We start from the raw sequence: 144,179 nt of genomic DNA on the forward strand, positions 1-144,179 counted from the left end.
AGGCATGAAATTGGTCTGTTTAAACTGTGAGTCATGCATCTTTGGCCTTAGGCTGTTCTGATGGACTTGACTGGCCTTTCTCATCCCTCCTCCCACTCCTTCTTTAGTCTTCCAGGTAGTAAAAGATATGGACTTAATTTTGTAGTATGTAGTATTTTATATCCATGCATTCACCGACCTCAAAACCTTTTTACTTTTTCCAGTAGAATCCACTAAGGCTCAGTAAAAAAATTTTCCCAACATTCCAATAGTGGAGAAGTTTACAATTCAGTCATATCATTTTGGGGTGGGAGGAGAGAAAAGAAGTCAACTGTGGTGATCTCTTCTTTATTCCCTTTCTAACAAACAAGGTGTAAAAAAAGGGGATAGGGATATATTATGTCTGGCACAGATGATTAGATTGGTGTAAGGACAGTCATTTACTTCCTAGCTTTCACAAGCAGGACTCTCACACCTTTTTTCTACTATATTCAATAACTTTTTATTGTGATTTCTGAGGTACAATGCTAATTAAGGGCTGGCAAAGTAAGTGAAAAGACAAAAAAAAGGGGTGGGGGGAGGCTCTCAAGCATTTTACAGTCGGGAAGAGAATATGGAAACAACCATATACCCACAAGAAATACACAGACTAACTTGGGAGACCATTGTACAGGGAAAGTACTAACTAGCATTGAGGTCAACTAGAAAATGCTATTTTTTTTTCCAAGAGATCTTTATTTTCAAAACACATATGCATAGTTTTCAACATTCACCCTTGCAAAACCTTGTGTTCCAATTTTTTTCTCATCCTTTCTCACTCCTTCCCCTAAGCAGCAAGTAATCCAATATATATTACATATACAATCCTTCTAAACATATTTCCACATTTAATAAGAAAAATCAGATCAAAAAGGGAAAAAAAAAACATTAAGAAAACGAAATATAGGCAAACAAGAAAAAAAGTGAAAATTCAGTCCTCTCTCTGGCAGATGGCTCTATTCATAAGACCATTGGAACTGGCCTGAATCACCTCGTTGTTGAAAAGAGCTACTAGGAAATGCTTCTTGCAGAAGGTGAAGAGTTTAGCTGGGATTTGAGGAAAGCTAGATAAGCCAGGAGGTGGAGAAGGAGAGTGAGCATGCTAATCGTGGAGGACATGGCTAGTATATTAGTAGAGGTTAGCGCCTCTAACTTCAGTAAATTCTTAAGAGGAATGATAGGATTTAGTCCAAGGAAGGTCCTCCGATCATCTCAGTTTACAGATGGAAAAACGGACTAAGTTCTGAACGCCTAGTGTGCAATGGAAAGAGCAGTAGTCTTGAGGATCTGGTGGGGTGGATTCCTATCCTTGACTCCGTCATTAACTAAAGAGCAGTGTCATCTTGGGCTAATCGATTATCTTCGGAGCTTTTTTCTTTCTGGTTTAAATGCAACAATCTCTTTGAGTAGGAGTTGCCCCACTGAGGACAATAAAGTTAGCTTTTCTTTATCTTATGCTTCAAAGGTTAGACGTTTTCTTAAAGACTATTCCTTAAACCCTAATCCCTCTGGCTCTCATTAATTGTCCAACAAAAGGTCCCAGACCAAGTTATTATCGTCTATCACACATTTTGGGGGAGGAGGGAGCTCTTTATTTGTAGGAAAGATATAGAATAAAAACAAACTACTAGCTTTCCAGTCTCAGCTAAAATATTCTCTACAAGACTCTCAATCCCTCTAAATCCTACTGCCTTTGCTCGATTGTTTCATTTATGCTGCACATATCTTGTTTGTACACAATTGTTCATTCGTTGGCTCCCCCACTATAGTTACGGCAGTCTGTTTGCTCTTCCTGCCACACAGTAGGTACTTAATAAATGCGTGCTAATTGGCTGTTCGTACTCGATTATTAACTTTTTAGCTCCCCTACTACCCAGTGAGTTCCTCCGGGGCTAAGGTCTATCTTTTCTCTTCCTTTGTATCGCCAGTGTTTGATGGAACACCCGGCACACAGTCGGTGCTTAATACATGCTCGCTGACGGACTACTGAAACGTATAGAATGGAATAAAGAGCTAGGATGGAAAAACAACCACAAAAGTCTCCTCTAATAACTCAGGAGTTGCAGAGCAAAGGACCCGAGACAGTCATAGGAAGGTACTTAAACTCTCCACTCTTCCCTAATTTCCCTCTCTCTCCCCCGCTCTCCTCCCGGCGGGTTGTTCCGCTCTGTGGTTCTGATTGGCCGGCGATGATTTCATTGTCAAGGAACATCCGGGTCTCCTTTCCCCTCCCCCCCGTAGGTTATCCTGTCCTCCGCGCTTCCGACCCGTCCCGCGACCGCCCCACCCCGTAGGACGAAGCAAAACAACCGCCTTTCCCTTGATCTCTTCTCTGTCCTGTTCGCCTCCTCCCGACTCGCCTCCCACGCCCCAGAGGGGCGTCTTTGTCCTCCAATAAGGAACGAGGAAGACTTTCTCCACCAATCAGAATTCAACGCTTGCAATTCGGGGCGGTGTTGGGCCTCTTGAAGCCCAAACCTGGGTGGTCTGTTGGTTCCTTCTTGGAGCTTCCTTGTACGCAGGGTTTAGAGGTCGGGAACAGCAGGGAAACCTCTTCATAGGGACGCACCGGAGGTAGATAGGGACTCTGCTTTTGATTGATAGGGGAGTCCTGCCAATCGCGTTTCCGAGATCTCCCCGCCTTTTGCGCTCCCATTTAAAAAAAGCCGGTGTGACGGACTTGGAAATTGGCATAGTGATGGACAACTAGAGAAAGCCAATGACGTGAAGGTTCGAGCCACTATTTGGACCAATAGAAAAAGGGAATAGTTAGGGTCAGACTCAGCAAGGAGGCCAAGCATATGGGCGGTGTTTGATTGACAGTTCCCTTGACTTATGATCAAGTAGGCCACCGACGCCAATGAAGAGAAGGTATTGCTGAGTCTGGTTAAGCATGAAGCAAATCGCTTTAAGAGGTTGGGTCTTATTTAGTGGGAGGTGTTTGATGGACATAGATATTGTCCAATTGAGAAAGGCCGTTGATGCCCAATGGGAGATTTGGAACAGAGGCGAGGCTGTGGAGGCGGGGGAAACGAAATGCGGAGTCACAAGAGGGAGCCCAACTGGACAAAAGATCAATGACCGACAGGCCACTCAGCGAACGGGCTTCCGTGACAGGGCGCGTGGCTTTCTAATGGGCGGGGGTTAGGGGCGGGGCCCACGGAGGGGCGGAGAGGAACGCGGACTTGGGGAGGAGGGGGGCCCTCATCGCAGAAGGAGCCGAGTTGCTGCTGCTACTGCTGCTGCTCAATGGCGGAGAAGCCGCCTGGGTTCTGACCGACTCGTCCCCCGTTGGCAGTTGCGGGGGAGTTTCCTGCCGGCGCGGCTGGAGTCTCTGTTTCCCAGGGGTCGGTGGTTGGAAGATGCCCCAGAGAGACGAGGCCGCGACGGAGGAGGCGGCGGCGGCGGCGGCGGCGGCAGCAGCGACGGCGCTGAGGTGGAGGGAAGGAGGCAGCGGCGGCGGCGGCGTGAAGGGCCCGACGGTGTAAACAGCCCTTGAGGCGGCGGCGGCCGAGGCCGAGGCCGGGGAGAGGAGGAAGCAGCGGCGGCGAGGGTCCGCGCCTCCGTTGGGATCCCGGGGTTAAGTGCGGTGGGGGTGGGGGGGGAACTCTGCGCGGGGTCGGAGCGAGACCCGAGGGACCTCTCCGTCCTCCCGCCTAGGTAAGCGTCGCCCGTTGCCTTGGGTGAGGGGGGGTAGAAAGGCTCCGGGGGGAGTGACGGTCGAGGTGCCCCTCCTCGGTGGCCCTTTTCGGGTGCTTAATCAACCCTTCCCTTCCCCCATCTCTCCGGGAGTCCCGGACGCCAGGCCCGACTCTGGGGTAGGCCTCTGCCCTGGCCTTTCCTCGGCCTTGGCCTGGGGTTGGAAGCGATGGATGCGTTTCAGAGGTCAGCTCCTAGCGGCGGAGCAACAAACGTGGTTAAATAATCCGCTTCTTGCTTCTTGTTGCTCCTCGGTCTGGAAGCGGCTTCCTCTTTCTTCCCTGGGGGGAGTGGGGTGGGGGTGGATGGGGTCCGCACCCCTGCCTTTACCCTGGGCCTTAAACCGTCCCTTCCCTTGCTGCCTCCTTTACACGCACCTCTCCCTCGACTCCTTGACCCTTTCCCATTGGTGATTTCCTTCCCACTTTTCGACAGACCTTTCTTTCTCATGTGGTCATTGCTCCCAACCATTACTTTAAGCCATATCCTTTATTTTCTTTAAATGGCTGCCTTTATGTTTTCTCTTTCATTCTTCTCTTCTTCCGTTTTGTCATTCAGTTCTAACTATTTGTCTCTTGTGTCGCCTTTCTTTAAAAAAAAAAAAAAAAAGAAAGAAAGAAAATGAAAGCTTTAAGTGGAATCTCGTGTCTAAAAGACTGATTTTAGACTCAATGTGGCTCTGGCTTCATCACCCAACAAATTGTCAACGGCCCACTGAATGTAGGTTGACCTACCTTATTTGTAGTTTTTCTGTTACTGTCTCTCATTCTTCCAATATTCACTAAGAGTTAAAGGAGATGCTATGAACACTTGGCTATGTAAAAGGGTTGGATGAGGACTAACTTCTTAAGTCATGAAGTCACTCCTTTACATGTAGTTTTTAAAAAGTCCGGTCTTTGCTCTTGTGTGACAATACGTACTCTTGAAGCATCAGCGACTTCTCATATTGATTTAGAGCCTAGAGTGTCCTAAAATTAGCAGCCTCAGGAAAACTTTTTTATTTGGAGAAAAATGCACAATTTAGAAATTGTTTTAGAATGGTAATTATAAACTTCTATATAATAAGCACCACGTGCTTGAATATCAAAGTAAAGTTGGCAGGCCATCTTCCTAAATGGGTTCTTTAGGAATTGAATCTTAGTGATAATATTTATTTTGAATTTTGTTGTTAAATCAAAATACTTTTTGTGTAGATTTGTATAAGGATGAATAAATGTCACCTTATGTCCTAGGGAATAAAGAACCGTCACCCAAACTGAATTTTAATACACATTGCTATTTCATTTATTTTTTATGTTATGCAATAGCCAAGTTTCTATAGTTGGCCCACTTTTAAATAGAACATTTCTAAATAAACAATGAGGCAAGTTATTCTAGTTTTTTATATTTGCCTCACAGTATTACAGGCTTCATTTTTTTTTTTTTTAAATTGTAACAAGGACTGTAAAGTGTTCACAGTACAATTCTTCTAAATAGTATTTTGCAAACCTAGTGATCAGTGTTAGGAGTTTGTCTTTTAAAATATGTGTATTTTTTAATTGATTAAATGTAGGAAACTCCTAACAGTTCTGATTGGAATCTAACCTGTAATTTATAGTTTTGGAGAGTTGCTCAAAGTGGCAGTTAGTGTCACAGGCTAGATTTGAACTCTGACTTTTATCTTTGTATCATTTTCTCTTAAGTATGGATTTAATTGTGGATATGTGTATTTGTATTTAGAGAGATTTATCTATCTGTAGTTATATTTATATTTTTTATTTCACATTGACACTAAATTTTCAGCAATTGATGGCTTTTTCCTTTAGGAATGTTTCAGGTTTTATTTTTTTTAACCCCTTGATCTAAGGACCTCCTTATTTTACAAATGAGAAAATGTGGCTTAAAGATATTAAGTGATTTATTTGAGGTCACCTTTCTATTCAGTATAATAAAGATGGAAATTTGAATCTAGTTCCTCTAGCTGAAAATATATTGCTCTTTTCTCTTCATTCTCTAATTTTTTTCCCTTTCTCAAATGTCTCTTGTTTTTTTTTTTTTTTCCCCTTTTTTGTGGAGGTTTATTTTGTTATATCTTTATTCATATCACTGTTTCTGCAATAGCCATTTAGTATTGCATTACCAGTATGGTGCAATTTCAGTTTTTTTCTTGCATGTTTGTTAAGATTTCCTCAATTCTTTGTGTGTCCTCTTAATTGTTTTTGTGGTGAATTCACTTAGCATTAGGTTAAAAATGATCAACAGATCACTCAACTTTTTCCTGTGTTGGATAATTACACAGTATTCATAATAATGAATGTTATACCATTTCAGGTTGTTGTAGAATAAAATACATATACTCAGTAATTATCATAATTTCCAACCCCTTGAGACTGATTTGAGGGGATAGTGTGGTGGTTTATTTAAAATGGTCAAGGTTTCCTAGAAGAGCAGGTTTATAACTTGACCAGGTCAGAACCAACTATTCTTGTTGAAAAATTCAAATATTTACTATAATGGAAAATTAGAAGTTGCTTAACATCTTGAAAATAGGGTCTGTTGATCTTACCTGGAATATATAATACCTGGAAACCTGAGATTTACCATATTCCTCAGTGCTGCTAGGGGCTTAATTAGAACTTGGTAGATAATATTAGATGAGCATAGTTTGTCAGATAGTAGCATCTCTAAAAATGTTTTAAGTTAGCGTCTTGTAAAATGGCATTGTTAAATATAAACATGTCTTTGGTAAATTACTTTTGTAACTGATAACTATGTTTAGCCTTTTCTCATATGAAGGCATTTATTTATACTGAGTTTACTTAATGCATGGTTACAGATAAGGGATTACTACAATTTTAGTTGTCAGTAAGATAGAAGCCACGTTTATCCTTTGAGATGCTTAGTGTTCAAAAGCTAATTTTGTTAGTCACCTATCATAAATGTTAACCAAAGAATAAATTTATTAGCTTAATATATGGTGATTTAAAACTTGAAATAAAGAATTAAAAATGTGTATTTTGTCCATGAAAATAATTCGAATAATTGTCAATACCTAAATATCACTTACAGGCACATACACTTTTTGATATTGAACCCCCAATTTTAGTATAATAATGTTAAGAGGAATTTGAGACACTTATTACAAATTTGTATAGCTTTTTTTCCCCCCAGTATTTAAAAATAATAGAATCGCAAACTTGTTGACAGAGGATTCCGTGAGAAGTGGTATTGTTAAACTTTTTTTCATTTATTTGCATACTTGAAATATTTTCTTTATTGAAAATTTGTTTTAAATTCTGAAATCATGCTGGCCACTGTTAAGATCACTTAAAGTTTTATAGGAAAATCTACCTTTTTAATATCAAATGAGTTGGCAATTGAAATAACTGAGCACATTTTATGTAGAGAGTAATGACTAGATTGACTAGATGGGACAAGCTAATAATAGCCCTTAGAGCAGGGCTTTTTAAACTTTTTTCCACTCATCTCTTTTTGCCTGAGAAATTTTTACAACACTCAGGTTATATAAGTATATAAAATAGGTATACAAATCAAACATTTGCTGATAATAAGGCATAATTTTATGACCCCCACATTTAGTTATATAACCCCATATGGGGTCTTGGCCTATAGTTTAAGCAGCTTTACCTTAGAGCCACATGGATAGCTCTTGAAGCTATTATTCCATTATTATTACTACCCTCGAAGTGTGAAGGCAGGGTAGGGTTTGCTTTGCTTTCACATGATCCTCCTGAAAGTTTAAGAAATGCCAGTCAATGCTTCTTTCTGTCAGCTGCTTCCTGGTCTCTGTCCCTCCTGAGACAGGATTTCTTTATCCTTCTCTTTCTTCATCTTGAAAATTCATGCTGGTTTGGATAATTTTGAAGGTCACTTCAGTTCTAATATTTTTTGACCTAAATTAATCCAAAAAAGATTGGGGGGAGGGGTGGCTGGAGAAAGAGCAGTGCAATAATTCACTCTTAAATTATAATGAATATTTCATTTATTTCTCCTCAAGTTGACACTTATATCATAGAATTTTTTTGTTTAAAAATAAACATGGTTAGAGATTGTTAAGATTAAACACTCTTCTGACGGACATATTGGATTATCTATGGCATCTGATGTATAGTTTGAGGCCCTTTTCCCAAAGTTTATAATTTCATTTTAAACTATCAATACTATTATTTTTATTAGAATAGGAAAAGTATTTCAGCATGTTGCTCTCCTTTCCTCTTGAAACTTCATTTGTAAGTACATGAGAATTATTTTGACTCGTTTTAGTGCTGTGATTAAAAAAGCTTTTTGATAATTTTAAGATTTTAACCCATAAACTTTATTATAATCAATAATTCCGTTTAGCATCTTTGATATGTTCAAGCTATATTGATTTTTTTTTTTTTTTTTTTTTTTTTTTTTTTTTTGGTGAGGCAATGGGGTTAAGTGACTTGCCCAGGGTCACAAAGCTAGGAAGTGTTAAGTATCTGAGATAATATTTGAACTCAGGTCCTCCTGACTTCAGGGCTGGTGCTCTATCCACTGTACCACCTAGCTGCCCCTATGACAGGTTTTTATGTTAGTATTAATGTGATAACATTTGGAGAAGTTTCTAGCTTTTTAGAAAATAGTCAATGGTTTATTCATTTTCAATGCTTTTATTTTCAAGCTTTTAAAACCGTCTATTAAAATGTGTGTTTTAGTGCATTTTAACTTTTCTGTTCATCTTCTTTCTGTTTTTCATAAAATTTCCATGGAACAATCTTCATTAACACAGAAAGCTCCTGTGGACTTTAGTGTATCATTTAGGTCGTCCATTTGTAATTCTTCTCTTTTGCTATATGTGATGCTGCTACTTTTTTATTCCTACTTGATCTTGGTGGTATTTTTAATGCTGTTTCTTGTGTATAAGTTATCATTAGTCATATCCTATAGACTACTTAAATTTACCAAATCAAGTGGAAAGAGCAGTGATTCTGGAATCAAAGGATTTGATTTCAGGTGTTAGCTCTAATTATTACACCTATGTGACACTGGTCAAGTCATTTTACCTCTGTGGGCCTCAGTTTTCTCATCTATAAAAAAAGGAATTTGGACTGAATGACTTTTTAGGTTTCTTCCATCTCTTAAATTTATGACCCTGTCTATAACTGTGTCAACTGAGTGCTCATTGGAGTCATCTGCAGTTTTGATCTTTTGAGATCAGGGTACTTGAAGATTCACAGCCTACCAGGAGAATATTAGTGTTAAAAGAAAAAAACTACCAACAAGTAGTTTGAGATTAATGAAAGCAGTATTAGGCTGTTATTATGTTTCTGAAACCAGTACCCTCTAAGTTAGTGGGCACTTAGTCTCTGTTATTCCCGGCTGTGTAAAAGAAGTGGTGGCAATACAAAGAAAGGTAGAAACAACATGGATGGAACAACATGCAAGCAACTATACATACACACATAGGATTTTAAATTGAAAATAATCCTTCTGGGCCTATATTATTATTCCATCTTGAGTACACGAGGTATTATTAATATTGATGGATAGATCGTGCTAAGAGAAAGCACAGAAATATTCTCAAGAAGAATTTTGTTTGACTTTTTATTATATTCATTACTAAGTTGTAGTGGTCATATCTAAAGTGTTAGAACTCTGCTTATCATTGAACACTTCTATAGCTTTTGCAACAAAAGCATTGTTAATTTTTGAAAGAATAACTTCATAAATAGAATATAAATGTGAGCACTTTTGTTAGATTTTGCAAGCCATGTTGAATTAATGTCTAAAGTATTAGCTTACATTAATACCTAATAGGATTTATTATCAGATACTGAAAATTGGTTCATTTATTTTTTATAGAAAGTTAAAATGTTACCTCAAAGTTAAATAGTTTAAATTGATTATGGAACCAAGGAGCTGTGACTTTTAAAGTGATCTAGCAAAACATTCATTTTGATGTATATGTGTTAATAAGTTAGAATTTTTCATTTGTAATTGGGAGATTTTATTTATACTGGGAAGGGCTGGGGAGGTTCTTTTTTTTAATTTGGTATTTAACTTAACTTTTTAAAACATGAAGGCTAGTTCTTTGAGGAAACAGATTGATTAAAAATGATTGGTGAATGAAGACTTTTGTGAAAATTCTGAAATAGAACTTTAGAGGCCTCTGAATGGATTTTAAGTATTGATGACTCTGGGTTATATGTGTGATTTCAAATTAAATCCAAAAGGAAGTATTTGGAAGTCCAAATAATATAATAATAACTATATTGGCTTCTACCCTCTTTCTTTTTCCTCATTACAGATAATCTTTTTGACCTAGTTGTTGATTTGATTAAGATAGGATTAAAATTTGACTAAGATTTAAAAGAAGAGGAGAAAAATTGCCTAAATTGGAATTGGCAACTGAAGTGGTAAGCATTGAGAAAGGAAAGGCTGTGCAGATGCAAAATCCCTGGGGGTTAGGGAGGGTAGTGAATATATTGGAAAGAGGTGATTTGTTCTAGAGGTTTATTTAGTATCTACCACTAGATGGTACTTTTATCCTAGCTTGGTTGATCTATGTGTGACTTAGTTTACCAGGTTCTGTGGGGGTATTTGTAGGATTGTGTTTGATGATGATATTCCTTATGTTTTCTTATGTGAGTATGACTGAAAATATTGTGTAAACATTACATGTAATATTTTTTTGATTTCTGGTGATATTTGCTACTCTTTAATTGCTTCAGATTCTTTTATCATTTGACATATTTCCTTACAGCACTTGATAGAATGATTCTATCTCTGCTTTGCTACATTAAGATTACTTTGTGTCACTTGTTTTTAATGTCTCCTATTGACTTTTTTAATTTCTTCCTAGTTATCTCAGCTTTATCATACAATAGTTACTTGGGTATCTGGCTCTCTTAACTGTCTTCTTGGCAAAACAGTTGGCCACAAGTATTGCAAGTATTAAGTTGTTCATGAGATCTTCAGTTTTTAAGGTTTAAAGTCAGCTAGGTGATTTCAGGAAGACCTAAATTTAAATTTGGCCTTAGACATGATCTTAGATTAGTCATTTCAATGTTATCTGTCTATCTCAGTTTTCTCATTTGTAAAATGAGAGTAATAGTGTCTAGCTCCATAGTATTTTGTGAAGATAAAATGAGATATTTTTAAAGCATCTTGCAAATCATAAAGTATTGTATAAATTCCAGCTGGCTAATGTTAACATATTTTAAATTTGGAGTACCTTTCCAAAGTTGTATTTGGAATAGCTAGGGGTCATTTCCCATTTTGTTTTCTCTTGGGAATCACCGATCCACAAGATGAGAGTCATATATTTATATGGTAAACTTGATCAAATTAGTGATTTGGGCATGCTTCTTACATATCAAGGCAGGCTAGCTTGGACTATTAAAATAATTTTATAAGAATAATAATGTACAATAACTATATTAGTGAAATGGGAAACATGACTTATTTCCTTTAAAATGAGCAATTTAAAAAAAAATTTCTTCATGGAAAAGGAAGAATCCTTAAGCTTATTTTACTGATTTTCATTGTTCATTTTGACATCATTTATCTAATATTTGTCTACATATATCAGAACCTAAAATTTTAAATACCTCTCCCCATTTTTATTTGATTTTTATAAATCTTACCATTTTAAACTATATTCTTTTTGGATCTTGATTTTTGTTTTTTATAAAACTATGGAGACACACTAATGTACAAATTCTATTTCTTAAATATATGGTATGATAGTAGGATCGTACTTTTATGATATTTGGATGTTAAGTTTTTTTATTTTTTGCTGCCTTATGAAATTTTGTGCTTTGGTCTAAAATACTGATGTAACTGAACGCAATGTTTTTTGACTGAAGAATATTTGGTTCACATGGAATTCTGTATTATGAAAATGTTGGAGTTGGATTAGGAAAATAATTAGGAAAAAAGAATTACTGAGGTAGTCTTACAACTAATTTAGGTAAATATTATTTCTTTAATTTATGAATTGAATCCTCTTTCAGGTAACAGGCCTGAGTCAGTAGAAATTATATTATGTGTCACTATCTTTGGCCTACTGCTTTGCTTTCTTGTTTTTGTCATTTTTAGTTAAGCTAAGTGGGATTATGAAGGTTGATGGCAGCTTTGTTTTCAAGACTGTTAAAGAGGAAGGAATGAAAAATATAGGAATCTGTAATTACTAATGGAGAAGATTGGAAATAATAGGTAGTTTGGAGTCTTGAAAGGAAAAGAAAGAATATAAAAATTGCAAAGACAATTTGAAATGAATTTTATAAACAGCTAGATAGAATGGATGGGGAGACTTGGTTTAAAAGTTTAGGGGCTGTTCAGTGCTTTCCTACTGTATTGGGAACTTTTTACAACTTGTTATACTATAGAAACATTTTTGGTACTCAAAAGAGGGGAAAAAAGTAGTGACTTTGTAAAGAGAGAATTTGTTTCTAAGCCTTGACAGGAGAATTAAGAAATGTGAAGTGCTTCTTGGTTGTTATATCTACCTTTATAGTTGTGTCAGAACAAATTTTGGAGGTAGATGAAAATATTTTATTTAGTATTTTTTTGCATTGCATGTTCGGTGTGCTTGTTTTGTTAGTGGCGATTTGAACTTTACAATAAAAATAAGCATACACATCAGTATTAGTTGCATTCATCAAAGAACTTATAGTCTCTTTAAGAGCATATGTTCAACTATATAAAATTTTGAAGTATATTTTACTTGCAGGCATTTGAAATTATGTCCAACAAAGTTAAATAGAAAGACCTTGCACTTACGGTAAGTTATATTTTTACAAAAAACTTTTTGTTTTATAATTCAGTTCTACAAATGCTTTTTGGATACCTACTATGTGCAGTCAAAACAAAAATGAAAAACCTTTACTAGAGAAAATGTATGTGTGTGTGTATATATGTTTTATACATATAAATTTGTGTGTCAGACCTATTCCTGGTACAGAGCATACTCTCAAATCTGAAATTTTGTCCCTTTTAACCTCTGCCTAATTGTCAAGGCACAACTCAAATGGGTCCCAGTATGAGATTCTTTTTGATCATTCAGTTCCGGGTCCAACACACACATAGAACCAGACTGTCAGAGAGAGAAGAGAGTTTGAAAATTTAATGAGATTGTGTCAGGTGAATTTTTCAAGATGAGAAAGAGAGAAATTGGGCATTTTTGCAGGCAGTGGGGGAAGAGCCAGTATAAGATGAGAGAGGCTATGTTTGAGTCACTAAGTTCCTCCAGGTTGGAGTTTATTGAAGCAAAGAATACAAGAGAAGGTAGCTTTGGCAAGATTATTCACCTTTTCATCATAGAATGGGGGATGATGAGAGTTTTGAGTAGTAGAAAGGGGAAGAATTGATAATCTATCCTAGCAAAGTGGTGAAGTAGAGTGCTGGGCCTGAAGTCAGGAAGACTTGGGTTCATATGTGCCTCAAATGCGTATTAGCCTTGTGTGCCTTTGGGAAAGTTCTCTATTTACCTTAGTTTGCTCATCTGCAAAATAGAGATAATAATAGCTTCTATCTCCCAGGGTTTTATTGGGGGATATAGTAGGCACTACATAAATAAGTGCTAGCTATTGTTATTATAAAAATAGATGAAGTTCTTTTTGCAGAAAGAAGAGACTGCATATGAAGTTTGAGACGAAATACTAAAGTTTGGAGATGCTTTTATGGAAAGTGAATAGGATCATTCAGGAAAGACTAAAATGACTAGTCTTGGTGAAATCTTACTTGAGATTAGAACATAAATTTTCAGAGAAACTGGTCAGAAAAACTGTACACACACACACACATCAGAATTCTTCCTGTTTTAATTTTACTCTGACAAATGAAGGGAAGGGCAAAATTAACTTCACAGTTGTGCAATTAAAGAAGTTTCCTAGAAATTTTGTTTGGGGTACTTTGGTTATTTATTAGAACTTTAGAACTTTAGTGACTTGATTTTAACTATATTTCTTTGTAGAAAGCTAAAGAAATCAAGTTGTTGGTCTTATTTTTAGAAAATTACTTCCTTGAGTTGCAGAGAATAAAAACAGATTACTTGTGCTGAATTTTCTGTTCTTTGCCGTTTTACCATTTGGTTCCCTTACTGGGTTTAGAAATTAAATAGTTTCAACTTCAAGTCTTCCATATTGCCTCATGAGAATGTTCCAAACACAACCAGCATCCTCACTATCTTTTGCTTTTATCAGTCACTTAAAGTAATTGTTTTAGTTATACTTAGTTATATACTATATCCATTTAATGATTTTCTTTTTATATGCATATCAGAAGTTCCTATATACATATATGTATGTATATACACATGTACACACATCTCTAAGCAAGTGTTATCACTGAAAATAATTGCCTTGCTCAGAACAAGTTTTGGAGCCCTTTTAGCATTGAATGGTTGTTTTTTTTTTTTTTTTTTTTTAAGCAAGTACAAGAAGAAAAGCTTTGTTATTTATTCATATGGCATTCTCCCTTTGGTTCCTTTTTTCTCCTCCTCTCCCATTTATTCCTGTTTCCTGTACCTTTCCTCTCTAAGGTATTCCCAGAGCAGTATTTTATTGGTATTTGGTTCCAAGAGATCCTGAGGGTATGGTATGAGGATACCATGTGACCAGACCAAGAGTCCAAGAAAGCTTTATACTGGGAGCTTATCAGGAAGTGGAGGCTTATAAAATCATTTGTTTGCTATTGTCTTCTATAAATGCCATAAGTAGGTGTGACTGGTTAGGCACCACAGATGCCAGGGGTGAGTTGATAGAGACCTACTCAGACTTGATTGTCTCTTAATATTACAGTATTTATTGTCTGTAGTGTAATTCATCTATTAGATCTCAAATTTCTCCTTGGAGAAATTATCATTTCAGAAAGTATTTTAAGTTTATTGATCTATAGTTTCAGACTTCTTTGTTGATGATGAGATTTTTTTGTTCTCCAAACCTGCAGGTCTCTTCCTTCCCCCTTTGCTTTTGACAGAGCGCACTTACCAGTACTTGTGTCCCTAAGGTTTTCCATTTTCTTTCTCAAGTTTTCATAGTCATTGTGATCAAATGACTCACTGGAAGTAGAATAGTTACCCAGTCTAACCAGTCTTGATAGAAATTGTTAAAATAGATTCATAACCTGGAAGATGGTGGGCCTCTATTATCATTTTTAACATTTCCTTCAGCAAAGAGTCATCCATCAGCTTCTGCCATTAATCTCTCTTCTTCTGAGATTTATTAAATGCCCTCTTAGATGACATTGTACATGGTTTTACATTATCACCACCACCACTATGATCCCTTGGAGGATAAACATTTGCTTCCTTCTCAAAGAATTTAGGCCATTTTAATTTTAGGAAGACTACCACTTTTTTTTTTTTTTTTTAAACCTTCACGTGTTTTATGATCTGATCTTCCACTCGGTCAAAGCATTAAATTGTCTGCTATATGCCAGGCTCTGTTCAGTCTCTGGGAAAACAAGTATAAAGAATGAAACATTTCATTTGCATGTACACATATAAATATAATGTGAATAAATAAAAATAAATATGTACAGTTTGGAGGAGAGCACTAGAAATTAAAGGGAATCTTGGAGAGAATAATACTGAAACTGTCTTCAAGGAAGAAAAGGCCTCAGGCAAAGGTAGGGACTGTGTATGCATTCCAGTTATGAGAACAGAAATATGGAAATGAGAGTTGGGAGTGTTTTTGTATGTAGATCTTTTTAAAGCTAAATAGAAGAGTTTGTATTTGGTCTTCGAGGTAGTAAGGAGTCAAAGTTGATTGAGTAGGGGAGTGACCTGGTTTAAGGAAGTTTACTTTGGTAGCAATGTGTATGTAAAAATTGGAAGAAACTTGGAGGAAAGCCAATTAGGAGATTGTTAAAATAATGATGATAAGGGCCTATGATAATTAATTTAAGATAATTGAATAGAAAAAAGGGGTTGGATAACAGAAATATGAAGGAATTCCGAAACATCAAGATTTGGCCACTGGTTGGATATATGGGCTGAAAGAGAGTGAGGATTTGAGAAAGTTTCTCAGAAGATTGGAAGATGATAATTTTGACACAGAGAGTTGCAAAGATTTGGAAAGAGGAAGATTTGGGTAGCCATATTGTAAAAGGTTGATGAGTGATTGAGAAGAGAAATGGAGGCAGGGGATAGTGGTAGCTTTTTCAAAGAGTTTGGCTGAGAGAGGATTCAGAGAGATAAGTACTGAAGTTTTTAAAGATGGAGAAGACACGGGTTCCTTTGAAGGCAAATAGGAAAGGATTGTAGATTCAAGGAGGAGAAAAGGGATGATTGAGAATACTATCTGCTGGGAGATTTGGCTTGTAAATGGGCTAACCTTACAAGGGCACTTTCTTTGTCAGAGCCTGGGGAAGGGAGGGAAGGAATGGAGGGTGATGGCAGATGATTTGAGATGAAGAAAATAGATGTTTCAATGCTGTTTTGAGATGAAGAGAATAGAAAAAGAGGTCACATAGTTTTATTTTCTAATTAAAGGTCTTCCACTGAAAGAGAGGGATTAGAGGAAAGTGTGGAAAGCTTGAAGAAGGAAGAAAATATTTGAAATACCTTCTACGGAGAGTGAAATAAGGAGTTAGGAAGAAAAATAAATGACTGTCTTGCTTGCATCGAAAAGCCAGTCAGAAGACCCATATGAATTTATAACATAGAAAAGTTGTGAGACTTTCTCCAGCTGTGTTTTATAACTTCAGTGGAAGAAACTGATGTTGAGAAGGATGCAGGGTTGAAGTTTGGCAAGAAATGATCAAGGATAAGTTAAGGAGACAAGGGATCAGAAGACATAGAACAGTGTAGAATTAATTGACTGGCAACTATTGGGTTGATGCTGTAGTGAGAGGAAAGTGAACTACTAGCAGAGGGAATAGATTGGGAAAAAATTGAAAAATGGAGGAATTAAAATTTTGGATGAAAGGGAAGAACAGGTTTATCAGTAGTAAAGAGTAGGGAGACAGAGATTCTACTGGAAAGCTATTAGAAATAATCCATACCTTTAGCAAAGTTGCAGGATACAAAATAAACCCACATAATCATCAGCATTCTTATATATCACTAACAGAATCCAACAGAGTTACAAAGAGAAATTCCATTTAAAGTAACTCCCAATAGTATAAAATATTTAGGAATCTTATCTGCCAAGGGAAAATCAGGAACTATATGAGCAAAACTATAAAACACTTTCCACAAAAATAAAGTCAGATCTAACCAATTGGAAAAATATTAAATACTCTTGGATAGGGCGAGCAAATATAAAGATGACAATACTATCTAAATTAGTTTATTTAGTGCTATACCAGTCAGACTCCCAAGAAACTATTTTAATACCTAGAAAAAATAACAACAGAGTTCATATGGAAAAATAAAAAGGTCAGGAATTTCAAGGGAACTAATGAAAAAAAAAATCAAATGAAGGTGGCCTAGCTGTACCAGATCTAAAATTATATTATAAAGTAGCAGTTACCAAAACCATTTGGTATTGGCTAAGAAATAGGCTAGTTGATCAGTGGAATAGGTTAGGTTCAAAGGACAAAACAGTCAACAACTGTTGACTAAAATCTAGCCTTTGACAAACCCAGAGACCAAGCTTTTGGGATAAGAACTTAGTGTTTGACAAAAACTGGTGGGAAAATTGGAAACTAGTATGGCAGAAACGAGGCATTGACCCACACTTAATATCATACACCAAGATAAGGTCAAAATGGATTCATGACCTATGCATAAAGAATGAGATTATAAGTTAGAAGAACATAGGATAGTTTTCCTGTCAGACCTGTGGAAGAAGGAATTTAGGACCAGAGAAGAATTAGAGATCATTATTGATCACAAAATATAAAATTTTGATTGTATCAATTTGAAAAGGTTTTGTACAAACAAAATTAGTGCAGACAAGATTAGAAGGGAAGCAATAAATTGGGAAAACATTTTTACAGTCAAAGGTTCTGATAAAGGCCTCATTTCCAAAATATATAGAGAATCGACTCTATAAGAAGTCAAGCCATTCTCCAATTGATAAATGGTCAAAGAATATGAATAGACAGTTCTCAGATGAAGAAATTGAAACTATTTCTAGCTATATGAAAAGGTGCTCCAACTCATTATTAATAAGAGAAATGCAAATTAAGATAACTCTGAGATACCACTACACACCTGTTAGATTGGCTAGAATAACAGGGAAAGATAATGCAGAATGTTGGAGGGGATGTGGGAAAACTGTGACACTGATACATTGTGGGTGGAATTGTGAATATATCCAGCCATTCTGGAGAGTGATTTGGAACTATGCTCAAAAAGTTACCAAACTGTGCATACCCTTTGACCCAGCAGTGTTTCTACTGGGCTTATATCCCAAAGATATACTAAAGAAGGGAAAGGGGCCTGTATATACAAGAATGTCTGTGGCAGCCTTGTTTGTAGTGGCTAGAAGCTGGAAACTGAGTGGATGCCCATCAATTGGAGAATGGCTGAATTAATTGTGGTATATGAATATTATTGTTCTGTAAGAAATGACCAACAGGATTGATTTCAGAAAGGCCTGCAGAGACTTACATGAACTGATGCTGAGTGAAATGAGCAGGACCAGGAGATCATTATGTACTTCAACAACAGTACCATATGATGATCAATTCTGATGGACTTGCCCCTCTTCAACAATGTGATGATCCAAATCAGTTCCAATAGAGCAGTAATGAAATGAATCAGCTACACCCAGCAAAAGAACTCTGGGAAATGAGTATGAACCACTACATAGAATTCCCAATCCCTCTAATTTTTCCACCTGCATTTTTGATTTCCTTCACAGGTTGTACACTATTTCAAAGTCCGGTTATTTTTGTACAGCAAAATAACTGTATATTTATATTTTATTTAACATATACTTTAACATATTTAACATGTATTGGTCAACCTGCCATCTGGGGGAGCAGGTGGGGAGAAGGAGGGTAAAAATTGGAACAAAAGGTTTTGCAATTGTGAATGCTAAAAAATTACCCATGCATATATCTTGTAAATAAAAAAGTATAATTAAAAAAAAGAGTAAGGAGAGATGGAATGAAAGGAAATTGTAATCAGATTGGACCAGTAGGGAGAGATGGAATGAAAAAATAAAAAAGTATAATAAAAAAAAAGAGTAGGGAGAGATGGAATGAAAGGAAATTGTAATCAGATTGGACCAGTAGGGAGAGATGGAATGAAAAAAGGTTATAGTCAAGAAAATATTTTCTAACTAGAGAAGTGGAATTCTTAGGCATTGAGACTTAATAAAGACTATTTTTGTGTGTGGGACTAAGGAGGACTAAAGGATAAGTATGTATGGGATTTAATAGAATGTGCTTCATAAAGAAGTGAGAATGATGAAGAGTAGGTAGTTGGGAAGAGAAATTGTTGTATATCATAATGACTATAATTTTAATTAGTTGGCAAGTTATAATTGAATGGACTTCAAAAAAGGAAAGATTTCTAAATAATAAAGATGAAGATTTAGAAATGACACTGCTATTCGTGCTTCCTCTCCAACTCTCGTCCCCTCTACTCCTCCCCTCCCCATAATATTTTCTTTTTTTTTTTTTTAATAGCTTTTTATTTACAAATTATATGCATGGGTAATTTTACAGCATTGACAATTGCCAAACCTTTTGTTCTAATTTTTCTCTTCCTTCCCCCTATCCTCTCTCCCCAATGGCAAGTTGACCAATACATGTTAAGTATGTTAAAGTATAAATTAAATACAATATAAGCATACATGTCCTAACAGTTATAATATTTTCTTTATGTCATACTCATATTCTTTTATTTCACCTCTCAGGCTTAGAGTTCCTTCTCTCCCCCTTCCCTCTCCCCTTCCACTCTCCCCCCCTATTATTTTTCGTCGCTTTCTTCTTTTTCCTTCTTCCTTTTTTTCTTCTCCCTCTCACATGGACCACCTTGTGTATGTTGGTCAAAGAATACTTCTCTGGATCTCCTAGAGTCTTGCCTGGAGGCTCATTGCGGTCTTTTAGAAAGAAATCTGCCTATATAGTTGTCCCTTGGCCATCAAAGAAAGAATCTTGCATATCAGGTACATAAATTTAGTGTAAATTTGTTGCTGGTGTTATTCTTTGATATTAATGGGAAAGTTGATGTATAGAGCTGATTCGAGTGGATATTTAGGAATTCTTAGGTGATGAGGTCCAAATCATATATGAACATATAAGGGAGATTTGGGAATCATCAGCTAAAATGTAGTAACAGCTATGGGATTGGAGGTGTTTCCAAAGAAGAAAATTTACAGATTTGACTTTGTCTCTTGGAAGAGAAGAGTCTCTTAAGTGAAAGTTTGATATAATAGAACAAGAGTCCTGGAGACCAACATACAGTAAAAAGGGGAGGAGTATATTTAGTGATGGCAGAATGGTGCAGTGTACTGACTTGATTAATTGTTCTACTCTGATTATTATCTGATGATGTCTGTTTTGTCCTTGAAATATATATGTGCTCACTCATAATCGGGAAGATCTAAGTTTTTAGTTTTCTGAGTAGTGAAGATATGTTTGCACTTATTGTTGTAACCAGCTTTGTGTATTTGAGATTGGTTAGCTTACAGATTCAGTATGACAAGTATTTAGCCTTTATGGGAATTGAAGCTAGAACTGTACTGTATTGTGTTATAATTTTGTTCTTAACAATTAAATAAATGCATAGTATGTAGATAAAGATTACTGATGTCTAGTCAGGCAGACCCACAAAATTTTCCATGCAAAGATAATATAGGAGATGTAATTATTTTATGAAACCTTTGCTGTCTAATTATTCTATTAAATTTTTTTGGTCATGCCTGGCAGCATTTTTGGGAATTCTTGGGGTGTTCAAGCTTCTGGAAATCTGAAGACTTGAGTGCTAACACTTTTTTTTAAAATTTTGGTAAAATAGCTTTTGGGACTTGAATGAAGCAGTTTTTCTTATTTTTATTTTTTGTCATATTTAAATGGCAGTCTCTCTCAAAATGTTCAAGTCTTAAAATTTAGTAAAGCACAACTGTGGTTATGGTTAAAAATGAATGTACTCTAGAAACAAACATTTCTTAAGTATTATGTGTAGAGCAGTGGCACAGTGGATCAAGTGCCAAGCCTAGAATCAGGAGTTCAAACATGACTTCAGATACTTACTAGCTATATGACCCTGGGCAAGTCATTTATCCCTGTTTGCCTCACTTCCCTCTTCTGGAAATGATCTTAAGAAGAAAATGTAAAACATTCCAGTGTCTACCGAGAAAACTCCAAACTGAGGTCACGAAGAGTTATACGTGACTAATTGATTAAGCAGCAACGAGGATCACTGAGCACATCTGTAGGCCTTGGTTTCTTGGTAGTTGTGAATGGAATGTAAAACATGATGTGGGGCTGACTACATATAATGGTGTGGGTGAGTTTTTACTTGTAAGGATTTGCTTAGTCCCAAGGCATAGGGCTAGATAACACTCCCTCTGCATGGCAGGGATATCTTATCATGTGGCTGTTCCTAGAGTGAGAAATGGAGGTGGGAAGCTGTAAAAGAATGGTAGAGATGGTGCAATGGATAGAGCACTGACTATGGAATCAGGAAGACCTGAGTTCAAATCCTACTTCAGACACTTAAATCTTACTAGCTCTGTGACCCTGAGCAAGTCACTTCATCCCAATTGCCTCTTAAAAACAAAAAACCCAAGATGGCAAAGATCCTGGACTGATTGTGAAGCATGATCTGAAGACAATTAATAAGAGGACTGGGTAAATCAGTGATTAGGAAATCATTATATAAGGTCTAACTCATTTCATCAGATAAATATTGGAGGAGGAAGTGAGAAACCTGGCAAGGCTAACTTGAGTTTGGAGTATTTAATTTGTTTAGAATCCTGAAAAGATGGGTTAAGGATATGGGATAGATTGGGATAGGAGTGGAAATATAGATTGGGGCCATGTTGTAGAAGATCCTGAATGTTAAGATATTTTTTTCCTTAGTAGATAAAGAAATACAGGTTTAACTGTATTTTTAACTGTATATAGATAATAAATATATATACAGCAAATTTGTAGTTAACCTGGATTTTTAAGATGATGGAATAACCATTAGATTTTTTTCTAATTCTGTAAGGTTTATGTATTTTGTTTGTTTTTGTTGAAAATCTAAATGTTAGTGGTGAGTGATAATGTTGAGCTTGAAAGTTTTTTGCTTTTGTGTTTTCAAAAATTCAGATAATTATTCTTATGTTCAATAGTTTGGAACATTTGGATATAGGAAGAAAGGAGCAAGCATATCTTAAGTGCCTTATATATGTCAGCCACTACTCTCATTTAATCCCTTCAACTGCCTTATGAGGTATGTGTTATTATGAATCCCTATTTTACACTGAGGCAGACAGTGTTTAAGTGGCTTACCCAAGGTCACACAGTTGGTAATCTATTTGGGATTAGATTGAAACTCAGGTCTTTCTAATTCCCTCCTCAGTGCTTTATCTACTGTGCCACTTAGCTCTGAAGACATAGAATTTCCTGTATGTATATTTTATGATGGGTTTATTAATTAAAATGTTCACACTTGAAAAGGAGGTGAGTAGGACTTGTTAGGTTTGGGCTTATATATAATATTAACATTAATTAGCTATATTTAACATGAGTGTTTAGTCTTTTAACTTCTTTTTAAATATATATACATACATACATACACACATACATATGATAGAATCTGGCTAATTTCTAACTTATTCCACTTATTTACTGTCCCAAACAAATGATTTTTAATCTTTTTTATGTATGAAAATTTTCTTATTAGTATCCTTCTTAAGATAATAAAATAATGTTAAACAGATTTTTGATGTATCAGAAGATATTTTAATCAATGTTCTCCTTGGAGGAAATGAAGAAGGGAAAGGGATTAGACATTTATATCATACCTACTATGTGACGGGTGTTCTGCCAAGTGCTTTAAAAATATTAACTGGTACTATAATCTCTGAGTAAAAGGATTAGATAAATTAATAATTTTATTTGCATAATTCAAGTTGCCTTCCAAAAAGGTTGTACTGATTTAGTTGTACTGATTGAGTTAGTTGTCTTCCCACAACCTATATGGGAACATATGACGACAACCCATCCTAACATTGTGTTAACATCTTTTGCCATCGTTGCTAATTTGTAGGGTTTGAGGTGAAATTTCTATTATTATTAGTGATTTGGAACATTCTTTTATATTATTATTAATAATGTGCAGTTCATTTGAGAATTGTCCTTTGGCCACTTATCTATTGAAGGATATCTTTGGTCAGATGCATAGATTCTTGGTCTGTAATATGTCTGTTAATTGTTTATATAGCTTGGATACCTTATCAATTTGCTAAAAAAAAATTTTTTTTTCATCCCACCACTTCCCTTCTTATCCTTGTCCAGAAGCCTTTCAGATTGATGTAATTAAAATGTTCTATTTTATCTTTTATAATTGATTCTAATCTTTGTTTAGTTAAGAATACATCTACTCATAGTTGTTAAGAGATAATTTTAGTTTTTCTAAAGTAGTTCTTCATAGTACTTTCTCATTTCTCTTAGTGCTTCTGATTCTCAAAGGAGAAACAAAAACAATGGAACTTGGAAAGAACTTCCTATTTGTAAAAACTGCTGGGAGAACTGGAAAATAGTTCAGGAGAAAATAGGCTTAGACTAGCACCTTTCACAATATTCCACAATGTGCAATTTTTTTTCAATAGTATTTTATTTTTCCAGATACATGTAAAGATAGTTTTCAGGATTCATTTTGTGTTCATTTGTGTTCTAAATTTTTCTCCCTCCCTCCTCCTTCAAGACAACAGACAATTTGATGTAGGTTATATTATGTATAGTCCTTTTAAATATATTTCCATATTAATTAGTATGCATTTTATTTTTTAGAAGTTACTTTGTTTTCAATTCTTTTTCTTCAACTCCTCCTCCACCTATTGGAAAGGCAAGAAATATGACATTCATTATATATATGTGAATGTGCAAAATACATTTCTGTATTAGCTATGTTGTAGGGAGTAAGAAAGGCACGCACAAAAAAATGTGTTAATAATCTTCATTCAAGAAATCATCAGTTTTCTGGAGGGTGGATCCTTTGTTATTCCTGTGCCTCATGGTATTGAGAAAGCTAAATCTTTCATAGTAGTTTAGTGTTACAATATTACTATTCCTGATAACAAAGTTTACCTTATTCTATTCACTTTATTTTGTATCAATAAGTCATTTTAGGTTTTTCTGAAATCATCCCCTTCATTTTGACTTGCAGCACAATATTATTCCATTCCTAGTGCATTACTTTCTCTATTTTTCTGCATACTCTTCAGCATTTGTTATTTCCCTTTCTATCATATTAGCCAGTTTAATAAATGGTGAGGTAGTATTATATTTGGAGTTGTGTATTATAGTTCTCTATTAATGATTGAGAGCCTTTTATAAAAAATATGGCTTGATTTTTCTCCTCTAAAAACTTCCTGTTCATATTCTTTGACCATTTAGTAATTGGGGAATGGCTCTTATTTTCATAAATTTGGCTGAGTTCCTGATATAGTGGAGAAAGGACATCCTTATCAGAGAAATTGGTCTTCCCCTCTGCCCCAGTTTCCTGTTTTCCTTGGCTAGACAATACACTCTAAATGGATGTGTCTTTATTATTAATATTTATGAAGCATAAGACCACATGATAAAAGAATGCTGGATTTGAAATCAGGATTGTTTCTCTGTCCATTTTATGGACATTTGTCCATAATAGTTAATATTTGTATTAGCTATGCGATAGACTCATTGTAAGAAATACACTTTAGATTTTTTTACCTGCTGGTCAGTTCTTAAGTCATGTTTATATAGAAGGGCAGCATAATTTAGTGGATAGAGGGCTCAATTTGGATTCAAGTTCTGCCTGTGATAATATTTATTATGTGACCATGGCCAGTCACCTGATCATTTTGACTCAGTTACCCTATTTATAAAATGGGGATAATACTTCATTAGTGTGTTATGAGACCTAATGAAATAATCTATATAAAATACATTGTAAAATCAGTACTTGAAAGTAATAATTTTGTATTTTTTTACAAAAATTTTCCGAGAATATGGTCTATGATAGAATTCAGTTGCTAACTAAAGTTGATTTAAAATCAAATCAGTTAGAACATTTATTCTTCGTAGTTACTAGATGACTATCATTTTAATTTTTAGATATCTATCATACATTTTTGTTATGGGCCAGAACTTGAAACAAGGTGCTAGCTAAGTCAGTGGAATTGATAGAGACAATGGTTATTTGTCATGGTACTTAATTAACAGTTCTATAGTTCAGTATATGTACTTAGTGCTTACTATAGTTCAACAAGATTCACATCTTTAAGATAGAGCATAAGATAGGAGCCTCAACCAGGATTCAGTCAGGGAGATTCAGAAGCCAGAGCTCAAGCTCTCGATACTAAGACTTTAGAAGGCCTCTAAGAAAGCTAACTGGGCCCCACAAAAGGAGACAAGACTTGGAAAGAGACAATAAAGAATTTGGACTTTAATATCTGGCTGCATTTGGGGTGATTACTGAACTGAAACGAATGCTGCCTCCAGAAATCCCAAGGAAACCCCAACAAGAGAATATTATATTTTAAAGAGAACATCACACATTTTGAGGTAGTTTGAATTGTAGTGGGTTTTTTTGAACATCCATCATCTCCATAGACAATTAGGTGAGTCTTTTTCAGAGTGTGAGGACATTTTACTTGCTTTGTAAGTAAAAGAATATATTTGTAGTCCTAAACTACAAAACACTTGCATTTGTCCAGTAAGCATCTAGGTTGTATGTTCTGGATATTTTTCATTTTAATGTAGTAACTTTGTGATATTTATTCTTTAAAAGCTGTTTTATAAATGTTTAATATAGCTTAATGAAATTTGTTTCAGACAAGTCAATATTGGAAAAGAAAATTTGGTTATACTAACTTAAATTTTTTTTTTTTAATACTAGAAAAGTGCTTCTCCTCTGCTTTGCTGATTTTTCTTCTTTCCTCTGATTATTGGTTTGCACTGGCAACAGTTTTATTAGGATTAGAAGGTATTTGTGATTACTATAGCATTTGAGATAGTCTGTCTCTTCCTGTTCCTTTCCTGATCCTATTATTTGTTATATCTGGAATTATCTGTTGTGGAACTATAAGCTCAGGGATAAAATCCCTACCCCCAGCTCTGATAGTTATGTGTCTATTACTATTTTCTTAGGTAGAGTACTATATAGGCAGTACAGAAATCGCCTACAGAGAGTGATCATATATAATTGAAAAAGCTTTAACTCGTCATTTGCATTGAGTAAATTTATGACTTTGTACATTCCTTAAGTTACAGAATCTCTTAAAAAAACTATTGCTCAGATTTGATAGGCTTATTTTCATATGCCAGATAGAATATTAAATTCCCTGGTGCTTTAATTGAAGTCCTGTAATTAAATTCTCAACTACTTATTGCATTGTCTGTTCTGTGCATTTTTAATTCATATAATTTCTTTGACATTCTCTTGCTAGTTGAAATATTCATTCTCAAGTGCTCCTGCCTCCTTTTCATGCACTACAAACTTATTTGTTTAAGCGAATGTTAAAATGTTAAGTAAATTTAACATTAGACAAAAGGTAAAACATAATTAGAAAGATAAACCTGCTACAAAAAGCCATGTGATATAATCTGAAAACAGTAAGTTTATATAGATATAACTGACATAACAGTCTACTATTTCTAAGACTGGATATATTGTTTATCCATTAATGAGAAAAAGAAAATATATGGATTCAGACTGTGATTCTTTTATTTTGGCTGAAAAGATACTTTCAGGGGTTACTAAATTTCTGGCAGTTAATATCTGGTCTAGTCTGATTAGTCCACATAACAAGAGATCAAGGCTCAGAAAGGTTCAGAAAGTGAGTTGGCCAGAATCCTGCAAAATTAATTCATAAATTTATTGAATGCTGAAGCCATCCTAGCCAGTCCCTCCAGTCGACCTGATCTATATCTTGACACAGAACCCACATGGCTCCAGAGAGAAATGAGACTGGTGACTTTGCACAATCCTGCTTCACTTAAATCCAATTCATTTGCAAGTTATTTTCATCTTCACTGTCATTTTCCTGATGTCAGTGTTCTCTTTGAGAACAACAACAAACAATAACTTAATAAGTGTTTGTTGCAATTTTCATTGAATTGATGCATCATTTTTTTGGACAGAATGGTAAATCTCCATTACAGGAGGAATTAAAAGTTCACTACAATTATAAGTGCTTTGTATTTACTACAAATTAAATTTAAATTATTATAAAAATAACTTTCATAAGCCAGATTAATAACTCTATCCTTCTCTAATCCTCCCAAAAGGAAAAACCTTTTGGTTTTTAAAAGAATGAAGGTAAATTCTGATTTTCTTGTTGTAGTTTACTTCTGATGCAATGTATAAGGGAAAAAAAAAGTTTTATTTAATCTTTTTACACCATCAGAATTTTCCAATAAGCAAGTTCTTATGACCCCCTTCCCTAATAAAGAGGAAGTACTTGAGCAAAGCCAACAGATATAGTGCACCCTCTTTACTGCTTTTATTTATTTTAAAGTGTTTCATTTCTATTCTGAATTCCTCAAATAATTTTTGCAGAAATTAAATTGGTTTTTCTGTTTACAGCTAAGTTTAAATGAAATGATCTGTCATTTATGTGCAAGTGTTAGACCTGGCGTCTGTTAAAACAGAAGTGACATTGTTTTTGGCAAAACAGTTTCTTTTCTGCATATGTATTTACATGGTATTTTCACGCTCCATAAATTGAGCAGAATCAGTTACATACTACAAATTCTACTAGATTTACTAGAATATATCACCTATTAGATACATTTATTGTTAGAATAAAATTATAATTACACAATATTGGTCAGGTGGGAAAAATGTATATCTTATTCTTCAGTTTGAGTCTATCACCTCTCAGAAGGGGGGATAGCTTGCCGTAATCATTTAAGTTTTTGGTCTCAGTGAAGAAATCAATAAACAGTTATTAAATGTCTGCTGGAACAAAGATTCTGGGCACTCTAGTAAGCACTGGGTATACAAAGATATTAATCTTTACTTTCAAGGGGTTTCCAGTTTAATGAGAGATAGCATGCAAAAAGCTATATATAAAAAAGAGAAGTATTAAATTGGAGGTAATCAATAAGGGGAATGTATAAGCATTAAGGTGGATCTGGAAGACTTTCATGTAGATAACATTTTAGCTTGGCCTTGAAGGAAAGCAGGGAGAGCAGGATGTGGAGATGAGAGAATTTTAGGAATGAGGCACAACTAGTGAAGATTCCTAGAGTAGAGATATAGACTGTATTGTGTGAACAACAGTGCTGAAACTAATAACTCTGAACCACAGAATATATGGAAAGAAGTAATAAAACTGAAATTGTGAAGCAATAAGGTTTTGGAGATCTTTTAAATGCCAAAAAGAGAGGTTTGGTTTTGGTTTCTTAAATTTGATTCTGGAGAATATTGTAGTTTATTGAATGCTAAGTGGTAAGAGTGGTGAGACTTAGACTTTAGGAATATCATTTTGACAGTTGATTACAGGAATTGGATTACAGAAGAGAGCTGAATCTGAGACACCAACCATTAGACTGTTGCAGAAGTCCAAACATAAGGTGGTGATAGACTCTGGATTAGGGTGATGCCAGGGGCATTTACAGAGCTGTTAGGAGGGTAGAAGTAGTAGACCTTGGTAACAGGCTTGCTATCAGGAATGAAAATAAGGAGTGATAGATTAAAAACTTAAATTACAGGCCTGAGTATTTGGGAAAACTATGACACTCTCAAAGAGTGATAGGGAAGTAGTAGGAAGATGTGAGAAATAACTCCAGTGGACTCAGGAGTGGTGAAGTTAAAAGTCCATTTTATTATACAACTGCAGGAGTGGGTGTCCTATAGAATAGGTACAATTGGAGAGAAAAAGCAGTTTTTACTCTGTAGGCAAGTCCCTCCTCTGTTTTCCCCATTGGCTAAGTACTACAGAGGTTACAACCTATCTGGAGTGCCTAATCCCTCCATATGAGTGTGAATCTCTACTCCTGATTACATCATTATATCTTCTCTTGATGCTCACCTTATTTGGACTTAGGTCAGGCCTTCCCCTGATTCCCTATTGGTTGGGTACTACAAAGGTACAGCATATCTGGAGAGTCTTAATTTGTCCTTGTGAGTCTTCACTTCTGATTACTTTATTACATCTTTCCCTAATTTGAGTGTAAGTCCTTTATTACTACATCTTCCCTTTTCACTTGAAAATCTCTACCTTTCTATGTCTCCAATCCTGATTAGATTTTCCTAGGTTTGTGTTAACCTAACCTCCATTTCTTAGGTTTCAGTTTCATTTTTCTGATTTAAGTTTCCTAACTGTGGAAACTAAACCCTCATCCAATTCTCATCGAAGTTAGGGAGGCAAAAGGAGTATTTGTGGGGGGTAGATGCGTTCAGTTTTGATAGGCTGAGATTAAAGTGTCTGTCCAAAAGGCAGTTGGAATAAGAGACTGGAGGTCAGAAGATAGATTTCTGTTAGATCGAAAATCCAAGAATTATCTACATAGACATGATAAGTTCAGACCATGATAACTGATGAGATTACTCAGTGAAATAGTACTGCATAAGTTAGAAGAAGGTGACCCCAGACAAAACTTTGGGCAACCAGTTAGTGGTATGATGTGGATAAAGATTGAGCAAAGGAAACTGAGAAGGAGCATTTAGATTAGTAGGAAGGGCTGTATGAAAATCTAGAGTCGGAAAGATGTAGGAGTTTAGGGTGATGGACCTGTATTGAAAGCAGTTGGTCCTTTGGAATTGTTAATTAAGAGGTAATTGCTAACATTGGAAAGGACAGTTCTTTTGAAAGACTAGGTCTCAAACTGGGATGTAGTAGGAAGGAAGATGAGTAATTGATTATAAATAGCCTCTTCTAGGAATTTAGCCCTTTTGGGGGAGATGGGGTATTAGATTATAACTGAAGAAAATGGATTATTGAAATGAGGATCGGGTGTGGGGGATGGATTGGCTTTTTGGGAAGCAGCCTGTAGAAAGGGGGAATTTGAAGATTTGGGAAAAGGGACAATTGTGCTCCTGTAGTTGGGGTGGAATGAGATTACTTGTGCATATGTAGACAGGACTTGCTTTGATGGGGAGAATAGCTACCTTTTTTTTTTTTTTTTTTCTTTTTTTTTGGGGGGGGTGGTTTCTTAGCAACTTTATTTATTTTTATAATTGTAACTTTTTATTGACAGAACCCATGCCTGGGTAATTTTTTTACAACATTATCCCTTGTACTCACTTCTGTTCCGACTTTTCCCCTCCCTCCCTCCACCCCCTCCCCCAGATGGCAAGCAGTTCTATACATGTTAAATATGTCACAGTATATCCTAGATACAATATATGTGTGCAGAACCTAACAGTTCTCGTTGCACAGGAAGAATTGGATTCAGAAGGTAAAAATAACCTGGGAAGAAAAACAAAAATGCAAACAGTTTACATTAATTTCCCAGTGTTCTTTCTTTGGGTGTAGCTGCTTCTATCCATCATTGATCAGTTGAAACTGAGTTAGATCTTCTCTTTGTCGAAGAAATCCACTTACTTCAGAATACATCCTCATATATTATCGTTGTTAAAGTATATAATGATCTCCTGGTTCTGCTCATTTTACCCAGCATCAGTCTCTCCAAGCCTCTCTGTATTCATCCTGCTGGTCATTTCTTACAGAACAATAATATTCTATAACATTCATATACCACAATTTACTCAATATTCTTAATTGATGGGCATCCACTCATTTTCCAGTTTCTAGCCACTACAAACAGGGCTGCCACAAACATTTTGGCACATACAGGACCCTTTCCTTTCTTTAGTATCTCTTTGGGGTATAAGCCCAGTAGTATAGCTACCTTTTCTTGAAAGAAAGAGGTTAGGAAATTAGTAGTAGAAGGCATTAGAATAATATGAGATAAAGAGTGGAGGAGAAGAAATTCAATAAAATATGAGACAGTGTTCTGAGATGAGGAAGGTAAAGGGAACTCTTGAAAAGAGTCAATTATTTCATTGAAATGTGAATCAAGAGGAATGTTAAGTAGTACAGTGAGCCTTGCACCTTTATACTTCAGAAAGGTCTAGAAAACAGTTTCCTTAAATCATTTTTTCAGCCCAATAAGCCTGCAGACATTGGAGAGGTAGTTTGGTCAAAAGTATCCTGTGCCCAGGAAGAGGTTAAGGGTACTAAGGCAAGAGTACATCCCAGATCCATATTGCAGACCTATACTAGGGTATCTTAGTGGGGAAAAGGAAAGGAAAATAGGTTAGAGGAAATTACCTCACTTGAACCGGATAATTATTCAAATAGGGAATATATTGGAAAACAGGAATCTTACTCTCGTTTGAATAGTCAAAGGAAGGGAAAACATACATAGATACAGAAAATACATTTGACTCAAAGAAAAATAGGAAGAAAAGAGGGGATTTGAAAGAGTAGTTTAAGGGAAGGATTAGTTACAAACAAAATAACTCTTAAGGTTATGCAAAAATATACCTGCTTTTTCTGATCACAAAGAATGGGAACTGAGGAAGTGCTGAAATTATTGGCTGAACAAGATGTGGTGTATAAATGTGATATATTGTGTGCAAAGAAATAATGAAATTTGAAAAAACCTTGGAAGATTTATAAGGATTGCTGCAGAATAAATTAAATAGAACCAGGAGAACAATTTATACAATGGCAACAATATGATAAAGACATTTTGAAATTTTGAAAGAATTAGGGATGGATTCTGATCCATATAATCATGACCAATTATGATTCCAGAGTGCAGACTTCACAGAATGAGACACATTTTAGGGGGGAAATATACTATATGGAAGTTTATTTTGTTTGGCTATAAATAGTTGTAACCAGGGTTTTCAGTTTCTTTTATTCTCATTTGGGGGGAGAAAAAAGGCACATTTTTGTTGATTGGGGAGTAAATGAGGCAGGGTTCTTAGCTAAGGGGGTGGGTGAAGGGAGGTCATTGAAGGTTCAGTAAAAGGGTTTGGAAAAACTTTTGTAGAGTGATAGTGTATCATTTAGGGAGTTGTAAAAGCATTGTCTTGCCACAGTGAAAGCCCAGTTGAGATGTAATATAAATGAGTAGTGCATACAAACAGTATAGTTTATGTTAATAGTTCTCTGGCTTTGTTCAGTAGCACATGTGTAGAAGTAAAGTCAGTCAATGGCAGGAGTAATAAAGGCTGAGCTTTGACGAGATAGGAATGGTGCTAGCATAAGGTTCTAAGGAACTCAAAACCATAATATGACAAACCAAACTGATTTGCCAAGGGTAAGGAAGATAAGGAAGTAAAGAGAGATTAACTGGAGCTGATACCCTGAGAAAGATCTAAAAAGTTAGGGAATTAGAAGTCATAGTGAATATGAAGAATGGGAATTGATGTTGTATGGCAGAAGGAGAGGTTTAGATTCAAAGATTTGGAAAATCAAATTGTGATCAAATACAGAATTTTAGAGTTCAGTGTTTTTATGGTTGTTGGATTGATTCAGTCCTGTCTGATTTTTTGTAACTTCATTTGGATTTTCTCTGCCAAGATATGAAGGTTTGCTTTTTCATTCTTCAGCTCATTTTATAGATGAACAAACTAAGGCAAAGAGGATTAAGTGACTTTCCAGGACCACACAGGTGGTGCTTTGTGCCTAAACCTAGATTTGAACTTATGAAAATGAGTCTTCTTGACTCCAGACCAAGCAGTCAGTCCTAGTTGCCCTGATCTCAGTGGAAATTCAGTGTGAAAGGGCACTTAAATGACTATGAAGCCAAGGCAGTACTACTAGAGACTGCCAAGAAGCTGTATCAAGTTTAAACTTTGCCCTATTCTTGTCAAGTCAAAGCTTTTCTCCTTTTAAGTTGAACCAAGCTGGGGGGAACAGAGGGCTGATGAAAGGAACAACCTGATAGATACTGGTACAATCACCTGTCCTTTTATCACTTTATTGCATAATAATACTCCATTACATATGCACACCAATATTTGTTTACCCCTTCCTCAGTTAATGGGTAGCACTTTAGATATAAATTCTTTGCTGTAACAAAAGGATTTGCCATATTTTTATATATCCTTTTGTTTATTTTGGAGTGTAGTCCTAGTAATGCTGTCTTACCATCAAAAGATATGAACAGTTTACTTACTGTTGAGGTTCCAAGTTTCACTGAATGTCTGGGGTACATCATTCACTGCATTAGTGCATAATTCATTGGTTATCCATTTTAGAGAAAGCCTTTCTGACAATTGTCCTTTCCTTTTTGTCATTATTGCCAATTTGATGGGTATGAGGTAGAACCTCAAAGTTTTTTGTTTTTTTTTTTTATCATGTAGCTGGATAGCTTATATTTCTTCCTGCTTGTTTCGTTTGGTCAGTTTGTTTTGAGAAGTAGCTCTTTTCTTATTATTATACTTTGAATCAATTCCTTATATATCTTTCTCACCCTACATATAGTTTATCACTTTTCAAATCTTATAGTTTGTATCTCCTCAACATCTCTTGCATGTGATCTGATTTTTCAGTTCACACAGTTTAAACCTTATGATCATGGATTGTATATTTTAGAGCTGACATTAGAAGCCCTTCCCTGTGGAACGCCTATTTTTTTTTTTTTTTTAAACAGATGATTAGGATTAATCTGTAGAGGCCAGGTGATTTGCCTATTGTCACAGCTGCTAAATGGTAGAGCCAAGACTGGAATTGAGGCCTCAAACTATAAATTCTATAGGCTTTATTATATAACTTCTAGATCTCCTAGATTACAACCCCACACCTTCTTGTTTTTTCTTTAGCCTTCACTTTGTTGCCAAAGTGATTTTCCTTTAGCATAGATTTGAACAGAGATTAGAGTAGGCAAGACCTGAGTTGAAATATAGCTTTTGACTCAATAGGTATGTGATCCTAGGCAAGGTCACTTAGCTTATTTACTGCCTTATTTTCCTCTACTGAAAAGTAGGAATCTGTATAACACCTACTGGATTCCAGGGTTTTTGTGAGGTTCAGATAAAATAATATTTGTAAATCACTTAACATAATGCTTGATACTCAATAGGCAGTTAGTGAATACTTATTCCCTCACTTTCACTTCTTGTCACTCCTTATCAATCAACCCCAGAGACTCCCTTTTGTCTCTAGGATAGTAAATATAAACTGTTGGTCTTAGGGGTGGCAAATGGGAACTCCTTTATTTGACTTCTAGAACCTGGTCCCAGCCTATTTTTCCGATTTTGTTAGCTATTCCATCTCATTCCATGTTCTGTAATTCAGTTAAAATTGAACTTCCTCTTTGTTCATGACACATGACATGCCATCTCTCAGCTTCTGCATCTCCTTTGTACTTAACTTTCCTCCAAATCTGGAATGCACTTAGTCCTTCCCTATTGCATAGAATTTCCCCTCCTTTAAATCCAAGTTCAAATATCACCTTTTAGTTGAAGCTTTTTATTTGTTTCATTTGTTAGTCTGGAGTTCAAATACAGCTTGTGATATGTGTGTACTAGCTATGTGGCCCTCAAAATGTTACTTAACCTTTTAATATTTCTAGGCAACTCTCAAGACTAAATTGCTGAGGTGTTGACCTAAATTGGTAGAGGAAGTTTCTCATCCAGAATGTTCTTGAGATTAGAGACTGTCTTTACATTTGTACTTGTATCCAAGTTGCTTAGTACCGTGCTTGGCACATGGTGAGAACTTAATGCTTTTTTTAAATTAACTTTCTTCTTTCTTAATATTTATTCTATTTGTGAGACACATATCTATCTTTCTGTCAATTTCTATATACTTGTATCTCCAGTGCGTAGTTCCTAGTGCCTACTAATTGATGGATTAGTAAGGCCATTGTTACAGAACACACACATAGAAAGGTAAATGGATCTTCTGTGTATCTATTCTATATTGCTTTAGATTTACAACTCTTAAGAGACTTTAGGGAATCTAAACATTTAGGCCATCTTACATTTTATAAATGAAGAGATTGAGACAGAGAAGGTAAGTGACTTGACCCAAGATCTTTAAACATGGGCCCTCTGACATTACTTTTTCCAGTAGTTGCTAGGAGATTTATTTAAAATAGAATCCACATGTTGATGTATGTTCATAATGTTTATTTGATTTTGGTCAAAGGTTTTCTGAATTTAATTTTCTTGAGACTACTGTTGAATATTTTGAATCTTTAACAATTAGTTTCAATTGTTTGAAATAATTTGTATACATTTAGGCTTAACAAATTGAATTTCCATAAATAACTTTTGGATTATGTAGTAGTTTTTTGCCTATGTACTATTAATACTTTGCCAGCATCTTTTTTATTTCCTTCTATATTTAGCAAATTATTTCAGAATTAGTAGTGTTAAAATGGTTTTTATACCAGCGATGACTACAGAGCAGATTGAAAACAAAATAAAAAACCCCACAATTTTTGGTTCTTATCTGATTCTGAATGACTTGAATTTCTTTTTTTTTCTTATAGTTGGTTGACTTATTATAAATAGTTCCATGTGTCGTCCAAATTTGCTTGACATGGAGATGAATTTGTTAAGATTAACCTTAAGACTCATAACTAAAGATGTTTTATCTACATACTATTATTTAGGAAACAACCCTCTTCTGTCAGTAATTAGTTTTTTGACTTTGAGGAATCTACTTAATTTCCCTGAGCCAGTATTATCCAAATTGTTAAAAAGTAGTATTTATGTATAGCTAAATTGTGAGGATTAAATGAGAGAGTACAGTTTATTCATGTGTATAATGTCTTTAAAAATGCCCAGATGTACTGGTATTCAGGGATGATTAGTAGTATCTCTGCTATTAGGGCTACTGAATTTTCAGAACTACTTTCCATTTTTGGCCATTCACTCTTGTGGCTCTAAGAAACTGTAACCACACCCAGGTGTAAACCCTTTTGACTGAATGGCTAAACCAGGTTGAAGGCAACTCTTGATCCTCGCAATCTGTAACCCTTTTACCTTACTGTATTTTAATTGTGGTTTGGAACTGAGATGGATTCTTTTTTATTATTATTATTATGAAAGATAGAATGATGTGTGCCTATGGAGCTTATCTCACAGAAAGAGTTGGGTTCAAGTTTCCCCTGCCTTTTCGACCCAGCTCTCCACTGGTTGTTCTCTTTAATTCTATTCCTCACAATCCCTCTTATCCCTTTTCCACACTCCCCAACCTTCACAATGTCCCCTTCTAGAATTACCCACCTCTTTCATTGTACTCTAAGGAATATTTGCACCATAGACATCAAACTTATTTTTTTGTCTTTAACTTTTTCCTTTTTCCCTCTTTTCATCTTCTGACTCTCACTAAAACCTGGCTCCTTTTTGATAACACAGATTTCTAGGTCTACCTTTCCAGCACTGGCTACACTTTCACTTTGAAATTCATTGATTGAAGTGGGGCAGCTGGAATTTCCCTTGCTCCCTATTGTCACTTCCAGGTTCTCCCTCTACCATCTTCACTCTGGTAACTTTCTTTGAGCATCTTATCCTTTCAGCTTCTCAATGTAACTCCCACCATCTGCTGTCTTCACTCCTACAAATACATGAAGCTGGGAAAAATTATGAAACTGGCCGACAAAGTCCATTACAAATTTATGTTATATAACTTCAACTGGGTCCACAGCATTGTAATGCAATTCTTTAATGCTGAGAATTAAATTCATTCTCCCTCTTGTCACAGCAGCTCTTTCAAACCTTTTTATCCCTCCTCAAGCCTTCCATGGTTCCCCTTTCTCATATTCTACTGAAAAAATTGAGGTCTTTCACTGTGAACTTTCTCTTTTCCCTTCTTTAATCTAACTTCGATCAAATGCCTTATATCATTATCTTCTCTTTTCCCTGGCTCCTTTCCAGCCAATCCCTCTTCATGCACAGGTAATCCCATTTCATCCCTTCTTCAGTGGATTGCTCCTCTATTCACTACTTCCTTTTTTTCAGTCTTTACTGTTCTACTGGCAGCTTGTCCACTGCCTACAAAGATAGTGTGTTTTCCCCATCCTCCAAAAGCTCTAACGTGAACTTGCCATCCCTGCCAGCTATTATCGAGTATCTCTTTGTTGTTGCTAACTCTCCTTAAGAAGTCTGCCCACATTTGATACTTGCAGTTTATTTCCTTTTACTACCTTTTTAAAGTTTCTATCATCTTTCCAATGTTTCTTAATTGACAAATTTAGCAGCTTTTTTCAGTCCTCATTCTTCATTTTTCTGAAGCCTTTGACACTATTAATCACTTTTCTGCTTGCTACCCATTTCTCTTTAGGTTTTTGTGATACTACTGCCATCCTTCAGTTTTCTTTGCTGGATTCCTCTAAGTCTATTGGTGTGCCACAGGGCTCTTGGGTATTCGTCTCTTTTCCTTTTATATTACTACATTTTGTGATTTCATCATGTCCTGTCGATTTAATTATCATCTTCTCTAATCTTATTCTGCACCAACTTCCCAGCCCACTTTCAGTTTCACATCTACAGTGGCTATTGGACATCTTAATTTGGGTGTTCTGTAGACATCTTAAACCAATTTGTCCAAAACTGAACTCGTTTCCTCCCTCAGCCCTTACCTTTAACTTTCCTGTTCAAGGTAATATCCTTTCTGTCACTCAGACTTCTCAACTTCTCAATCTTTCTTACGCCCTTTATCTAATTTGTTGCTAATTTGTTGATTTTACTTTCTTAATATTTAATATTGCTGTATATGCCGTTTTCTTTCCTGATGCTACTACTATCTTGATGTAGGTTCTCATCATCTCATGCTTGGACCCTGGACTTTTTTCTGCTTGCCACAAGTCTCTAAATATTCCAATATGTCCTTCCTTCTGCTGTCAAAGATCTTTTCATAGCCTTCTCTTTTATACCTTTTACCTACATCTTCATTCAGTGGCACTGAGAGACCTTGCTATTCCTAGAACAAGAAAGTTTGTCTTCTGAGCCTGAGTATTTTTTACTAGCTGTTTCCTGTACCTGGAATGCTCTTCCTCCAACTCCATCTCTTAAACCTCCCTGGGATCCTTCAAACCCCAGCCAAAATCCTATCTTCTGTAGAAAGTTCTTCTCTTGATTCTTAATTTAGTGATTTCTAAGTTTGCTTATTGGAAGAATTTTTAGGGTCTTTGGCTAGTCACTGCATGAATGAGCCAATGAATGTTACAGGCAGATAGACACTCAATTATACACTCTACTCATGTGACTTACAAAGTGTGGATGACACCAGGAAAGCTTACAAAATTATTTTGCCTTATAGAGCTGGTAGGTTTGGTAAATAGAAAAAAAGTATGTTTTTAGCAAAAGGAAAAGGATGCTTAAAATTATTATAAAGACTTTTTGCATGGTCCATTTAATTTACATCAGACTAAAGGAAACTTTATCAGTCAGTTAATTCACATTTGTTACGCTCTTGCTGGATAAGTGTTTTGTTAGCTGGAAGAAAGAGGTGAATGAGTTCCAGGAACTATAGTGAGTCTAACAGTTTTCTTTTGTAACTTTAGTGTAGTGATTGGGGAAGGGAGATACTGGAGGACATTCATTTATATTCATTTGTAACTATAGCACAAAATATTCTTTTTGGTTGTTGTTCTCTTAAAAATCCACTTTCCACCCTCTCTTATTACTTGTACATGGTTGTTTGCATATTGTCTCCCTTTGTTTACCACAACATCTGGCACATGGTAAGCACTTAATATTAACCTCTTAGTGCCTGTAAACAACTTTTAAAGGCAACTTGTTTAAAGTATGGATCTGATTTGATAATAGAAAAGATTCCTACCAAGAGCTCCTTATACCTGTAAAATCAGCTATCTTAATGAGAAAAAAGAATATTTTTTTCAATATATTTAAATTTAATAATATTTTTTGAAATGCCAGTTTTATGGTGCTATAACTGTAAAGAGAATCAATTTAGAGCATCTCTTTTTTCATTATTTACCTTTTTATAAAAGATAAATTATGAATCATATTTCTAGTAAACTGTAAACAAAAAACTGTAAATGTAAACATACAAGTTTGGAGGCTTTATGAGTAATTTGTTTGCATCTTTAAAAATAGGATCTTAAAAACACCTTTTTATCCAGAGTACTTTGCTGTTCAGGGTTTTAAAATTATTAATTTTTAAATACTATAATAACTTTTGAGTTTAATTATCATGTGCCTTCCCTATCCAACATAACCCTTTCTTATAACAAAGAAAAAGAATTAAGCAAAACTGCCACAGGATCTAGGTCTGATAGCTTAACATTTTGCAACTGTAATCTTATGATCTCTCTCTCTGAGAGAAATATATGTGTACTTACTACTATGTAGTCAAAGAGACAATTGATTTGCTCTTTCTTCTCTTTTCCATATTATTTTATCATCTTTATAATTTGAGCAATGTTATTCATGTTATATACTTTTAAAAAATTTATAACCAAAACTTTTTTTCATTAGATACAATGTGTAAAGAAAACCTTTCATTTTCTCTTAGGCAGATATGGTTCAGTCTTAACACATATATATTGTAAAAAGAGCATTATTAGACTTAGGATTTTATTTTATTATTGTTATTAATTTTTGCCCTTGCTGACTTCTGTTACTCTTACTAAGTAAATATTGTTTCAGTATTAATTTTTTATTAATATCATTTCCCAATTGGATGTAAAAGCAATTTTAAAATATTTTGCTTTTTTTAAAAAAAAATTGAATTCCATATTCTTTCCTCCTTTCCCCTTCTCTCTCCTCTCATTTCAAAGGCAAGAAGTTAAGAGATTACACATGTGCAGTCATGCAAGACATATTTTCATATTGGTTATATTGTGAAAGAAAATAGAAAAAAACCCAAAGAAAAATAAATTTTAAAAGGTTTGCTTTGATTTGCATTCAGACTCCATCAGTTCTTTCTCTGGAAATGGATAACATTTTTTTTTTTTTTTTTTCAGAAAGCCCTTCAGAGTTAATTTAAATCATTATATTGCAAAGAATAGCCATGGCATTCACAATTGATGATTGTTGATACTGTGAATAATATTCTCCTGGGTGTAATATGCTCATTTTTACTTTGCATCAGTTCATGTAAATCTTTCAAGTTTTTTTCTGTTTTTCATTTCTTCTAGCACAATAGTATTCTATTACAATCATATATTACACCTTGGTCAGTCACTCCGTAGTTGATGGGCATCTTCTCAATTTCCAGTCTTTGCCACCCCAGAAATAGCTCATATAAATATTTTTTTGTAAATATAGATCCTTTTTATTAAAAAATTTCTTTGAAATAGAAACCTAGTAGTGTTATTATTGGGTCAAAAGCTTTGCAGTTTTATAATTTCATTTTGTATTATTTTTTTTATGTTTCCCATTTAGGGTAAGGGATCCAGGACCAGGGATATAAAGATGAAACAGCCCCAGTCTTCCAGAAAGTTTTAACTGGGAGAAAGTGCATAGGATAGATAAAACAAGTAGACTGATAAATCCAAGTACATGCATGCAAAGTAATTGAGAGACAGAGACAGAGTGCTGTAATGAAAGGAATGGGGGAGGGAATCAAGAGAAGGGCCTTGTGCCAGAAGTTGCATCTGAGCTATGTTTGAAAGAAGATCAGGCTTCTAAGAGTAGAAATGAAGAAGGAATCTATTTTCATGTATGTGAGGATAGTTTATTCAAAGTCACTGAGTGGAGAGATGGAATATCATATATGGAGAATAGCTAGCAGGGTAGTTTGCAATGGACAGTCTGTGAAAGGGTGTAACAGGGGATAAAATAGAACAGACAAGTGGTAGCAGATTGTGGAAGCTTTCAGATGCTATACTGATAATATATTTATTGACATATTATATTAATACACATTAATATATTATTTATCCTCAGGGTAGTAGGAAACCACTAAAGATTTTTGAGTGATGGAGAGGTGATATGGTCAGAGCCATGTTTTAGAAATATAAATTTGTCAGCCATATGAAGGATGATGAGTAAAGGGAAAGTGGAATCAGAAAGATCAGTTGCAGTTGTAAGGTAACCATGTAAGTGAAAAGGTGATAATATGGAGGATATTAGATTATGTGGAGGATAGCAAGATTTGACATTTGATTTGAATATAGGGTTGAAGGAAGAGGTTTGGAATAGTAAGGGGGTGTTTCTAAAGTTGTAAACCTGAATTACTCTTAGGATCATAGAAACAGTGAAATGGGAAAAGGAATGTATTTCAGGGAAGATAGGAATTTTTATTTTGGACCTGTTGAGTTTGTTATGCCTATAGAATATTCAGATGGAAATATGTAGTTGTCAGTTTGGTAATTTGGGGCTAACATCCAGGAGATAGATAAGAATTGAATGTAATTTTTGGCAAATACTTGCATGCAGATGACGATTGAACCCAGGGAATTTGATGAGATCAGTAACAAGAATTTAGAGAAGCAGTTTATAGCTCAGGAGATTGAGGAGTGTTAGAGAGATAGAACCACCTAAAGAAAAGTGTCATTTAACACAAAGAGGGAGAAAATGTCTAGGTTAAAGAGTTCATCATCATTGTTAGAACATGTAGAGTGGCCAAGTAGGAGGCCTTGGATTTAGCATTTAAAGAAATTAGGGGTAACGTTTAGAGAGAGCTGTTTTAGTTGAGTGTGGAGTAAGAAACTATATTTAAAAAGAGTTAAATTGTGAGTGATTAGCAAAATGATAAAAACTGAATTTAGATGGCTCTTGTCTATAAAAAGGATAAAAGACAGTAGTCAGAGGGGTCGGGTGGCAAGGTCGGTTGAAGGTTTTTTTCAAGTTGAGAGGAACACTTCTTTAGATAGAGGACAGAAAGCTAAGAGTAAGGAGAAATTCAAGGTGAGAAAAGGGAGTAAACAAGTATGGGGTGATGGAAGAGCTATGGAATAGAGAGCATAAACAGTGGATTGTCTTTGATGAAAAGGCTTGTTAATATCTTCAATATAGTTGTTTTTTGTTCTTCATTCTCTAAAAGCACCATGACATATGGGGGGCATGAATCCCCTACATGCAAGTGAATTGGTTTTAAATGAAGGAATGCTGTGCAAAAAGTACCAGTCCCACTTTATCTTCTATTGCTCTCTGGGTCCAGTGGATGGCTGGAGACAGCCACCTTTCTTTGGGAGACCTTGGCCTATTTTAAAAAAAAAAAAAAAAAAAAAAAAAAAACTAAGGTCTCAGTCTCATTTTGACTGAGGCAATGGCCATTCAGTGATTAAGACTAGGTAAGAGGCCAAGTATAGTCTCAGTACTTGGTTTAAAACAAAACAAAACAAAACACACAAACAATCTGGAAGGGGAAAAACACAATCAATGGCTGTTTACATCCACTCTTCAATAAAGATTTGAACAAAGTCAAAGAATGGGGGATGGTAAAATGTGGAGATTTTGTTTACTCTAGTTAGATATTAAAGCATTTTTAAAGTTGTAAGGGATTTCAGTAGACTTGAGGGACCATTAGATTTAGCATTTCAGGAGTCACTGACAATTGAGAGGCTAAGTACTCTTTTCTCCCTTAGTATTAGTTTGGAAAGCAAATTCATTTTTCTTACTTGGTTTGATCTTTTTACTTTTGTTTGAGATTTCAGAATAAGTTGTTTTGATTTGTGTAGGTTTTGTTCTATTATGTAAACTGTGTTATATTCTTAAAATAAATTTTGTGTTTTATTTTGGGAAGATGATTGTGGATTTATAATCTGTTTTTCTTTAATTTTTCATAGAACTTTTAATGATTTTTGCTCTTTAACTTCATGCTTTCTAGACATTGCCATTTTGATCCAAAATAATGTATTTTGCATTCTCCTAGTTGAATAGATTCAAATTTACATTTCTGTCATATAATAGAGTTGGTAGGAACTTTAATGATCATCTAGTACAGTCTCCCATCTAATGCAGGAATCCCTTTAACAGCATCTCTGACACAAATGGCCAAGCCTTCTGCTTAAACACTTCCTGTAATAGGTAGCTTAGTTATTGAATGAGCTTGATCTGTTTGTTTTTACACAGCTGTAGTCTCTGAAGCTTTATAGGATTTCTATACCCCTTTGCCATGACAGCCATTCAAATATTTGAAAACAAATATCACATTTTTTCTTTCATTGGCTAAGCATCTTCCCAGTGCTTTCAGCTCTGCCTATTAATGTTATAGTTTTCAGGCATCACTCTGATTCCCTTATTGATTGTATAATATCTTATTGTCCTTAAAATATGACATCCTGAACCTAACTCATTACTCCAAACATGATCTGACCAGTGCCTGAATTTCAGTACTAGTTTTAGTAGCTGATTGTTACTGTTGGCTCATTCTTTTTCAGGTCATTAACAAATAATTTCTATTTGCTATTTTGTTATGTTTTTCTTTTCTTTTTTTGGTCAGGGACACCTGCTACTACCACAAATTGTATAGTTGAATTTCCCACATGTAGGAAAATCTCATTAGTCAACCTTATTGTTTTCTATAATCATATTTTGCTTTTGACATTTATAATCAAATTTAGATTTCTGTTCTGGGAAGATATTTTCCTTTCTAGATTTTTAATGAGATAGTATAAACTCACCATTTTGCACCTTTTTTCAGTGTGATAATATTGCAGCTAATTAAATCTGGCTACTAGATTAAAAATTTATATTATGGAATGTGTATAAAATGTGATTTCTTTAGGTCTTTGGATATCGTGTGTTAAATAACTTTTACCAAGAAAAAATTCATTCCTAAAATGGTTTTTCAGTAATTAATTCTAGTGAACAAAAATAGCAGATCATAGCATGATATATTTTGTTCATTTTGCCACTGTAACATTTAGTTATAATTTCAATCCAGGATTTTAAAATGTATCATTGTAAGTAATGTGATAAGAGCATCAGCATATTTCCTTCTATGCTGCATTTTTCTGGAAAGGGAGTTTGGGGCCATTATTACTATTACACACTAACCAAGATTATCTTTATAACTTCAGTAGTATAATGGTGTTTCTTAGTGATCATTAAGGCTCAGTATTGTTTCACTTAAATATCATAGAGCTTTGATTATAGTACAGTCATACTTTTTTTTTTTTTTTTTTAATAGCAGGAACACATGTACTTTGTAATTGGAAACTTTGGCATAGTAGTCTCCTTCAACACTGACTTAACAAGAATAGCCATTCCATATGAGTTTATTTTTTTTCCATAGAAAACCAAATTAACCTTTTAATTTTTTTAAATTAAAAAAAAATTTTTTAATCTTGTGGATATTGCCACATTAATGATATTGAGGCATATGATATTTCTATTTGCAGCTGTGGAGACCAAAGATGAAAGAGTATCAACCAAGATATTGATAGACCCAAATTTCTTAAATGGATTTTTCTAAAAAAAGTTGCTATCATTTTAAAGGAATAATTTTATGCTTATTTTGAACATTCTTTATTTGAAAAGCTGTATTATACTTTTTTGGTTTGATATTAAATTATTATTAATACACACATATATTCTTCAAATTTTTAAAAGGCTTTTGGTTAGAGGTAAGTATGGAATCAGGTTGGTAAAATTTTTAAAATTTAGAGGGGATGTTTCTATTGAATGGAAGGATGGTATGAGAACATATTTATCAAGTAGGATAAGTTTTCAGACTTTTGAAAACAAATAATATTAAAATTTAGGAATGAGCTGCAAAAATTATACTAATTTAGGTTAACTTTTCTTTGTATTAATGAAAGAATATTGATGTAGATCTTTGTGTGAGATATAATGATTTCAGAATTAGGTTACCTGTACCTAAAACTAGTTTGAAATGTGTTCTCCTGTTTCTCCCTAAAAACATTCTAATTTCTTCTAAGCAAGTTATCTTACAACTTCTTCTACCTTTCTCCTTTACTATTCCAGGTACCTACTTGTTACATATGTATGTATCCACAAATTAGGATGACTAGGTTGTTGTATGTAGCCGTAAATTAGACAGAGTGGATATTGAAATAGATTTATCTCTGAGCATGTTGCTGTATTTTGTATAGTTTCTAATGGATTAATATTATTTGAAGTAAACTTCATTGTCTTTTAAAAGCTAGTAGAATTTTTTTAACCTTCAGTTTAGGCTTCACAGTTTCTTACATTGAGAATAAGTCTTTAAAATAACATAGAAAATTGTATTAATTTTAATATTTATTCCACTTGTAATATTGTTTAGGTTTAAAGTAACAAAGTGCTGCTTTTTCTTTCACATACTAATACTTAATCTTTGTTCTTGGTAATTTAAGAGTTCTAGATTCTATAGTTGGTTATACAGTTGGTTAAAAAAAAAAAACTAAACTTATAAAACTTTCCCTATCCATGTAAAATGCCAGAAATCTAATCTAGGCATTTATTTGTTGAAATATTATATGATGACACTTGTAAATTGTAATATATGAAGTTCCATAGTTAAATACAAGTGTAAAATTATGTTTTGAGTTTTAAAAATTAAATCAGTCTTAATGAATTTCATTGACTATTGCTAAATAATTTTTTTTAAAGAAATCTTAATATTTAAAATTATGATGACAAAAACTTTTTGGAAAATATTTGGAAAATACTTTAAGCTTGGTAAAAGGTAAAAGAACATGATCTAATAAGATTAAAACTTAATGTCAGATAAGCTGTTTAGAGATTTTAGATGCTAAGTATTTGGAGTAATTCAAGTGGTAAAGATAACATTTCCTGTTCTAACATATCAATTAGTGAACAGACATTTTAAGTGCTTATGTGCCAGGTGCTAGGAATGCAAAGGAAAAAAAAAAGAAACGGTCCTTATCGTCAAGAAGTTTACATTATCTAAGGGAAAACAAGATGCATTAAAAAAGTAAATTCAAAGCAAGTAGAAGATAACAAAGATTTTATAGAGAACTTGATAAGGCCCTCTAAATATAATCAACATACACTTTGGTCCTGTGTAACTTTTGTACACAGATAAGGTCAAAATTGGCAAGATAGTTAAACAACAAAATTTGGAAAATGTAGATTAGTAATAAGGAATGAGGTCAAAATTTTGTAGACTATACAACCAATAAGAATTGGGAGATTGGTGCTGGATTCGGCAAACTTTGAATTGATATCGCACACAACAAGATGCCATTCTTGAATAATTTGTTTATATATTTAGGTCTCTGACTTGTACAAACATCAAGATTAATACCCAGTTCAGGGATAATAAAATAAAAAGATATGTCTTACAATTAAATAGTTTCCGTCTCTTGACCGAAAAAAAAAAAAAAAGAAATGAAAAATACAATGTTTGCAATGATTTTACATAGACATTTTATCATTATAAATCAATTGTTATAAGGAGGAGATTCCATAGAGCCTAAAAAAAAAATCATCTTTGTAAACACATGATTTACTTGATAAATTAGAGCGGCATGATAGCCAAAGATATCGCAAGTTTAGAATACAGTTCATTTTTTGGGAAATTAATATGAAGGAAGATGACAGATTATGAATAATATATTTTCATAAAACAAAAGAAATGGTAAATAAAATTAAAGATAGCTAAGTAATGTCATGATGAGAGCATTTAAAGATCAATTAGGAAAAAGTATACACACTTTTAATAAAATAATGGTTTTTTTAACCATAAAGCAAAAAAAACATGATTGGACTATAAATGTGCTTACAGAGGAGATAGGCATGGCACTAAAGAAAGGAAAGGTGAAAACATTAGTTGGATTAAACAAAATAGAAATAAAGGAGGTGTTGTTAAAGCCAAACAGGGATCTGAAGGAGGGGAAAATACTAAAGGAACAGAAAGTCATGGAGTGTATTAATAGCCAAAAAAAAAAAAAAAAAAAAGGCAATTAAGGGAATATCAACCACTGACTTATTTGTAAATTTTCTATGTTTATAAATTTTTTATGAACATACATGCATCAGAAGCATCCTTAATATTTTTAGAGAACTTTTTGTAAGCTGTATACCATTGTAGCTCATACATCTACATATTTGATTGAAAGATGTGGAAATCCCCAAATATACATATACATGCACACACTATATTGTTGACAAAATATAAAAAGACATCTCATTTAGTGGAGGAAAACAATGCCACCTTAAAGACTTTGTTGGCGTTTTCCATGCATACATCAGGATAATGCAAGACTCTCTGAAAGATGACTAGAGGGACAACAACCAAGCAACCATAACCCAACAACCTTATTTCAATACCTTCTCAATCAATTAGCAAGTATTAAATGTCTGTTGTTTGCCAGATACTATGCTAAAGTGAGAGGAATATAAGGATTAAAAATAAAACTAAAATAAAATGCTATAAGTTTCTGTTCTGATGGGGAAGGCAAATACATATAAAACATTGTAGATATAAAGTTTATTAATACAAATATTTGTATAAATAATTAAATCTAAGATAGTTTAGGAGGGAGAGCACAAGGAGGAAATTATGAAAAGCTTCATGCTGATGATGATGCCTGAGCTACATCTTGAAGTATGTAGTACTGTGTGAAGTAGAGAGAAGGTCTAGAGTATAGCCAGCAAACACATTGGAGGTGAGAGATAGTGCCATATGAATGAGTGTCATTGTCAGAGTTCAGAAGGAGAGTAATAGTCAGTGAAGTTGAAGTTGGAGAAATGGTTCTGCCAGGTTGTGTAGGGTTTTAAAAGCTAAATACAGGAATTTATATTTTATCTTAGAGGCAATAGGAAACTACTAGAATTGGTTGAGTAGAGGAGTCATGTGGTCAGATATGCACTTAAGGAAGATCATATATTAGCAACATGTAGAATGGACTATAGCTTTGAGGTAGGAAGACCACATGAAAGATGATAAGAGCCTGAACTTAAATGACATTTGTAAGTGGAGAAGAGGCAGAGGTGAGAGATTTTATGAAGCAAGATAAGAAACATTTGGCATCTGGTTGATTTTCTGGGATGAGGGAGAAAAGATTTAGAGATAATGGTAAGCTTATGAATCTGTAACACTGGAAGGATAGTGGTACCCTGCATTGACATAGGGAAGTTTGAAAGAGCATTTAGGGAAAAAGTGTAGGGAGTTCTGTTTTGGGCATAATGAATTTGAGATGCTCTTACTACATTCAGTGTGAAATGTATAAAAAACCTTGAAGTAAGGGGAGGTTTTAAATAACTTTTTTTGAAAGTGAGCTAGGGAATTAGAGAACAATAAAATTGTCCCCCTACTGCTTTGGGATGGTGAGGATCCTATTGAAGCTGTATAATATGGATGTAATGTGCCCAGTAAATAGAATTGTGAGCAGTTTCTCACATCTCATATTGATCAGCAGCTAGTAGGGAGAAATGGAAATAGATGTGGAAGTAATCCACATTGGTGTGTATCTAGAGCAGGGCTTCCTAAATTTTTTACAAGATCCTAGGTATATAAGTATGTAAAATGGGTATACAAACCAAACATTTACTGATGATAAATCATAATTTCATGACCTCTGCATTCAGTAATGAGACCCCGTATGGAGTCACAACCCATAATTTAAGAAAGTGGGATTTAGAGAACAATGTTGATAGAACAAAAAGGTAAAAGGGATATGGGGAGCTGAGTATTTTGAAAAGAACAATTCTTTTACTTTATACATATTTCTTCCATTAATTTAGCAGCTTAATATTCCAATTTTTTTGGCTACTATATTTTAAAATAAATCTTCCAGACCTTTTTTCCTATGTTACTCTTTTATATTTTTTTGTAGGTTTTTTCCCCCTTCCAATTCAATGTAGTATGGAAAGTATTAAGAAGAAATGTTTTCTTTTCAGATTTAGGCCATTGTAATCTGTTGGTCTTTTTGGATCTAGTGCTATTATATAAAATATTAGCAATCCTTTCCAGCTTTGTATGAAATTTATTATGTTATCATTATTACTCTATTAGTGACCTCTCCTCCCTAGTTGACATCAATTCATTAGTCACTAGTTATTTAGCCAAATTCTGAATCTACCTAATAAGTTCTGTTTATGCCAAATCCCTTTATTTTCCCTATGACTAAATAGATTTTGGAGGTGACTTGGTGAAATCTAAGCATTGTGATGATAGTGATGATGATCTAAGGCCATTCCCATGATCTGCTATTACTTTACGGTGTCACTGAGTCTGTGATCTTATTGATGTACATCAGTGGTATCAGGCTGAAATAGAAATGGGGGCCATTAACCAGAAAATGAATTTTATGGACCATTTTTGACTTAATTTTGAAATTATTTTAATCCATTTTACTTATTTTGTTAAATATTTCCCATTTATATTTTAATCTGGTTTGGTCTACATTCAGGTGTGTTGCGGATTGCATGTTGTAGGTGGTCCAGAGACTATTTGAATCATGCCGATACATGTTTAATAGTCCTAGCTGGCATGATTGTTCTCAGTGTTATTGTCAGTAGTGGATTTATTTTTTAATACTTGCAAAAAACTGAATCAATAGAAGAGAAAAATAGAATAAGTAGAAATTTTGTTTTTTGGTGTTATGCTGCTTTGAAAATTTTAAGTTATTTGTAAATAGGATTAATGTTTTCATTAGACGTTTTATGTTGCATGTGTTTGGCTCTTATTTCATTCATTTGCATTTCAGTTTTAGCTTTTGGGTATATGTTAAAATTTTCCATAATTAAATTTCACTAGCATAAAGTTAATTTAAAAAGCTTATCTTAGTTATATTACACTGGACATGTTGCTTAACTGTATGTTTCAGAGCAGTTGCAAGTATGCATTGGTAGAGTATTTCTTCACTGGGAGTTCATTATACAGGTGAAATAATAGATCTGGATCAGAATTTAGCCAATTTTTCTTTTCAGAAACAGATTTTTGACTTAGTCTTCAATGTATTCGTGCCTTTTACCATTTTTTCCCCTGCTAATTTTGATGGTTATGAATAAGTAGCACCTTAAAATTGTTCTAATTTTAATTTCTCTTGTTATCAATAGGTTGGAATATTTAAAAGAGTGATTGCTTAAAATTAGTGAGAAAGCACCATTTTGACTGTCTCATCATGAGCAAGTTACTTCACTTATTGAAGCTCTCTAGGCACCATCCTAAGATTATAAATTTCAGACATAGTACCAACTTACATTAGTACTGGGAATTTTTTCATCTAGGAAACCACAGGACTCAGGCCATATCCCTTTCCTTATAATTTATGCATTTATGTAAATAATCTGTATTTATTACATACATGTATTACATGTATGTAAATTATCTGTATTTATTCTTTGACTATTTTCCAGTAGTGATTTAATTCCATTAATTATATAAAGTGATTAGTGTTTTTTTTAGTGTTGCAACTTTAAGATTTCTAAGATTTTAAGCCTGTTAAAACCATTGCTAGGTAGATATGACAAAGCTGAGTGAGAAGATTATATAACCATTCTTGGGGACATGTATCCATGTTTGAGAGGGAAATTTTGGATAATTTAACTTTCAGGACAAAATTCAATATCTGAATACAGTGTTCATTAGGGTTTTGATTGAATTTTTTCTCTTCCCTTCAATTAAATTTTTTGATTTGGCGTGTAATTTTGAATGAATGCTAATCAATGTATTATACACAAACACAAAACACAAACTATATATTCTCACCTTTGGAGTAGCATTATGCTTCCTTTAGGCTCTTCCTTATACACTGCCTTTATCTTTGAAATTTACCCTGTCAAAAACAAAATCTGCATACAAGACAAGCACATGTCCCTAGTTATTTTATATTGTTTTTTTGTTGTGTTTTGTTGTGTTTTTTTTAAGCTGCTAATCAGTTTTGGAAACTGATTTATTTTCAGTTTATTTTTTATTTTATGACTGAGTAGATTTGACCTTTACTCAAATTTTTCTGTTACTTTTCTTTCCTCAATCCCAAGTTAGTGGTTTTAAAGTATTACTGCGGGAGCCGACATTTCAAAGGTTTCTAACATAGATAAATGGATGGATGGATGGATGGATGGATTGGTTCAATTTAGTAAATGTGTTTACTTTAAAAAATTGTCTTATGTATTATTGTGTAATAAATGGAGATTGTATTAATATCTTTAAAAAGAAGCAGAATGTTATATAAACAAGTTTTTTGAATCACACTGTGTGTATCTGTGTGTCTGTCTATCTCTCTCTATTTTTTTCTTTTTAAATTGAAACCACCTATCCTTTCTTTTCCCTCCAGATTCAGTACTAAACATGGGTGCATTTTTGGATAAACCCAAAACTGAGAAACACAATGCTCACGGTGCTGGGAATGGTTTGCGTTATGGCCTAAGCAGCATGCAAGGATGGAGAGTAGAAATGGAAGATGCTCACACAGCGGTTGTAGGTATTCCTCATGGCTTGGACAACTGGTCATTTTTTGCTGTTTATGATGGTCATGCTGGATCTCGAGTGGCAAATTATTGCTCAACACACTTATTAGAACATATTACTAATAATGAAGATTTTAGGGCAGCAGAAAAACCTGGATCTGCTCTTGAACCTTCAGTGGAAAATGTTAAGAGCGGAATCAGAACTGGCTTCTTGAAAATTGATGAATACATGCGTAACTTTTCAGATCTCAGAAATGGAATGGACAGGAGTGGCTCAACTGCAGTAGGAGTTATGATTTCACCTGAACATGTCTACTTTATCAACTGTGGAGATTCACGTGCTGTCCTTTTTAGGAGTGGACAAGTCTGCTTTTCAACCCAGGATCACAAACCTTGCAATCCAAGGGAGAAGGAGCGAATCCAAAATGCAGGAGGCAGTGTAATGATACAGCGTGTTAATGGTTCATTAGCAGTTTCTCGAGCTCTGGGGGACTATGATTACAAGTGTGTGGATGGCAAGGGCCCTACAGAACAACTTGTTTCTCCAGAGCCTGAGGTTTATGAAATTTTAAGAGCAGAAGAGGATGAATTTATCATCTTGGCTTGTGATGGGATCTGGGATGTTATGAGCAATGAGGAGCTCTGTGAATTTGTTAAATCTAGGCTTGAGGTATCTGATGACCTGGAAAAAGTATGCAATTGGGTTGTGGACACTTGTTTACATAAGGTATGTAAATATTGCTACTAATGAATTGTTATTTTGGGTTTGAAACGGCATATGAAAGAGCAACGAGGGTTGTCTAACCAGTAAAATTTAGAGCAAAGATCTGAGATTAAAGATTGCATTGGTAAAGATGTTTTTCCCAAAGTCTCCTGTTAACCACAATTGATATTGTACTGTTTTTCTATAAATTTCTGCATGGCAGTGGATGGTGGGGATTTCATAAAGCTCCCTCAATTTAATGTAATTGTTGGTGGGAATAATTTTAACTTGAATTTAAAGTTTTTACAAGTTGGTTTGTTTTAGGGTGTGTTTCTGACATTGCCACACCTCTGATTAGTTGATCAGATAATCAACTAGCATTTATTAAACATCTACTATATGTTCCAGGCGCTGGGTTAAATTGGAGATAAGAGGCAAAAAAATAAAATAAAAATTCCTCTCAAGGAGCAGTTCAATGAGGGAGAATATGTGAACAGATATGTACAAAAAGTAATATGCAAGTTAATTCAGAGATAACATCTGAAGAAAGGCAGTTAAAGAGAATTGGGGTCAGGGGGAGGAGAAGGATGGGTCTTTAGCTGAAATTTGAAAGAAACCAGGAAAGCCAGGATGGAGAGAAAAGAAGGCAAGGTCTCTAGCCAAGGAGAAGAAGCTATTGAAAACACTAAACATTGGGAGATGGGTTGTCTTGTGGAAGAAATAACAAGGAAACCAGTATTCCTGAATTGCATAGTACATGGAGAGGAGTAAGGTATAAAAAGGTAGGGAGGGACCAAATTGGAAAGGGCTTGAAAAACCAAATAAGGGATTTTATATTAATCCTGGAGGGTGATTAGATTATCATTGGAATTTTTTGAAAGGGGGACTTTTTTCCTTTTAATTATTGTTCATTCTAAAAGGGATTTTTTTTGAGTTTTTAAAAGCTTATTCATGTATTTGTCAACCAAACCTCAATTTTAATTTCTTCACTCTTAACAGATCAATTATATTGGTGACATTTTTTTATTTGGTTGCAGGTCATAACTTATCCAGGTCTTTTCAAATAAACTCAATTTATTGAAGGACAGATTATTTCTGTCATATTCTAAAGAACATGTTTTTCTATTTTAATGTTCTAATCCAAGAGTCTTTAAAATGTTATTATGGCAAGCTTTTCATATTTTTTCCATGATAATTGCGTTTATTATTTTTAACTCGGGTCTTTTTCTGGAAGTGGTATCATTTTATTTTGGCTTTTTAATTAATCCAGTGATGAGATTCTCAGTTCTTTTTTCTAGTACATTTTTCCCCCCTAACTAGTTGCTTCTAGTAGAGTGAGAATTATTTGACTTTTCTTTTTTGTAGTAAGACGAATAAGATTAGTGTTCAATTTTTTTACTTGACAATCTTTTTTTTTTTTCCCCCCCAGTGTAAGGTTTTAGTTTCTTGTTTTGGAGCTACTGCAATCTGTTATTGAGTAGAGAATCATAAAAATGAGAATGGAGTTCCATGACTTTGGAATATACTTTTGTTTTTATATACACAAACAACACACACACATATAAATATATTTGTATATTGTTTCTGTGTGTGTGTGTGTGTGTGTGTGTGTGTGTGTATAAAATATAGTGGAGCCTGTGTTAATTAATATACATACATACATACATATACAATATACATACATATACGTGTGTATATTGTGTATGTATGTCTATATATAGTACAAACTTTTTCTGTAGATTATTTCTTTATAGATTATAGAATTTTTGAGCCAGCCAGAGAGTTTCCTGTAGGGCTTCTGTGTTCTTAGGGTACCTGAGTGTTTTGTTTTTATATTTGTCAAGATTTGATAAATGTTTTGTCTTCCTTGATATCTTCTTTCTATTTACAGAACTCTTGGCCTGAAGTTCTGACTCCACTTTTGCCTACTTTCTATTTTTAAAAATTTCAATCTTCATTTGTAATTGAGCTTTATTTCTGCATGTTGTATTTTAAATTGTTATGATATCAACCTTTACCATATTTTTGTGTTTCAGTATTTGATTCTTTTGGTAACTTTTCTATTTTCTAATTTATTCTGTGATGGTTTGATGTTTTGTTTGGTTCAGCACTAGATTTCTGCATTGTCTCTTTGATCTGAGCTGAACATCTGTAAAGTATTTTTTGTTTGATTGTTGTCGGTTAGAATTTAAACTTTAGATCTATTATAACCTGAAATAATTTTAGAAAACAATTCAGTGAAAACCATAACTTGAAGTATAATAATTCCCTTACAAAACTTTTGTTTTAAACTACCTTTGGAGAAGGAAATTGTGTGATCTTGGATTTCTAAAACTTATATAGCCACTATAGACTAAAAAGCCTGTATCCAGAAATACCTTCCTAAGAGAGGAGACAACATACTCATTTTCCCTGAAGGTAAAAATATCCATGCACTGGATTATCTGCTTTGTGTCAGGAGCCTCTGTTAATTTTTATTTATATCTTTATGCCTCACAATATTTATATGTAAATTATGTGGCTTTATATTAATCACTTCTCCTACCCCCATTCACTATATGAGAAATCTGCCATTGTGGCCAAAGAAAATTTTAGTGAATGTGTCTTAAAAAAAAAAAAAAAAAAAAAAAAGAATTCGTCTTTTACACAGGTGTATTTAAAAGAGTCACTGCATTGAACACTGAAGGAAATGGTTTTTTTTTTTTTTTTGTTTTTTTTTTTAATGTCCTTATTTGCAGTTTAGGATTAGGTTAAATTATGTGGGAGATTACTGGGGGGGGGGGGAACAAAGGAGGGAGGAATGAAATTTTGAGCCTAGATGATTGGTATAATGGAATATCATTTCACCCACTCATGCCCTAGGAAGAAAAAAACATTTTGGGAATTTTTTTTCTTCCCATGTTTGTCTCCCTCTTTCCCCAAATATTAGTTTGGGGAATTTTGTCATGGGATTGGCAATATAGACATTTCATTCCTAGAGAAGTCAGCAGAAAAATAATTGGTTACTTTGAGAAATAGTGAATCTTTTTAGTTTGATATAACACCTTGTTATGTAGTTTTGGTTTTTGGAATGAAAATAAGCTACTTTATAATATTTTGACAATATTGTAGAGGAATATAGATGGTACTACAATCCACAATTCTTATACTCCATGCTTTACACTAAATAAGCATTTAATAGGATAGAGACTGGACTTGTGATTTCATTGACACAGGGAAAACCAGATTATGATCTTCTAATCTTTGAAATATATAGTCTTAGGAACAGTTTGAATGACTTGCCTCTGGCCATCCATACACACCCGCGCTCGCTCATAGACACACACACATATATATACACACACAGCATTTAACAGAACTCTGAGATAAAGAATTTTTAAATTAACTATTTTGTAAAGTCAGATTTTTATATATTGTGTTCCTACATTTTCACATCTAGGTCAGGCCCTTTATCACTCTTGCCTGGACTAATTGTGATAGCATTATTACCTCAGGCTTCTTGTTCTAATAAATACTGATTGATTGCTCTCCAGTTTAGGAACTACGTGCAAGATTTTGTGTGTACATATAAATGAATAATAAATACTAGATAATCAGAGAAAGAATAGTAGCAGATCACTAGGGATCTGGAAAAGGTTATATAGAATATAGTGTTTGAACTGAGTTTTGAAGGAAGCGCCTCTGGAAATAGAGTTCATCCATAGCATAGACACAGAAGTGGGAGATGGCTGTGATAGCATGTTCTCCAATTACCTCTTTGACTATAAATTTTGAAAGTGCAGTCTATTTGCATCAATAAAGATAGTTCTTAAATTGGAAATTTCTATAAAGATGAAAATCACATGTTTCAAATGTAATTAAAAATTGCTAGTACTTATAGAACCTGTCAAAAATAATGCTACTTAAGATAGGATATTGCTGTGATTTGTAAACCTGGATTTGTAAGATATTTGTCTTATGGAATAATGTCTTCATTAAGCCAACCACTTTGGGAGTTATTCATGCTAACATGATACAAATAATTGCTGAAGCCCATTGGTATTTCTAAAATATTATATTATTCAGTTGTTTCAATATATTTTTGTTACCAACATTTCTACTCACGCATATAACTGGTTTGTTTCATTTAGTTTTTCATTTTCCTACACACTATTTGCTGTAGACACTAATGAACATTGAAATTGCCAAAAAGAGAAGGACCAGAAACAAGACATCAATAATTGATATACTTGATCTTCATCTCTGAATCATTTTGGAAATTCACTTTAGAAGCAGTACTCTCTGTAATTTTATTTGTCTCTTTATTGGTTTTTCTAGAGGCAAAGACCATTGAATTTGGAAGTGCAGAGGAATTTTTAGTTATTAGTCAGGTAACCAGTCAACAAGCATTTATATTTTTATAGTGTGAAAGAGTCTTGGAATGCAAATAAGTAAAATTTCCTCTTGTAAAGGAAGATAGCACATGAATGGAAGCTGAAAATAAGTGAGGGAAAGGAAGATATCTTGTGGGGAACATTTTTGAGAAGACTGGATTGTAGCCTTGTGAGAATTGAAGAGAAAATGGCTTGTGCACCCTCCTTAAAATGGTAGTTCAGTCAAAAGGAGGGCTGCAGATGGCTGAGAGGACTTCTAAGATGAGAAAGAACTGAGATGATCCTCCAGGATTTCTGAGGAATGGTTCAGGCATAATCAGTGATGTGAACCTAATGAATTCAAAGCATTTGCGTCATTGAAGTATTTTGTGTTAGGTTGTAAAAGCATTGCTGTCTTGATTTTACAGATGAGGAAGCTAAGAAACAAAACTGTGAATTGACTTGCCAAAATTCATACAGCTAATGAGTTGCAGATTTGTACTTGGCTCTTATATGTTCAAAAGATGACTACTTTTCTTGCTTCACAATAATTTTGTCCCCAGAATTGTAATGATTACATGTATAACGGTATAATGAGAGGTTTACTCACCACTTATATATTTCTTATTAAACATTAGGTGAAAAGTGCATTTAGCTAATCCCCTGCCTTGAGATATATATATATATATATATTTTTTTTTTTTTCATGAAGTTCTTATGACTTTAGCATTTTTCTTGCTCATTAACTGACAACCTATTCTTGACTTAAAATTTGTGATCAGGAAATTATAAACTATGAAGGCAATATGATTAACTTCTTTGAATTAAATGAAGAGTACTTCATTTTTGGTCAGCAAGCTTTTAATTAATTTAATTCAAATAACTGATAATTTGATAGGAACTTAGAAAATGCAAATAGGATATTCAAATGTTTGTTACAGTCATGAAACTTAAGTATTTGGCCAAGTACAAAATATAAAGTTGTAATTAATAGAGAATTAGAAGTACAGGTAAATGTAAAAGTAGAGCATATGAATAAATGTTTATTTCTGGTAAGCAATAGTCTTTTCTACCTTCTGATTCTTTGTTTATGGTTGAAAGAAATGCCTTGTAATTACTTTTATATTCTCTAAGAGCAGGAATGCTTGTGGATTTTTGGCTGCCTCATCATGTAGCTAGCTCTTTTAGCTCATGTTTAAATCTCTTTGACTTTAGAACATATTACAAAGAAGCTTTAAGAGTATGATATTAACTTTTGAATTCTTGTATATTTAACGCATGTAGGGTAGATTAATGGAATATAATAAATCGAGAGGTATAGGCACTCATTCCATTTGGAATGTCACTTTTTTTTTTTTTTTTTTTTTTTTTTTTTAACAATCAGTCTTACCTGTCTAGGTTATGTCATCCTCATGTTTTTTGTTTCTTTTTGGTTAATGAATAACAGCCAGAAAGATAGATATCTGAGTCCACCTTATTTTTGTAGTAATTGTTAGTTGCCCTAAAGCTTGTTTCTCCTATTCTTAGATTAGATTTTGGGGGATGTTTTCATAAATTTTGCCTTGAAATTTTTTATTTGAAAACCTTGTAGATTTTATAGTTATTCTTTATTACAGAAAGGAACTTGATAACCAAAGTTAAAACATCACACTTGGTTGATTATAAAAGATTACAGTTAGCTGGATCTGCCATCTTGTGACTGTGGACAAGTCATTTTCTCCTTCCTTCCTTCCCTCCCTCCCTCCCTCTTTCCTTCCTTCCTTCCTTCCTTCTTTCACCTGTAAAATAAAATCCTTTATAAATAGAACTCTATTATATTTCTAGTCACAGAATCAGAAATGGCAGGGATTGCAGAGATCACAATAGAAGAAACCTCAGAGAGGTTTAATTTAATCCAATTCTCCTCCTCCCTCTCCACCACCCCCAATGAGAACATTTAGGCTCAGAGAATTGAAAAGTCAAAGACTACTATAACAAATACTTAACCTAGAATATATTAAACTAGCTCCTCCAGTTTTAAGAACTCTTCTCCCTGTATTTTGTTTCCTCCCCATAATGTTACCTCTTCCAAGAATCCCCTTTACCTTCCATTTGACACAAGAAGCTGTTGATTTTCTGCTAAAGTTCTGTTGATGAAGAATCAGCTAAGACAGTCAATTGCACTTGGAGATAGCTTTTAACTCTTAGAAAGTTGGCTTTTTTTTTTTTTTTTTTTTTTTTTTGGTCTGGTCAGTTTAAATTATCTAGAAATTTATTCCCTTATAGCTTTGATTTTATGTTCTTAGTTGTATCCTCTGTGTGGGACCAAGTAAAATTTATTATTTTCTATAAAACAGCATTTTTGTATTGGATTCAAGATCTGTATCACCAAATTTTCTCTTTTTAATCTTCTCTGAACCAATCAAGTCCAGTATCCTTAACAGGTACTATTTATGCTGTTTAATTTAGTGATGAGAAATGGAGAACAAAAATAAAAAAAAAGCTATTGGATTTAGTGATGGTCATTAGTGTTTTTGAATGGAAAGTAATTAGTAAAATGATACAATTAAAAAAAACAGATTGCAAGTTTGAGGAGTGGGTAGATGATAAAGCAGTGGATACCTACAGTATCTCGCCTTTTGAAAATGTGGCAGTAGTAGGGAGAGGAAATAAATGACTTAAAGGGTCAACCAAATTTAGGGAAAGTTAAAATTTTTTTTATTTAAAAAGGATCCCTGAAATTAGCTCTGTTTCTAAAACCAGCTTTCTTTAAAAAAATAAGATAAAAAATTTTTCAGACAAAATCCTATTTTATTGTAATCAAATTTGAGGAACCTTACCAGATTAGTTCAGCATTCCTCATTAAGAAGCTAATATCAGGAAATTTCTGTATAATACCATCTCCCCATCTACATACAAGAAAGCTGATTTCTCCTACCTCTCTTTGAATTTGTTTGGCTGAGAGATTTAATCTGATTTTCTAGTCAGCTCATTGTGCTTGAGGTAGGGCTAATGCTACCTTGGATTTGAATAGGTACAAATGCCATCACTCTTCATCCTTAAACAAAGATCCCTACCGTCATAACCTCTACCTTCACATCCTTTATAGCACGTAAAAGATTAAAAGGAGATGCCACTTTGTTCTGTATACTTTGCAATAAATACTCTTTTTATTTATAGAAACTTTTGTGTATGTGTTACACATTTGAGGAATATGAGTTAGTATAGCACCAGCCCCATAATCGTGTTTAACTGATAAAAAAAGTAAAGCACATGGTTGAAATATTAGTTCTTATCTTAGATCTTAAGAGAGTTTATTCCAGAGTTATATATGAACCTATAACTATTAGGACATTACAATCTTTGGAGACCTGAACATTTGAGTACCTATAACAAACAGACTGAATATTTAGTTTCTGCCCTGCAAATATTTTTTATTCACTTTAATTGCTCCCTAATATTTAACAAAAACTTTAAGCTTGCTATGTTAGAAATAAGATTCCAAAAATATTTGGCTTTTAAACTCTTAGTACATATGTATAATAATAGGTGGCAAAATTCTTAGTATAGAAATTGAACAGGTAAAACAGTTTGATTAACTCTTTGATAACTATGAATTATAAGATAATGTGGTTTCTTTTGGCTTTTTTTTCAGATTCCAGAAAGTCTTTTATGTAATATACTTTAGATACAGTCCCATAGAGATGTTATTGATTCTGGGGTATGATTGGAAAATTGCATTTTGTAAAAGTGCTATTTATTTCATGAATAATGTAATTGGGAAAGAATTTCAAAAATTGTGGGTTCCATGTTGGAATGAAATAGATAGGGGTTATTTGGAGGCACTTAGAGATGTGGTTATAGATCTACCCCTTGCATCCACAGCCACCCCTTTTCTCCCCAAACAACAACAGCAATTTTCAGGGCCCAGGAAATTGTATTGGTTAGACCATACAGATCTCTTATGAAACTTTTCAAGAACATCCCCATAGTCTTTAAAGTGCTTGACCTTTTGATTTATATTATGTGAGGGTTTCCTTGTTATTTATAACTCTTTGTTAGATGAGGGAAAAACAGATAGGCATCATGAAGCTGGAAGATATGGGGAAGTAGTGGGTGCTCCTAATACCTTCCCTTCCTTTGTACAAGTTGAGTTGTTGTACTCGGTTTTGATTATTGTTATTGTGAATATTATTATGATTAATGATCATTATACTGATTTTTAGTTAGGTAGAGGCCCTAGATGACTCACACCTACCTCCCTTCTTGCTACATAGGGCATTCTTCAGTACATGAAATAGATGATACAAAATATATAATTTTAAAAAGATTCATTTTAAAGTGAATTTTCTCTCTTGTGGCTGATTGCTATATGTTGGAAAGAGATATAGGACTGATTTTTCTTTACACACTTGAGTATTTATTAATTAATATTATTTATGATAAAATACTTCTACAATGAGCTTGAAGTCTAACTCCATTTATCCAAATGGTAGTAATCTGGCTGTAGTTTTAGCTCTCTTTTGTGCTTTAGTGAACCCTTAAAAGTTCTGCCCTTTTTGCCTTCATGCTTTGGTTTACCTTGATTGTCCTGCTATTATTTATTCCTTCAACATAGTTCAACAGAGCGTAATTATGATAAACACTAGTTGTGATCTACCATTTATGTACCCCCCCAAAAAAAAAAAAAAAACGCTTTATCTACCTCCTCCCCCTTTGATATTTATGGAGCCTAGCAATTGATGGAATATAGCATCTAGAAAAGGGTAAAGACCTAGACAGGGAGAGTACATGCAACTAATTGAAGTTACCAGTATGAACATAGGGATAAAGGAAAGATAGTAATCAATTTATTGAGCTCTTACATGCCAGGATATAGGAATACAAAGAAAGGCAAAAGACAGCCCTTTCTGACAAGCAGCTCATAGTCTAATAGGGGATAGGACATGATAATAATTATGTACAAACATGCTTGAAATAAAAGGCACTAGAATGATGGGGCAGTGGAAAAGATTTTCTGAAGAATATGGGATTATAGCTAGGATTTAAAGGAAGGCAGTAGGCAGAGATGAGGAAGGAGAGAGCATTCCAGGTTGGGGGGTGGGGGGGGTGGAAGGAAGGGGAAGAGGGAGCAGTCAGTGAAAAATGCCAGTTTGAGAGTCGATATATGCTTTTCAAGGAATAGTAAGGAGGTTAATCAAACCTCTGTGTGGAGGTGGCAGGTATAAGATGAAGGGGTGGGCAAGTTAAGAAGGATGACAAATAGGTTTATATTTAAATCTGTATGGGGTATGAGAAAGATTAAGGAGTCAAGGATGCCAACTAGGTTTTAAGCTAGCCATGCACAAAAACCAAATGAATTTAAGGGTACAGATGTATACCTGGAAACCATAGATCTTTCAAGTCATTTTTCAGGTTGTCCCTAACGCAGCATAAAGTTATATTTTCTTCCTGAATACTTAAGTAAACTATATCTGCAAAGTTCCACATGTGATATTTTAAAGCACATGCTTAGAAACTGTTTAAAAAAAAAAGAAACCCAAAAAACCAAACTCATCTAATTTTCCCCTTCTTTAATATACAGGGAAGTCGAGATAACATGAGTATTGTGCTAGTTTGTTTTTCAAATGCTCCTAAGGTCTCAGATGAGGCAGTGAAAAAAGATTCAGACTTGGATAAGCACTTGGAATCACGGGTTGAAGGTAAGAAAGCTACTCTGGAAAGGTGGGGGAAAGGAGAATTGTCTCTGCTTTTAAAACAAAGTGATTGGAGTTGGATATTGGGATGAAATTTATCCAAGTAGAAAGTTAAAAAAAATAATAAATAACTTTTTTTGGCTTGTCAGTATTTGGCCAAGTACTTTAAAAAATATATATTACTTTCTGAATGGCAAGGTGGTGAATTTATTATTTCAAAATAACAGTTCAGTACCTACATTCCTGGTTATACTGAATGATTTCTTGTCCTCATCATTAGTAACTATTACCTACTTTGTTTTCATCAGTGGAATTGTATCAGCTTAAACTCTTTTATAAGTTTTATTATTATCTGTTATATTTTTATTCAGGTTTGATGAAAAAGTTTAGTGTTTCCTTCATAATGTTAATTGTATAATTTTTATGCTGACCTTGTTATTAGCATATATCTTTTAATAGACTTATAACCAGTTTTTGGACACCTCTGTATTAAAATGTATAATGTAGATACTAACTGCAGGTGTGAGATTAGATCAGACAATTTTTCTTATAATGTCTTTTTATTTATTTTTAAATGACTCTTCTCAAAATTTATGATATGTTCCCCACTAAAAGCTGCCTCCCAACATTCTTTTTAATGAATGCTCCTCATTCTCTCTGCCAAGTAGTATCTAGTACCTACTCCTCACAGCTTGAATTCTTTTCTGACATGCTAGTCCCTTCCATCCCTTTTCATCATTTAAACTGTTGTTCATACTTTATATATCTAGTTTTATATTTTGATTCCCATAACTTTTAATGCAGGAAATATATTTGACTAGTTCAGAATAAAATGGATAAGATAAATAAAATACTATCTGTGAAGTACTTTGGAGGGAAAAGTTAAAAATATTACATAGATACATGAAAAGTATCACTATAGCTAAGTTAAATTATTTTCAAAGATTTAGTTATAAAAATAGTCCACATTTCTATTGACAAAGTACTTCAAAATATACTTTTTTTTTTACCCATGAAAATGCCTAGTTAGTATTTTTAAGATAAACAGCCATTTTAAAATTTATACAATGTATATTATAACTCCAAGCACACACTTATTAGAATATTATTTTATAATATTCTATATTCTATTTACATGATTTCTTTTTTTGTAGGTTATAGTCATTTAAGTTATATATTATGTTTCTAACTATGTTCTTTAGGAATATTTTTTCCTTAACAATTTTAAAAGGAAATATTTTAAAAGAATTCGGCAGTAAAATTTGAAATTGTCTAGTTTTCCTAGGTGATGTGTTAATCTTGAAAGATACAGAACAAATATTTAAATATCTTATCCAACTGGATTACCTTTGTCTGATATTAAGTTCTTGGGAATCAGGATACCAACTAGCTTTGTAATTTTATAAATAAAATTTGAACCTTTTAAATTTTAGCAAGTTGTATTTTTATCTTGAAATTAATTTCAATATATAAAGAAAATTATTTCTCATATGCAAACAAGTGAAAATTTCAAAGGGTATTAAACATATGCACCAAGACTTTAATTATTACTCTTTTTAAAAATGAATGCCTTTTGACAAAACAAAGTATCAGTGTGTGCTTTTCTTTCTGTCTTTTGTTTTTTACTTCCTCATGATCTTTTTATCAATTTAAATGGTGTTTGTTTGCATGCAGAAATTATGGAGAAGTCTGGTGAGGAAGGAATGCCTGATCTTGCCCATATCATGCGCATATTGTCTGCAGAAAATATCCCTAATTTACCTCCAGGGGGAGGTCTTGCTGGCAAGTAAGTAGAAGAAAAGTAGTTAATTTTGAGTTCTCCATGCATAATAATTAAATTTCTTTATGAATGAGAACTTAGTATTATTATTATTATAGCTATCATTCATCTTACTCTTCAGAGTTTGCAAAGCACTTTACATTTATCTCATTTGATTTTCATGATAAATCATGAGAGGTTTATCATCTCTCTGTGATAATCAGTGAGGTAAAAACTGGTTATTAACTTGCATGTGATAGAAGAGGAAACTGAGTCTTGGTCATGGTAAGAAAGTGAATGCTGGTATGAGGTGATTCTGTGCCCAAGTCTGTCCTCACTCATGTTTCCAGCAGAGCCACCCCTATGCTTTGATTCTCCAAATTTGGTAGGGCTTCAACTAGTGGCTTCATTGAATGAAATCAATTTAAAGAACTTTGCAAGCCATAAATCACTATCTAAAATAAAGTTCATTGTCTTTTACTGGTTTATCTGCGATCCTTAAAGAACTACTAGGTAAAAGTTGGAAAAGGATTATTTTGTTAGAAACTACTTGAAAACTGTCTTAAATATTTTTCTAACCATTCTTAATGGACGTTTCTGTTCCAAGAGGCAAGATCCTTTTCAGGAACAGGGTATAGGCCCCCTTCAGTAAAGTAATGAAAAATATATTTTGTAGGATAGTTCAAGATTCATCAGGTTCTAGGAACTAGAATTCTATAGCGTTAATTTTAAAGCTGGCTGGACACTGGATATAACACAAAACTAAAGCTGTTTTAATTTTCTGATTGATTTATTTTAAAATATTTTCATAAAGTTATTTCTTCATATTTTTAGGCGCTATATTATTGAGGCTGTTTATAATAGACTAAATCCACATAGAGAGAATGATGGGGTAAGTTTTTGTTTTATAAGCTTTAAAACTAATTTTGTAATATGGTAAATTTAATATAGCTAGAATATACGTAGTAAAATTTAGATGTGATAATGTTTCATTTCATTCATAACACTAGAAATCACTTGTCATAAGTTAGTTTTTAGTTCTGTTTGTACAAAAGAATATGTAGTGCCTGTCTTTGGAAAAATTCAGTTCTAATATAGATTATTTTTCTGTTAAAAGTTTTATCACTAAAAAAAAAGGATGTTTTATGAATTGATTTAAACTTAAATCACTAGAGTTAAAAGTACCTCTTGGGTTTAATATTATCTATCTTTAAAATAGTTTTTATGTTTATTGTAAACTTACTCAAATATTTCCTCTCCTTTCATTTCCCTTCCCCAATTCTATCCCTTTATTTTATATAGGGAATATACTGTCTCTTCTTGACCCTTGTCAGTAGGCTCTTATTAGCAGTAAGTAGTAGATTCAAAGTTATGAAATTCTTTTTTTTTTTTTTTTTCCCTGAGCCCAGATAAGCAGAATGGTTTAACTTTCCTATATAATCATCCAGATGAATACCTGAAAATAATTTGATTTTTTCTTTACTGTAGAAATAAAAGAATGTTAGAGAAATCATGCAGTAAGCTCTTAAGTGAAGAGGCACATCTGAATTGAATTATTATACTATGAATTGAAAGATCATGTCCTTTCCCCTATAATCTCTTATTAATGCTCTTTTGAAATTCTGATGAACTTTTCAGCTAGTCATCAAAGTATACACAGTCATATCAACTCCAGAGAATTTTTAGTGCTCCAAATTTTTTTTTTTTAAATAACAAGTTTTTATTGACAGAACCCATGTCAGGGTAATTTTTTATAACATTATCCCTTGCACTCATTTCTGTTCCGATTTTTCCCCTCCCTCCCTTTACCGCCTCCCCTAAATGGCAAGCAGTTCTATATATGTTAAATATGTTGCAGTATATCCTAGATACAATATATGTATGCAGCACCGAACAGTTCTCCTATTGCACAGGGAGAATTGGATTCAGAAGGTAAAAATAACCTGGGAAGAAAAACAAAAATGCATATAGTTTACATTCATTTCCCAGTGTTCTTTCTTTGGGTGTAGCTGCTTCTGTCCATCATTGAGCAATTGAAACTGAGTTAGGTCTCTTTGTCAAAGAAATTCACTTCCATCAGAATACATCTTCATACAGTATCGTTGTTGAAGTATATAATGATCTCCTGGTTCTGCTCATTTCACTTAGCATCAGCTCATGTAAGTCTCTCCAAGCCTTTCTGTATTCATCCTGCTGGTCATTTCTTACAGAACAATAATATTCCATAACATTCATATACCACAATTTACCCAACCATTCTCCAATTGATGGGCATCCATTCAATTTCCAGTTTCTAGCCACTACAAACAGGGCTGCCACAAACATTTTGGCACATACAGGTCCCTTTCCCTTCTTTAGTATTTCTTTGGGATATAAGCCCAGAAGTTAACACTGCTGGATCAAAGGGTATGCACAGTTTGATAACTTTTTGTGCATAATTCCAGATTGCTCTCCAGAATGGTTGGATTTGTTCACAACTCCACCAACAATGCATCAGTGTCCCAGTTTTCCCACATCCCCTCCAACATTCATCATTATTTTTTTCCTGTCATCTTAGTCAATGACAGGTGTGTAGTGGTATCTCAGAGTTGTCTTAATTTGCATTTCTCTGATCAATAGTGATTTGGAACATTCTTTGATATGAGTGGTAATAGTTTCAATTTCATCATCTGAAAATTGTCTGTTCATATCCTTTGACTATTATCAATTGGAGAATGGCTTGATTTCTTATAAATTAGAGTCAATTCTCTATATATTTTGGAAATGAGGCCTTTATCAGAACCTTTAACTGTGAAGATGTTTTCCCAGTTTGTTGCTTCCCTTCTAATCTTGTTTGTATTAGTTTTGTTTGTACAAAGGCTTTTTAATTTGATATAATCAAAATTTTCTATTTTGTGATCAGTAATGGTCTCTAGTTCATCTTTGTTCACAAATTTCTTTCTCCTCCACAAATCTGAGAGAGAAACTATCTGAGAGATCTCTAATTTATTTATAATCTCGTTCTTTATGCCTAAATCATGGACCCATTTTGATCTTATCTTGGTATACGGTGTTGAGTGTAGGTTCATGCTTAATTTTTGCCATACTAATTTCCAGCTATCCCAGCAGTTTTTATCAAATAATGAATTCTTATCCCCAAAGTTAGGATCTTTGGGTTTGTCAAACACTAGATATTCTGTCTTGTGAACCTAACCTATTCCACTGATCAATTAATCTATTTCTTAGCCAATACCAAATGGTTTTGGTGACTGCTGCTTTATAATATAGTTTTAGATCAGGTACAGCTAGGCCACCTTCATTGGATTTTTTTTTTTCATTAATTCCCTTGAGATTCTCGACCTTTTATTGTTTCATATGAATTTTGTTGTTATTTTTTCTAGATCATTAAAATATTTTCTTGGAAGTCTGATTGGTATAGCACTAAATAAATAGATTAGTTTAGGGAGTATTGTCATCTTTATTATATTTGCTGTGCTCCAAATTTTTAAATTAGATTTCGCCCCCCAAATGAAAGCTTATTTACACATAGCATGTATAAAGTTCTACATATCCCAAAACAAATAACTTGGGTTTTAAAAGTTTACTTGGAAAACTGAGTAGGAAACCATAAAGCTCAGTAGAAAAACTCATTACAAATAAATAACTGTCATTATTCATATATCTTTATTGTCATCTGGCCATAAGAATCTTGGTTGAATTGTTGGTAGAAGCTGTTATTTTCAAAGCAGAATTATTATATAAATCCTCTGCTATTTTAGCAGCAAACATTCTTTCAGGAAAATATCATAAATACATGTAGTACTTAATGAGTTGTAAAGATATTGATCCTGAATTACACTATCAATACAGAGACGTAAAAACTTCCAATACATTTAAATAGGATATAAAGGGAGGGAGAGAGGGAAGAAGGGAAGGAGAGAGAGAGTGAAAGAGAGAGTGAGTGTGTGAGTGTGTGTGTGTGTGTGTGTGTGTGTGTGTGAGAGAGAAAGTGAGTGTGTGGCCACGCTGTATGCTTCTTGAGGTCAGGAATTATATCAAAAACGTGTATGTTGGAGTATTTAATCTGACAAATATATGAGAAGACTCGACTGTTTAAGCAATTATCAAGCTTAATGGGACTTTAGAGATGATTTCATCCTAGATACTACTGATAGAAAGGTAGAATAGATTTTAGAAGTCAAGTAATTTAATCTCTTCCATTTTATGGATGAAACTAGGACCCTCAACAGGATAGGTGGCTAATAATACAGTGAGACAGATAGTAAGTGGCAAAGCTGAAATTGTTCCACTTCATAGCAAGCATTTATAGTTGTATAAGACTGAAAATTGTGATAAATGTTTTTATTTTAGTCACCCCGCAGTGAGATAAATGTTCTGACTGACATCTAGAAGATAAAAGGTTGTTTGGTGAAGAAGGGGTGATGTGCACTATTTTTATTTTTTATACCTATGAACATTTCCTTTTAAATATATTATTCTTGCATATACATACATACATAAATACACACACATATATATGTATATAAATATATAAACTGGGGTACATGTATAACTTCCTCATATAATCCTTATACAGCATTTGGCGTATTTTTTTTTAAAACATTATTGAAGTATTATTGCCTAGTAGATCCATTTAAAGATTTAAAGTTTTTAAAAATAAATCCTTCTGATGCTTGTATATCTTAATTTCTTGATCATGGTCTAAACCTTTCAAATTTTAAAACAACATCTGATCCTGCTGAATTGAAAGAGCAGATATTCAATTCAACATAAGCTTATTAAATGCTAATAAATACAAGGCACAAATAATTTATCAGATACTTCATCAAGTTCAGAAATTTTTTTTTTTGACTTGGTGTGAATATGTTCCCTCTGGGGAGCCTTTATTAATAGTGTTAATATTGTAGCTATGACTGAAAACAATTAATTGCTTAGTAGCCAACTTTTGGATGATAAAAGCCAGCATCTGCTGGAAGCCTTTCCAGTTTAGTATAAAGTCTGTCAGAGTCTGTGCTTTCAGGAATTTCCAGTTCTATCCAAGCTACAGTACAGTTTTTTAATAGGACTTGAGTAGAGGCAGTAAGTATTTGAAAATAAAGGTAAAATGTGAAAGGGAAAGCCAGGAAGGATATAATGTAATAAAATAATTGATTTTTAGTAAAGTAAGGGTTATAAGTTGTATCAGTGCAAAATGTTGAAAGTCATAGGGAGGTTTCCTCTGTGTTGCATAGCATCTTTTTATAGGAATTATGAGCAGTCATGGATAAGAAGTGCAGAAAATGTTGCCTGTATTATAATAGAAAGTTCCTGATAGGTGAAATTTTAACCACATCTAACAATTCACTAATACCTAATTTGCTAAACCTAATTCACTCACTTATCAAAGAAAGATTTTATTTTCTCGTGTAATTTCAGTGTTATTCTCACTTGTTATACATAGTATCGACACGTTGTAGACAAGAAAGTTAGGGACTTTGAAGACTGAATAGTATTTACTTTAGAAGCTAACATTATTATTAAAGAATAATTCTTATTTGATTACCCTTCCTGTTACTTTTATTTAGGCAATGCTTCTCTACTTAAGAACTCAGCTTCTTAAACTGTGGGTTGCAACCCCATGTGAAGTAGGTCACAAAATTATGATTGAATATCTTAATTGTTTGATTTGTATATACCTATTTTATATACTATAATATCTGGAGTCATGTTAAAAAATTTCTAAGGTGAAAAAGGGTTGTGAATTGGAAAAGTTTAAGAAGCCCTGCCATAGAAAATTTAAAAAGATTCAGACATAGGTCTTATTCTTAGGGAGCCATAGCTTTTAAGCTTATTTTTACTTTATTATGTATATATAGTTTAAGTATATTTTAGTTAATTAAGAATTTCAGTGTTATTCTCAGAAAACTTGTTATACATAGTATCGACACGTTGTAGACAAGAAAGATAGGGACTTTGAAGGCTGAATAGTATTTACTTTAGAAGCTAATATTATTATTAAAGAATAATTCTTATTTGATTACCTTCCTGTTACCTTTATTTAGGCAAGGAAGGGGAGTGTGGGGAAGTATTTGTGTGTGCATGAGTGCATGTGTTCCTTTTAAAATATTTGTAAAATATCAAGGGGATTTTGTGAGAGCCAATTTTGTAATGCTTTTTTATTTCTTGCTTTTCTTAAGATCAGTAACAGTTTTATGTTGAACCATATTTACATGCCCTACTGTGTAACTATTTAAGGTCACTGTATTTTCTGATATTAAAATATATCATGGGATATAATCTTATTCTTCCTATCCTAAATAGATAAATTCCTTTAATTAATTTATAATTTAAGAATCTCTGAGAGGTTTTTTAAAAAAGTGGTTCTAGATGATAGTTACTTTAGTGTAGAAACTTCTATTCCCATAAAAACAAGTGTTGTTGCCCATATTTATGAAAAATGCACAATAGTTGTATGAGTTAAGAAAAAAATAACCTTTAAGGAGTTTTTAGTTAGGTAAGGTTCTGTTATTGTTTAGTTGTTTCTGACTTTTGGTGACCCAATTTTGGATTTTCTTGGCAAAGATACTAGAGTGTTATTCACTATTTCCTTCTCTAGGTCATTTTATATTTGAGGAAACTGAGGCAAACAGGGTTAAATTATTTGCTCAGGGTCACACAGCTATTAAGTGTCTGAGGTCTAGATTTGAACTCGGGGGATAAGTTTTCCTGATTTAAGACCTGGATCTACATCAATCACTTAGCTGGCCCAGTTAAAGTAGTAAGATATAAAAGGCTAAATAACAATTTAATACACTAGAAGAAATGTCAAAAGGCAAAATATGTTTAATCCTTAGGTGAATTTAAAAGGCTTGATAAGGGTCATTTCACAGTAGAGATATTTTTTAGTCATGGATCAAATAGTAGATTTTTAACTGCCTTAAATAAAAAGGAAATAATATTTAGATGAATGCAGAGAAGAGGGGATAATTTCCAAATCAGTGCAGTTACAAAAGAGTGAAGGCAGGAAAACTTTAGCTATGTTCTGGATCAATTTAATAAACTCATTTTTTCTGAAATGTTTAGAAGACTACTCAAAGACCAGTTGTATTGAAACCTGGCAATAAGAAAGTTTTGAATATTAGAATAAGAATTTTGGACCTTTTCATAATGATAGCATGGAGCAATTGAAGTTTGCTTTTGTTTTGTTTCTTAGTTTTTTTATGTGAAGATTTAGGAAGGTCAGAAAAAAAAATCACCAAAAAGAAATCAGTTGTGAGACTGATAGTCTAGTCTAATGGCAAAAAGAACCTGATAGTGGAAATAGAAATATTAAAAGTGAGAAAAATAGCATAGAAAGAGTCTACCTTGTTTGGCTATCAGATATTTTGTAGAAGGTGAGGAAGGCAATATTGAGTCATAATATATAGAAAAAGTTTGAAACTATTGAGTAATATGCACTTTAATGTATTTAATGTTTAACTTTTAGATTTATTTCAGAGCCTGACTTACTCTATGCTTTAAAAATTAATTACAGGGAAGAAGCCAAATTAACCAAAAAATTCAACTGATTTTTTTTATCTACGTTTTTCTCTAATTATTTAGAAATGTAGACCTATTTACCATATCTTTTAAATTGGCCTTATTTTTTTGTGTAATGAACACAAATTTAGTTTAAAGGAGAGTTTTCTAACTTTACTATGATTAATTCTGTATATTTTTACTGTTTAGTAAATCATTTTACAAGAATGCGAGATTGGGAAATTTCACATCATATCTAGAATCACAGAATATTAGAGCTTCCATGTTCATTCCCCTCACTGAAGAATTGAAGATATTCTCCCTCCCCCTTATTTATGTTCCCTCAGTAGCATTCTGTTTTTCCAAATACATATAAAGATAGTTTTCAAACATTCATTTTGTAAGATTTTATGTTCCAAGTTTTTCTACTTTCTTCCTTTACCGTTCTTCCCTTTCCTTCCCTTTTCCTCCCCTCCCTCCCAATCTCTGATACAGCAAGCAGTTTGATATGGGTTATGTACAATCATTTTAAACATATTTCCATATTTACCATATTGTACTAAAAAAAAAAAGATCAAAAGGGAAAAATCCATGAGAAAGAAAAAGTAAAGAAACAGAAAGATGAAAATAGTATGCTGTGATCCATTTTCAGTCTCCATAGTTCTCTCTCTGGATGTCAGTGACATTTTGAATCCCAAGTCTATTGGAATTGTTTGAACCATCATATTGCTAAGAAGAATTAAGTCTGTCGTAGATAATCATCATATAATTTTGTTGTTACTGTGCACAAAGATCTCTTAGTTTTGCTCATTTCACTAGATATCAGCTCATGTAAATCTTTCCATGAAATCAGCCTGCTCACCATTTCTTATAGAACAGTAATATTCCATTACCTTCACATGCCATAACTTATTCAGCTATTCTCCAACTGATCGTCCTCTGCTCAATTTCCAAAGGAATTGAAGAGATTAAAATTTTCAAAGGCAAAGCACCTTGTTTAACATCTTAGTTAATAAGTAGCGATATGAGGACATTAGCCTGAGTGTCCCAAGTTAAATCCAGTACCTTTTTACACTACACAGAAATGTGAAAAATAAATTTAAAAATAATTAAAAAGAATTTTAAATCATATCCATTAACCAATTTACATTCGTGGATGAAAGTATAATAAAAAGAATATGAATTTGGAATCAGGATTGGTCTAAGCTCATATATGGGCTCTGCTTCTTTTTAACCTCTATGACTTTGGTTAAGTCCTCTTCCATAGAATGAGGCATTTGGACTATTTGATTGTCAAGGTGTCTTCCTGCCAGCTTCACAACATTCCTGTAGTTATTGTATTGCTTCATTCTGTGTCTAGTAGTGCCTTGTCAGCCTTGGATCACTCCTATTGTTTACTTCTGTCAGTCCCATATAAGAGCTGCTGAATTTTCTTTAAAGGTGGAGAAAGTAATACAACCATTCTGAATGGGTACACTATATTATTTGTTATACAACTTCAACTGGACCCTTAGTGCTGCTAGGCAGTGTTTCTCTACCTCCAGTTTGCCATCCAACTTTACACAGTGGCTCTTCATCTTTCAGATATGGTTCTCTTTTTCTTTACCCTCATTATTCCACCAAAACTGTTGCTCAACTCCCAGTCCCTTAGGCTCACATCCTTGGACTGCTCACTCCTATCCCCACTACCTCAATTTTTTTTGCCAAGGGTGGTCAATTTCTTCTTTGTAACAAATCTTGAATATATCTTCCCTCATATATATCATATATAAAATTTTTTGTTTGGTTTTCCAAGCCCTTTATAACATAGCCTTTCTCCCTGACTCAAACTCTTCAGTCCAATGACACTGGCTTCCTTGCTTTTACTCAGGCGACATACTTCTCAGCTCTGAGCGTATTGTTTGGATATCCCCCCTGCCTTTCCTCCTCTTGCAGAGGTGGCTTGCTTCACATTTCATTTAGAATCTAATTTTCTGCAGGAAGTTTTTCCTTACTACTATTAATTATAGCTCCTATCTATATGGTCCTATCCTATAGTCATTTCTTATTTTTCCTACACAGATAGCTTGTTTGTTATTTTCCCCATTTGATACGAATTCCTTGAGGACGTTGTTTAATCGATTCTGTTACTGACTACATTTGGATTCTTGGCAGAAATACTGCAATATGTTATTCCCTTCTGTAACTCCTTTTACAGAGCCTGAGGTGAACAGGATCGAATGATTTGCCCAGGGTTACCCAGCTAAGAAGTGTCTGAAGCCAGATTTGAACTCAGAAAAATGAACCTAGGTTCTATCCACTCTATCTTTCTTAAGGCTGTCCTTCCTTGAGGGCAGGGCCTGCCTTTTTAGGAACCATTTGTATTTTGTATTCCTAGCACTTTAACACTGTGTCTGGCAAAGAGCAATACTTAATAGTTATTTACTAAACTGTAGGCTAAGTGGTAAGGATACTGTTTTCTTCTTTCAAAAGAAGTGACTTGCTCAGGGTCACATAGCTTATGAATAAGTGATTCTAACAGCCTTTTTTCAGTGTTTTTTCACTTATCACTATTAAAAGAATCTTAGTATTATACTACACAGTCTTCTTTTACTTTTTAGGTTTTTGTTATCTCTAATCCTTTTGAGACATTGAAATCATATATATTTATTAATTGCTATTTTAAAATTTCTGTCAGCTTGATTTCCATTTAGGTGAAAATGTGATTTCATTTCCAAGGAGGCAAGACTTATTAAAAAATCATAGAATTTTTCCAGCTTCTCTTAATGCTATCTTTTCTACCTTCTGGGCCTATTAATAATATTTGATTGCTGAGCCTGACTTTTAAGTAAATTTGAGAAATATTAAAACATAAAAAAATAACCAATTTGGGAAAAGCCATTAACCAATCTATAGCAAAATGGTATAGCTGTAGATAAGAGAAAGGAAATATTCTAGAATACTTAAATTTATTGATTTCATTTTACAGAACCTAAGTTCTTGAATTAGAAAACAATATAGTATTATGAAAAGAGCTCTAGTCTGTGAGCCTCAAGCCCTATCTTCAACTTGCTATTCCAGTAACCAACTACTAGTCATGATATCATAGGATCTGAGGGAAAGAACTCTATTTTATTCATGTTTGGAAACCATAATGAGGAAACTCTCCAGAGCTGCCAGTGCATTTCAGCAGCTATAATGCAATAATGTCTGATAGTCTCAATGAGATGTGGTCCTTGAATCCAGGTCTTCCTGATTCCAAGACCACTGTCATACTCTCTTAGGAAAGAATATTTGAGAAGATCTGTGAGCCATAGTATTTGTGCACTTTAAGGCACCTTCTTTCAGTTTGAGAAAGCTTTTCTAAAAGGTGTGCCAGATTTGGAATCAGAATCTGGGCTTTAGTCCTGGTTCTTCTGTTACAGTCATCAGCTCATTTACCTTCTCTACACCTCCATATCCTTATCTGTAAGATAAGGAGATTGGATTAAAATTACTTCTGTTTCTTTCCAGCATTAATTTGATTCGGTGATATGATATATAGGTTATAAAAGGACCAGAGAATTATCATATAGATAATAGTAACACATCCAGGATGCAACCTCAGGTCCTCTGACTCCAAATATCACCATGGACAAGTGGTTTTCCCATGTTGGTCCTTCATTTCTTCATCTATGGAATAAAGGAATTAGTCTCTGTGTGGCTGCTGCGTATAATTAGATTAAGTATTTTTAAAATCATAGGCCTCCTTCTAAATTTTTGAGAACAAAGGGGGGGTAGTGGTAAGAGGTGAGTTTCATCAGATTCAAGACAGCAATCATTAAACACCTTCTTTTATAGGGTACTGTGACAAGTTTTGTGATCCCCAAGTACACTCAGGCCTCAAAAAGCTTGTGTTCTACACTGGAACTGTGCATACTAGATACAAAGTGATGTAAGGAAAAAGAGCATGTACAGCTACTTCTAAAGTGAAAACTCGTAGAGAATCACCTAGTAGCTCTGTTCATTCATTCACATCTCCATCTATTTGAAGTGAGTGGGAAGGAGTGATAGTGAAAGCAGACTGTAGAATTGGGAAAATCCTAAAATTTAGGAAGGTACAATAACATTAATTATTGTAGGCACTCAATCCCAAAAGAAATTGACAGAACTTCAGAACATGTGGTAACTTTCAGTTTTAGTGAGGGTTCAGAAAAATTTTCAAATAAAAGATTCCAGAATTGGAAAGGATTTTATTTTATATATATATATATATATATATATATATATATATATATATATATATATTATATATATATATATGTATATATATATATATGTATATGTATATGTATATGTATGTATGTATATATATTTTTTCGTGCTGTAAGGTCCATGCCTTTTAGTCTTTATGAGAGGTTTTAGGTGTTATTTTAATATAGCTCTTCTCTCTGTGTCCCTTTCCCAATTTTAGATAAATTGTGTAAAGTCAGCAGAAAGATTAGCAGTTCATTGCTACAGAGTAACATAATTTTTTCCCAAAATATTATCTTGAAGCTTTTTGAGTAAAGTTAGTTTTTAGAAAAGAAATGGTCTGCTTTTCCAGCTTTTGCTTATAGTTAGTATTTATTTGCACTTTAGCTACTTCTGGCCTAAAGAATTGGCGTCTTTAAATATGAAAGCAATAAAACAATGAATAGTGTGATTCAATAGTAACAGACATCGAATGCCATTCTGTTCCTTTCCTTTTTTTTTTTTTTAAGGATGATCACCTAGCAGAGTATTAGGCTGTTACTACAAGCTACTAAATTTGTAATCCTGAGGATTACATTATATTGTGAAAGATGAAAATAACAAGACATTCAAATAATTATGATTTTAAAGATCTAATATTATTAGGATTTGGAAATAATTTTGCATGAATGTGAATGCTTTAATTTATACTGTTTCTAATCATTATAATAATGAACTCTAATCAGATCTATAACCTCAATCAAATCAGTAGAAATTGGGGATAAGAATTTTGTTTTCCTGGAAAAACATTTGGGAAGAGGGAATATTGAGCTTCCAGGGCCCTGGCTTTATCAGCCATACCTTTAGAAGAGATAGAGAAAGCTGTTAGCTGCTCTGAAAGATCAGAAATATTGTTGTAAATACAAAACTAGGCACTATGTTAAATTTAATCAGATTCTTAATATTTATATTTTCATTTGGCTGAAATCTAATCGGGTCACTAATTCTTCATAAATAGCAGTTTTCCTATTAAAAAACTAGAATTCATTAGATCTTTTTTCCCCCAAATACATTTTGTTATTTTGATTCCTTAAAAGACCCACGATTTCTTTGATTTGGGTATTCCTACTACCACTGTAGAGTCCCTTAATTATCCATGACCAAAAATTCATCATATGTTGCCCAAGTCTCTTCACAGTTAGCTAGGTTTATTCCTGGGAGACCAAAAAAAAAAGTATACTTGTCTTTTTATTCAAATCAATTCTAACTTTTTGGGGACAGGAAAGGAAGATATTTTAAATTGAAACACACACCCATATCCCTAAATTTTTCTATATTTGACATTTCTAAAAAAATTGATAAACAGCTATGATAAATAAAAATTTAAATAAGCAAAAAAAAATGTAGTAGGTTGGGAGATAAAAAGTTTTAAAAGATAAAGAATAAAAACATAAAAGAAAAAGCTTGTTAGTACAATGTCATTTTTTTTTTTTCGTAAACAAATGATGGTTCACTATTCATGTAAGGTAAATATTAAGGTTAGTTATGTTGTGTTTGGTAAAATGTGTTACTCTTATTACAGAAATGCAGATCATCTTTCTCCAAAGTTTATATCAGGTTATCTTTATCGAATATCCTTTGTTTGATAATCTCTAGAGAACTTCAAGTAGATTTTGAGTAGAAGGTAATTAGAGATTGTCTAAAGTTTAATAGGAGGTAAAATTCAAGTTGTTAATAGTTTGGTTTAACATTTAAAAGTCATTTATATTAACATCCCAAGCTTGGTTTAAGAATAAAAGTAAATTTTTATAATTTTTTTCCAAATTTTTAAGTAACCAACCAAGTCCAGTTTTGAGTAATTAATTTATATACAATTTTCTAACTTGCCTATTTTTAAAACAAATTCATGTGGTTAATAAATTTATGTTCTTTTGCAAGGCTTTAAAACATTATCATATGAAATTTAACTTTTTGTTTTTGTAAAAGATTATTTTGTTAATTTTTGGATGGGATCTCTCTCAAATTTCCATAACACCAAAGGCATTTTTTTTTGGGGGGGGAAGGTTTATTAATAGGAATACTTATTTTTCCGATGATTTGAAGTTATATAATTAATAAATACCATAAGACCATTTGTTAGATTTTACAGCAGGGTATGCTGAAAACCATTATTTAAATTATATACAATTAGTTTATTAAAATATTCTTGAAGAGTATTCTTGAAGAAAAGTATTCTTTCAGAATTTTATTTCAGAAATTTAAAATTATTTCTAATAAAATATAGCACGAAAGAATATAAAGGTATATCTGTTCTCTAAAAATAACATTTGAATACTGCATATTTAATAGATGATAAAGCATGGGATTTTTTTATATGTACATGGTCAGACTCCTTAGATTCTGCTTACTTAATAAAGTGGTCTTATGCTTAGACAATACACTTCATGATAAATGAGTGTTTTTGCTATAGTATGTTATGTTATATGTTAAATTATCCTAGTTTGTCTACTGACACTGGGGTCTTGAATCTTAAAAAAAGGCCTCCGATGATGCTGAGGAAAGTGGATCACAGGGAAAATTGGTGGAAGCTCTCAGGCAAATGAGAATTAATCATAGGGGAAACTACCGACAACTTCTGGAAGAGATGCTGACTAGTTACAGGCTAGCTAAAGTACAGGGAGAAGAAAGCGCTGCTGAATCAGCTGCTGGAGCTACTTCTTCGAACAATGATGCTGGAGACCCAGTGACAATGCTGGAACCCCATACTGAAACAAAAAGTGATCTTGCTGAATTAGAACATTCTAATGAAGATTCAGGGACACAGATGAGCGATTCACGCATATGAATTCTCTCTTTTTGTTAATATGTTTATGGTCTTTGATTTGACTTTTTTGCCTAGCTAGTATAATGTATGCATTTGTGTATCAGTTTGTTATGTGAATCTTGGAAAACTAGTTTTATTTGTACAGTCTTATTTTTTAAGAAGGCCTTTTTTGCATATACTTTTTATCAGATAATTAATTCAGAGTTTACTATAGTACTTTAAATTTAATAAAATTATATATCCTGTTTTCATTTTATAGGGTGTGCCTGAAATCAGGTCACCAATTGAAGTCAGTAGTTTGTTGTTTTTTTTTTTTTTTCCTGTTTGTTTCTTTCTTAAAATTGGATTACACCAGATGAGTTCCATCTGTTTCTTTAAACTGAGACTAATTTCTGTTGTGGACAGGTCCATTGTTAATACAGAACTTTATTGTTTTACATTGTTTTACATAGTGAACTCAAAAGTTTTATAATTTTGCCATTTGTTTAGCATTAGTTATTACAGAAAGGCTGATGGTGGCCTTTAATTCTTTCTTGGAATGCTCTCTGACATGTTGTTTGAAATTGTATTTATTTTAAAGCACTATAGTTTTATTTTTAGAACTTGTGAGAGATTGAATGTTTCTTTTGACTTTGTGTATTCTCTATAAAACAAATATAGTTTTTAGAAAAAGTGTACTATTCCTGAAACTGTGGTTTGTAGTTTCTGTATAGATGATATCTGTACAACAAAATGTATATGAAACTGTTTAGTATGGAAAAAAGTTTGTGTTTAAGATTTCCCCCCAATAAAGCATGAAATGTGGAATAATTTATGCATGCTGTAATTTTTTAAAATGAATTTTAAAGATTACAGTTATAAAGTCCATCTGTATACTAGAAACCTAATCCAAATCAGAAATTTCTTAAAATGCAAGCAAATCTTTTATACAAAGCTTTGATCTTTTTTAAGTTTCAGGGAAAAAATACATATATGAAAATACAAAATTTTATTTCATCCATATACTTTTTAAAAGTAGCTACTTTAATAAAAATATTCCTCTTTTTAAAATAATAAAAAATAATTTTCTGTTATTTTAGGAATACTTTTAAAGCCATATTTGTTTTGTTTTTATTATAATTTATTTTCAAATAAAATAGCTATTGATTACTCAAGCAGAAATTATTTTCATTTTTCCCCTGATGATTGTGAAATTCTATTTGAATTAAAAAAAAACAAAAAAGAAAAAAAAATTTCCGGCTCAGTTAAGAAGAACTTTTTGTTTTTCTGAAAGTATTTGTGGATAAACTATCTTAAGTTATTTTAAGTGGAATGGAAGTGGCAGTAATACTCATCGGTATTTCTAGCTTTCTGCCATTTCCAAAAGAATTTTTGAAGGTATAATACAATATTGATTTGGAATTTTTAAAAAGGCTTAAGATAGTGGGAATGGAAATGACCTCTGTATAAAAGCAACTTTTCAATAGAAGGTACTTTCGTTTGTATAATTTTTGTTTTCCTTTTTAAACTTTTGAAATTCAGTCCATTGTGAGAAAAATATAGGTAAATAATATTAATATTCTTCCTTTTCTCTTCCTGTAGGGTGCTGGAGATCTAGAAGACCCATGGTAGCCTTACAAATCTACTAAAATGCTTTTGATTCTGAAAATTGGGGGAAAAACTTTTAATCACAGTTTTCTTCAATACCAGGGAATAATTCTGGTGGATTTCCAACATTTTGTGAAATGAGCAGAAAATTATCAGAATTTTCCATCATATGTTCATTTTTGTGTTTTCTGATATTGCCACTCTTAGCATTGCCTATACTACAGTATTTTTGCCAACCTCAGGCATACTGATTACATCTGTATTGAACTTGATTACTAGAAACCAATGGAGTGATTCTACCATAAATCAATAAACTATCATAAATCAATAAATGTGCCTGAGGTGCATGGGATTATAGTTGTACTCTGAAGATACATTCTGATTTTTATTTTAACAAAACTCACAACATATAAGCATGTAAGAGTACAAATAATCGTCTGAGATGCTACTTATTTCACTTTACCAAGTTGGAAAGCTTTTGAGGCTCTGTGGCTTGGAATGTCAGTTGGGCAATATGCTATAGGATGTGTATTTATTAGTGTTGTTATTTTTATTTTTATTTTTTTTTATTTTTCAGTTTTACCTGTAATACCAGACTGGGTTCTCCAACAGTGTCCAAATTGTGATGTTGCCTTGCTTCAAGATAAGTGTATTTGGCAATAATAAGATGATTTTAGGCATCAAAATTCCTTCAGAATTTTACCCATGTGCACAACACATCCTTAACTTCTAACTTCAGAAGTCTTCTTAAACCAAACTGATTTAACTTATAATTAGTTGCAATTTGCTTTGACATCTCACTGCTTCAGTTTTTTATTATGAAAATTTGCCTTTATAATGTAAATTGTGATTTTTTTTTGTTCTAAATGTGGTTTTTCTATAGTTTGATTTTTCAGCTTAAGATAAAAACAGAAGTTTTATGTAAAATTGGTATTTTTATTTTGCATTATTTTCAGAACTCAGAATATCACTTTGAGATTACTATAAATACAGTTAAAATTATCTATTTTAGATCTAAGAAAATATTACAGAGATATTTTCATGGGTTCCGTGACCTTTCATTTTATAAACAGTGGGCATGGTACAGAGTGGCTGTCATGTAAGGTACTTGAAGATTCTTAGTTTAATTCTATTTTTGCAATAACATTAATTTTCTGAATTCTTTTGAGTTGTGCATGTTTTAAGCCCAGTTAATGCTGAACATGAAGAGTATTTATCTAAAAGAAGCTATTGGGTAGGGAAAGCAATGAATGTATCCATCTGTATATGATTTACATGATGTGGATGCCTTGTAAACATTTTCCTATTTGTTTAAACTGTGTTTCAGCGAGGATGTTATTGCCCTTGTGTGTAGTTTAAGCTAATGAGTCATCAACTGGTTTTGTGTGAAATGGAATTCATGGTATTTTCTGTAACTTTTTCCCTAAGCTGTGTCTGTACAGTGACACATTTGCCTACAGCCAGCTTTTCTAATCATCCAATTTCATTGTGCATATGATTTTTTTTTTTGTCTATAGACAATTATTGCCACAGTATATTTTATTTATTCATTAGATTTTAGCCTTGTAAGTTAAAAGTGTTTTAAATAATGTTAACCGGGTTTGGGGGTTGTTAAAAGATAGGGAATGAAGAATGCAAAATGGTTTATTGTTCAGACTGTCCGCTCTGATCCAACCCTGTACTGATGATAGTACCTCCCAGTATGATATTGTGATGTTTCATACAATGCAGTGAACATAACCAACTTGTTATCTTCAATAAAGGATTGATAAAAACAGTGTGATATGTTGCTATTTTGTATAAGGCATTTTTATAATTAATATGTTTAGAGTATATTATTTTAAATTATAAAACTTGCTATATATAACTTACTGTAAAATGATAGAAGACCATAAAGGTTAAAAAAAAGTATTTCAAGAAAGAAATTTTCAGAAAATGCATAGAGTAATACTAATTAAAATCCATATTACTCTTAAAAATAGGATTGTACCAAAATATCTAACTTTAATTTTTATCCACCTTTTCAGGGGGATGGTCAGAGTGAAATCAATTCTTATAACTTCAGAGGTTTAAAAAATAAAAAAAAAAGAAACGAACAGGTCTCCGTATTCAACAGTAAGTTATTAACAGAAATAACCTAGTTCCTTTTCAACACCTTAATGCTATTCTAATTTGTTGACCGTATTTAAAATTTCTATAAGATAATAGCTTCATGGTTTAATATAGATTTGATCTCTTGGGACATTGTGATATTGAAAAGTTTTTTTTTAATATTACAAATTTTCCCCAGATTAAAGAAGTTAGAATGTAACTGAGATAAACTCACACATAATTTGAGGTTACAAATAACATTCTATACCCAAATCCCTATCAATTTGCTATAATCTGTTTAGTAAAATACTTTTTATAGATATGTATTTTTTTTGTGTGTGATGAAGTCTTTTTCTGAATTCCATCATTTTCCTCAAATTCCAAATATTAGAGTTTTAACAATGGGGCAAAATCAAGGTTGACTAGAAAGGAGAAATAGAACTTTGAAACTTTGACCTTTTTTTCTGTACTGTTACTTAGTACTAGAACTTTTGCCTGAATTTGCTGGTACCCTTTGATGTGAAATATTTGTAGAGTCTAGCTTTTAATCAGAATTGGGAGGAAGGGGTGCTATTGGGCTAAGAGGAAAGTAATAGGTGGTATTTTTTTGATTTGGGATCCATTATTTTTGTCAACAAAAATTTAAAAATGTTTAGAAAAACCCCAAATACATGAAAATCATTAGTCATGAGTTGAAACTAAAGGCTTTTTAACTCTAAGTCTTGAGTGTCTGATGCATATTTATAGCCAAGAATTCTTTATAATCTTTTCTTGTACCTTTCTAAATATTTCTTGTTGCTTTTCACTTAATAGTAAACTTGGTTTAATGCCTTCATAGTGCCTTGTCTTATTTACTTAGATTCTTGAATTTTTTTTTTTAAAAGAACCTCTAGCAAAGCCTAAAAGCAGGATAAAGACTGTTATTACTGAAATGAAACAATAGCAGGCCTATTTAAAATGTCCATTTCCTCGGGTCATTTTTGTGATTTTGAATTAATGGTAAAGATATTATCTAACCAGGAGTTCCAGATACTTAAAATCATTATTGTGCTAGCTTTTACAATTTTATATGTAATAATTCAAATTTATTGACATTATGTAGAATTTTTCACCTTAGGAGCTGAGTTGCCAACAACAATAATAATTATTATTATCATGCTGTGTTCTCCTTAATTTTCAAAAGTGGTGCTTTGAACTTTCTCAGTATGGTGTTATTGCAATTGAAGATATGTATGTGCCTTGACTTTTCTGCCAATAATATGACTTTTACCATCTGGCTTAATTTAAACTTTTTTTTTTTTAAATTTCTAATATCCATTTGACTTGAATTAGAAATTAGATTGACTTATTAATAAATCAGGATGATTTTTTGGGGCCATCTACATGTGCCCATCCATCTAAATCATTGGAACTCACTCTTAGAGCAAAATAGAATGTTACAAAATTGCTTACCTTTTTTTGTACCTATAGCGTCATTTTCTCTAGTCTTAAATTCTTGTTTTATATCACATATTGTGATCATATATATTGGTCATTGTATCTGTTTGAAGTAGAAGTCTCGTGAATTTTTTTTTGAAGGTGCTGAAAAATAAAACTAGCTTTGAAACTGATGGAAAAGCTATTGATAATTTTTGTTCAAAAATAACAATACAATAATTGCTTGCTCTCTGCTAATTGCTAAAAAAAAAAAAAAAAAAAAAAAACAAAGGCAAAATTCAGCCCTTGCTCTCCAGGGAGTTGGAGTCTAGTTGGGAAGACAACAAATAGCTATTACAAAAAAAAGACTCTATGGTGTAAATTGACATAATTAACAGAGAGGAAGCACTAGAATTAAAAGGGTTGTGCAATCCTTTTGTAGAAAGTAAGATTTTTAACTAGGACTTAAAGCCAGTATGAGGCAGTATGAGAAGGGAGGACATTGTTAGTTATTGGAGAAAATTGGTGAAAAGTTGGTGAAAATTCCCAGAGTCAGGAGCTGAATTGCCTGTTACTGGAGTTTGACTAAGGGTCTTAGGCACTTTTTAGAAAGTGAATGGAGGGAGGACGAAATTGGAAAGAGATTCAGGAAGGAAAATCAAAGCCAGTTATTACCTTAGTTCAGGCATGAGGTGATAAGAGTCCTCCCTAGAATGGTGGCAATAACAGAGAGAGAAGAGATGTTACAGGTCTTAGTTACAGATTGGATAGATGGTGGGGTCAATTGAAGGGGCAAGGAAGACACCTAGCTTGTGAACTTGGGCATGTATCTGAAACCACTGTCTCCTGAGTTCCTTTTATTCAGGTATTAAAAGACTGATCTGGCTTTCAAATTGAGGGAATTTAATTCGATAGTTTTTGTTAGCTATCTAGTGTTTATTGAAAAGGAATGTTTGTTGAATGTAGAAAGAACATTCAGATGTTGTTATTGTAGGTTTTAAGAAACCACATCTAGTAAGTCATTACAGATTTAAATTAAGAAAACTTTAATAGTTTTCAAAATAACTTGATATTATGTATACCACATTCTTTCATTCAATCAAAAAATTGATAAGCTAGTACTTTTTAGATTTTTCTGCCTGTGTCCTTGTATTTGTGATTTAAGTAGTTTACAGTGTCTAAAATAAAGCACAGTGCTTTGAACATAAGTCATTAATATGTTTGTTCAATGGAATTGAATGAAAAAAATCAATAAAATGCTTTCACTACTTGCAATGTTATACAATTCACCCTATCATTTTAGTTCTGTTTCTTCCCCTCCGCCTTCCTTATCTTCTTGAAGTCATTTGAAACATGACAACTGCAACCTGAAGCTTTCTTTTTTTGTCATAGCTTCTTTGCATGTCCATTAGCTATCTTGCCCAGGTTACTTGGGCTCTGGAACCTATTCTTTGTTCGTTTTTCTAATTTATCTGTAGCCTGTCTCTGTTTATTGTTTCTACTCTGTTTACTACTATTTCATTAAGTCAGCTTGCTGTTTTGTGTTTTCTCTTGAACTTTTATTGATTGTGGACACTTGTTCCATAATCCAGATAAACCAGGATCATAAATTATGAGCTGGACTTCTTAAAAATAATCTAGTCTGATGTTCTCATCTTGCAGATGAGCAAACAGATTTAATGATGTGAAGCGACCTATGTGTGGTCATACAACTAGTAAGTACCAAAGCTAAAAGTTGGGCTCAGCTTCTTTTGATTCATTCAGATTATTATTATTATTATTTTTTTTTTACTAAGCAATAACTTGATCCCTGTCTTCAAGGAGCACATATATGCAACATATATGACAAAATGCAAATAATTATGAACACACAGAAGAACAGAAGGGAGAAAGTTGGGAAAGGTCTCCCATAGAAAACTAAATTCAGAATGCTAAAGTGCTTTCTGCTGCATCAGGCTTTCTCCCATGTATTAAATTTCCTGATTCTTTCTTTGCCATCTAAATTAGTGTTTTTTAAAAGAACTTTGGTAATACTGCTATAAATTCATTCTTGTTCATCCTGCCACCTTGTGGTAGTAGCAATACAGACACCCTTTCACAGAGGTAGACAACATCAGAAACACAACACTACAGTTTTTCCCAGAAACTTTTTGTAAACAAAGACCATAAAGACATAAGCATACCCATAGGGAGAGAAAAGCTAAGAGAAAAGGTTCCACCCTTGGAAAGCCTAATAGATAGTCAAAAGAGTTAGATAATAGGGGTTTTAATCTCTGTTCTTTTCCTTGTGTGAAATTGTGCAAATCCTTTTATCTTTCTGATTTCATATTCTGTTCTGTGAAATAAGAAGGTTGAAATGCAATATACTTTTTTAGTTCTTGTTATTCTTAATTCTATAATTCTTAAAAGTAAATTTCTTCTAGCTCCGAAACAATAATCTGTGATTCAGAGGCAACTTAGCTTTTATATATAAGTAGATGATCCCTTTATAGCAAGTAGATCATTACATAGAAAAGGTCTATTTAATAGGATGTTCCTAGTAGAAAGGCATTATGGTATAAAGTGTCAAACATGCAGCCTACTATGTTCCCAAGTGTGGCCTGAAACAGGAAAAAAAAAAATGTAATAGAGAAATGTTTTATTATACATATTCTGTTATAGTTTTTAAACTGTTTTTAGTTTAAAAACCTTAGTTTGTGGATTGCAGAAACCCCTACATATTAGCAGCCTTCATTTGGATAGAGTTAGATCAAGTCAGAAAAACCTGGGATTAATGTCTGCCTTTAACAGATACTGACTCTGTGAACCTTGGTGATCATTTAAGCTCTCAGTGCACTCAATAAATGTTATGAGCCCCTGAATTGTAGAAGAGAAATAGGTATGTATTGCTAAAGGAGTTCTTTACTTGGAACTAAACTAGGCGAAATAACAGTTCTCACTAAATCAGCATTTTATTATAGTAGTTATAATTCTTTCAGAAATCTATGCAAGGATTTTGATTCCTATCCTATCAGTGTAATGTAATATCTCTTATAGCAGAGTGTTGTTTGTGTTTTATATATATCAGTTTTTTCCCCAGCAATAGTATTTTACTTTTCAAATTACATGAGCATAGTTTTCAACATTACTTTTAAAAAAATATATAATATATAAATTAAAACTTTTTATTGACAACACATATGCATGGGTATTTTTTACATTATCCCTTGCACTCATTTCTGTTGCGATTTTTCCCTTCCCTCCCTCTACCCCCTTCCCTATATGGCAGGCAGTCTTATACATGTTAAATATGTCATAGTATATCCTAGATACAATATATGTGTGCAGAACCGAACAATTCTCTTGTTGCACATGAAGAATTGGATTCAGAAGGTAAAAATAACCTGGGAAGAAAGACAAAAATGCAGATAGTTTATACTCATTTCCTAGTGTTCCTTCTCTGGGTGTAGCTGATTCTATCCATCATTGATCAATTGGAACTAAATTAGATCTTTTCTTTGTCGAAGAAATCCACTTCCATTATATAATGATCTCCTGGTTCTGCTCATTTCACTTAGCATCAGTTCATGTAAGTCTCACCAGTCCTCTCTGTATTCATCCTGCTGGTCATTTCTTACAGAACAATAATATTCCATAACATTCATATACCACAGTTTACCCAACCATTCTTCAGTTGATGGGCATCCATTTATTTTCCAGTTTCTAGCCACTACAAAAAGGGCTGTCACAAACATTTTGGCACATACAGATCCCTTTCCCTTCTTTAGTATTTATTTGGGATATAAGCCCAGTAGTAGCACTGCTAGATCAAAGGGTATGTAGCGTTTGATAACTTTTTGGGCATAATTCCAGATTGCTTTCCAGAATGATTGGATTCATTCACAACTCCACCAACAATGCATCAGTGTCCCAGTTTTCCCACATCCCCTCCAACATTCATCATTATTTTTTCCTATTATCTTAGCCAATCTGACAGGTGTGTAGTAGTATCTCAGAGTTGTCTTAATTTCTCAGCATTACTTTTTGTAAGATTTTTAAAGTTCCAAATTTTCTCCCTCCCTTATCTCTCCCCTTCCGAAGATGGCAAGCAATTTAATATAGTTTATGCAAGCACAGAAACCATATTTCCACATTTGTTGTGTTGTGATAGAAAAGTAAGCATAAAAGGGAAAAAACTCTCCTCTCCTCCCTCCCCCCCATCAAAAAAAAAAAAAAAGTGAAAATGATGTGCTTTGACCTGTATTCAGTCTTCATAGTTGTCTCTCTGGATGCAGATTACGTTTTCCTTTCCAAGTCTATTGGAATTGTCTTAGAACATTGTGAGAAGAGCTAAGGTTATCATAGTTGATCATGACATCTTACCGTTAATTGGTTCTGCTCACTTCACTCAGCATCACTTACAAATCGAGTTTTTTAATCCTTCTGTTTGGTTATCAAGTGCCAACTACTTTTTAATTCCCTTCATGTTTCCCTTACATAGTCTTTCTTTCTTAAACATTTTCAGTTTGCAATGCTTGGTTGACATTGAAATAAAACAAATATACAGCAAAATATTCAGTAACTAAATGGAAAAAAGAAAAACATATTGTGGCAGACACATCTTCCCTAAATTTTCCAGAGAGTCTGCTCACCTGCAGGACTTTTTTAGATCTCTTATTGTATGTATATCAAGGGAGTCCAAAGGCTTTTGATCCTTCATTCTTATTACACACATAATCAGAAAGTCTTGGATTTGTTTGTATACTATTGACAATGTGGGCAAATCACTTAACTCACTTTTTTCATCTATAACAAAGTGGTAATTATTACCTGTTGTGCTTATATCAATGGCAGATTAACTGGGAAAAAGTAAAATAATTAAATTTACTAACTTAACACCTTAATCTATATAACTCATGCATTTTTTTAAAAAATCAAAATATTCAGCATGTGTTCTTTTTAGTAGTCATTTGTTTTATACAGTTTGACATTGAGTTCACAAGATTTTGAGACATTTTGAGCATGAAACCATATACATAGTATATTTTAAGCAAACCTTTCTCCAAGTATAGTCTTAGTTTTATACCCCAGAAGTTTTCAATATTTTTTGAATTTGGTAGTTTCCCAAGCCATTAAAATATGTTAAACTCCATTTCATGTATGCATTTTTTGAGTGTGAGAGATGAGGCAATTAGGATTAAATATCTTGCCCAGGGTCTCACAGCTAGTATGTATAAAATATCTGAAGTCATATTTGAACTCAAATTCTCCTAACTCCAGAACTGGTGCTATATCTACTGTGCCACCTGGCTGTCCCCATGTGCACATTTTTAAACTTTTTGTGACTTGTGGCATGGTACGTGGTTGCATTGTATTCAGTCTCCTTTCAGAAATTTCTATAATTCTGTAACAATTCTCAGTTTATTATCAAAGTTTGTTCTCTAAATGGGGCAAGACCACTAGAAATAAAAAGTATCCCAAATATATTTTGGGGGGTTATATTTTACATTCTCATGAGGATGCCAGTATCTTAGAGGCTCAGCTGAACTTCTGACAACTGTTTTGATGTAGTCTTGAATGAAAAAGTTAAGTTTAATTAGTACAAATCATGAAAATCTTAATGTATATTATATATATAATATTATGTATAATGTATTAATCAATATTATATTATCTTTCCCATGACACAAGCTTTTTTTTCTTTATGATAGTCATAGCTGTCTTTTTGCTATATTTTCAATCTCAAGGAGCCTTTGCTTCATTTAGAAGAATAACAAACTTTCTACCTGCTGTTTTCTTTGGAAGATCTTTGCTCATTTTCAGAGGAATAATTAATTCATTAGTAATTAATAATTGTTGCAAGAATTTGTTAGGTTTCAGCAAAAAAAAAAGAAAAAACATTTCATTTTTGATGGTACTTTATGCTACAGTCTGAGTGATCTTGTTTCATTGTGGGCTTTAATTATTCTTGATGATACACATGATTCTCCAAACCAATAGTATGGTGCCTAGCACATAGGAAATACTTAATAAACAAGTGCTTGTTGATTTGGCCAGTAACTGCTGCATTATCTCCATTGCTGTTATATGCCCCTTAAGATTTACGACTTAACATAACAAAAGTCAATCATTTAACATGAATGTGGCAGGAAATTGAGCATTCAACTGTTTGTTTGCTAGCTAAAGATAAGAAAATATGTTCAATCTGGTTTCATCTAGTTAAAGCCAGTCTGCTGTACTTCTATAAGCCCATTGCAGATATAAAACTATTTCAGAATTATTGCTCATTTCAAGTAATTCACACACCGTTGAATTTACCTCAGAATATTGTATTGAGACTTAGATGAGCTAAGATAATGTTGAGCTAAGATAATGTATATTTAACACTTATAAACTGTAAAGCCCATATTGGTGTTAAGAAACTTGAGGTTCTCAATTCACTCATTTCAAATCTGGATCAACTTAATTGTATATAGGCAATGTCCATCAAAAATATGTATATTGATGGATTTCCTCCATAGGCTGTCCACCCAAATGCCTGTCATGGTCCAAATAATAAGATATTTTTTCCTCCATTTGATTTTTTTCTGTGTGGATTGTTAGATCAAATTTAGGAATCATTGATCTCATTTGGAAAGCTTTGTAGTATTTGGTCTTTGTTGTGGTGAGGATATCATTTGCAAACAAAAATTTGGAGGATTTGATCATTGTAGAAAAATCTCTCTATTAAAATATTAGTTTGTTAGAGAAGAGTCTTTTGCTTTACTAAATTAACCACGTTTTGATAGTCACAGTGAGGGTCTTGTGTTCTGTGCACTTTTTGGATAAAATTCATGGCTATAAACGTGATATTCTGTAAGAACATTATTTGTGAAAACATACCTTCAATACATGCCCAGATATTACCCTCACAAAATTTTGTAGGGATGGCCAATTTAGACTAGTCATAAATAAAGGGCCAATTGTCATGTATAAATGGGCTCTGATTTTTTTTTTTTCCCCCTTCCTAGCCATTTGGTATCCTCTTTCTTTTAAATATCTTGAGAATGTCTCTAAAACACCTTTACATTTGTGTATAATCCCATCTTTGTCTTCTTCAGGTTCAGTTCTACTCCCTTGATGTGCACCATTTTGGACCCTATATTGTAGAATCAGTATTATAGACAGAGAACAATCTATTATCAAACTTTTGATAATAGATCTTTTCCCTTATTCAGGGTTTGTTTTTTGTCCTTTCATTCTTAAATAATCTGTCATTTAATCCATTTCCAAATTTTTATCATCAACTTGTCCAAGATTACCCAGCTATGAAGTTAGATCAAATATCCTGTGAAATTGATATTTATTTCCTTTGATTGCATGATAAAAAAACCATGATCTGTTTCTAGAAGAACTTTTGAGCTAACTTTTCTTTACAACTCCTTTTGTCTTCTGATTTCACAATAAAAATTGTCATTATTAATAGGATTTCATTCCTCTCAAAGTACAAATGTACAAGTATCTCACATTTTGATTACTAATCTAGATTACGCTAGATTAGCAGCGACTGTGTCACTCTTTATTGACATTGTTGGTTCCCTTTCCTGTTTTCTTGTTGCTATTAAGTTTAAGTATATATTTGATATAAGCTATATATGATACTTAAATAAAATTACAAATTCATGATTGGCTGGTATGTGTAAAAATAGTCTTGAGAAACAGTAGAGTGGCTACTATTGATTATGGAATAATATCATGGAAACCTGCATCATAGATTTAGATATAGAAAATATTAGATCTACTAGTTGGATAGCCCTGAATCACTTAAGCCAATCCTTAGCTTCCTTGTCTTAAAGATGGGATAACAAGAGTAATTCATTAGACTGTTGTAAGGATCAGATGAAATAATTTGATTGAAACTGTTTTATATTTCTAGTGATAGTCTGATCCTCGCATGAAGTTTGCATGATCATTTTGTTAAAAAACAAAACAAAAAACTTAGATTGTGTAATTATTATTTTTAGACTTTCTTTTTTTAATAGAACTATATAGGGAATAAATATTGACATTAAAGCTCATTGTAGACATTATGAATTTAAGAATTTCCCATTATTTAGGAAAACATTGATGCAGAAAAGGAATCTTTTCTGAAAATTTTAACTTAAGTCATCATGCATCATCAACATGCATTATTCTTCTCAAACTAAAATTTATGAAACCATCAAAACAAGGTTTTTGTAAAAATTCTTTGGCTTATAAGACACAAAAATAGATTTTGACTTGGAAAATCTCATCAAACTCTTTGACAATAATATTTGGGTAATTCTACTGTTAGGCTTACATTTTATCGAGGAGGAATACACACACACACACACACACACACACACACACAAATATAATGCATTTAAAGCACTTTGGAAGACTTAAAACAGAATAATGCTATCTATTCACAATAATAGTAATAAATATAGATATAAGGTTGGTAGGTATGGCAGAGAAGAAGATCAGAAGAGGCCTTTGAGTACAGTATTCCTCATGAAAGTCAACAAATTATCTTTCCTCATCCCACTGGAAATTCAATTTCTTGCTCAGTTTTTCATGAAACATTCATAGTTTAGCCTTACCTCCACTATAAGATATTTTATTGATTCTTTTTTTTTACGTATGTATTTGTGTGTATGTGTGTATGTATTTAATTATATATTTCTTTCTCTTCACCTGGATTGTATGCTCCTGGAAGTCAGTAATGTTTTTGTGTCCCACATCTTGTCCAGCACAAGTTGTACACGTAAACATTTAATAAATGCATGTTGAATGAATGATAGGTGTATTTTTCTTGAATTCATGATATTTATTGTTAGAGTAATGCTGATAAGTGATTTTTCATTTTTTCAAATAAAATTTTATTGGTATTTGTACTGTGACTTTTCAAAAGGATGGCACATAAATTACAATTGGAGACATGTATTATTTTTGTAATTTTATGATAATATAAATTATAATAAAAGAAAGTTCTGCAAGTCTAAATTACATTTCTAAAAAACCCAACAACTAACACAGTGTTTCATAGCCTTTTTTTTCTACATTATCTATAAAAGAAGTCAGGAAGAAAAGGGGGAATAATCTCATATTTCTTTTTTAGGCCCAGCTTGGTCATTTTTACAATTTTCCAGTATTTCTTTTGGTTTAAATTGTATTTGTTTTCTTGATTCCATTTTACTTTACATGGGTTCATGTAAATCTTCCATTCTTTACTATATTCATTATTTCTTGCAGCAGGATAACATCAATTATTTATTTATTTTTGGCCATGATGTGTTTTAACTTCCCCAATCAGTGGGCATTTACATTATTTCCAGTTATTTGCTGCTACAAATTTTTTCAGTATATTTAGGGCCTTTTTTTATTGATTTTTTTTTTTTTTTCATGATGAATACCTAGCAATGAAAAAAATCTTTTCAATGAAACAGTATGGATATTAGGCTCTTTACATAATTCTAAATTGTTTTTATGAATGCTTGGTCCAATCTAAATCTTTCATTTATAAACTTTTTAATTTATAAGTTGATGGATGAGAAAAAATTGTGGCTAGATAATCATGCTATTTTGGAATGTTTGTTTGCTGAAAATAAATTGGGAAATATTAAGCAATTCCCATGATATTTCTTTCCTATCAGTTCCATAGAATCCTTATGTATTTCATATTGACATTTTCTTGTGATAATTTTTGGTTTTATGTCTAAAGAGTTGGTTTGCTAATCAGTGATTCAGTTGTTAAAAATGATTTATACTGACTTTCTCAGAAAATTAACTTCTTTAAACAGATGGCTTACAAATTTATACTTCCATTTTGGTTATCTTTTAAGCTATAGTTACGTTTCAAACTGCTAGACATGTTAGCATATCTAAAAACAGATTTCTCTTTTCTAAAATAAACTATCCTTCTCCCTACTTCTATTTGGCATCATCATTTTTCTAGACTCACAAGATTCTAGACTCACAAATCCTGAATCCCTTAACTTTTTCTTCTCATTCTCTTTACATAGTCAGTAACTAAATTATATCAAATTGTATTTACAAATATATTCCTTTTCACCCTAATTTATTCAATAATACGTAGTATCTTAATTTTCTAATTTCTATTTAGTCTTATTTTTTCCATGAAATCTTCATAGATAACCCATAAAAAGTAATTAATTTTCCTTCCTCTAAAAAAAGAAGATAACCCTGCAAGCAAAGACCAATGAACTTGATTTGGGTTTCTAGCAAATTGTAGAATTTATTTTTTTTAAAGATTGTTAGTGAACACCCAAAAGAAAAAAAAAACAGAAACAAAAACATGGCTGCATTAAGAACAAGTAATTTCAGACAATTTTTTATAAAGAATTTATAGATTGGCATATTGGAATTATTGTAGATAGTTTAGTTTGAGCTTAGCCAAGCATTTGATGAAAAAAAAAGTTTTGTGGAAAAAATAGAAGGGTTAGATGGATTTAGAACTGCTAAAGAATAATAGGTTTTAAGAGTTTGTTAACTTAATCTTTAGTGAAGTCCTTTGCTATCAAACCATTTTTGTCAGTAACTTGGATAAAGGCATAGATGGCATGCTTATCAGATTATGATATATGGTACAAAGCTGAGATAATAGGATTCCCTCTAAAAATCACAATAGACTAGATTTATTAGACCAAACATAATGAGAAATTTTAATAAATACAACTAAATAAATGTAAAGTCTTATACTTGAGGGTGTTTTTTTTCCCCAATCATCTTAAAAGATCAGGGAAGCATGCTGCATGAGGATTTGTCTGAAAAAGATCTAATGACCTTACTTGAATTTACTATAATAATCAAAAAAGCAATTTTATTTAAAAGGTAATATGGAGAAACTTTGTTTCCAGTCTGAGGGAAAGCTCTGCCCACCCTAGTAAGGCAACTTCTGGAAAATTCTGGTATTAGAGGGATGCTTTCATAAAGCCAACCAAGACAATACTTTTTTTCTTTTTTGCTGAGGCAATTGGGGTTAAGTGACTTGCCAGGGTCACACAGCTAGGTAGTGTTAAGTGTCTGAGGCCAGATTTGAACTCCGGTCCTCCTGACTTCAGGGCTGGTGCTCTATATCCACTGCACCACCTAGCTGCCCCGACAATACTTTTTAATGATTACAGAGTATTACATAGCCAGTTGTTACAAATAACTTCCCTTGCCTGAGCATTGGTGTAACATACAGATATCATTCAATAAAATGGACATTAACATTGCTGGTATCTTTGGGACACTTTTTCTAGCCTGCTTATTTCTCCAGAAAACTAATTGGAGGGATGCTTGCCATGAAAATTGATAAATACAACGTCATTTGAGGGGAGAGAGAACTAATAGAAAAGAAAAAAAAAAGTTTTCCTAAGGGAAGTAGTTAGCCATGAAGAAAGTTGTGGCCACAACAGATGTTCCACTTCAGGCATTAGAGACCATCTGAGAAAATGTGTGGTAGTAGAAAGTAGTTCGGGAAATAACAAATGGACTGTAATATAGGGTATATAAAGGGTACCAAGATATATCAGGTAGTAAGGCAAGAGAGGTAGGCTGGAGCCAGTTTGTGAATAATAATTTCAAGCCAAGAAAATTGTATTTTGTCTTTGAAGATTTTTGAGCTGGAAAGTGAAGTGGTGATGTTTGTACCTTAGGAAGATTATTTTGGCAGATGTTTTGGAGGAATTATGGAGAAACTAGAAGAGAAACCAATTAGCAAATGATTTTAATTGGCAAGAGGTGATAACTAAAGTAGGATGATTTAGTATGAGTGACATGAAAGGAGTGGATGTGAGGTATCCACACAGATTCTAGAACAGCTGATTTGATATGGAGGTAAAATATTACTCATGGGTTATAGAACAAGAGATTGACAGGACAGTAGTCCCTTCAACAAAAATGATAATTTAGGGTTAGAATTTAACCTTTGGGAGTTCATGGATCATCCAAAAGATTCTGGTGTAGCAAGAAAAGAGAAACAGATTGTAGACACACCTTAGGAGCCACAATTATTAGATATGACAAGGGTGGCGATTCGGTAAAGGAGACCTGTTGGTAAAAGGATGATCCAAGAGAGAGAATTGTCACATATCTAGGAGGAATGAAAATGTGTCTGGCAGGAGGGCATGGTAAGAGAAAACTGGAATTGAGCTGTACCTGAAAGGATGATCAAGTTATAGAAGGAAAAGGAGGACAGCATCCTAGACAAGAACAACATGAGTAAAGAAGTTATATCCTTGTTTAACAGAAGGAATCACTAATTTATTATTAGCCTTTTTCAAGCTTTCGGATCCTTTGATCATTTTCTTTTTTGATAGTCTTTTTAATCACAATTTCTAGGGGATGGCATTTTTGTAGACTTTAAGATTTTTATTTCATGTCCTTCATTGCCATGAATAGTCTTATAGATATTCTGTAAGGATAAGAATAAAATCATGAAGTCTCTAGGAAATGACTATTAATAAAGGAAAGTCCATCATAACTTAGTTTTGTCCTATGTCTTTATATGCTAGTATATAACATTTACATAATGTTTAAAGTTTATGTATGTTGTACTTCTCTAACAGCACCTATGTACTGTAAGTACAAATATTATTACTTTACATATCGGGAGATTTATCATGATCACACAACTTCTAAGAGTGGCAGCGCATAGAGTTGCTAAATTTAACATCAAATGACTTGGATTTAAATTCTGATTTTTCCATTTTCTACATTAAGCAAATCACCTTTCTCACCAGATAGGGAATTGAGGTAAATACATAAGAAATTGAATAGGTATTTCTGAAGAAAAAAATAAGAGTATATCAGTAACTATCTGAAAAATGTTCAGAATCAGCAGTAATAAGAGAATGCAAATTAAAACAATACTGTGTTTCTATTTCACATGTATCATATTGGTGAAATGGTAGAGAGTGGCACAAAGGACAGTCACACTAATGTACTCTAATTGGAGCTATGAATTGATCCAGACATTGTGGAAAGTGATTTAAAACTGTGTCCCCCAAATTAGTGAATTGTTCATATTTTGTCGTCACAGCAATAGGTACATATCCCAAAGAAATCAAAGAAAGGAGGGAAAAGAATCATTAAAAAAAATCATAACCTTATTTAAAAAGAAAAATTACTAAGAATTGGAAACTGAGTGCCCACAAATTATGGAATGGTTAAACAAATATATAAATGCATATAAATGGACTATTATTATGTATACAAAATGACAAATTGACAGATTCAGGGAAGATTAGAAGGACTTATAATGAATGGATTCAACTTGAAGTAAGAACAAAAAATACAATGCTTACTACACTACAGCTGGAAAAACTTAGAAGATCAACACCTTAACCAATTACAGAGGTAGAAGTGAAAAGATATTTGGAGAGAAGCAGAAGAGCAGAGCAGTGTTGGAACTATCATGTTGGATTTGAGGTACACAAAAAGCAAACTCTATTAGTAAAGATACAGTACTTCATATCCAACCCCTCCTTTTTTTCTGTTATCCATAGAAGGAAACATTCATGTTTCTTGACTTCTTGTCCACTTTTCTTAATAAAAAGAAACAAATTTTGATACCTTCAGGCTTCAGTCTTCACATCTATAAGACAAGAGGATTGCATGGTCCTTTCTGGTTCTTAATCAATGATCTAAGTGATACAGGTTTTGAACTTATATATCCTCATTCCAGTAGTATGCTTTAATTTTTTTAAAAATTCATTTTTGATACCTTTGCTTTATTATTATCTACATTTCCCCCACTGTTCCTCCCCTTATTTCTTTCCTGGGTGCCATTCTTTAATAATAAAGAATTTTTTTAAATGATAAAAAAATTTCACTGTAATAAATTTCTTAAGTCGTGATATATTACTAACCAAAATAGTATACTCTGATGAAATTTTTTTGTTATTGTTGTTTTTGCCTTAAACTATATTGTGATACGGAAACCACCTGCCCTTGGCTGCTGGAGGTCTAACTCAGACCTGTAGAATGAATCTCTTCATGTGAGAGGATGATGATGATAACAAGAGGACTGAGAGGCAGTTGCTGTTCTCTGACCTTTCTCTTCTTCCCTCTGCCTCCAATTTATTTCATTTCCAGTCCACAGGCAACACCTGTGTCAGCAAGTGACAGGCCAACTGTCACTTTTGTTGCCACCCAGTTCTGGATATTAGGCTCAAGGCAAGTTAAGGAGGGTAGGCAGTTTAGAGTGAACAGTAGTTGCAGGCCTTACACTACTGACCAAGAAGCAGATCCAGAAGCGCATCACTCTAGCACCAAAAGTAGACCAGGATTTCAATAACTAATCATCCATTCTAGCCTGCAGAGAAATAAATAGGACAGGAGTTCCATTCTAAAGGGAAGCTGGTTTGTAACTCCAAACTAGCAGAGTTTAGTAGTAAACTAAGTAGCTGAAACTACTGGAATTTCAAAGGAGGCAAATGTTTCTTGGACCTAAACTCAGGATGGGAACTTAGAAAGATTAGGCTTGCTCTGCAGCAGACTGCTGAAGTAGCATTGAAAGTTTACAAGTCCTTAGTCTGAACTATTCCTGACCACAAGCCTCGGTATTCCAAGAAAGCAGTCGCAGAACCATGCCACATATTAACTCCAAAAGTGCAGAGTCTAGTTCTAATTCAAAATTGAAATCGGGAAATGGGCTGGAAAAATGAGCACACACACACACACACAGAGATTCCTATTTTTAAATGCTACTAGGATGACAGGGATATTCAAAATACAATCCCAGAAAAAGGGAATGAGTCTAAAATATCTTTATGCAAAGCCTCAGAAAAATACAAGACTAAATTTTATTTTATTGTTTTATAAATGAGCACTAGAGAAAAAGATGAAACCTATGATAGAATTGGAAAGGGAGTTTAGAGCTTAGCAAATGGGGTACAAAACCCTCCCCAAGTAACAGACTCTTTGAAAATTAAAATGGGCCAAATAGAAGCTAATGATTAAGATTAGAAATAGAAAAAACTAAATCAAAAGACCAGGGTGGAGATGGGGGGCAAGGTAAAGTATCTTAAAGCTAAAACAACCAATCTGGAAAACAAAGCAAGAAAGGGAGCCTAGACATCTTATTTGAAGAAATCATAAAATTTCCCAGAATTAGTATGCAGAGTAGAAATAATCTATCATTCACTTCCTAAAAGACCCCAAAATAAAAACTTTAGAAACCTTATAGCCAAAATCTAGAGCTCTTGGATTAGAGGAGGAAAAAGTAAAAACACACACACACAAAAAAAAAAAACCCAACCCAAACCTATGCAAGCAGGCAGAAAGAATGTAAGTATCAAGGAAATAGAGTCACACACTATTGAGCGTATACCACCATCAAGAAGCAAGGAGTTTGCAGTGCAGCATGTCAGAAGGCAAAGGATAGGTATATCATCAAGAATATGGTACCCAGAAAATCTACTGGGAGAAAATGAACTTAAATAAAATGAAAAATTTTCTGGCATAACTGAAAAAAAATGGATTAGCATACAAATTTTGAAGTTCAAAACTAGGAGTCAAATATAGGTAAACAGAAACAAGTAATAAGGATCTAAATAAGGATAAATTGCATTCTAACATGGGAAGATAATATATATGTCTCATCTGGACTCTGTTCACATTAGAGGTCATAGAAGGAGTTATGTAGATGGAAAATCTGGCAGTGGTTTATGATTTTTAGTAAGAGCCTCTAAACTGGGCCAAATATGACCTGCCTGTTTTTGTATGGAGCCAAAACATTTTGTACATTTTAAAACACAAAACTTTTAATATATAAAAATCATTCTTAGCTTGCAGATCATACAAAAATAGCTGCCTAGATTTGGCCCACCAGCCATTGTTTGCTAATCTCTGATGTCTGGAGAGTTAATGGAAAAGGAGGGAAAGAAAAATTATGGGGAAAGGGAAAAGATGAAAACTAGTGAAAATTGTTTCACATAGTTTAAATGCACAAGTAGAAATTCAAATAAGAATGAGTGGAGAGGGGAAGATGTGGTGAGGGAAGAAGCCTGACACTTAAATCTCACTCTCATCTGAAGTCAAGGGAGGAAATAATGTGCACACCAGAAAGCATTGTCTTCAGAATTACTCAATATGAAAACAGGAGAGAAAGTGGAAGGGAAATTAAGAATGAGGGCAGATTGTTTGCTCTTGCCCAATCATATTTGATGCTTTGTATCCCATTTGGGGTTTTCTTGGCAAGGATACTGTTGTGGTTTGCTTTTTTTCTTTTTCAGCTCATTATAAGTGAGGAAACGAGGCAAGCACAATGAAGTGACTTGGCCAGTGTCATATAGCTGGTATCTGAGACCATGTTTTATTTCAGATCTTCTTGACTCTATGCTCAGCACCCGATCTATAGCACCATCTAGAGGGTAGATTAAGGGATAGAATAATCTTTAATAATGCATTCTAACAACCTATAAACATATTCCATGTTCTTCTTGATGTGACAAAGAATTGGAAAGAGAGGTTCCACATCAGTTGGGGAATAGTTGAACGATAAATTGTATATAAATGTGATGAAATATGTTATAAGAAACTACCTAAGTGATGATATCAGAACCCCGGAAAGATTTGTATGAATTGTGAGTGAAGTGAGTAAAAGATCTAGAACACTATACAGTGACAAAAATATTTTAAAGTCAAACCTTTTTAAAAAACTCAGGAATTCTGATCAGCATCATGACCAACTATAATTCTTGAGGATTGATGCTGAAAAATGCTATTCACCTCTTGATGGAAAGGTTAAAGACACAAAAATGCAAAATAGCATCATTTTAAAAGACATAGCTATGTATTTTGTTTTACTTGACTTTGCATGTTTTTAACAAGGATTTTTTTTTTTCATGATGGGAGAGAATAAAAACGGAAAAGATTTTTGCTCATCTAAAAATAAAATTTAATTTTAAAAATTTGATATTATTTTGAAATTATTATGTATTTGATATTTTCTGCCTCTAGCTTTATTGCCTTCTTTCATTTGGTTGTGCATAGTACATTAGCTTAAACATAAATCAGATTTGTTGCAGTTAAGTCCACATTTCATATTCTTTCTCTTAATTATTTTTGTAATTTGTCACCATGTTTTTAGTGCCAGATGTAAAATTCTGCCTCCTTAAAATTTTATTTTTAACCAAACACTTTAATATTCTCGATGATCTTATTCCATTATTTTCAAAGTAGCAAATATGTTGGTTTTAAAATTTGATCTTTCCAGCTACCGCTGGAACTTACTTCTGTTTATCATATATCATTCAAAATGATCTCAAATCTCTTGCCTACTTTTTTGCTAGTTGATAAAATTAGATGTTTAATTGGATTCTTAAATAACACTTGGAAAATTATAAAATATCATGATACTGTGTATCATTTTTTCATATTTTAAGTTTATTTGCATTAAAGATAAACCTCAAACTTAATTCTGCATCTCTGACCTCTCCATCCATATACTTCTGACCAGCTGTCACATAATGTAAATTTTTTATTAACTTTGCTATTAACATCCCCATACCAGATGTCCTCAAGGAATAGAAAAAAGGCTTACTTTCTGAAGGTCAGTCAAAAACATCAGATTGAATGGAATTAGAAAATTTGATAATTGTTTGGATATTGTATTACATATTGAATCATCCTTTGTACCTTTGTACCTTTCTAATAAGTTATATTTTACTGTATTTTTATCCATTTCAAATTATAATTGCTTGCGGGTATTGATTGTCTTATATAATAAACTAATTCTCCAAGTATGCATTAGTATTTTATACATATTGAGCACATCTAATTATTTTCAGTCTGCCTTTTTTCCTCCTCTTTTCCAAGTCACATCCAATCTACAATTAGATATGTGATTCTTACTTTGCAGTATTTTTCACATTTGATCCCAGTAATTTATCAGTTTAAATATGTATCATCTAAAAATATTCTTTGCATATAGTAGGAACATAGTAAGTCTATAAAGAATGAATGGCTCCATATCCTTTGACCTAACAATCCCATTACTAGTCATGAATCCCCAGAGATTTTTTTTTGAAAAAGAAAATGACTCGTGTATAAAATTATTTATAGTAGCTCCTAAGGCAAAGAACTGGAAATCCAAAGGAAATTGTGGTATGTGATGATGATGGAATATTATTATTCTATGGGAAATGATGAACAGAAAAGCCTGCAAAGTCCTCTATCAACTCAAACAAAATGAAAGGTATTGTATTCAAAGTCATAGCAATGTTGTCAGGATGATCAATTGTGAATGACTTTGCTATTCTCAGCAATACAATGAAAGATGCATGATGAAAAATACTACCCATATTCAGAGGGAAAATGATTGTGTCTGAATACATATTGAAGTATACTTTTTAAAAAAACTTTTTGAGGGGGAAGAGAGCTATGTTTTCTTTCACAACATGACTCTTAAGGAAATGTTTTGCACAGCTTCACTTGTGCCTTTTTAATGGGAGTTTGGAGTGGGAAGGAAGGGAGAGAACAGAACTAAAAAGTTTTAAAACAAATATAAAAATTGTTTTAAATGTAACTGAGGAAAATAAACCTCTCTCTCGCTCGCTCGCTCTCTCTTTCTTTTTTTTTTTTTTGGCTGAGGCAATTGGGGTTAAGTCACTTGCCCCGATCACACAGCTAGGAAGTATTATTTGTCTGAGGTGGGATTTGAACTCAGGTTCTCCTGACTTCAGCGTTGGTGCTCTATCCACTACACCACCTAGCTGTCCCAGAAAATAAAAGTATCAAATAAAAAAATAATGATTAAAAAAAATGAGTTTTAGATCCTAATTGACTTTTGCTGGTGGGTATTGCCTAGGTTGATGGTTTGGCACTTTTTGCCTCTTATATGTTGATACAATCGATTCATGTGCAACAAAAAAGAGATCATCTTTGAATATATTCATAGAGTGTAATGTACCATATTTGTTTTATGACATTCTCTGTCTCTAAATCTAATGTTCTTCATCTTTCATCATTCAGCAATTGGGTAATAATTTATTGTATTTGGAGAGTTGTTTGGAATGACAAGAGATTAAATGACTTATCTATTTCCTTGCCTGAGTCAGAGGTAGGAGTAAAAGGGAAAGGTAAAAGAAAAAGAAACATTTTTGTAGCACCCACTGTGTGCCAGGGACTGTGGTAAGCATAGATATCTCACTGGATGCATCTTCCTGAGTCCAAGGCTTCTTTACTATAAGAAGCTTTGATAATTAAAGACAATTAAATTTATTTGTTAATGCATTTAACAAGATTTTTAAGGTATTTATCTTGGCCATTTGGGGTAGTTGTGGAATTTGAGAATCTAAATTACATGCCGAAGAAGCATTGTCTTTGTGAGAAATTTACTTCATCTAGCTTTTGTCTATAACATTGAGATTTCTCAACACTTTACTTTCTATTGACTTTGAGACCAGTGCTTGTTCATTATTACCAGTGCCTTTTCCTCTCCATTTCTGTTCATGCAGGTAAGATATAAATTTCCCTTCTGCTTTTACATTTTTTCCCTCAGCCAATATTTGCATGACAAAATATCTCAGACTTGATCTCTGTCATTGGTTCAAACATAGTAAAGATAAATGAAGATTTGAATATCTGTGGATGTTCTGTTGGCATATCTACATGTGCAGAAGGGAACTTAATTACTTGAGTTGGTGTCTTCCTTTTGAATTTCCTGTTGTTGGCAGTAGCACCACCAGTAAGTCACCTATGATCACCTGTAACAAGATTTCAAAATTATTCCTCTGCTTCAGTCACCAGGAAACTAAGGAATTTAATAAGTGCACATCACAAACCCAAATACCAATATGCTATTCAGAGTAATTTTCTGACATAAAATAGTCAGCCACACTGTAATAAAGTAATAGAAAACTATCAACTATAAGATATCCTCACTATGTCTTGGGTCACTTCTTCCCGTAAGCCCAAAGAAGTTAAATTACTTGATCATGGTCACACAACTAGGAAATGGAAGAACTAGAATACAAACCCAGTCCTCAAGTTCAAATCTAGTATTCTTTCCACTGTACAATGTTGCTTTTTATCAAAATTGTTGACATTCTTATTGGGATGGGAAGGGAAGAAGCAGTATTTTTGAGCAGGCACAACTTCCAAGTCATTCAACTAGGTAATGAGGACACAAAAATAAAAAAATGAAATGCTTACCTTTAGAATCTAATGGTAATAGAGGCCAATAGCATTCTATTGTTGCTTTGACTGAATCCAGGTCAAGAATATACAAAGCTCAGACCAAGGGTACAACCATAGGACTTTGCCCTGGATACACCCCTTTGAGAACATTGAAAGCTTGCAGATTCCCATGTTCTTCAAATCCTGGATAATAACAATACTCAGTACCACAAGTAAGTAGCAACAAGACTATCCCAGAACTTTCAGAAGCATAGCAAATCCCACCTGTATCATTAAGTTTGAAGTCTGGAAACGGGTTAGAAGAAAGGGAGGGGAAACAAAAAAACCTCATGTTATCATGGCAGGGATGTTAAGAGAAATCCATACAGAAAAGGGGAATAAGTTCAAAACATGTACCAGCAATGCCTTAGAGAAAAACTCAACAGAAATTCTTGTAAGGAATGAAAGGGATCTCAGCAGTTATCTAATTCAACCCCTTGATTTTATAGATGAGAATAAATCATGAAGTTATCATTAGCAACATGCCATAGCTGCCTTATAACCACAATGTCTATTACCTTTTGGGTTATTTGTCGTAATTTTTCTGAGGTTTGGGACTACATGTTTATGGCATATAACAAACATCACCAGGAAAATATTGATATTAAGGAAGTGAATTTTTGCAACAGTAAATAGAACAGGAGAAAGGGAAAGGTGGAAAACCCAGCGTCTTAAGACCCTTGTGTAGAATCTTATAGCTGAATGTGGAGGTGGTAAAATGTTGATTTATCAGTAAACATTTGATTTGTATAGCTTTTTCATATACCTGTATATCCGGGGTTGTGTTAGGAATTTCTTGGGCAAAAAGGGTTCTCAAGTGGAAAAGAATCCTTGGGCTAAGAGAAGGGAAGGGTGTGATAAGGATGGTGAATTAAAGAATGCTGTGATCAGAGGTGGTGCCAAAATGGTGGAGTACAAGGAGCATTATAGCTAATCTCTCACAGCATTCTTCTCCAAACAACTTTAAAATACTGAGCCAAATAAAATTCTGGAATTACATAACCAACAAAAGATTGGGGCGAGACAATTTTCCTGCCCAAGATACCTATGAAGCCATAAAGAGAAATCTTATTCACCGACTGCTGGAAGTACAGCATGTCCACAGCACCAGCCATTGATCTTGGAAGCAGTGGCAGACACACTAGCAATATCAGCTAATAAAAAATATTGCAAGGGATCCCTGTGTACAAGTGCTAGACATAGAACCAGCCACCATTTGTGCTTTACTCACTTCTGGATTGCAGTTCCAGGATGGAGAACATGTAACACTTGCACTCACAAGGGAGCAAAGGCCTTTTCTGGGCAAAGACTAGAATGCAGACCCAGGAGCACAGTGACAATACTTTCCCTGAATCATATCACCTTAGAAGTGTTGAAAACATACAATCCCCTAGAACTAGCAGTGAAAACAGTGGACAAAAAAAGCCCGAGTTTGGGACCATAACCATCCTTAATGAAAAGGAAACCAGGGTCAAACTCAATATAAAAGTTAAAAATCAAGAAATAGACTGGAAAAATAAGTATTAAGGAAAAAAAATCCTGACCATAAAAGATTGATATGGTGTCAGGGAAACTCAAGACACAAACTCAGAAGATGGTGATATCTATAAGTAAAATGCAAAATGGACATAAATTCAAAAATTCCTAGAAAACCTAAGAAGCCAAAGAGTCAGCAGTAGAAGAAAAATTGGGAAAGAACTATGCAAGAAAATTTTGAAAACATTTTGTTAAAAAGTTACAAAATGTTGATGGAAAAAAAAATAGAATGAGCTGAATGGTAGAAAAGGTACAAAACCTCACTAAAGAAAATAATTCTTTAGAAATTGGTCATGTGAAAGCTTAACTCCATGAATGAACTAAAGGAACAATAAAATTCAAAAGAATCAAAAAAGAAAATGTTTATCAAAAAAACAAATGAAAATTTTAAAAATGACTTAGAAAGCAGATAAAGGCGAGATCATTTAAGAATTACTGGGTTACCCGAATGCATGTCAGAGATGAGAGGGGAAAGAAGGAAGAGCCTAGACATATTTTAAGAAATTATATGGAAAAAAATTATAAAGAAACATATATCTTAGAACCAGAGCATAAAATTGAAAAAAATCTACCAATCAACTCCTGAAAGAAACCCCAAAATGAAAACCCAGAAGTATTCCAGTAAAACTGCAATACTTCCAGGTTGAGAGAAATACAACATGGTTCAAATTCCATGGAATCATAGTTGGATCACACAAATTTTAGCAGATATCATTATAAGGGCTTGCAATATATTCTGAAAGGCAAAGGAAAATAGGGTTGCAACCAAGAATAACCTATTTAGCAAAATTGAGTATAATCTTCTTCCCCCATAGGAAAAAGGGAAGGACATAGATATCAGGACTTCCAGGTATTTCTGATTAAAAAGACCCAAGCTGATTAGAAAAATTGGCTTTCAAATTCAAGACTCAAGAGAAACATAAGGAAAACAGAAAAGAGCAATTATAAGGAATTTAATAAAAAATCAAACTAATTCCCAGATGGGAAGAGAATAAATATAACTCCCAAAAACTTTATCATTAGGGCAGGTAGAGTCTGTAAAAAGAGCATCAATGTGAATCTTAAAAGGATCTTGAAAAAAAAAAAAGGGGAGAGGAAGTATGAGGGAAATTATCTCACATAAAGGGAAAACATGGAAGACTTTTTACAATAAAAGGGAAAATGGGAAGAGGGAGCAATCAATGCTTAAGCTTCTTGTCTGAAGTAGTTCAGAGGGAAGAATATATATACACACTTAGATATGGAAATTTATCTTACCCAAAAGAAAGGACAGATTAATGAATTGGGCATGGAACTAAAACTATAAGTATATTAAAACCCCTAATTGCTAAAATGAAATCCTGAAAATCCAAGGAGAGATTAGTAAAATTGAAAAGAAAAAAATCCATTTAGCAAATAAAACTGTAAGCTAGTTTTATGAATAAAAACAAAATTGAACCATTGCTTTACTTGATTTAAAAAGGAAAAAATAACAAATATGAAAAATGAGAAGGATGACTATACCATCAATGAAGATGAAAACGTATTCTTTGGAATTCTTTTGCTCAATTACATGGCATTAAAACTACTAATAATAAACTAAATGAAATGAATGAATATTTGCAAAAATATAAGTTGCCCTAAAAAAGAAATAGGATATTTAAGTAACTTGATCTTAGAAAAAGAAATTTAACAAGCCATGAATGAGCTCTCTAAGAAAAATCCCCAGGATCAAAAGGATTTATGAATTCTATGAAATATTTAAAAAAAAATTCAAGTCTTTCAATACTATATTAACTGAAGACATTTGTTCATGGGTAGATTGAAACCAATATAATAAAAAGTGTACCTATATTAATGTCTTATTCAATGCTATACCAGTAATGCTACCAAAGAATTATTGTGTATAGTTAAAAGAAAAACACTCACCCTGAAAAATAAAAAATAAGTATTGAATCAATGCAAAATGATGGAAAGTGATCTAGCAGTATCAGTTTCAAATTATATTACAAAGCAGTAATCACAAATCACAAAACAATTTAGTACTGGATAAGAAATATAATGGTTGGTCACTGGAATAGATTAAGTACACAATAACAAGTAATTAGCACAGTAATCTAGTGCCTTATAAACTCAAAGATCCAATTTTTGTGGAGCAAGAATTTCCTTTTTAATAACAGTTGGGGAAACTAGAAAGCAATCTGGCAGAAATTAATATAGACCAACATCTCACAACATATACTACATGTACGTGACTTGGGCATGAAGGGTGACATAGGTGAGTTCCTTTGATACAGGACTTCATTTCTCTAATATAGAGGGAATGGAGCCATATTTATAAAAATAGCCATTTCAAAGAATATGAATAGACAGTTTTTGGAAGAAAATCCCAAAGCTATGACTAGTTACATGAAAAAAAAATACTCCATTAACGAGGAATACAAGATCAAATAAACTTTTTTTTTTAATTTACAAATAAACTCTTAAGATATTACCTCACCTTAAATTGGCTAATATGATAGAAGAGGAAAATGAGAACTGCTAGAGGGGTTGTAGAAAAATAGAAACACTAATACCATGTTGGCGGAGTTGCAAACAGGTCCCACCATTTAGAGAACAATTTTGAAACTATGCCCAGAGGGCCATAAAACTAGATCCTTTGATCTACTAGGTCTGTATTCTAAAAAGATAAAAGGAAAAGGATCTACACACACACACACACACACACACACACATACATATTTAGTGGCTTTTTTTTTTTTTTTTACTCTAATGGTATCTTTTTCCAAATACATGTAAAGGCAGCTTTCAACATTCACCCTTGCAAAACGTTATGTTCCAAACTTTTATCCCTCTCTTCCCCCTCCCCAAGACAGCAAGCAATTTGATATAGGCTAATTGTGCAATTTTTCTAAAGTTATTTACATATTCATTATGCTGAGAAAAAAAAACCAGATCAAAATTTTAAAAAACCTAAGTAAACAACAAATTTGAAAATATTATGCTTTGATGCACAATCTTCATAGTTCTCTCCTGATGTGGATGGTTTTCCATCACAAGAATATTGGAATTGCCTTGAATCACCTCACTTTTGAAAAGAGCCAAGTCCATCACAATAGTTCACATAATCTTGTTACTGTGTACAATGTTCTCTTGGTTCTGCTTGCTTCACTTAGCATCAGTTCATGAAAGTCTTTCCAGCCTTTTCTGAAATCAGCTTGTTCCCTGGTGGATCAAAGGATATGTTCAATTTTATAGCCCTTTGGGCATAGTTCCAAGTTATTCTTCAGAATGGTTGGGTCATTTCACAACTTCACCAACAATGCATTAGTGTTCCAGTTTCCTCACACCCCTCCAATATTCATTACTATTTTTTCCTGTCACTTTAACCAATCTGAGAGGTGTGACATGTACTTTAGAATTGTATTAATTTGCATTTCTCCAATTAATAGTGAATTAGACCATTTTATCATATGACTAGAAATGGCTTTAAATTAATTCTTTAGCTGAAAATTGTTCATATCTTTGGACCATTTATCAATTGAAGAATGGCTTGTGTTATAAATTTGAATCAATTCTCTATATATTTTAGAAATAAGGCCTTTCTCAGAAACATTGGCTGTAGTCCTTCATCCTATCCCCCCAGCTTTCTGTTTCCCTTCTAATCTTGGCTGTTTTGGTTTTGTTTGTGCAAAAACTTTCAAATTTAATGTAATCAAAATTAATCCACTTTGCATTTCATAATGTTCTCTAGTTCTTTGGCCATAAATTCCTTCTTTCTCCACAGATTTGAGAGGTACATTATCTCTTGTTCTCTTAATTTGCTTATAGTAATTCCATTTATGTCTAAATCATGAAACCATTTTGACTTGATCTTGATATAGGGTGTTAGATGTTAGTCAATGCCTAGTTTCTGCCATATTATTTTCCAGTTTTCCCAGCCATTTTTGTTAAATGATGAGTTTTTATTCCAGAAGCTGGAGTTTGGGAGTTTATCAAACACTAGGTTACTATAGTCATTGATTTGTGTTTTGTGAACCTAACCTATTTCACTGATCCACCTCTCTATTTCTTAACCAGTTCCAAATGGTTTTGATGACCATTGCTTTATAATATAGTTTTAGATCTGCTACAGCTAGCCTACCTTCTTTTACATTTTTTAATAATTCCCTTGAAATTCTTGACTTTTTCTTCTTCCAGATGAATTTTGTTATTATTTTTTTCTAGCTGTATAATGTAATTTCTTGCTAGTTTGATTGGTGTGGCATTGAATAAGTAGATTAATTTAGATAGATTTGTCATTTTTTATTAGCTCAGCCTACCCATGAGCACTTGCAATAGCAAGTTATTTCCAGTTATTTAGATTTAATTTTACTTGTGTGAAAAGTGTTTTGTAATTGTGTTCATATAGTAGCTTTGTTTTGGCAGGTAGACACCCAAATATATTATCTACAGTTATTTTAAATGAGATTTCTCTCTCCATCTCTTGCTGCTGGGTTTTGTTGGTAACATATGGAAATGCTGATGATGATTTATGATTTCTATCCTGAAACATTGCTAAAGTTATTGTTTCTAGTAGTTTTTTAGTTGATTCTCTAGGTATATTTAAAGTATACCATCATATCATCCGCAATGAGGGGTAGTTCTGTTTCCTTATTACCTTATAGTAGCTCTTTTTATGGTGACAAAAAATTAGAAAATGAAGGCATGTTCTTCTCCCTTGATTTTCATGATGTTGCTTCTTTCTAGCACTCCTGCTTGTCTGCCCACTCCTTCAAAGTGTCTTTTGTTGGTTCTTCATCCATATTGCTCCCACTAATTTCAGGTGACCCCCAAGGATTTTTCTTAAACCTTTTTCTGTTCTGTATTATTTTGCTTGGTAACATCACTAGCTTCAATGGATTCAGCTATCATCTCTATGCAAATGATTCTTAGTTACTTATCCAGCCCAAACATTTGCCCTGATTTCCTTCCTTGAATTTCAAACTGGATTCTCTAAAAAAATCCTGTTGGATTTTTGATTGGATGTCTCAAAATAGATGTCCCTTAGACATCTTAAAATCAATGTGTCCAAAAGTGCAATATTGTCTCCTTCAAACCCCCAAATCTTCCCTTATTCACTTTTGCTGTTGAGGACATGATTCTCCTTTTAGTCACACAGACTTACCATGTGTATGTCATCTTTGACTTTTCATTCTCAGCTTCCATATCAAATCTGTTGCCAGTCTTGTCAGTTCTACTTGTGCCTGTATATGGTCATTTTTCTTCTCTGACATAGCCAACATGCTAATACAGGCCCTCATCACTTCCACATGAATTATTGCATTAGCAGTAATGGTTGATCTCCTTCCCTCAGCTCTGTTTCCCATTTGAACCCATTTTCCACTCAGCTTTTAAAGTGATCTTCCTAAAGTACAAATCTGATTATGTCTTTTCTCTTTTTAGTAAAGCCAGTGGCTTCCTATTGTCTCTAGAATCAGACATAAAATCCTAAATTTGGTGTTTTTTTAAAGCCCTTGGGAGACCTGGTACATTTCCTTTTACTTTATACCTGTCCCCATACTATATGATCAATTGCCACTTACTGTTTCTTACATGTGACCCTCTTTTCCAATTCTAGACATTTTCAATAACTTTCCCACATGGTGAGAAAATCCTTCCTATTCACTTATATTTCCTAGCTTCCTTCAAAACAGTTAAAATTTCACTTTCTATAAGATGCATTTCCCTGCCCACTTTTTTTTTTTTTTGGCTGAGGCAATTGAGATTAAGTGACTTGCCCAGGGTCACATTGCCAAGAAATATTAAGTGTCTGAGACCAGATTTGAATTCAAGTCCTCTTAACTTCAGGGCTGGTGTTCTATCCATTACACTACCTAGCCGATCCTTCCCTGTCCACTCTTAATGCTAGTGTCTTCCCTCTGAGATTTTCTACAATTTACCCTTTATATATATATATATTTTTTGCATGTTGTGTACCCCATTATATGGTGAACTTCTTGAAATTAGAGAATGTTTTGTACTTTTCTTTGTATCTCTAGTGCTTAGCACTTTCTAGCACTTAATAAATACTTCATAAATGCTTTCTTGATTTACTGACAAAATCTTCCAATTTGTGGAATTGGAATGTACTAAACCTTATCCTGTCCAATTCCCTCTTTCTTTTTCTTTTTGCCTATTTTGTTTCCTTTCATTCTTTCTTTTACTTTAAAAAAAATCAAATCTTTATTGATGTTTTCTGTTTCTTGCATTATCACAGTTATCCCAAATTTCCCTTTCCCTATCCTTTCTGTAGTGCTATCCCAAATAATGAAAAGTATTTTTAGAAAGGGAAAAAATGAACACAATCAATTAATACATTGAAAAAGTCTAAAAGCATGTGAAGTGTATAACACTTATAGTCCTCCTAATTCCACAAAGGAGTGGGTTAGGTCCTCTCATTTTATTTCATTCAAGTTCTACTTAATCTTTATAAGTTTGTTACATTAACTTTTAATTTTTTGGTATGAAGTTGTCCTTCCCATTTTTATTGTTGTTGCTATATATATTGCTTTTCTGGTTCTGCTTGCTCCCATCTTTGTCGTGTGTGTGTGTGTGTGTGTGTGTGTGTGTGTGTGTGTGTAATATGTATACCATAATTTCTTACAGCACATTAATGTTCCATTATATTAACATACTCCAGTTTGCTTAACTATTCTCCTATTGATGGATATCTACTTGATTTCCAATTCTTTGCTCACACAAAAGGTGTTATAAATATTTCTAGATGGGGACTTTCTTCTTGTTGATAACATCCTTTGGGTATGACCCCAGTAATGGAAGCTTTGGTTCAAACAGTATGGGTATTTTATTTGTATAATGGTGTTCAAGGATGACTAGGACTCTGGTGTGAGGGCTTGCAAAGGCTGCTCATTCACCTTTTGTGCTTACCTGGTATTCAAGTCACTTGTGTTTCCAAGAAGCCTTAGTATGTGCAGCAACCACCCTACAGTGAGCCGTCTTGGCAGGTGGGCTCACCCAGGTCAAGTATAAGAGGCCTGAGGCCCCTTGGTAAATTAGAGAATTATTTAAGCTCTGAAGATTTATTCTGCCACTGTAATATTTTAAATTAGTACAAGGGAAATTCAACTATTCATCTAGAACTTGACAAGCAGAATTGCTTTGAAATGAAAGTAAAATTATATACTTAAAGTGTTACCAAGTAGAATTCAAAGTTTCATTTGCAGTCCTATTTGGGGGGATGTTTTGATTTATATACGAAACTTTCTCTATGTTGTTTAAACTCAGAAATAAATGAATAATATAATTTTCTTACAAGACTTATGTCTGATGGAATGGACAGAAGAGAAAAAATTTTTCCCCAATAGTCATGAAGATAGTTGAAGCAGATATGGTGAAGTGCTTAGAGCTTAGTCAGACATCAAAGACTGCAAGGTCCTCCACTGCCTTTAGGCCATTGCCATTTGTCTGGCCATGGGACTTCAATGACTTTGGAAGAGAAAGGGAGGCTGGTGACCTTGTGCAATGCTGCCTTACTGAAATCCAACTGATGCATGAGTCAAGACATCATCCTGTGATGTCAGTGGTCCTCTTCAAAAATGAAGGACAAGCAACCCCTGTTTCACAGTTCTGCCAGCAATTCTTTAGTGTACTTGTCATTCCACAAAACCTTCACCATTAATTATTGCCATTTTTAATAATTTTTGCTAATTTTCAGGAAGTGAGGTAAAACCTTGCAGTAGTTTTGATTTGCCTTTCTCATATAATTTGTTATTTGGGGCATTCTTTCATGTGGTTTTGATTATTTTTCAATCCTTCTTTTGAGAACAATTTGTTCATATCCTTTGACTATTTACCTTAATAGATCTATCTATCTATCTATATATCTTTGTTTCCCTCTAGATACTTTAAATATCTTTGAAAGATATGTTTTTGTTTAACTTTTTTTTTTTTTTTTTTTTTTACTGAGGCAAATGGGATTAAGTGACTTGCCCAGGGTCACACAGCTAGGAAGTATTAAGTGTCTGAGGTCACATTTGAACTCAGATCCTCCTGACTTCAGGGTGGTACTCTTTCCACTGCACCACCTAGCTGCCCCCTGTTTAATTGTCTTCATTATCAAACTCTTATCAAAGAAATTTGATACAAAGATTTTTTTTTCTCATTTGACCATTCCCTTTCTTAGCCTAGACTATTAAGGTTTATTTAATAGAAGTTATCTGTTTTACTTTTTGTAATTATGTTGATCTCTTTTTAAATTTAGAATCCATCTACTCATAAGTGTGAGATGCATATGATTTTTTTTTCTTTTCAATTAAAAAATGATCTTAAATAGTAGGGTCAAAATATATTTTAAATGATAATAAGGTATTGGAATAAACCTAATTTCTCATTTTCCTTAGAATTTTTTTCAAGTAAAGATTTTTTCCCCAGGTAATTTCTGTTTTCCACTTTTATCAAACACCATATTATTGAATTCTGTTGTTTCTGATTTCCCCTTGTGTGTATTTCATTGATCTCTCTCTCTCTTTTTTAACCAATACCAGATAGTTTTGATGACTGCTGCTTTATGATATAGTTTGCAGTTTTCCTTTTTCCTTACTTCATAATTTCCCCTGACTTTCTAGATCTTTTGTTTTCCAAATGAATGTTATTTTTATCAAGTTTCATAATGTATTCCCTTGGTAATTTGATTGGCTTAATAAAAGTACAAATTAATTTTGATTTTATTGTTATTTTTATTATGTTGTCATCCCCTGGCCATAAACAGTAAATACCCCTCCCGCTATTTAAGTTGTTCTTTATTTCTTTATTTTGTAATTGAATCTATACAAATCTATTGTTTGCTTTAGGTGGTTAATCCCCAAATATTTTATTAATTTTATAGTTATTTGGAATAGGATTTCTATTTCTATAATTGTTTTGTGTGTTTTGTTAATAACATGTAGAAATGGTATTGATTTTTGAAGATTTATTGTTTATACTTCAACTTTGAAGCTATTTTCTCAATAAATACCTTTGCTGATTCTTTAGAATTTTTACATATACCATCATATTATCAGCAAATAGGGGTCATTTTATTTCTTCTTTACTTATCTTCATGTCTTTTAGTTCTTCCTCTTTTTTGCTCTTGCTAACATTTCCAGAACTATATCATATAATAGTGAGGAGAACATCCTTGTTTCACTCTCATATTTACTGGGAAAGGTTCCCCATTGATATAATGTTTGCTTTTGGTTTAATTTTATTAAAGTGTTTTATGTACAAAGCATATGCATGGGTAATTTATCCAACACTGACCCTTGCAAAACCTTTTGTTACAAAATTTCCCCTCTTTCCCCCACCCCCTCCCCTAATTTTCAAGCAATTCAGTACATATTAAAAATGTTGAAATACATTTAAATCCAATATATGTATACATATTTATAGTTATCTTGCTGCACAAGAAAAATCAGTACAAGAAGGAAGGAAAAGAAAAACTGAAAAAGAAAACAAAATGCAAGCAAATAACAACAGAGAGAGTGAGAATGCTATGTTGTGGTCCCTACTCAGTTCCCACACTTCTCTCTCTGGGTATAGAAGGCTCTCTTCATCACAGAACAAGTGGAACTGGTTTGAATCCTCTCATTGTTGAAGTGAGCTGCGTGCATCAGAATTGATCATTGTACAGGCTTCTTGTTACTGTATATAACAATCTCCTGGTTCTGCTCATTTCACTTAGCATCAGTTCATGTTAGTATCTCCAAGCCTCTCTGAAGTCATTCTGCTGGTCATTTCTTACAACAATAGTATTCCATAACACCCATATACCATAGTTTATTCAGCCATTCTCTAATTGATGGGCATCCACTCAGTTTCCAGTTTCTTTTCTCTATATAAAGCTCTGCCACAAACATTTTTGGGTCTCTTTCCCTCCTTTAAGATCTCTTTGGGATGTAGGCCCAGTAGGTCAAAGGTTACACAGTTTGGTAACTTTTTGAGCATGGTTCCAAATTGCTCTTCAGAATGGTTGGATCCATTCACAGTTCCACCAACAATGTATCAGTGTCCCAGTTTTCCATCATCCCCTCCAACATTTGTCATTATCTTTTCTTGTCTTCTTAGCCAATCTGTCAGGTGTGTAGTGGTACCTCAGACTTGTCTTAATGTGCATTTCTCTGATCAGTAGTGATTTGGATCACCTTTTCATGTGACTACAGATAGTTTCAGTTTCTTCATCTGAAAATTGTCTATTCATTCTTTGACCATTTATCGATTGGAGAATGGCTTGAACTATGATAAATTTGAGTTAATTCTCTACATATTTTAGAAATGAGGCCTTTAACAGAACCTTTGGATGTAGAAATGTTTTCCCAGTTTATTGCTTCCCTTCTAATCTTGTCTGCATTAATTTTGTTTGTACAAAACCTTTTTAAATTAATATAATCAAAATTATCTATTTTGTGTTCAATAAAGATCTCTAGTTCTTCTTTGATCACAAATTCCTTCTTTTTCCACAAATCTGAGAAGTAAACTATCCTATGTTCTTCTAATTTGTTTATAATATCATTTTTTATGTCTAGATCCATGAACCCATTTTGACCTTATTTTGGTATATATGGTGTTAGGTGTGCCTAGTTTCTGCCAGACTAGTTTCCAATTTTCCCAGCAGTTTTTGTCAAATAGTGAATTCTTATCCCAAAAGATGGAGCCTTTGAGTTTGTCAAATACTAGATTGCTATAGTCACTGTCTATTTTGTTCTGTGAACCTAAACTATTCCACTAATCAAATTCTCTATTTCTTAGCTAGTACCAAATGGTTTTGATGACTGCTGCTTTATAATATAGTTTTAGATCTGGTACAGCTAGGCCACCTTCATTTGTTTTTCTCTTCATTAATTCCTTTGAAATTCTCGACCTTTTGTTTTTTCAGATGAATTTTGTTGTTATTTTTTCTAGGTCAGTAAAATAGTTTCTTGGGAGTTTGATTGATATAGCACTAAATAAATAGATTTGTTTAGGGAGTATTGTCATCTTGATTATAGTTACTCAACCTATCCACAAGTACTTGATATTTTTCCAATTGCTTAGATCTGACTTTATTTGTGTGGAAAGTATTTTGTAGTTTTGCTAATATAGTTCCTGACTTTCCATTGGCAGATAGATTCCAAATATTTTATACTATCAACAGTTATTTTAAATGGGATTTCTCTTTGTATCTCTTGCTATTGGATTTTGTTAGTGATGTATAAGAATCCTTAGGATTTATGTGGATTTATTTTGTATCCTGCAACTTTACTGAAGTTGTGGATTGCTTCTAACAGTTTTTTAGTTGATTCTCTAAGGTTCTCTAAGTACACCATCACATCATCTGCAAAGAGTCATAATTTGGTTTCCTCATTGCCTACTCTAATTCCTTTAATCTCTTTTTCTTCTCTTTCTGCCAAAGCTAGCATTTCTAATGCAATATTGAATAGTAATGGTGATAGTGGGCAACCTTGTTTCACCCCTGATCTTATTGGGAATGGTTCTAGTTTATCCCCATTACATATGATGCTTCCTAATGGTTTTAAATAGATGCTACTGACTGTTTTAAGGAAAAGTTCATTTATTCCTATATTCTCTAATGTTTTTATTAGGAATGAGTGTTGGATTTTATCACATGCCTTTTCTGCATCTATTAGTATAATCATATGTTTTTTGTTAATTTGGTTATTAATATAGTCAATTATGTTAATAATTTTCCTAATATTGAATCAGCCCTGCATTCCTCGTATAAACATTACTTGGTCATGGTGTATTATGCTTGGGATGATTTTCTGTAATCTCTTTATTAATATTTTATTTAAAATTTTTGCATAAATAGTCATTAGGGAGATTGGTCTATAATTTTCTCTCTCTGCTTTCGTCCTACCTGGTTTAGGTATCAGTACCATGTCTGTGTCATAAAAGGAATTTGGTAGGAGTCCTTCATTCCCTGTTTTTTCAGATAGTTTATATAGTATTGGAATTAATTGTTCTTTAAATGTTTGGTAGAATTCACATGTAAATCCATCTGGTCCTGGGGATTTTTTCTTAGGGTGTTGATTAGTAGCTTGTTCTATTTCTTTTTCTAAAATGGGACTATTTAAGTAATTTATTTCCTCTTCTGTTAATCTGGGCAATCTATATTTTTGTAGGTATTCTTCCATTTCACTTAGGTTGTCAAATTTATTGGTATAAGGTTGGGCAAAATAACTCCTAATTATTGCTCTAATTTCCTCTTCATTGGTGGATAGTTCTCCCATTTCATTTTTGAGACTAACAATTTGATTTTCCTCTTTCCTTTTTCTAATCAAATCAATTAAAGGTTTATCTATTTTGTTGTTTTTTTCATAAAACCAACTCTTAGTTTTATTTATTAATTCAATAGTTTTTTTAGTTTCAATTTTATTGATCTCTCCTTTTATTTTTAGAATTTCAAGTTTGGTATTTGACTGGGGGTTTTTAATTTGTTCTTTTCTAGCTTTTTTAGTTGCAAGCCCAATTTATTGATCTTCTGTTTCTCTGTTTTATGCAAGAAAGCATCTAGAGATATAAAATTTCCCCTTATTACCGCTTTGGCTACATCCCACAAATTTTGGTATGTTGTCTCATAATTGTTATTCTCTTGGATGAAATTATTGATTGTTTCTATGATTTGTTGTTTCACCCATTCATTCTTTAGGATGAGATTATTTAGTTTACATTTTCTTTTTGTTCTATTTTCCCCTGGCATTTTATTGAATGTAATTTTTATTGCATTGTGATCTGAAAAAAAAATGCATTTATTTTTTCTGCCTTTCTCTATTTGATTTTGAGGTCCTTATGTCCTAATATATGGTCAAATTTTGTATAGGTTCCATGAACTGCCAAGAAGAAAGTGTGCTCCTTTCTGTCTCCATTTAATTTTCTACAAAGATCTATCATATCTAGTTTTTCTAGTATTCTATTTACCTCTTATTATCTTCCTTCTTATTTATTTTGTGGTTTGATTTATCTAGTTCTGAGAGAACAAGGTTGAGATCTCCCACTATTATAGTTTTGCTGTTTATTTCTTCTTGCAACTCTCTTACCTTCTCCTTTAGGAATTTAGATGCTATACCACTTGGTGCATATATATTTAACATTGATATATTATCTATGGTACTCTTTAGCAATATGTAGTTTCCTTCCTTATCTCTTTTAATTAGATCAATTTTTGTTTTTGCTTGACCTGAGATCAGGATAGCTACCCCTGCTTTATTTTACTTCACCTGAAGCATAATAGATTCTTCTCCAGCCTTTTCCCTTTACTCTGTATGTATTGCTCTGCTTTAAATATGTTTCTTGTAAACAACATATTGTAGGATTCTGGCTTTTAATCCAATCTGCTATCTGCTTACATTGTATGGGAGAGTTTACCCCATTCACATTTACAGTTAAAATGACTAATTCTGTTTTTCCTGCCATCTTATCAACCCCAAATTATACTTTTGTATTTCTTTTTCCTCTTTCTCCTCCTCCCCAGTATTTTACTCATAAGTACTACTTGCCTCAAGCAGTCCTCCCCCTTTAAAGACCCTCCCCCTTTCTTATGCCTTTCCCCTATTATTTCTGTTTTCCCTTCTATTTATCTTACTCCTTCCCTTTTCCCCTTTCCTCTCCCATTTTTCTATAAGGTGAGAGATGTTTCTCAGTGAAACTAAATATATCTAATATTCTTTCTTTGAGCCAAATCTGATGAGAGTAATATTCACACAGTATTCATCACCCTCCCTTCTTTACCTCTTCCTGAGATGTAATTTGCCTCATTTTACTTCCACTTCCCTTTTTTTTTCTGTTACAATCCCCTTTCCACCTCTAGTTTCTTTTTTATGTTATAATAGTAAACTCAGATTATACATGTATTCTCTATGTATATCCATAACAGAAATACAGGTTTTTGGTTTTTTTTAAATAACTTTTTATTGATAGAATGCATGCCAGGGTAATTTTTTACAACATTATCCCTTGCATTCACTTCTGTTCCGATTTTTCCCCTCCCTCCCTCCACCCCTTCCCCCAGATGACAAGCAGTCCTTTACATGTTGAATGGGTCACAGTATATCCTAGATACAATATATGTGTGCAGAACCGAACAGTTTTCTTGTTGCACAGGGAGAATTGAATTCAGAAGGTATAAATAACCCGGGAAGAAAAACAAAAATGCAAGCAGTTTATATTCCTTTCCTAGTGTCCTTTCTCTGGGTGTAGCTGCTTCTGTCCATCTTTGATCAATTAAAGCTCTCTTTATCGAAGAGATTCACTTCCATCAGAATACATCCTCAAACAGTATCGTTGTTGAGGTATATAATGATCTCCTGGTTCTGCTCATTTCACTTAGCATCAGTTCATGTAAGTCTCGCCAGTCCTCTCTGTATTCATCCTGCTGGTCATTCCTTACAGAACAATAATATTCCATAACATTCATATACCACAATTTACTCAACCATTCTCCAATTAATGGACATCCTTTCATTTTCCAGCTTCTAGCCACTACAAACAGGGCTGCCACAAACATTTTGGCACATACAGGTCCCTTTCCCTTCTTTAGTATCTCTTTGGGGTATAAGCCCAGTAGAAACACTGCTGGATCAAAGGGTATGCACAGTTTGATAACTTTTTGAGCATAGTTCCAAATTGCTCTCCAGAATGGCTGGATGTGTTCACAATTCCACCAACAATGTATCAGTGTCCCTGTTTTCCCACATCCCCTCCAACATTCCCCATTATCTTTCCCTGTCATTCTAGCCAATCTGACAGGTGTGTAGTGGTATCTCAGAGTTGTCTTAATTTGCAAGAAATACAGTTTTCAAGAATTTTTTTTCTTTTTATTTTTTTATACTTTTCTTGAGTTCTATATTTGATGGTCAAATTTTTTGTTTAGCTCTGGTCTTTTCATCAAAAGTAAATGGAATTCACCAGTTTCATTGAATGTCTATCTTCATCCCTGAAAGAAAATGCTCAGTTTAGTAGGGTCATTTATTCTTGGGTGCATTCCAAATTCCTTTGCCTTTTGGATTATCAGATTCCAGGTCCTTCAGTTCTTTAAAATGGAAGTTGCTAGATGCTGAGGAATCCTTTTTGTGGCTCCTCGGTATTTGAATTGTTTCTTTCTGACTGCTTGTAATATTTTTTCCTTGGTTTGATAGTTCTGAAATTTAGCCGCGATATTCCTTGGGGTTTTAATTTTGGGGTCTCTTTAAGGAGGTGTTTGGTGAATTTTTTCAATGGTCATTTTACCTTCTGATTCTATGATATCCAGGAAGTTCTCATTGATGATTTCCTGAAAAATAGTGTCAAACCCCTTTTTTTTCACCATGTATTTCAGGGAGTCCAATAATCCTTAGATTATCTCTCCTACATCTGTTTTCCAGGGCCGTTCTTTTCCCAGTTAGGTAATTTACTTTTTTTCCCTATGTTTTCATTTTTTTGTTTTTGCTTGACTATTCTTGTTGTCTCATTGAGTCATTCATTTCCATTTATTCAGTTCTGAATTTTTGTGCATTATTTTCTTCATTTATTTTTTAAACTTTTTTTGTATTTGTCCAGTTGAATTTTTAAATGAGTTGTTTTGTTCTATGGAACATTTTCTTTTTTGTTCTGTTGGCCAGAGTGTTTGAGTTTATTTCTTATATTAGTCTGTTGATTATGGTTACTTACAGCATTCAGTTTTTCTCTATTAATTGTTTTATTTTTCTGGTTATACATGTATATTAACTTTTAAAATGCACATTTATTATGAATTATGTTGGAAGAAAAATCAGAACAAAAAGGAAAAACCACAAGAGAAAAAAAAACAAAAAAGAAGTGAACATAGCATGTGTTGATTTATATTCAATCTCTATGGTTTTCTTTCAGGATGCAGATGGCATTTTTTGTACAAAATTTACTGGGATTGCCATGGGTCACTGAACCACTGAGAAGAACCAAGTCTATCATAGTTGATCATCACACAATCTTGTTGTTATTGTATACAATGTATTCCTGGTTCTGCTTGTTTCACCAGCATCAATTCATGTAAAATTTTCTAGGCCTTTCTAATATCAGCTTGTTCATCATTTTTTATGGAACAATAATATTACATTATCCTCACATACCACAAGTCATTCAACCATTCCCCAATTGATGGGCATCTACTAATCTTCTAATTCTTTGCTACCAAACATTTACTTTTCAAACATTTTAATTTAAAGTTTTGAGTTTCAAATTCTACCCTCACTATTCCCTGCTCCTGTAGATGGTAAGCAATCAGTTATAGATTATACATTTGCAATTATGTAAAACATTTAAATATTATTCATTTTGTATAAGAAGACTTGAATAAAAGAAAAAAAGTGAAAAATAGCCTGTATTCAGTCTGCAAAAATAGTATATTCAGTCAATATCAATTATTTATAATTTATTTTATTTTTATAGCTTTTTATCTTCAAAATATGCAGTTTTCAACATTCATCCTTGCAAAACCTTGGGTCCCTAATTTTTTTCTCTCCTTCCTTAGATAGCAAGTAATTCACTATATATTAAACATGTGCAATTCTTCTATACATATTTCCACATTTATCATGATGCACAAGAAAAATCAGGTCAAAAAGGGAAAAAATGAGAAAGAAAAAAGCAAGTAAACAACTACTAAAAGAGTGAAAATACTATGAAAATACTATTCAGTCCCTACAATCCTCTTTCTGGATATAGATGGCTCTCTGCTTCACAAGACCATGGGAACTGGCCTGAATTATCTTATTGCTAAAGAGAGCCACATTTATCAGAGCTGATCATCACATAATCTTGTTGTTGCTGTGTACAATGTTTTCTTGGTTCTACTCACTTCACTTAGCTTCAGTTCATATAAGTCTCTCTAGGCCTTTCTGAAATCACCTGCTGATTATTTCTTGTAGAACAATAATATTCCATAACATTCATATACTATGACCTATTCAGCCATTCTCCAACTGATGGACATCCACTCAGTTTCCAATTCCCTGCCACTTTAAAAAGAGCTACTACAAACATTTTTGCACATGGGAGGGCCTTTTTATCATTTACTTAAAAATTTTTTTTAAAACGTTGTCCTATTCCTCCTGGTTCTCTTCTCCTCAACCTGATCCCCTCTTCTTTCTTGTTAGCCCATTCCTTCTGGAGTTTTGTTCATTCATTCCTTTTTCTTTCCTGCTTCAGGTTATAATCTTCCCTTCTTTCTCTCTCTTTGTTAGTTAAATAGATTTTCCCCTTCCTCTCCTCTCTGTCAACTAGTTGTCTTCATTAGCCTTATTTTAAAAAAGAATTTCTTTCCAAAAAGTATTTCTCTTACTCTCTTTATTATCTAATATTCTTATCGGCTCTAGATTCTCATTCTGTGCTTCATGAACACAATAAATATCTATAATATCTGAATCCTATAATTATCTAATCTCTATATTTCTTATGAAATTAAAACTTCCAAGACATATTCATTTTAGGTTCTCCCTTCTTGTCAGATTAAGCCTTCGCTTTATAGAGAACTGTGGATTCCCCTTTCCACTGAACCTCTCTCCCACAATGATGACAGTTAAATTTAGGTCATAGAGAACATTGATCTATTGTAGGGCTCTCCACTACCCTAGCACTGATTATGCAGCCTATCCTGATCTGTGTCCTTTGAAGGTTATTTTTTAAAAATCCCTATTTATCTCAAAATCTCCTTTCATCTGTAATCTATCAAGTGCCAGTTGCCCCAAGAATTCCAACTCTATCTCTACTAAAACAAGACAAATGGACTTTTCAGATACCAAATGCTTTCACCCGTACCCAGAATTAAGGTCCAATTTCTTTTCACCTATAGAAGGTTTTATCAGTAGAATCCCTTCTAATCACCAAAACAAAGACTCCTTCCTTCCTTCCTCTCTGTTGGTAAGTATCCCTCCTTTTTCTCATGTCCTATAGGCTCTTCTCTTACTGAGACCACAGAGGGATACCTTCCTCCCATTTCTAGCCCCTCAATTCAATCTATTATTGTCTTATTTTCATTCTTTGGTAACACATCATCACCAAGGTCATAAATTAGGCTCTCCTAATTCTCATTGCTCAGGAATATCAAGTTATGGTTCGATGTCCTATATTCCACAGAGTTCTCCATCTCATCAAATGTTAGATTGTTTTCTTTTGTTTTTCAGTATTTATTAATAAATTCCTAAACTTGTTTACTGAATCCAGAAGCCATAGTTTCTCTTATTGTTACTGTTTCCATTGTAATTTATTTGCTTATATTCAAGGCATTTGAACATTTGACTTATTTTCATTCTGTACTTTAAGGTTACCCTAATTTTTTTCTTTTTTTCCTATTACTCACTTTATGACTCTGTCCCCTCTGATGATGATTTACTTTGAGTCTGGATCTCAAAGCATCTTAGCCTCTTTCTACATTGGGCAATTCATGGCTCAACAATTCAGATCTCTGCTTCAAATGACTTTTGAGTGGGCAGAATTAGCTCTGGCTGGATGCTGAGTTCTTTCCCTAAGATTTAGAACAGTGTTGCACAGATCCCCCCGCCTCCACCCCACAATATCACACTGCTCTCCTCCAATTTCTGTCACGTCTACTCTATTTCTCGGTTTTCTGACCCAGCACTGACATTTCAGAAAGCTGCCATGCTAGTGCCACAAGATTGCTCCTCTGGTATCAATAGTTCATAGCTTTGTAGCTCTAATGCTCCGGGGTTGTCTACTAGGGGACTGACTATCAGAGTTAACCCCAGCAAACTTCCAAATCCTGGAGCTGCGCTCTCCAGGAATTAAAGCGAGGGGGGGGGGACTGATGCATGGGGTTTGGTTTATTACAAGCCCATATATTGAATCCTTGGGCTTGTTAGAACATCCTGTTTGCTGGTACCATGAGGGACAGGGGAGGAATGCTGAGTGATTCATGAATTTGCTTTTTTTTTTTTAATCTCATTTTGGATTCTGAGAATCCAAAGCCATGAAGACCTCTGAAGTTGATTTACCTTTAGCACACAATCTCTTTTGGAAAGGCTTCAGTAGAGACAATATGTAATCCTCCATCATGTAGATCCGATCACCCAGAAATCCCTACTCCTGTAATCTTAACTGGCTTGAAAATAGAGCTTAAATAGTGAGATTTTTTTTTTTTTTTTAGAAATGTACTTGTAGTTCTTAATTAAAAATGGAGGAATGACTACTGAATGTTTTACATTTCTTTAGTTAAAAACAAATGACCAAATTACTCTACTTAATATTTATGGTCTCAGATAAAGTTATTCTTTGGGTTACAGGCATTTGCTTTTACTTTTCTTTCCTTTTTACAAAATAGTCCACCTTAAATGAAGATTATTTTAATTTTTGTCATTTCCACCAGGTGTCAGTCTTGTGTATGATCACATATTAGTTATGGCAAATCTGTATAGCTTGAGAGACTTCTCAAATCCAGAAAACTACTATAACAATAAAAAGAAAGATAAACAAAATTTGAAAGAAAATAAATGCAAATATATTGTGAAGGCAGAGGGGAACTTTTCCCCATATATATATATATATATATATATATATATATATATATATATATATATATATATATAATTTCCTTAAGCAATGTTTTTCTTGGTTATGTGATAAACACTAGTAACTTCTTTGTACTGCATTTATTTATAATCTATGGACTTTCATAGTTAAAGGAAGTCTTAATTTTTCTAAGTCAACACTTAAGTGTACCATTCAATTAAATAGTTACTGTATGTTTCTTGTGTAGAATAATCATTGTGTCTTCTACTGAGACAGTGTTATGTTAAAGCATTTATCCCCAAATGATGTGCAAAAATTGAAATGTACGTTCAGATTTACCGATTAGTATAAAAGGTAGTAATTTTGTAACATGAAATATGACTACATCATTTAGTACGTTTGATTCATACTAATAATTTCATGTTCTCATTCTCTGTATAGATTTTTAGAAGTAGGAGAATCAGTATGTAAGTTATTAGTTAATGGTTTTTTCAGTCACCTTATTTTGACATTAATAAGGTTTGGATTTTTTTTTTTTTTACCTTTTACCTTTAGTATCTTCCCCTCTAAAAATCCCTTGCAAATCAATCTCTCAGCTTCCTAATAATTATGTTTCCTCCCTCTCCCTCTCCCTCTCCCTTTTTTTCTCCCTCTCCCTTTCCTTCTTTGTCTTCCTCTCCCTCTTCCTTTTTCCTCCCTTTCTTCATGAGGTAATTGGGATGAACTGACTTGCCCACACAGGGTCACACAGCTTACTGTTAAGTACCTGAGGCTGCATTTCAACTCAGGTTCTCCTTACTCCAGGATCACTGTTCTATCCATTGCATCGCTTAGCTGCCCCAGTAATTGTGTGTCTTGCTAAGATTTCTCTCCCCTTTACTCTTCTCTATATGTTGCATGTGAGACAATACTTTTCTTAATTATTAAGCATTGTTCTTTGGAGTTTATGATCTAAATTGATGTTGCCTCTTCCTGCCTTTCCAGTCTTCTTTTACTTTGTTCTCCTTATGACTCTGTCCTTCTTGTTCTTTATGTGGTTTACTCTATCTCCTGGCTTTGTGTGCCCCTTTATTGGCTATTTCTCATGCCTGAAATGTTCTGTCTCTTCACCTCTGACTCCTGCTTCTTTTACAATTCAGCTCAAATCCCATTTTTCCAAGTGAACTGGCCTTTCTAACCAATGGTAACTTTATTCTGAGATTACCTTCCATTTGCACTGTATCTTGTTAATTTAGTCTCGTTTTCATGTTTTCTCCTGCCCTAGAATGTGAACTCATTGAGGGTAAGGATTGTATTTTTTTTCCTTTCTTTGTGCTTCATGTCCCTGAGCGACATAACTGACAATAGTAAATATTCGATAAATGCTTGTGCGTTTATTAATTATGTTAATTATTATTATTAACAATATGCTCCTCTTTTTCTGGGGTGATGGTGGCAAAATAATAGAAAAGCAGGTAGGAGGTGAGACAATTAGAGCAACTTCTTTTTTTTTTAATAGCTTTTTATTTACAAGTTATATGCATAGGTAATTTTATAGCATTGACAATTGCCAACTTTTTGTTCCAATTTTTCCCCTCCTTCCCCCCACTGCCTCCCCTAGATGGCAGGATGACTAATACATGTTAAATATATTAAAGTATAAATTAAATACAAAATAAGTATACATGTCCAAACCGTTATTTTGCTGTACAAAAAGAATTGGACTCTGAAATATTGTACAATTAGCTTGTGAAGGAAATCAAAAAATGCAGGCAGGCAAAAATATAGGGATTGGGAATTCAATGTAATGGTTCTTAGTTATCTCCCAGAGTTCTTTCGCTGGGTGTAACTGGTTCATTTCATTACAGCTCCATTAGAATTGATTTGGTTCATCTCATTGCTGGAGATGGCCATGTTCATCAGAATTGATCATCATATAGTATTGTTGTTGAAGTATATAATGATCTTCTGGCCCTAGAGTAACTTCTTGATTTGCTTTTGTGATAACTTCATCCTCCAAAAAGTAGAAAAACTGAAAAGGGAAAGTTTAATTGGAATGTTATCCTCATTAGGAGGGAGGGACTGGTTGCTATCGTGAAAATGATGGGTACCATAGGGGAATAGTGGCCATCCTCTCCTAGAGTTTGTAATGAAGAAAGAGTAAATCCATGCATAGGCTGACATCTGACATCCCTTTGATTTTGGAAAAAGTTGTAGTTCTCTAAAGGGATCCATGTACTGCAAACTTATATGCTTTTTTCAGTTTTTAAAATGCATTTAAAACTAAGACATTAAGACTAATGTCTTAATGAGGATGGCATTATGGAGTTGGAGTCCAGCTTTCTACATATATATCAATGATGATCTAAAAAGGACTGCAGATCAAATTATCGATTAAATTATGAAATTATGGGGAGTATTATTTGGTTTTATCAGCCTCAGGACAACTCTTCTCTCCCTGCCCTTCCTTGGCTACTCCCCCACAAAAATTTTAAAAGATCAATCAAACACAAACCGGAGATCTCTTGCTAGGAGAGTCTAAGCAGGGAAGCTGGCAAGTGCTCTAATGAATATGTGGGAAGTCCACAATGGAGATCACTGAAACTTTCTAGCACTTTGAGCCCTAACCACCAGGGAAAGTGAAACTCAGTGGCAAGAACCTAAGAAATCAAGGTCAGAAATTCCTAATCATGCCTTTCAAGATTTTGGGAAGAGAAGACACTTTTCACTGCCACAGCAAATTGGTACTTGAGGCTAGAAATACAAGCAAATAGAACTCAACTATGAATAAATAGGACTTAATACTTTACCCAGAAGAATAAAATAACTCCACAAGGTAAGCAGAGCCTCAGAGAGGGAAATTAGCTGACTTTTTGAACTAGAAGAAATGAACAAGAGAATGTTTTTTAATTGAAAAAATAGGGATTATATATAAAGTGATCACTATCAAAAAGAGCTGACCCAGAAAATAGATATAGGAGAAGCAATTTGAGAACATTGGGTTCCTGAAAAGCAAAACCAAAATAAAATCACGAAGGGCATATTTTAAAAATAATAAATGAAAATTGCCCAAACTTATTAAATCAGAAAGCAAAGTAAAAGTAAACTGTCAAATGGGGCAGAGCAATGAAGCTGTGTCTCAATTGTGAACCTAGCTCTGGACCTGTCATGAAGACCTTAATTCAAATATGACCTCAAACATTTGTAACTGTGTTACCCTGGACAAGTCACTTAACTCTATTTGCCTCAGCTTCCTCATCTGTACAAGGAGCCAGAGAAGGAAATGACAAACTATTCTGGTATCTTTGCCAAGAAAATCCCAATGGAAAGTATGATCCACTGGGTCATGAAGAGCTGGATATAACTGACACAATAAATACACACACAGTGAAAGTATATCCCAATATCAGGGGAGAAATTGAACAAGCCATTAATCACTGCTAAAAGAAAAAAAAAACCTCAAAAATCAGATGAATTTAGAGGTGAATTCTATCAAATATTTAAGGTATATTCAATTCCAATATTATATAACCTCTTTGGAAAAATAGGAAAAGGAGAAGGGCTTTTAATTTTTATAAACTAAAAAACTCACTATAATATAAATCTGGTTTTGATAGCTAAGCCAAGGAGAGGCAAATTAGAGAAAGAAAATTATAGACCACTATTGCTAATGAACATTGTGCAAAAATATAAAATTATTACTAAAGAGGCTACAATGTATTAAAAGATTATATACTATGAACAGGTTAAACTTATACTAAGAAGTTGCTGTTGGTTAAATATAAGGAAAATAAGCATAATAATCACATTAACCCACATAATTACATCAGTTACTGAAAAAAAAAACTTCACAAAATTCAAAATTCATTTCTCTTAAAATGTCTAGGAATCAGTGGAATAAATGGACTTTTCCTTAATATGGTAAGTAAAATCCAAGAGCCAACATATGTAATGAAAAAGGCCAGAGACAGTCAGTCAATGAGCATTTTTAAGCATTTATTATGGGTCAAATATTACTATAAACATATTCATTATCATCATCTACTACTTGATATAATTCTAGAAATACTAGTATTAGTAATACAACAAGAAAAAATCAAAGGAATAAACACTGAAAAAGAGGAAACACAAATAATAGTTTATTTAGAGAATCCAAAAAAAATCAAGTAAAAATTAATGGAAACAGTTATCAATTTTAATAAAATTACACGGTATAGTATGTATCCACATATTTTTGTATATTACAAATCCAAGAAGAAATGATAGAGAAGTTCCATTTAAAATAGTAGAATATATAAAATACTTAGGAATATATGTAACAGGTTATACAAGGAACTATATGAATATAATTATAAAACTCACTTTACAGAAATAAAGATAAACAAGTAATTTTAAGAATATTGAATGTTCGGTGAATGGAATGAACTCTCCCATAAAATGGAAGCAGATAGAAGACTGGATTAAAAGCCAGAATTCTACAATATGTTGTTTACAAGAAACACATTTAAAACATAATAATACATATAGAGTGAAGGTAAAGAGCTGGAGCAGAATCTATTATGCTTCAAGGGAAGGAAAAAAAAAAAGCAGAGGTAGCCATCCTGATCTCAGATCAAATAAAAGCAAAATAGACCTAATTAAAAGAGATAAGGAAGGAAACTATATTTTAATAAAGGGTACTATAGATAATGAAGCAATATCTATGCTAAACATATATGCACCAAGTGGTATAACATGCAAATTTCTAGAGGAGAAGTTAAGAATGATGCAAAAGAAATAGACAGCAAAACTATACTAATAGGGGAATCTCAACTTTGCTCTCTCAGAACTGGATAAATCAAACCACAAAATAAGAAAAAAGTTAAGGAGGTAAACAAAATGTTAGAAAAATTAGGTATGATAGATCTTTGGAGAAAATTGAATGGAGACAGAAAAGAGTTTACTTTTTTCCTTAGCAGTTCATGGAACTTATACAAAAATTGATCATGTGTTAGGGCCTAAAAACCTCAAAATCAATTGCAGAAAGGCAGAAATAGCAAATAATTTTTTTTTTTAGATAATGATGCAAAAAAAAATTACTTTCAATATAAGGCCAGGAGAAAATAGACCAAAAGTTAATTGGAAATTAAATAATCTAATCCTAAAAAATGAATGGGTGAAACAGTAAATCATAGATACAATAATTTCATCCAAGAGAATGACAATAATGAAACAACATACCAAAATTTGTGAGATACAGCTAAAGTGGTTATAAGGGGAAATTTCATATCTTTAGATACTTATTTGCATAAAATAGAGAAAGAGAAGATCAATTAATTGGGCTTACAACAACAACAACAAAAAAACTAGATAAAAATAAAAACCCTCAAATACAAAATTTGAAATTCTGAAAATAAAAGGGGAGATTAATAAAATTGAAAATAAGAAAACTCTTGAATTAATAAATAAAACTAAGAGTTGTTTTTATGAACAAAACAACAAAATAGATAAACCTTTAGTTAATTTGATTAGAAAAAGGAAAGAGGAAAATCAGATTGTTAGACTCATAATGAAGAGGAAATTAGAGCAATAATGTAGGAATTATTTTGCCCAGCTATATGCCAATAAATTTGATAATCTAAATGAAATGGAGAAATATCTACAAAAATATAGATTGCCCAGGTTAACAGAAGAGGAAATAAATTAGCTAAATAGTCCCAATTTAGAAAAAGAAATAGAACAAGCTACTAGTCAACTCCCTAAGAAAAAATCTCTAGGGCATTTACATGTGAATTCTACCAAATATTCAAAGAACAATGAATTCCAATACTATATAAACTATTTGAAAAAATAGCAGTCTTACCAAATTCCTTTTGTGACACAGATATGATGCTGATACTTAAACCAGGTAGGGTGAAAACAGAGAAAGAAATTTTTAGAACAATTTCCCTAATGACTGTTGATGCAAAAATATTTTTAAACTTATTTTTTTTTAAATTATAGCTTTTTATATACAAAGCATATGCATGGGTAATTTTTCAACCTTGACCCTTGCAAAAAGTTCTGTTTCAACTTTTCCCCTCCTTCCTTTCACCTCCTCCCCTAGATGGCAGGTAGTCCCATTCATGTTAAATATGTTAAAGCATATGTTAAATATAATATACATATACATGTTGATACAGTTATCTTATTACACAAGAAAGATCAGATTTAGAAAGAGGGTAAAAATAACCTGAGAAGAAAAAACAAAAATGCAAGCAAACAATAACAGAAAGAGTGGAAATGTTATGTTGTGGTACATATTCATTTTCCAGTGTTCTTTCTCTGGGTGTAGCTGGTTCTGTTCATTACAAATCAATTGGAATTGATTTGGAATCTCTTATTGTTGAAGAGATCCATGTCCATCAGAATATATTCTCATATAGTATTGTTGTTGAAATGTATAATGATCTCCTGGTCCTGCTCATTTCACTCAGCATCAGTTCATGTAAGTCTCTCCAAGCCTTTGTATTCATCCTGCTGGTCATTTCTTATAGAACAATAATATTCCATAACATTCATATACCATAATATATTCAACTATTATCCAATTGATGGGCATCCATTCAATTTCCAGTTTCTAGCCACTATGAAAAAGACTGCCACAAACATTTTTGCATATACGGGTCCCTCTCCCTTCTTTAAGATCTCTTTGGGATATAAGGCAAGCAATAACTCTGTTGGATCAAAGGGTATGCACAGTTTGATAACTTTTTGAGTATAGTTTCAAATTGCTCTCCAGAAGGGTTGGATCTGTTCACAAATCCACCAACAATGTATCAGTGTCCCAGTTTTCCCACCTCCCAACATTCATCATCATTTCCTGTCATCTTTGCCAATCTGACAGATGTGTAGTGGTATCTCAGAGTTGTTTTAATTTGCATTTCTCTGATCAATAATGATTTGGAACACCTTTTCATATGACTAGAAATAGTTTAAATTTCTTCATCTGAAAATTGTCTTCATATCCTTTGACCATTTTGATGCAAAAATCTTAAATAAAATATTAGCAATGAGATTACAGAAAATCATCCCCAGGATAATATACTATTACCAAATAATATTTATACCAGGAATGCAGGGTTGGTTCAATATTAGGAAGACTATCACTATCATCAACTATTTCAATAACCAAACTAACAAAAATCATATGATTATCTCAATAGATGCAGAAAAAACATTTGATAAAACCCAACACCCATTCCTATTAAAAACACTAGAGAGGATAGGAATAAATGGACTTTCCCTTAAAACAGTCAGTAGCATTTATATAAAATTATCAGCAAGCATCATATGTAATGGGGACAAATTGGAACCATTCCCAAAAAGATAAGGAGTGAAACAAGGTTGCCCACTATCACCATTACTGTATTAGAAATGTTAGCTTTTACAATAAGAGAAGAAAAAGAAATTAAAGAAATTAGAGTAAGTCATGAGGAAACAAAATTATCACTCTTTGCAGATATGATGGTATACTTAGAGAACCCTAAAGAATCATCTTAAAAACACTAGAAACACATTGCAAAAAAAATTGCAGGATACAAAATAAATCCACATGAATCATCAGCATTTTTATATATTACTAACAAAGTCCAGCAGCAAGAGATACAAAAAGAAATTCCATTCATAATAATTGTTGATAGTATAAACTATTTGGGCATCTGCCAAGGGAAAGTCAGGAACTATATGAACACAACTATAAAACACCACATATCAAGATAAGATCTAAATGGGTTCATAATTTAGACATAAAGATGTGGTGATCTTTTTCTTCTCAAAACACAGCCAGGTGATAAAAGTTCAGATCTTTTATTGTTTCCAATATAGCCCGGTTAGCTTAGAGGCCTATCTGTCTGCTTGGTTCCAAGAGCTCTCTCCAAATGTCTTTAAATCCAAAGGTCTGGTCCTTCAGCCTCTGCCTCTGCTGTCTTCAGCCTCCAGCCAGCTCCAGTCTTCATGTCATTCCGGTGAAATCTCGACTTGTAGCGTCTTCCTCTCTCCCGCCCTCTCCGACTGGCCCATTGGCCTATTTATGCTCCTTCCAGAGAGAGGGATTATGGGTGGTTCTACTTAGTACCTTGTTTCAGGTTCTGCCCAAAACATCTTCTTGTAAGATTAGATCAACTCTAACTACTTAGCAGTTAGTAAGGATTCCAACATAAAGAGTGATATTATAAGCAAATTAGAGGAACATAGGATAGTTTACCTCTCATATCTGTGGAGGAGGAAGGAGTTTGTGTCCAAATAAGAACTCAAACTCATAACTGAACACTAGATAAATAATTTTGATTATATTAAGTTAAAAAGGTTTTGTACAAACAAAACTAATGCAGACAAGATCAGAAGGGAAACAATAAATTGGAAAGTCATTTTTACATTTAAGGTTCTGATAAAGCCCTCATTTCTAAAATATATAGAGAATTGACTCAAATTTATGAGAATCCAAGCCCTTCTCCAATTGATAAATGATCAAAGGATATGAACAGACAATTTTCAGAAGAAAAAATTAAAACTATTTCTAATCATATAAGAAGGTGCTCTAAATCATTGTTGATCAGAGAATTGCAAATTAAGACAACTCTGAGATAGATACCACTACACAATTAACAGATTGGCTAAGATGACAGGAAAAGATAATGGCGAATGTTGGAGGCGATGTGAGAAAACTGGAACACTAATACATTGTTGATGGAGTTGTGAATAGGTCCAACCATTGTGGAGAGCAATTTGGAACTATGTTCAAAAAGTTATCACACTCTGCATAATCTTCCACTCATCAGTGTTACTACTGGGCTTATATCCCAAGAGATCATAAAGAAGGGAAACGGACCTGTATGTGCAAGAATGTTTGTGGCAGGTCTCTTTGTAGTGGCCAGAAACTAGAAACTGAGTGGATGCCCATCAATTGGAGAATGGCTAAATAAATTGTGGTGTATGAATATAATGGAATATTATTGTTCTGTAAGAAACGACCAATAGGATGATTTCAGAGACTTACATGAACTGATGCTGAGTGAAGTGAGCAGAACCAGGATACAAGATTATACCATAATCAATTCTGATGAACATGATTCTTTCCAACAATGAGATGATTCAGACCAGTTCAAATGATTTTGTGATGAAAAGAGTCATCTGCACCCAGAGACAACTGAGTGTGTATCACAACATAACATTCTCACTCTTTTTGTTGTTGTTCTCTTGCATTTTGTTTTCTTACTCATTTACTTTCTTTTTTTGATCTGATTTCTCTTGTGCAGCAAAAGAATTGTATAAATATGATTATACATATTGGATTTAACATATATTTTAACATGTTTAACATATATTGAATTGTTTGCCATCTAGGGAAGGGGGTGGGAAGAAGGAGGAGAAAATCTGAAACACAAGGCTATGCAAGAGTCAATATTGTCAAATTATCCAAATTATCTATGCATATGTTTTGAAAATAAAAAGTTTTAGGAAAAAAAGAATATTGATGACTCAGGACTGGGTCACACCATTGTAATAAAAACAGAAATTCTAAAAAAAAAAAAAAGATAATGCTACTTAAATGGCTGCATATATTCAATATTATACTAATCAATTTTCCCAAATGATTTCTTTAGAGACCTAGAAAAAAAAATCACACTAAAAGTTATCTGGAAGAACAAAAAGACCAAGAATTTCAAGAGAATCAATTTTTTAAAGTGGTGTGGGGGAGAAAGAATTTACTAGTACCAGATTGCAAAGTATGCTATAAAACTAATCATAAAAACAATTTGGTAATTATTTTAAAAATAGAGAAGTCAATCAGTGGAGCAGGTTAGATACCAGTATGCAGGGAAGAGAGAAAGGAACAGACATTTATTAAATGCTTGTTATGTGACAAGTATTTGCTATGCACTTTACAAATATCTCATTTGATCACATAGAAACAAACAATCCAGGTAAGTAGCCTGTGGTTCAATAAATGCAAAAACCTCAGTTAAAAAGGGAAAGACATTATCCAGCAAAAATAGCTGGGAAAAGTGAGAAGCAGTTTGGGATAAATTAGCACTAGACTAATCTTTACACATGATATATATCAAGATAAATTTCAATGGTTACTTTACTTTGATGTAAAAGGTCATATTGCAAACTAATTAGTGGGACAGCTAAATGGTGCAATGGATAGAACACTGACTCCTGAGTCTGGAGGGCCTGAATTCAATTGCAGCTTCAAACCCTTAACACTTACTAGTTGTGTGACCCTAGGCAAATTACTTAACCCCAATTGCCTCAAGCCAAAAAAAAAAAAAAAAAAGCAAAAACAAAACAAAACAAAACCTATTAGAGAAGCAAGGAAAGAAATACCTTATTCACTAGAAGAATTTGGAACCAAAATAGGGATATAAAGGATGATAGAATGTAAAATAGACAATTTTGATTATAGAGTATTTTTTAAAAATCTGCACAAATAAAATCAGTATGGTACAAATTAGGAGGGAATTATTAACTGGAAGGGGGAACCTTTACGGAATATTTTTTCTGATAAATTTCTTATTCCCAATGCATATTAAAAATTGATTCAAATTTTTTAAATGAGCCATTCCCTAAAACAAAAATGGTCAAAGGATATGAATAGGCAATAGCAAAAGTGGTGGGGAGGGAATTCAAGCCATCAAAATCACTAATTATTAGGGAAATATAAATTAAGGCAATTTAGATGTTCTGTCTTATGCCTATCAGATTGATAAAGATGACAAAAAATGAAAATAAGAAATATTGTAGGAACTAATAATTCACTCTAGTTGGAACTGATAATTTGTATAACATTTATAAATACCATTTGGAATTTAACCCCCATAATTATTAAGGTGTGCATAGTATTTGACTCAGTGATATTACTAATATTCAGATATTCCAAAGAGAAGAAATAAAAAATAAAAGGATCCTTATGTACAGAAATACGTATACACATCTCTCTTTGTTATAGTAAAGAACTGGAAGATGGTACTCATTATCTGGGGAATGGCTGACCAATCATGATACATGAATATAATTGAGTATATTTCTGTAATAATTGATGAAAGGAATGATAACAGTAACATGAAAAACAATGATCTTTGAAAGACTTAAGTCCTGAGAATTAAGAGTGATAAAGGAATAAAGGAGGTCAAATAGAATCAGGGAGTAAGTAGATACTGAAGAAAACTCAGAAAGGAAAAGAGAAGGTAGTTGTCAAGAGAAGGCAAGAAGATTGAAGAGGTAAATGGAGAAATTAAGTAAATTAACTTTTGAAGTGGTGATGGCCCTGGGTGTAGTACAGTTGATCCAAACTGCAAGAGTCCTCAAACTACAGCTAGCGGGCTAGATGAGGTAGCTGAGGACGATTATCATATATATATATATTGAGTGGGATTATCAAACTATTAGGTGAAATGGAGGACCAGGTCCTTTCCCTGGTCCCTAAATCTCTCAAATCTCCCCAAAACAGAAATTATATAGCAAATATAAAACAATTTTGGCTGTTTTTATGGTCTAGGTCACAGGGGTCCTCAAACTTTTTAAATATGGGGCCAGTTCACTGTCCCTCAGACTGTTGGAAGGCCGGACTATAGTTAAAAACAAAAACTTTGTTTTGTGGGCCTTTAAATAAAGAAACTTCATAGCTCTGGGTGAGGGGGATACACATCTGCAGCTGCTGCATCTAGCCCACAGGCTGTAGTTTGAAGACCCCTGGCTCCGACATCTAAAATCCAAAACAAGATTAAAAAAAAAACCATGAATTGATGTCTACCCAGAGTTTTCTCAGCATCCCTCTCTCACCTCCCATACTACCAGCAGTGAGATTATTCTAGCAGACCCAAAGATTTACAGGCTTTATGCTGAAAGGAACCAGAGAAAAAAAAGCTGATATTAGTATCAGCTTTTGTATATGTATATGCTCTGGCATTAAAATTCATAAAGGAAACATTATCTGAGCTACAAAAAGGTATAGACTATCTAAATAGTGACCAAAGAGGGAGGATTCTGGGAAGATGGCAGAGTAGGTCTGTAAATTTCATGCTTTTCATATTTCCCCCATAAGCAGAACAAATTTGGGACTCAAATCTAACATAGACTGGTGAAAAATCAAAAAGATTTGGGGCAGAACAGGGGTCCTCCAGGGATAATTTGGGAAGATCTGAAGAAAGACCCAAAGCCGGGGATTAATCCGTGTGAAGTGCAAATACCTTGGGGCTAGCTCAGTAAAAACTCCAAGTAGGAGCCCTGGGGCTAGTTGAGTGTGGCCAGAGCCTCAGCAGGAACCACAGAGACTTCCATCTCCTGGATTGTTTATGGAGTCTGGGCAAGTGAACCTTGATTGATTAGGAATGCCAGGCCCACCTGTGCTGCAGGGAGTGGTCCTGGGCGAGAAAGAACCAGCACCTAGTGAGTTCAGAGGCAGTGGGGAAGGGTCGCTGCTGGCTGTGGGCACTTGCAGGAAGGGGGAGCTCTTAGCTTGGAGTTCTAAGTCAGAGTGAAGAGCTGAAGTGATTAAAAGTGCTTACACTAATACCTCTTATTATGAACTGGCAAAAAAAAAAAAAAAAAAGAATCTAAGCATAGAAACCTACTATGGGAATAGGGAACACCGGGGTTCATTTTCAGAGGAGGACACTGATGTAAAAAAAAAAAAAAAAAAAGATTCTTCTGCTCCAAAGAGTAATTAAATGGCTCCGTAGAAGAGAATTTATTGAAGAACTCAAAAACAGTTTAAAAATCAAATGAGAGACATTGAGAAAAAACAAACAAAAAAAAAAAACTAAGAAAATAAGAAGATTATTGGGGAAAAAAGTAGAAAAAGAGATACAGAGTCTTAAATTTGAAATTAACTCGTTTAAAATTCATATTTTTAAGGAGATACCAGTGAAGCTAGAAGAGATCAGGAAATAACAAAACAATATAAAGAATGAGAAAAAAAAAGAATAGAATGTGAACCATCTCATAAGAAAAACAACAGATGGGGCAGTTATGTGGCACAGTGGATAGAGAACCAGCCCTGAAGTCAGGAGGACCTGAATTCAAATCTGATCTCAGACACTTAACACTTCCTGGCTTATGACCCTGGGCAAGTCACTTACCCCCAATTGCCTAAACAGCAACAACAACAAATAATAAATAAATGTTACATATATACATACATACATACATACATATACATACACCTAGTTCTCAGTAGTATGTGGAACCTTTTATAAAAATTGACCAGCTTTTGAGCAAAGAAATCTTGCTAACAAATGTAAAAAAAAATTTTTAAATCATTAATACTTCTTTTTTCTGTTAAGGCAGTGGGGTTAAATAACTTGCCCAGGGGTGGAATTGTTAAGTGTCAATACAATTGAAGTCAGGCTCTTCTGACTCCAAGGCTGATGCTCTATCCACTGTGCCATTTATGCCCCAGTTAATACATTTTTTAATAGCTCATAATGCAATAAAATAATAATTGGTTCAAGGACCACAAACAAAAAACAAAGACCCAAATGGATATTCAATGAAATGTTAATTAGTGAGTGGGTCAAAGAACACATCATGGAAGTACTAACTTTGTAAAAGAAGATGGTAATGATGAAACAACATACTTATATTCTGGGATGCAGCTAATCTTAAGAGGGAAAAATAATATTCATATAAACATAAATTAACAAAATAGAAAAAGATGGGATTAATGAATTGACCTTGGATTTAAGAAATTAGAAAGCCAACAAATAAAGAATTGATATTTGGATGCAAATGTTTTAACTAGGTACTTAAGCTTGAGGAAAAAACATCCATAAATAGTTTAAAGAAACAAAACTGAAAATAATGATAAAAGCATTTACATATTATGGTTTGCAAAGCACTTTTCAAATGTTATCTAATTTTATTCTCACAATGATACTCCAAGGTCAGTACTATCCCCATTTAAAGATGAGGAAAAGAAAACTGAGAGGTTAGGCTTGCATACTTTGCCACATAACCATCAAGTGTCTGAGTCCAGTTCTGAACTCAGATCTTCCTGATTCTTGGGCTCTATCACCATATGTACCTGCCTCATTTTCTAACAATATTGAGACTAGAGAAAATTGTGTGGTAGCTTCTCTTCAAGTCTATGATGTTTGTAGTTCTGCCACAGGCAAGTGAATACTCTTTCTTTTACAAGTATAAGAACACAGAAGAAGAAATTGTGAAGGGATTCAGAATACTTTTTTACAATCCTAGGTTGTAAGAGAGAAAAAAAATGTTCCTAAAGGAGGCAGAATTGGGATTTCAGTGTGAATCTAAGGTGGAAGGGAGACAATTTGTCAGAATAATGGAGAAGAAAGAAGAAAAGAAGAAAGGAGCAAGGAGAAGAATGGGGATAGAGGGGAAAAGAGAAAGAAAGAGGGAGAGAAGGAAGAAGAAAAAAAGGAAGGAAGAAAAGAAGAAAGAAAAAGGAAGAGACAAAAAAAGAAATATTTTGTACATAATCTTCCACAAAATAATCATGTAATACATGCACATAATGACATAATAATGACTAATTTCAAGAAATATCCTCCATTTGAAAATGATTATATATTTAAATTCAGTGGAGCAAATGAGATAAAATTGGTTAATTGGTTATTTTATTGTTTCTACTCCTAATTTTATCCTTTTTTTTTTTTAAAGAAAAAGTTTACTATTAACAGAGTGAATAATTCATGCTTTGTTAATGATTTTAAATAAATGACATAAACCATAACTCATTATTTGCAAGGAAAACATGCCATTTTAGATATTTAATTTAGATATAAAAAGCATACTTTTAAAAATGTCAGCATTTTCTACTTACCAATGATTAAACAACTCTTTAGTATAAACATTAAAAGATATTTACAAAATAATGCTTTCCTGGAAAGTAAGAAGCAATTCATACTGCATAGACATAGGAGGGAGAAGTTATGAACATACATACATAATACATACATATACCCATGCATATAAACACAACATAAATACATAATATGTAACAAAATGGACAAAATAGCACATCTTTGGTATATTTATCTCTGTCTCATCCTTAAAACTTAATGTTTTAGTTTTGTTTCTCTCTTTGGAAAGTAAATTCTTTTCTTCTTTTTTTAAATCCTCTTTATCTTTACCCTTTCTTCCCTGGTTGAACTTTGACCAGCCAGGTTTATTTATAAACCTTACCAAGCTAATTGCAACACTAAGCATTTCAGTAAGCAAGATTTTTTCACCTTTGTTTACTGCAAGAAAACTCACTGAAAGGAAAAGCAGCAGAAAATGGCCAAAGAAGAAAGTAAGAAAGACTCTCTCAGAATGAATATGAAGGGTTGCACTAACAATGGATTTGTACAAAATGAGCCAGTCATAGAAAGGGAAATTGACAGCAACCAGGCAGATCCACTGAAGACAAGTGATGTTGACATCCCTTTCCAAGAGCTGGACCCTACAATTATCAAGCCCTATGCAGGGATGCCCAAAGAAGTCCTGCTTCTATACTCAAGCCAAGCGAGGTACAGAGTCACCCGAGAGATCCTCTTCTGGCTCATCATTGCATCGGTTCTTGTGCTCATAGGTGTAACTATTGCAATTATTATCCTGTCTCCAAAGTGTCTTGACTGGTGGCAAATCAGTCCTATATACCAGATCTACCCTCGTTCTTTTAAGGACAGCAATCAGGATGGCAATGGTGATCTGAAAGGTTAGTGCCCATAAGGAAGAAAGGAAAGATGTAATTTGGGTTATTATTCTCTTTAATTCTATGGAAATTCATTATGCTATGCCTTCTAGGATGGTCAAGATTCTTCTTCCTTATGATGAAAAAATATTGTTAAGTAAATCTGTCTGTTTAAAAAGATAGTATTTTATTTGATTAATGAAAAAAATACTTGATGGAGACCCTTTGAAACCTTTGAGTCAAAGACTGGTAAAAGAATGCTTAGAAGTATACCATGATGTTTAGCATATATTAGATTACTTGCTGTCCAGGGGTGAGAGTGGGGAAGGGAGGGAGAAACATTTGAAATACAAGGTTCTGCAAGGGTGAATGTTGAAAACTATCTTTGCATATACTTTTAAAGTAAAAAGCTATTTTTTAAAAAAAGTATATCATGAGAATTGACAGATGTTACTATTCCTTGTAACTGATTTAATTTGGTATCCCATAATTTCTTCTATCATATATATATACATATATATATGTATATGCAATACCTTTTATACAATAATCTTCTACTAGATTATTTGGATATATGACATGTACCCCGGCTTACTAATTCTGTCTATCCACCCCCTCCCGAAAACACAGACTTCTTTCAATAAAACACTAATCAGCACAAGTAAGCTAAAACTTGTTAGTTTTTTATTTATGTTCTGAAAAGGATTGATATAATCAGAAAGTTATTTATCAACTGTTAATGTTGAGTTTGTAACCTTAATATCACTAGTATTGTGTGAAGTAGACAGTTGGGGAAAATAAAGGGTAATGCAGGCTGGTCTAGCATTGAATCCTGGATGTGGACACAGGAGACCTCCTCTCCTTACAATCTATGACCTTGTCAAGTTGCCTTATACCTTTATGCCTCAATTTCTGTACAATGAGGAAAGGGTTAAATTAGATGGTTTATAAGGTCCTTTTGAATCTTAGATGTTTAATATCCTAAGTCCTTAGGGTACCCTACCTTCCCTGAAATCCACCTAGGCCAAAGGCTGCCAGAACTCTTGCTGATAGGGTTTATGGGGAGAGCTACATAAACCACACTTGTAGAAATTCGTTCCTAATGACTAACAGTGACTTATCTTACATCTAAGAAATATGAAAGAAATGGGGGGAGGGATTGTTTTTGCTAGGTTGAAAAAAAAGTATTAGTTTTATTTAGAAAAACTATGATTTTTAAATAGTAAAACCAAAGCTGCTTTATGTTATTCTTACATAATTATATGTGTTGGAGTTGAAAAACATCACGTCTTTTATTGATTTGTCCAAAGGCCATAACAAAGTAGAGCTCCAAAACAAGAACCAACAGGGACAAGGACATCTTAAGAAAAATCTCGGGAGGGGCAGCTACATGGGGCAGTTGATAGAGCACCTGAAGTCAGGAGAATCTGAGTTCAAATCTGACCTCAGACACTTAACAACTTCCTAGCTCTGGGCTAGTCACTTAACCCCAGTTGCCTGGTTGGGGGGAAGTTTCTGGATGGAATAGATTAAGAAGGGATTTCTGAACATGTCAATTCATTTCATGAATGGAACGATTCAATGGAAGACTCTAAAAAAATTTTTGGAGGCTGCTTTTTGTGGCAGCCATGGCACAGAGAGAAACTCTGTATTCTGTATGCTATAACATATATTCTGTGACAAGTATTACGTGCATGTTTGTTGCCACCCTATGTAGTATATTTTGGAATTAAATTCCTGGAGAGGTGAAAGAAGCTTCTCCTTCCAAGGAATTTATCGAATGGCTTCAGATACAACAACAGGAAGAATAAACACTAATCTGAGATTTGTTTGGTTTAGGGTTGAGTGAATGAACCAGTAAAAATATTCTATGATTTCTTTTAAAAACATACATATGATTGGGTAGGAGGGGAGGGGGCAGTAAGAGTTGGGGCAGGAAGGGGAAGGAGTGTGGAGAGGGCAATGCTTGTTTTGTTCCAGAAATATGATTTCATTATTATATAGAACTCCAGGTATGAAAACTCTATGGACTTGAGTTCAATTCTCAGATACTTACTAGCTCTGTTATCCTCCTCAAGGCTTAGTCTGTCTTTATCTTGGTTTGCTTCACTTTTCTCAATTATAAAATAGTTAATAATAGCTTCTATCTTTCAGGGTTGCTGTGAGAATTAAATCTGTTGCACAGTAGGCACCTAACAAATGCTTAATTCCCTCTTTTTCCCCTTGAGCAATTGCCTGGAGCACTGAGAAGTTTTAGTCCCTTGGGCAGGGTCACATATCCTGAAACTAAAGACCCCAAGTCTTCCTTCCTTTGTGGTCTGCTTGATATCCAATGAATAATGTCTATCGCATATCTTTTTATTTTTAATTACATTTTAAATTGTTTAATTACAATTTTAATTGTGACTACAATGGGTTTCTCATTCATTTGCCCCTTAATTCTGATATTTCTGTGAGGTATGGAAGGATCAAAGATTATTATTCCTTTTTAATAATAGAGAATTAAAGAGTCCAATTCATTCCAATAAACATTTTAAAAGCTTCTACTACTATGTGCCCAGCATAAAGATCTTGCATCATATGTAGTAGTGGTTCACATAGGAGAGAAGGCATCTGATGAATGTCAATTAAAAGCCTTCAGGATTCAGAACTATAACTAATAGTGAGCATTTATATAGCATTTCACAAATATTATCTCATTTTATTCTCACAATAACCTAAGGAGATAGGTGCTATTATTGCCTGATTTTACAGATGAGGAAACTGAGGCAGACAGAAGTTGAAGTCCAAGGTCACACATTTAGTCAGTGTCTGAGGCTAGTTTTGAAATCAGGTTTTCCTGACTTGGCCTAGTGTTCTTTGTACAACTCTTCTCCTGTCAGTTGGAAGAAAAAAGACAAGTAAGCACTAGAGGGATCAGGAGAAGCTTCTGGCAGAGAAACAGAGGCTTGGAGGAAGCTAAACATTCAAAGGGACAAAGGAGAAGAGGGAGTCCATTCCAAGTATGGAGGACAGTCCATGCAAAGGGAGAGAGGGCGCTTAAAGGATGGAAGGCTGAGGTCAGGGACCTGCCCCTTGTAATGTGGAAGACTTCCACTTAAGAAGCATTTATTCAGGTGCATACTTTGGGCTCAGCCCTGGAGATACATGACAAAAATGGACCAATCAGTTCTTAACCTGGTGGAGTTTACTATCCATACATGGACTATCCCATGCCTCTGGAACAGTTATCAGTTATATACAAAGTAAGTAGCAGGTGTGGGAGGGGCCAGGGAGTTACAGAAAGGTCCCCTGTAGGTAGAAACTGAGATGAGGGAACCCAAGGAGAGCAAGGAGCGCCTTCTGGTCATGGGGGATGGCTTACACAGAACCCCGAGAAAAGAGATGGAATGTCATGGGAGAGGATGGCAAATAGCCCAAATGGCTGCGATGCAGAACGGGGGAAAGGGGAGTGGGCAGTAGTCCTGGAAAGGCAGAGGAGAGGAGGTCAAAGTTTTTGGCCCTGGGGAACAACCAAAACTTCTTGAGCGGGAGGGACAATGACATGGTCAAGCCTTTAGCAATCTCACCTTGGGAACTGGATGGGGGCTGGTTTGGAGGAATAAAGAAACCTTGAATGAGTCAGGAACTCAGCTCTTTTAGTTATCTGGGCAAGAGTTAATGAGTGATTGGCCCTAGGATGGTGTCCTTATGAGTAAAGAGAAGGAGTCAGAGGGGAGACATGCTCTGGAGGCAGGATTGAAATAACTTGGCAAGCAATTGGATATGAACATCTTGAGTTTCTTCGGTATCTTGATCGTTTTAAACACTTTCCTCTTTAATAAGGGTAAGGTCGGCAGTGGGAGTCTCAGAGCAAAGGAATGACAATTGAGTTAAGGATGATTCTGAGTCTCTTCAGATAATAATAAAAATGTGTTGTTCCAGAAAGGGTTTGCGTTGAGCTCACATTATACAAAGCACATATATATGTATATATTATTATTATTATTATCAGTCTCTACCTATTCCATATGTATCCAACAACTTCTCAGTTGATATTCCTGAAACCCTGGTCTGGTCATGTCATTTCTATTGCGCCTGTTGGCTGTCGGGTATAAAATTCAGCTCCCTTTTTCCCAATCAGACTGTCACCTAAGTTTTCAGATTGAGTCCATATCCTTTCTCTTTGGAGGACTCAGCATCCCAGTCAAATGCTCTTTGGTGTAGTCTGCTGTATTATCTCAACACCTCTTACCTTTTGGGAACCCTGA

The 144,179-nt window shown here is 33.5% G+C and overlaps 2 protein-coding genes across 3 annotated transcripts in view; both read left to right on the plus strand.

The window, feature by feature from the left end:
• Window positions 1-3,583: 3,583 nt before the first annotated feature.
• On the plus strand, window positions 3,584-81,361 carry PPM1B (protein phosphatase, Mg2+/Mn2+ dependent 1B). Of its 2 annotated transcripts, none has more exons than XM_051975192.1 (6): window positions 3,584-3,678; window positions 50,863-51,722; window positions 61,614-61,731; window positions 63,400-63,511; window positions 64,319-64,376; window positions 79,578-81,361. In XM_051975192.1, exons 2-6 carry the CDS (start codon window positions 50,877-50,879, stop codon window positions 79,605-79,607), a joined length of 1,164 nt encoding a protein of 387 aa, XP_051831152.1. In that variant the 5' UTR covers window positions 3,584-3,678; window positions 50,863-50,876; the 3' UTR covers window positions 79,608-81,361. The 2 variants fall into 2 exon arrangements, with proteins under 2 accessions (XP_051831152.1, XP_051831151.1); XM_051975191.1 differs by lacking the exon at window positions 79,578-81,361 and adding an exon at window positions 77,712-78,806.
• Window positions 81,362-139,442: 58,081 nt separating this feature from the next.
• SLC3A1 (solute carrier family 3 member 1) overlaps window positions 139,443-144,179 on the plus strand; it is a 28,355-nt gene continuing 23,618 nt past the window's right edge. The window contains exon 1 of the mRNA XM_051975196.1: window positions 139,443-139,953. Within this exon, the coding sequence (XP_051831156.1) occupies window positions 139,533-139,953 (421 nt within the window). The 5' untranslated portion in view covers window positions 139,443-139,532. The remainder of the gene's footprint in view (window positions 139,954-144,179) is intronic.

Source organism: Antechinus flavipes, chromosome 2 (genome assembly GCF_016432865.1).
Source record: "Antechinus flavipes isolate AdamAnt ecotype Samford, QLD, Australia chromosome 2, AdamAnt_v2, whole genome shotgun sequence".
NCBI classification, from domain to species: Eukaryota; Metazoa; Chordata; class Mammalia; order Dasyuromorphia; family Dasyuridae; genus Antechinus; species Antechinus flavipes.

Bases quoted from the DNA above. Each gene is read 5' to 3' on its own strand.
- PPM1B (XM_051975191.1), top strand. From the start codon at position 50,877: ATGGGTGCATTTTTGGATAAACCCAAAACTGAGAAACACAATGCTCAC. The intron at 61,732-63,399 runs GTAAGAAAGCTA...GTTTGCATGCAG, and splicing joins CTTGGAATCACGGGTTGAAG to AAATTATGGAGAAGTCTGGT. The intron at 64,377-77,711 runs GTAAGTTTTTGT...TCTTAAAAAAAG, and splicing joins CACATAGAGAGAATGATGGG to GCCTCCGATGATGCTGAGGA.